The 142,815-nt window shown below is 37.4% G+C and overlaps 10 protein-coding genes and 5 pseudogenes across 26 annotated transcripts; 11 read left to right on the forward strand and 4 right to left on the reverse strand.

The window, feature by feature from the left end:
• The first annotated feature begins 9,027 nt into the window (after positions 1–9,027).
• LOC126582869 (NADP-dependent D-sorbitol-6-phosphate dehydrogenase-like) lies at positions 9,028–15,370 on the forward strand (annotated as a pseudogene).
• An 8,314-nt stretch (positions 15,371–23,684) lies between these two features.
• On the forward strand, positions 23,685–28,371 carry LOC126582930 (disease resistance protein RUN1-like). The gene is made up of 5 exons (XM_050247173.1): positions 23,685–24,314; positions 24,739–25,837; positions 25,947–26,246; positions 26,390–27,142; positions 27,255–28,371. The coding sequence occupies exons 1-5, from the start codon at positions 23,803–23,805 to the stop codon at positions 28,131–28,133; spliced, it is 3,543 nt and encodes a 1,180-aa protein (XP_050103130.1). The 5' UTR covers positions 23,685–23,802; the 3' UTR covers positions 28,134–28,371.
• Positions 28,372–28,516: 145 nt separating this feature from the next.
• LOC126582897 (uncharacterized) lies at positions 28,517–59,284 on the forward strand. 3 transcript variants are annotated; one of them, XM_050247130.1, is made up of 3 exons: positions 28,517–29,089; positions 29,499–29,767; positions 59,065–59,284. In XM_050247130.1, the coding sequence occupies exons 1-3, from the start codon at positions 28,859–28,861 to the stop codon at positions 59,087–59,089; spliced, it is 525 nt and encodes a 174-aa protein (XP_050103087.1). In that variant the 5' UTR covers positions 28,517–28,858; the 3' UTR covers positions 59,090–59,284. The 3 variants fall into 3 exon arrangements, with proteins under 3 accessions (XP_050103087.1, XP_050103096.1, XP_050103089.1); XM_050247139.1 differs by lacking the exon at positions 59,065–59,284 and adding an exon at positions 30,110–30,308 and having other exon boundaries at positions 29,499–29,795; XM_050247132.1 differs by lacking the exon at positions 59,065–59,284 and adding an exon at positions 30,110–30,308 and having other exon boundaries at positions 28,841–29,089; positions 29,499–29,791.
• LOC126582851 (NADP-dependent D-sorbitol-6-phosphate dehydrogenase-like) lies at positions 45,411–50,714 on the forward strand (annotated as a pseudogene).
• Positions 52,386–57,014, forward strand: LOC126582927 (disease resistance protein RUN1-like; annotated as a pseudogene).
• On the forward strand, positions 57,906–59,671 carry LOC126582886 (uncharacterized). The gene is made up of 3 exons (XM_050247125.1): positions 57,906–58,401; positions 58,795–59,085; positions 59,411–59,671. Exons 1-2 carry the CDS (start codon positions 58,036–58,038, stop codon positions 59,062–59,064), a joined length of 636 nt encoding a protein of 211 aa, XP_050103082.1. The 5' UTR covers positions 57,906–58,035; the 3' UTR covers positions 59,065–59,085; positions 59,411–59,671.
• Positions 59,672–60,492: 821 nt separating this feature from the next.
• Positions 60,493–77,658, reverse strand: LOC126582807 (DNA gyrase subunit A, chloroplastic/mitochondrial-like). The gene is made up of 27 exons (XM_050247015.1): positions 77,069–77,658; positions 76,877–76,946; positions 76,718–76,783; positions 74,026–74,127; positions 73,363–73,407; positions 73,177–73,275; positions 72,949–73,035; positions 72,097–72,167; positions 71,538–71,646; positions 71,370–71,432; positions 71,154–71,219; positions 70,887–70,975; positions 69,814–69,862; positions 68,555–68,641; positions 68,193–68,286; positions 67,284–67,354; positions 67,100–67,189; positions 66,445–66,570; positions 66,159–66,316; positions 64,434–64,515; positions 64,167–64,331; positions 63,979–64,080; positions 62,375–62,511; positions 61,659–61,779; positions 61,505–61,559; positions 61,319–61,418; positions 60,493–61,141 (listed from the first exon to the last, which is right to left on the reverse strand). The coding sequence occupies exons 1-27, from the start codon at positions 77,488–77,490 to the stop codon at positions 61,027–61,029; spliced, it is 2,841 nt and encodes a 946-aa protein (XP_050102972.1). The 5' UTR covers positions 77,491–77,658; the 3' UTR covers positions 60,493–61,026.
• Positions 77,659–83,435: 5,777 nt separating this feature from the next.
• On the reverse strand, positions 83,436–84,251 carry LOC126603099 (uncharacterized). Its single transcript, XM_050269849.1, has one exon. The coding sequence runs from the start codon at positions 84,249–84,251 to the stop codon at positions 83,436–83,438; it is 816 nt and encodes a 271-aa protein (XP_050125806.1).
• A 1,693-nt stretch (positions 84,252–85,944) lies between these two features.
• LOC126599643 (uncharacterized) lies at positions 85,945–98,994 on the forward strand. Its single transcript, XM_050266042.1, has 8 exons — positions 85,945–86,657; positions 86,752–86,904; positions 87,015–87,146; positions 87,273–87,383; positions 88,401–88,532; positions 89,261–89,398; positions 90,819–91,052; positions 98,298–98,994. The coding sequence occupies exons 1-8, from the start codon at positions 86,160–86,162 to the stop codon at positions 98,703–98,705; spliced, it is 1,806 nt and encodes a 601-aa protein (XP_050121999.1). The 5' UTR covers positions 85,945–86,159; the 3' UTR covers positions 98,706–98,994.
• Positions 98,995–100,568: 1,574 nt separating this feature from the next.
• LOC126599651 (ethylene-responsive transcription factor WRI1-like) lies at positions 100,569–105,791 on the forward strand. The gene is made up of 8 exons (XM_050266055.1): positions 100,569–100,875; positions 100,953–101,191; positions 101,326–101,408; positions 101,567–101,575; positions 102,006–102,094; positions 102,293–102,417; positions 102,516–102,592; positions 104,942–105,791. Exons 1-8 carry the CDS (start codon positions 100,840–100,842, stop codon positions 105,589–105,591), a joined length of 1,308 nt encoding a protein of 435 aa, XP_050122012.1. The 5' UTR covers positions 100,569–100,839; the 3' UTR covers positions 105,592–105,791.
• Positions 105,792–108,270: 2,479 nt separating this feature from the next.
• Positions 108,271–114,947, forward strand: LOC126613934 (protein FAR1-RELATED SEQUENCE 3-like; annotated as a pseudogene).
• Positions 114,948–120,277: 5,330 nt separating this feature from the next.
• Positions 120,278–123,716, forward strand: LOC126613818 (uncharacterized). 5 transcript variants are annotated; one of them, XM_050281422.1, is made up of 4 exons: positions 120,319–120,442; positions 120,577–120,603; positions 121,923–122,302; positions 123,035–123,716. In XM_050281422.1, the coding sequence occupies exons 3-4, from the start codon at positions 121,982–121,984 to the stop codon at positions 123,506–123,508; spliced, it is 795 nt and encodes a 264-aa protein (XP_050137379.1). In that variant the 5' UTR covers positions 120,319–120,442; positions 120,577–120,603; positions 121,923–121,981; the 3' UTR covers positions 123,509–123,716. The 5 variants fall into 5 exon arrangements, with proteins under 5 accessions (XP_050137376.1, XP_050137375.1, XP_050137377.1 ...); XM_050281421.1 differs by having other exon boundaries at positions 120,320–120,442; positions 121,911–122,302; XM_050281419.1 differs by lacking the exon at positions 120,577–120,603 and having other exon boundaries at positions 120,278–120,442; positions 121,899–122,302.
• A 599-nt stretch (positions 123,717–124,315) lies between these two features.
• Positions 124,316–128,768, reverse strand: LOC126586018 (probable inactive histone-lysine N-methyltransferase SUVR2). 2 transcript variants are annotated; one of them, XM_050250698.1, is made up of 8 exons: positions 128,611–128,768; positions 127,974–128,245; positions 127,715–127,759; positions 126,119–127,561; positions 125,776–126,041; positions 124,918–124,984; positions 124,737–124,787; positions 124,316–124,637 (listed from the first exon to the last, which is right to left on the reverse strand). In XM_050250698.1, the coding sequence occupies exons 2-8, from the start codon at positions 128,217–128,219 to the stop codon at positions 124,491–124,493; spliced, it is 2,265 nt and encodes a 754-aa protein (XP_050106655.1). In that variant the 5' UTR covers positions 128,220–128,245; positions 128,611–128,768; the 3' UTR covers positions 124,316–124,490. The 2 variants fall into 2 exon arrangements, with proteins under 2 accessions (XP_050106655.1, XP_050106664.1); XM_050250707.1 differs by lacking the exon at positions 127,715–127,759.
• A 4,877-nt stretch (positions 128,769–133,645) lies between these two features.
• LOC126604012 (uncharacterized) lies at positions 133,646–142,495 on the forward strand. 10 transcript variants are annotated; one of them, XR_007616463.1, is made up of 9 exons: positions 133,646–133,975; positions 134,533–134,586; positions 135,560–135,636; positions 135,887–137,624; positions 137,706–137,910; positions 139,134–139,369; positions 140,077–140,872; positions 141,350–141,467; positions 142,319–142,495. XR_007616463.1 is itself a non-coding variant. In XM_050271101.1 (7 exons), the coding sequence occupies exons 3-7, from the start codon at positions 135,616–135,618 to the stop codon at positions 142,375–142,377; spliced, it is 2,259 nt and encodes a 752-aa protein (XP_050127058.1). In that variant the 5' UTR covers positions 133,646–133,975; positions 134,533–134,586; positions 135,560–135,615; the 3' UTR covers positions 142,378–142,495. The 10 variants fall into 10 exon arrangements, 5 of the variants coding, with proteins under 5 accessions (XP_050127058.1, XP_050127023.1, XP_050127052.1 ...); XR_007616459.1 differs by having other exon boundaries at positions 140,077–141,467; XR_007616462.1 differs by lacking the exon at positions 141,350–141,467.
• LOC126604051 (calcium/calmodulin-dependent serine/threonine-protein kinase-like) overlaps positions 142,116–142,815 on the reverse strand; it is a 1,191-nt pseudogene continuing 491 nt past the window's right edge.

A 142,815-nucleotide genomic window follows, 5' to 3' on the forward strand; every position in this document is an offset into this window, starting at 1 on the left:
ATTTGCATTTCGTACCTGGAAAATCAAGACGAAAAGCTTCAAAAATCACAAACTTCCATTACTATTGTGTGGACCTCTATTTTCAAGTCCTTGATATGCAACTAAAGGAATTGAATGAGCGCTTCAATGAGGTAAACACCGAGTTGCTTCTTTATATGGCATGTTTGAGTCTGATGAATAATTTTGCATCTTTTGACAAAGCAAAATTGTTCGTTTAACCCAACTTTATCCTCAAGATTTTGAGCGTATGGACCTCATGAATCTTCCAATTCAACTTGACAATTACATTCATGAAATAAGATGCATAGTAAGTTTTCATCATTGGGAGGAATTAGTGATCTTGCAAAAAACCGAGAGGTGTGAAGGCTATATGTTAATGTATAAGCTTTTTACATTAGCTTTGGTGTTACCAGTTGCAACCGCTTCGGTGGAGAGAGTTTTTTCTGCTACGAAGATTGTGAAAACACCATTGCATAACAAAATGGGAGATCAATGGTTGAGTGATAGCATGGTTTTTTACATTGAGAGATATGTATTTGCTTTTATTGATAATGAGCCTATTATGCGACGTTTTCATGACATGAAACCTCGCCAGCAACAATTGTAATTTGTTTATATTGATTAATTATGGAAGACATTACTATATAAAAACATTTAGTTGTTGCCATTTTTCTTTAACCTTGCACTCTTTTTAAGTTCGTCCCTTCCCCTGAGAAATCCTGGCTTCGCCACTGAATATATATATATTGATATGCACACAACTGTTAGGGGGAGAAACTAGCTAGTGTGCACAATACAAAGTCAAAATCTGGAAAACCCTGATAAAATGAGCATGCGTTTTATAGATTTCAAGACATCCATATACCTCGCTGCGTGTTAACTGAGAGTTAGATATGTCTTGCATTGTAATACTAATTTATTGTTGTGAGCCATGAGGTTTATAAAATATTTCACTTCTCGTGCTACTTGTTTCCATCAAGATAGAGAGATACATAGGCGCGTTGATCTCATCTTTACAGCACAGCAGAGCATGAGACAATTTGTCTGCTACTAAAGTGTCTCTTAGAATCCAATACCTTCCATATTCTTCATGGATGGCAATACGTACACAACAACAATTGATGGCTGACCACAAAATTATAAATAGTTAATCTTACTCTGATAAGCAGGTTGATATATCACCAAAACCTATAGTTATATATAGGGGAGTCTAAGTAACCCAAGGCTTTTTTACTTTTCAATGGCAAACAAAGCTCCACACGTCTAATATTGAATTAATAATCAATACATTAACCAGAATCAAAATCATGTACAAGTTTACATTTGTTTTTCTAGGGATACAATTTCTATGATACGAATATCATCGAAAGAAATCAGAGGACTCATATGTAGTACTTATTAAATGAGATTTGAAAACTGAATTATAGTAGTTGAATTGTGTAAGCTCAACTCAATAATGAGTGAGTGTTCATTCATTCCTTTATATAGAATTACAAATGATGAGGTTGTTACAATTGAAAGATAAAATACAAATATTTGAATTAGATATAGAAGTATTTGAAAGAATTGTGCAGATGATGGACTGTGTTATTTGAAAGAATTGTGTAGATGATGGACTGTGTTGTTACAATAGCAATGCGGAAGTTTGAGATGAGACCAAACTCTTATGTTGCAGACTGCAGTGGGAAGATTTCATTTGTACTGGTGGTGCTGACGTGGACTGATCTTTAAGGTTTGTAGAATTATCTAGAATAGGTTTATCACAGCCCCGCAAGCTGACAGGGCGTTAACGAACTGGAAGCTTAGAGATTAGATAATTGAAGCGCATAGAGGATAAACCCTTTGTTAAAAAGTCTGCAACTTGATCTGTTGTGGCAACATAACCAACGTCGATCTGTTGAGAATTATCTTCTCCCTGATATAACGATAATATACTTCAACGTGACACATGCGGCCTTAGTAAACTGGGTTAGAAGTAGCAGCAATGGTACTGATATTGTCACACTAGAGACAAGGCGGAGGTAATGGCAGATGTAAGTCACGAAAAATATTGCAAAACCATGATAGATGTGCAAAGGTGTAGGCAAGCTAACGATACTCAGCCTCTGTGCTGGACCTTGACCACCATGTTGTTTTTTCAAACTCCAGGAAATTACATTGTCCCCAAGAAATATGCAGTGACCTTCAATGGATTGAGGATCATCGGGATCGCCGGTGTAGTCGACGTCAGCAAAGGCAGTGATCATGGATGCCTTTTAACTACCTTAAGATGTGTTTCACTGCAGCCCAATATGCAGTAGTTGGAGAGTGCATGAACTGGCACACTTAGTTGACAACGTACACAATATCAGGGCGTGTAAATAAGAGGTATTGAAGGGCACTCACGGCACTACAAAAAAAAGTTCCATCCGAGAGAGCCTCACCTTCATATAAACTCAAATGTCGACCACTGGAAATTGACGTGGAGATTGTTTTGGCATCAATCATGTTAAGCTCCAAAATATATTTGGATTGAGTGAGATACATAGAAAAAGGTGTCCGTGAAACCTCCATGCCCAAGAAATAATGTAAAGGCTCTAGATCTTTCATTGCAAATTGAAGTCCAAGCTGTTTGATAAACTGAGACAACTGAGCATCGTTGTTCCCGGTGATTAAGATATCATCAATATAGATTAATAGATAAATGATTGTTGAGCCATCAAAATATGTGAAAAGGGACAAGTCAGCTTGGGAATATATGAATCCCAAGTCTTTAAGTTTCTGGGAAAAACATTGGAACCAAGCACGAGGTGCTTGTTTCAGACCATATAAAGATCTTCGAAGACGACACATATATGAAGAGATCTGAGGATCGATGAACCCTGCAGGCTGCCGCATGTAAACTTCCTCATTCAAGGTCCCATGAAGGAAGGCATTTTGAACATCAAGTTGTCTTATAGGCCACTAGAAGTGAAGAGAAATAGAAAGAATTAGATGAATGGTAGCATGAGTGACTACAGGACTGAAAGTCTCCCCAAAATCTATTCTTTCTTGTTGATGAAAACCATTGGCTACAAGTCTCATTTTAAAACGCTCAACTGAACTATCAGACTTCTATTTTATGCAATCCACCCATTTATTTGGCAACACATTCATGGAAGGCTGATAGGGAACTAAAGTCCAAGTGCCAGTGCGCTGTAAAACGTTGAATTCCTCTGACATTGCTTAGCGCCACTGGAGACTTATTTGCCTGTGAGAAACAGGTTGGCTCAACCAAAGAATTAGTAACATCACTGATATAAGCATACTTAGGATTAGGTTTTCGAATACTTTGTTGACCACGCATAATTAGGATTAGGTTTTCGAATACTCTGTTGACCACGCGTAATCATGCAATGAATGGACGAAGGATCGTGAGAAGAGACATTGGCTGTTCCAATATTCATGGGATTAGATGTAGTGGTTGGTAGGGAATAGGTGCCTGGAGCAAAGGGAGGTAGGGTAGAAGTAGGAGAGGGTGGAGGGTGCAGTGGAGTTGAAATGGTGGCGGAGAAATGTGGTAAAGGTTGTAGTGGAATAGGATTAGGAATGTTAAGGATAGGTTGAGGTTGACGATATTGAAAAGAGTCAATATCAAGGACTGTGTCTAGGGCGCTGGTGGATGACAATGGTGGAGTAACAAGTTCTTTATATGGAAAACGCTTTTCATTAAAAACAACACGACGAGACATGAAAGACTTCCATGTGGAAGGATCATAAGATTTGTATCCTTGATAAGTTAATGAATAACCTAAGAAAATGAATTGTTTTGAATGAAATTGAAGTTTAGTATCAGTGTATGGACGTAAATAGAGAACAAGCACAACCAAATACTTTGAGAAAATCATATTGTGGTGATTTGGAAGACAGTTTTTGAAACGGAGATATGTCATTCAAAATCTTGGTGGGAAGACTATTAATCAAATAGTTGGCAGCATGAAAAGCATCATCCTAGAAAGTTTGTGGAAGAGAAGCATGAGCAAGTAGGGTTAAACCAATTTCAACGAGATGGCGATGCTTTCGTTCCACGAGACCGTTTTGCTCAAAGGGCATGATGAACAAAGGTGTGAAAGACTTCATGTTTTAATTTTAAGGGATAAAGCCATGCATACCGGGAAAAATCATCCACCAAAACAACATAGTACTTGTAACCATTAATTGAATATGAAGGAGAAATCCATACATTCAAATGTATTAATTCTAAAGGAAAAGACGACGTTGACGAGGACAAATGAAAAGGCAACTTATGGCTTTTGCCCAAAGGGCATGATGAACAAAAGTCGTAGGTTGCAGTACCATGTAATGGTAATTTATTGTTGGAAATTAAACTACGTAAAACAGAAAATGCAGGGTGACCTAGCCTAGAATGCCAAATAGCATCCGACGCTCTAACACCAACAAATGCAGAGACTTCATTGTTGACCATAGAAGAACTTGAAAACGGATAAAAGCCATTTCTACTCCGGCCTTGTAAAAGCATCATCCCCGTTTGAAGGTCTTGGACATGGTAGGAACTGGGAATATAAGGTTAGTGAACAATTATTGTCCTTGGTGAATTGATTTATGGAGATAACATTAGTTGAGGCATTAGGGCAGTGAAGGGTGTTTGGGAGAGTAAAAGAGTGATTTGGTGTGTGAATAAAGGACATGCTAACATGAGAAATTTGCGAACCTGATTCGTCAACCACTCCATTGACATTATCTGTACTAGTGTATGGGTGTGGATTCAAAACCTGATTCAAGTTACTGGTGATGTGTGCATTTGCGCCAGAATTAAAGAGCCAGTTTTGAAGACCAGTGGAAGAGGTAGATGCTGAAGTAGGTGCAACAGCAGCATAGGCTTGGAGACGAGAAGCCGAGACACGACCTTCATTGGCCATGTTCAGCATATTGAAACAATCAATGGCAGAATAACGGTGACGATGACAGATTTGGCATTAGATGCGACCACCATTTTAAGTTGGAGATGGATGAGAGAACACCATCATGAGCAGGTATGGGTGGATGAGCAGGCTAGCCTTGAGCCAGAGGGCGAGGAACAAACTGACCACACCACCGTTAAAGTGACCACATCCACCCCTAGGAGCACCACGACCACGATAAAGGCCTGAAAGGCCCCGTCTAGTAGCAAGGGCAATGGGCCTTTTTTTTTAACATAGTGTGAAGTTTTTTACATCTTTATGCACCTAAAAGGAAAGCATCCAAGTTTTTTACATCTTTCTGCACCTAAAAGGAGAGCCTCCAAGGCACTGTAGGTAATGACCTCATCTCGTGCTTGAGCAGAAGCAATGGTACTCTCATAAGCAAGGCCAACATTGTTTAAAATAACAACAACGAGATCAGAATCAAAGATAGGAGAACCAAAGAGGGGGAGAGTATCAGCGAGAAAATGGATACGGTCAAGAAACTCAACAATAGCCGAGTCACCATAATGGGTATTCATAAGCTCACTTCACAATTAAAGGAGATGGCCAGTAGATTGGGAAGCATAGCATTCATGTAAACAAGTCCATGTAGAACAAGAACTTGTCTTACCAATGAGAGAGGCAAGGACAATGGGATGAACCGAATTGTTGATCCATGAGGGAACCATGGCATCTTGTTGAACCCATGCATCGAATTCAGGGTTGACTTCATCAGTGATTTTGCCTTCATCAACCTTCAAGAAAGCAGGAGAACATTTGTTGGTTCCAACGACAAAAGACACCATATTCCTGCTTCGAAGCAAGGGCAACATCTAGGCATGCCATAATGGATAGTTAGTACGATCCAACTTTATAGTTAGAAAGTTGGAAGCATTGGGAAGAGAGAGGAGGGCAATGGGATTGGAAGAACTGGAACTTGACGCCATTGGGAAAAAATTTTTTTTTTTTAAGTTTTCAGTTATTAGATTGTCAGCTCTAAGATACCATAATGGAGATTTGAAAACTGAGTTATAATAGTTGAATTGTGTAAGCTAACTTAAATTTCTGGCTTAAATTTCTAGGTATGCATGTCAATTAATCTTATCGGAGGAGGAATGAAGCAATATGTATGAAACTATTATCTGTGAAAGGGAGAGAACACCCTTGCTTTGTAGTTTATCTATTTCCCGAACCAAACCGATATCCCAAAATTCTGGAATACCGAAATTTTGGGTCGGTTTCGGATTTTGAAATCTCATCTCGAAAGGGATTGGTTCGGGGAATCAGGCTTGGGCAGCCCTTGGTATTCGTCTTCACTTGTAACTAAGAGGTCTTATCGATTATCGCTAAAGATGAATTTGAACCACATTATTGTTAACCTATTGTGAGGATAAGTTCAACCCTTCCTTTTAGTTAGATAATATCGTTTATTAAAAAAAAAAAAAAAAAAAAAAACTCTTGAGACTCTTCATAAACTACCTCATGTTTTTTATACAATATTTTTTATAGAGTTGGTGCGAAAATTGACATAAAATTGTGCTAAAGTGTATATGGAAGATCTCACTTTAAGAAATGCTCATTATCATTTCTTCTCCTAAATATTTTAAGAGGGTTCCATTCTCTTATTTCCTAACCACCTTATATTTTCACCCCCAATTAAAAATAAAAAGAGAACATTTTCACACCTATGATTACTCCAAAGTAACCTTAAAACTCCAATATTTTTTTTCCTTGAATCGACCCACTGTTCCCTTCGTTAAACTCAATATTGACGAATTTATTGGTAAGTTGATAGTTTCTCAATTTCCCAACCTTTTAGATCTGTAAATTAAGCCTTCAAGCATCTAATTGAAACAAACAAATAAAACCAGATACAGTTAATATTTTGCTCTATGAAGACCAACTTTAGTAAGTTTTATTGTGGTTTATTAAACTCTTATCTCTCTGTATTCTTCGTCAATTTTGTCGATCAAATCAGAAAGCCCATCTGAAGAGCACCCAAACTAGTATTCGTCCTACTGCAAACAAACCCAAAGTTTTAAGTTGTTCCACTTTTCCACTATTTACGTTTATACCATGAATCATTACTTAAATTCAAAGAATTGCATAATATCTTTGCAAAATCAAAGTTATCTTCAATATGAGCTGCAAACACCGAAAGGGAGCAACAACTTAAATCATGGATCTTTCACTTGGTTTTGGGTCGGGTTGTAAGGAGTGGTAGTGAGCTGGAGAGAGACAGGAAGAGGCGGGGCCACCTATGTCACTTTAGTTCCGAAACAAAAACACTTTCTGTATATTTTGTTTATGTCCTATGTAAGTTTGTAATTGGGTAAACTTGTCATTAAAACTTTCATTAAAAAGTCGATGAGATAATAAGACAATGAGGTGAAAGTGTCACTCTATATTTAAATTGTGTTTAGTTAGCACAAATAGGACTCTTTAGTATTGACAAAAATTTTTGTTAAGAGTTTTAATTTTCAAAGAAGATAATTGAAAACTAACAAATTATTTAAATCCTTCTGTTTTGCTTTGGCAAGCAGCAACGGGAGGTTAAGAGCATGTCCACCGATTGGTGGAAAGTAAGGGTAAGGGCTCAAATGATGTCCTCCAACCCAAAATGTCATCTCTATCAGCCCAAATTGACAAGGGCAAATTGATGGGTCAAGAACTGTCTGTTCAAAAGCCTAAGAAAAATAAGACCGACCTTGCAAAATGGGCAAGCTGACACCAGCCACTATTTTAATTTTTTTTTTCTCTTAGAAGCGTGTAACACACGCTCAAAAATAGATGTGTGGCTAACAATAGCTGTAGGGGTGGGTCTCGCTGCAGCAAAGCTCCAGCGGGGTGTGACTTGAGGTGAGTCGTTAGATTTCTAACATGAAAAATTAAAGGGAAATTTAACAAAAAGCACCTGGTATTGTTTACTTTAACGAAAAACCACATTTTTACACTAAAAAGTCAATCGTGGTACTATTCACTTTACCCTTTATTTTGTCCTTATCATTAAAACTCAAAATTTTCAAGCCCTTTTCATTAGTTTTCCTAAAATTAAAATGTCACCGTTGAGGTACATGGTGCGTTCTAGTGTATCCGTTTTCACATCATTTTGAAAATCAATGGCCAAGATTAATCCAACGAAAAAAAATTTAAAAACAGAAAAAATTAAAATAAAAAGATAGAAAACAAAAATTAGGCCATACGTTGGATGTCCTAACACCACGCATTGGATGCCCCAAGTTGTGGGCTAATGAGAATAATATTATTTTAATATTGTACTACCTTGTAGTACTGTGATTTTGCTTTGTATTTCAAATAAATAATTGAAAATAGACAATCATTTCATTTTCATGGAATAAATTTACAAGGCAAAAAAAAGCTCTTACCCTTTTCAAACGGGTTAAGTTGCATAAACACAAGTAAAATTCAAAGTGAATAGTAAGAGCAAGTTAATTGCCCTTGCCTTTTACCCTTGCCCTAAGCAGGTATTATTTACTGTAAATGGTAATTACCTTGTTGCAACTTCACCCCCTTAGTAATCCACTAACAAGTGGACTTGCTCTTATATGACATACATCTCAACAACGATGAGTTTCGTTTGTTTTATGTAAACAATTTTGACAGATTTGTTAACAGATTTTGACGGTACAAGGGCAAAGAGAGATCCAAGTTGAGGGTCAGGGGTTAAATGACAATTTTTCAAAGCACTTTTATTGTCTATGCATTCGTTCTTAATTTAATTTACTTTCTCGCAAGTAGATTAAGTTTCAATTCCTTTTACATTCTCTCTCGATTTTCGCCTTCACTGTTTCACAATATTTGGTTGTTCGTTCAAAGTTTTGTTTTTATGGTAGAGAAAGAACGTAGGTTGAAAAGAGGTTCTTTGCTCGACCGTTCAATCGTTTGATTAGAAATCAAATTCAAGGTGCAAACATAATAATTTCCTCATCTTTTTTACGCCGGTCAATCTTGACGACGTAATGCCACACTCGCTCATCTAAACCAGAGAAAGATCAAAATCCTTCAAGACCGCCCGAACTGGTCCGAATACACTAAAAAATCTCTCTCGTTTGCCTAAAGCTCAATACTTCGGTTGCAGCGTTACGAAAAAAAAGAGCGGCAAATGGACAAAGAGAAATCATCTCTCTCCTTTGGACTCATCAGAAAGAGGATATTATCTTAATTCCATCTTTGAATGCCCACTAATACGGAGAGTGGCAAAGGCAAATAGATCAGATTACAGCGGAGCAGCTGCCGTCGCGGACTCCAAACTCCACTATTACAGTGAGCGAGGCAGAGGCAGAGGCCAAAATCCAAACTTGAAAGAAAGGAAGGAAGGTAGGAAAAATGGCGATAACGCTCAACAATGGGTTCAAAATGCCAGTAGTGGGTCTGGTGTTTGGCGCATGGAAGGAAAAGAAATCAGAGACCTCGTTATCAATGTCCTCAACCTTGGCTTTCGCCATTTCGATTGCGCTGGTATCCAACTATCCATCGTCATTTCTTTCTCTCCTTCACTTTCTCACCTTAATTCTCACCCAACTTTACACTTTGTTGTTTGTTCATATGGGTTTGATTTCTTTCCTTTCCTTTCGTTAATTTGTCATCTGGTTTTCGTTGCATCAACTGCTTCTGGTATGCTAGAGCATTGTGTTGTGTGTGCGTGGTGTAGGACAGTAGAAATAGATAGTAATATACAAGATATCCGGACTCGCTCCGGCCTTTGGCATCATACCAGTCGAAATTCGGAATCTGATTCCGATTACAGATCATTCTTGTGCCTGCTAAAACATTTGAATCTACGTTCTCAGAATCATTTTTGCCCATATGGCGGTAATTCGTAGCTTGTAGCACAAATTACCTTCACTGTTGTAACATGCGTTGACGAGTTAATGCTGCTTTCAGCTGATTACAAGAATGAACAAGAAGTTGGGGAGGCACTTGCAGAAGCATTTTCGACTGGGCTTGTTAAGCGAGAGGATCTCTTCATCACCACCAAGGCAAGTGTGTTTTCAATCAAAATTGTATTTGCTGCTCCAGCTGACTAGTCCATATCCGTCGTTGTCCAGACTATGACATGTATTTTTCTTCCTGTTTCTTCATCCTTAATGCAGCTTTGGAATTCGGATCATGGAAACGTTGTAGAGGCCTGTAAAGACAATCTGAAGAAGCTTCGGTTGGATTATCTGGATATGTACCTTGTTCACTTTCCTGTTGCCACCAAGCATACCGGTATTAATTCTTGGTTTTTGACTACTTTATGCAAAGCTAAACTTCTCTGTATTATGTGACCTGTGCTCTACTAATTTTGAAATGTGGTTGACAATACTAGTGTGTGATTGAAAACTATAGATTACTCCAAAAGGAAAACAGTTTACTTGCTACCAACTGATGTCTCTACAGCTTGGATGGTCAAGGACGTGATTGATAAGTGGAAAGAAAATTCAGAAGGTGTATAACATTTTCTGAATAACCTATTCTAACCAAACTTATTACAGGCTGAATGAGCTCAGTAGGAAACAGAAAGCAATACTAATCCAACTCGCTAATCCATATCAAACTAGGGTTCCATGGATGATTCTAAAATTCTGAATATTAAAAAGATCAATGACTATGTGAGTAGTTAGGGTAGGAGATAGAAAGGACACATTGATTAGGTTGTGTGAGGAGAGAGTGAAGAGGAAATCAGACAGTGATGGGCAAGTGAAGCTAGAAAGATCGAGAAGAGGGGTTGATGAAGATAGTATTGGCTTGGGTTTTTCTTTGCTATTAGTAGGAATGGAACTGAAGCGGGGGGAGAAATTAAAGTGAGTGCTCATTCTATTACACTAAAACCTCACTAAAGTAGTACTCTAAAATGGAATAGCCTCCTTAAAGTAAATTAAAAAAAAATTCTGCTGCCAACTTGGGACCAATTATGTATTAGAATAAACTCCATATTGTAATAAGTTATCATTTTTCTTTGTCCCATCTTAAGGAAACACGTCTCCATATGATTATAATTGTCAATGAGTACAAAAATTTGCAAGAAATAAAATACTTTGGTGCCCAAGGAATCCTATTTAAGAAATACAGCATTCATAAGGATAAATAAGTCAAAAAATAATATTTTTTTGCCTACACCTCTATTAAGTAATAACCTCTAAAGTTATAAAATTGGTTTGGTCCCAACTGTATAACTTTAGAGAGGTTTTACTGTATATTGGGGAAATGGGCATTCCCACCCGCAACCAATTCCAGAGTCCCGGATCCAACCTTAGTTTCTTTTTCATGTATGCTGGTTAACAAATGATTGTGAAAATTTTTTGAGTTAAAATGGTGCCTTTAGATGATTAAAATATAAAAACGATAAAAAAAAATTCATTCTTATCTTGGATTCTCTTATGAACTGTTTTCTTTTAGTCATCAAATAGTTTCATTCTTATATTGATTATTGAATTCATCTGTCTATTTATTTATATACATGCAGGAGTTGGTACGACTGGCAGTGCTTTGGATGAGGATGGGGTGCTAGAAATAGACACAACCATATCTTTGGAAACTACCTTGCATGCTATGGAAGAGCTAGTCTCTATGGGTTTAGTTCGTAGCATTGGAATTAGGTGATCATACAAACTTTGCACATTTCAAGGATCATTACTTGAATCAATAATGATATTGCGAATTTAGGTTATGTTTTCCTTTTACTTCCTATGCAATATATTACAGTATTAGCTATGCAACCTAGTTCATTTGGGGTATATATGGGAAACCAACTCACAAAAATATAAGTGAATGTGCTGAAGAAAATTGAAACGTTGCAGTAATGTGTGTGCGCGTTAAAATGGTAATAAATTTTTACAAATACAGCTTCTGTTGGAGATATCATATAGTTTAGTTCAGGAAGAGGTTAACTATTGTGTCTTATTGCTTGTTGATGCATAATACAAACTTACACATGATACGTGCAGTCAGAGAAAGATTATAAATTATGACGCAATATCACTAGGTTTATTTCAGTAATCTCTGAGTTGTGCCACACAGTATCAACAAGTTTGGGTGCTTCTGAATATGCACAAAATGATATGGGAAGCTCCTTTAAATTTTCCTTATCTCTTTCATGCTTAGTGCAACATATGGCACCAGCCCTTGTGGAAGATTCATAGTCTATGTTCTGGCATTTTAATTGCATTCATTTGTCAATTATTTTGCATATGAATTGTGCTCTGATGGAACAATTATCTGCAGTAACTATGATATCTTTCTGACGAGAGATTGCTTAGCTTATTCCAAAGTGAAGCCCGCCGTGAATCAGATTGAGACTCACCCATACTTCCAACGTGAATCTCTTGTCAAATTCTGTCAGAAGCATGGCATCTGTGTCACTGCCCACACTCCTCTTGGAGGTGCTGTGGCCAACAGCGAATGGTTTGGTTCAGTTTCATGTCTAGACGATCCAGTTCTTAAGGTAAGCTCCTTTTTTTTATCGCTTGAAGTTGAATTACTGGATTTATTTACAAATTACCAGTCAAATATAGTAAAATTGTTTCTTCTCAATCACATTCCTCTTTTGTCAGAATCTGGCTGAGAAATACAAAAAGACTGCTGCCCAAGTTGTTCTAAGGCGGGGCATCGAACGGAACACAGTTGTCATCCCGAAGACGTCAAAACTTGAGAGATTGAAAGAGAATTTCCAAGTTTTGACTTTGAGCTCACCAAAGTGGACATGGACCTGATTGCAAAGGTAGACAGGAAACACCGGACAAATCAACCTGCCAAGTTCTGGGGCGTTGATCTGTTTGCATAGATTTGCCTGTAACTGTTCTCTCTACCCATGAGAACAAATGCCTTGTGGTGGCAAACAATAACAGAGTACCGGAGTCATGTTTCTTTCTCCGAGTTGTAAACTTCAAGCTGAATCATTCTTGAAGGTTGAATAGACATGTTAGATAAAACTCGGACACAAACTAAATTTGATCTTTCAATGAACCTACTCTTTTTACTGTGACTGTCTTCCCTTGTATGGCCTCTGTTAACTTATAAATTCCGTAACCATTTAATTCATAGGGTTGATAGTGACCGTGTTATGTACTTATTAGATTTTATGGTTTTCCTTTGTTTGCAAGAGGTTGCTGAGACCAACTGTGCCTAAAGAAATGTGATACACCATGCTGTTAGCGAGCACACTCAAATATTGCAGGATGTAGCTGCAGATCCTACTCTTCCTCGAACTAAAGCCGTGCGTTGTGCTGAGTGCAAGCATCGAGAAGCTGTCTTCCTTTAGGTTATATGCCCAATCCTCTATCTGTTGTGGTGAATTTTATTGGTAGTTATGCCTTTTTCAAACTTTTGGTGTTAAGAGCACAATGCTAAATATTTTAATGTCACATAAATATTCCAAGTCATCAATTTTTTGGATGAAATTCCAACTGCTAATCGCTTTATCATTAGATAATTGGACTCACGATGCGTTAGGGCCAGTTTTGCTATTAGTATAGTTAGCTAACTCTACAAATGCTTCAGGTTAAGATTTTTTCTAGTGTTTGTAAACTTCTAGAGCTTCGTGTGTCATTGTTTCTTCCCCTTCACTCTAGATTTCAGCTGACTATTAACCAAGTATCTATTAAAATTAGTGACCATGGGTTCTTCTATGAGACGCTTAACTTGTATTGAACCCGAGTTCTTGTGTTATTTATTCTAGAGAGATTGTTAGGCCACTTTGTATTGAAACATTCTTCCATTTTGAGAAAATTTCTACCATTGTATCATTGGGAAGTCGATTTCACCTTGTTTCTGGGGGGGTATATGTCCACTACCATGCATATGGTGATACCATTTTGAACAGTTAGATAGAAGTCTAAAGCGAAATGGAGGTCCTAAATGATTGTGATTGTGTGTTAGTGTGTGTAGGTTAGTAATATGTACGTTCAGTTCAGGGAGGAAGAACATGCTCAAGCTGCTCTTCATAATCTCACTGGGAGGTTCTATGCAGGTTAGTTCCCTTCTTTTTCTTATCTTGATATGTTACGAACAACATGATCGATAGTTGTGATGGTATGGTGGTTTTATCGTCGCTGTAATATGTTTCACCGATGTCACTTTCTTGTCTTCTGATTGATTCGTGATTGGTAGATGTATTGTGCTACATGACAGTTCAGTGTTGATGGTTGATAGTTGTATGGTTTTTCCATCTGTTAATTGGGGTTCAGATTTCACTAAGATCGCTTTGAATTTCATCCAATTTTCTCTTATCCTCCGTTTAGTTCCTGAGAAACTGTATTGTGCTGCTGGATTTACTTCATTTAACAGTTGACATGTTTTCTTATATTTATTTATTTCTTTTCTTTTGCTGCAGCCATGTCTGTCCAAGAAGATGGACTGTGGAACATTGTGAGGGCCAGTTCCTTGGATTTCAATGCCTGGACTACTTTAATTGAAGAGACAGAGAGGGTTGCAGAGGTGCGCTAGCTAGATTTTTGAGTCATTAGATGAATTTTTTGGGTGAGTGTGAATCATCTAAGGTTTGGTAGAGAAATTGTTGTTATTTAAATGTGAATAATATGAGGTTGCAAAACTGTGAACTTCACTATACTTTCTACATGTTCTTAAATATTTCTGTGATTGTCAGCTGCCTTAGCATACCATGGTCTGCCCATGGTTTCGCATTAGTGATTGCATGATACATTTTCTAAATAAGATCTCTGTTATCATTATCTGTTCGAGAGGCTGTTTTTTGGCAAGAGTTGTAACTATGATTTGTTGTATAGGATATTATAATCACATGGATGCTTGAAGGCACATAACAGTTGCCTTGGCGTTGCTTAATCAAATTTACTATATGCTTGATATTATTAATACATGAGTACATGCTTTATCATCGAAGAAGTGAAATTCAATTCTGATATAAGTACATGCTTTCTTGTTGACAAATTGGTTAAGATTCATGGCTACAATTTGATTATGGATTAAGGATGTTTTTGTTTGTGGAACTGATTTTTATTCTATTCGCAGAATTATGCGGGTAGTTGTCGTCACACAAAAGTTCGTTTTAGAGGTCGCAACTGATGCTCTTTAGTAAGCCACTAAGTTATTCTCCTCTTTTCCTCTTGCCTCATGACACACTCCTTTTCTTGTTTTTCTATCACTTGCTAAATATATTGTGGTCTTACAGGTTTGAGAATTAGCACAACACTAAACGAATTGCTCTGTATTTTGTTGGTATGGTGCCCTTTTGTGATCAAATTGGTTGCTCTATGGACATGGAGGATGTGCTTGGGAGATTACTTTGTGTTTTTTGGTATGATTTTATTTTGTAGTCATCATTAGGTACCTCTGTCAGCTTTAGGATGTGCATCAATTGTAAGAGCAACAAAACAATTCAGATTTTTTGTTTGTGCCAAAACTTCCAATTGTACTGTAATTGACAATATTTACTAATTAATCTAAGTATTTGGAGTTTAATGTCTTTATGATGATTATTGTTATCTTTCTATTGTATTCATTTCAATATTAATTTAGATGTTATGAAGTGAGGTATGTCTAAAATGAATTGTTAAAATAAAAATTAAAATAAATGTACAGTACGACATGCATAATCAACATTAATTGTTGATGGTAGTATTCTTTTACGATGTACGACGTATGCCGTAATTGCCTTTACAGTGTTACGGCATTCAATAAACGTCCTATCTAATATAAAGTATAGCATATATGTATGCTGTAATTGGTTTTGCAGTATTACGACACTCCATTAACACCGTATCTAATACCAATTAAGGCGCACAATGCACGCCTTAAAGATCATTTACGGCGTATTTTGCTTAAATTATTCACAACTACTGGAGTACGTCGTATTTGACAAAACATCTTTTACGATAGGAGCTTTTATTGCTTGGGGGCTCACGCCATGAATAACTGTTTAAGGCGCTCATTGTGCGCCACAAAAGACAAGTTCTGTTGTAGTGTTTTTTGCTCATTTAAGCTCGATTTTTAAGTGAAATGAGTTGAGGTCAAACAAAATAATAGATTCGTTAATAAAATAAGATGTACGTTATATCTATTACAAATCCAACAATACTCCTATACTACTCTTTGAAAAATATTCAAATAATTATTTATCCCTTTATCCCCATGATTGATATTATTTGTGTACATACCTTGAATGGTTGAAGCTTTTTCGTTTGGGCACATAACTTGAGTGGTTGAAGCTTTGTAGGTGAAGCTCGTTAGTTAAAACTTTGTAGGTGAATCCTTTTCCTTTGGGCACATAGCTTGAGTGGTTGAAGCTTTGTAGTAAAGCTTTTCGGTTGAAGCTTTGTAGTAAAGCTTTTTGGTTGAAACTTTGTAGATGAAACTTTTTCGTTGAAGCTTTGTAGGTGAAGCTTTTTGGTTGAAGCTTTGTAGGTGAAGCTTTTTGGTTGAAACTTTGTAGGTGAAGCTTTTTTATTGAGGCTTTGCAGATGAAGCTTTGTAGGTGAAGGTTTTTTGTTGAAGTTTTTTTGAACCACATAAATAGATTTTGCTTCCACACTCTTGAGTAAGAGTGTGAAAGACATTTTTTATTTCTTGTTGAAGCTTTCAGTTGAAGTTTTTTTTTTAACCACATAAATAGATTTTACTTCCACCCTCTTGAGCAAGAGTGTGGAAGACTTTTTGAATTTTTTGTTGAATCTTTTTATTGAAGCTTTTTTGAACCACATAAATAGATTTTTCTTCCACACTCTTAAGCAAGAGTGTGAAAGGCTTTTTGAATTTTTTGTATTTAGGTGTGAAGCTTCCTCCCTCAAAGTGTGAAAGCTTTTTCCCTTCAAGGGTGTGGGAAGCTCCCTCCCTTCAAGGATGTGGGAAGCTCTACCCTTCAAAGTATGGGAAGCATTTTATAGGACTCCATAAATTGATTTTGCTTCCACACTCTTGAGAAAGAGTGTGGAAGGCAATCTACATGTTGTAGTTATCTCCTATGTGTTGAAATTTTGTTGACCTTCTCCACATGTCATAATTAATAATTAACAATTAATTAAATAATTATTAATTATTGAAATAATTATTAATTAATTAATTTCGGATTTTTTGTGGCATAATTTTTTTTGCCACATTTTTTTTTTGTGAACTATGGACGAGAAAATGTGGGAGAGACCACATATATAGATTTTGCTTCTTCACTCTTGAGCAAGAGTGTGGAAGGCATTCTACATGTTGTAGTTGTTGGAGGTTTGTTAAACCATATAATACGATTTTACTTCCACACTCTTGAGCAAGAGTGTGGAAGGCTTTGTTGAGTTTGTATATGCCTTTTCTGAGTTGTAAGGCTTGAAAATAAAAAAAAATTACAATGATTTCTGACTGCACGATATACGATGAACGAATGTGATTTGAGGATTCCCGAGATCATCACAAAGAGGATCCACCAAGGATCCTGACTCCCCAAATCTATCAATTATTTCCTCCTTCGATCAAAAGACATTTTGGCCTGAAATGGGCTTCGTGGGCCAGTTAGGGCAATATTCGAGTGAGTCAGGTTCGTCACATTTGATTTACACATTGTTGCACACTGAATAAGGGCAACTTATATACTACCACAGTTTAGTAGTAAATCTTTTGATTCAGTAAGTGTTAGATTTTATATTCGACTCATGTAAATGGCTAATTCAAACCCAACACCTCTTAAAATATAATAGAGACTTACCTAAAATAGTGGTGATAGATTGGCAGATGTAACCCAAGCCAATTTTATAACAGTTTCCCTCTAATCTCTCCCATATCCTCCAATCCCTCAATTATGACCATATGTCTTTTGTTTGTGGATTTGGAATGAAATTGAGCTAGCACCCTTGTTTCTTGTTAATCGTTCTCACATTCAAAACAAAACACCATAATTTTCATAAAGTGAGCACCACATGTAGGGCTTTAATATGCTCGAAACAATTCGAATCGGCTTTTTTTGCTCATCTAAGCTTGATTTTCAATGAAATGAGTTCAAATCAAACAAAATAATAGACCCGTTAATGAAATAAGTCGATATAGAGCTTTGCTATGTTAGCTCATAAAGCTAGTGATCTGCTCGTATCTTTTTATCAAATAGCTTGAATTTGGTTCAAACTCGACTTGTTTGTTAAAGCTTGGCTCATAAGTGTACCTTATCTCTATTACAAAACGGTCCAGATCATTGACTATTGGAAATTGAACGACTCAAAAATTGCCATGTCATAGAGCCGTTGATGGTGGCTATTGGATTGTTGCAGCGAGCCCCACGATAATAGAAGTTGTTGACCCACTCCCCAACTTCACGCGTGCATTGCATGCTCCATGCACAAAAAAATAAAATCATGTGGTTGGCGTATGTTGACATTAGCTATGCTAGAAGTCGCAAGGTCGGACATAAGTTGCTCAGGCGTTTGGGCAAGCTTCACATGGCCTACCACTTACCATCTTCTTTTAAGCTCATTGGAGCATTTTTTTGGTTTGGAGGGAAACTTCAAGGCCCTTGCCTTGCCTCACATTAGAACTCAATAAACTTTAGAGCAAGTCCACCCATTGGTTGAAGGTAAGGGCAAAGGCCCTAAAGTTGCCTCACTAAACCCAAAAAATTATTACAGTTGGCCTAAAAGAAGAGGGTAAATGGTGGGACATGTGAAGCCTGCCGAAACTCCTATGCAACTTATGACTGTCCTTGCACCATTTGGCAAGGCTAATGTCAACATACGTTATCCATGTGTTTTAATTTTTTTTTTTTTTTTTTGTGTGTGTCTTGCGCGTGCAATGATGCGTGAACTTGGCGAGTGGACCGACAACTTCTGCTATCGTGTGGCTCGTTACAACAATTCAACACAACAATAAATGATGGGTCATGTGAAGCCCGCCCAATGGGCAAGGCTGACATCAGCATGATGTCAACCACGTGGTTTAATTTTTTTTTTTTTGTCTGGCATAAGCAATGTACACGTGAATTCTGCCAGTGGCCCGACAACTTCAGCTGTCTTGGGCCCGCACCCTTGCACCATTTGGCAAGGCTAATGTCAACATACATCAGCCACATGATTGAATTTTTTTTTTTTTTTGTCTGGCATGTGCAATGCATGCGTGAACTTGGCGAGTGAACTAACAAACTTTGCTATCGTGTGGCTCGTTGCAACAATCCAACATGTCAATAAGTGGTGGGCCATGTAAAGCCGGCCCAGTAAGCAAGGCAGACATTAGCATGATGTCAACCACATGGGTTTTTTGTTTTTTTTGTGTTTGGCGTATGCAATGTACACGTGAACTCTGCTAGTGGCCCGATAACTTTAGTTGTCTTCGGCCCGCCACAGTCTAACAATAACCACCAACAGCTTTATGATGTGGCAAGCTATGAGTCGTTGGATTCTAATAGCTGAATGTTCTGGATGTTGGATTTCCAATGGTAATTTTTTTTTTTAAAGTTACATTTGTGTCGCATGGAATTTTCAGGTGAGTCGGAATTCAGATGAGTATAAAATCAACGGCCAGGATTAATCCAACGACAAAACAATTAAAATTTGAAAAAATTAGGATTTTTTTTTGTTATTCTATAAAAACTCAACCATCTTCTTCATATCGACATCACAACTCAATAATTATTTTTACTATGACCATCTATATTTGTTTCCACTTTCCAAATCATTTTTTTTTTCAACAAAAACATGACTGAGAAGGCAATTTGGTCGATTGGCAAAGACGTTATTTTGCTTGAGGGTTGGTTGAGATGAGTAGGGAGAATGGATGAGGCTTGGCGTGAGTATATGTGGTGGTTTGAAGGGTTTTTACGGAGAAATATGAGGAAACCAAAAGATTGGATAAAGGACACGTTGCACTATAAAAATGGTCAAGAATCTAATAAAAAAATATGAGCGGATATTAGTATTGGATAATGACACGTAGCATGACGAGAGTGGTTGAAAATCTAATAAAAAATCTAAGGCGAACATGACACGTAACATCTGACTGCATTTTCCAGCTGAAATGGAATATTACTATTGAAATTGCATTATACATCCACAATAGCCCTAAGAAGACATGTTCCCAAGCGGATACTTGGCATGTCCCCCTCTTCCAGGCCCGTCACAAGGAAAACGAAAACCAAGATTTGCTTTGTGAATATCAATCACCTTGCCCTTGTCTTTGCCCTTATCTAACAGGTGGAAGTGCACAAAGGTAAGTACTATTCAGAGTGAATAATAAGGGAAGTTAAATGCCTTACCATTGCCCTCCCTAAACTGATGGAACTACTCTTAACGAGCCAACTAATAATGTGTGTGGTGAGTCACAACTTTACCTCTCTTTTTTTTTGTGAAACTTGTTCGTAAACTTTTTTTGGTGATGGTAGAGCGACCATCTTTTGAGATCATATTTGTAAACCACATGATATGACGGTTGATGGTTTGATTCTTTCTACTAATCATTAAAAATGGAATCTAACCATCATCTATCACATCATTTAATTTACAAAATATGGTCTAAAAAGATGGAACAAATGACCCAGTTAAAGATTTAATTTTTTCTCAGGTAGCAGTTTTTTATTAGTTCATCGATCGTAATCAATGGCTCTTGTGAGAGCAGCTCAAGGAACCTCCTCTGATTTCGACACTCGTTGGTGATTAGTTTACCCTCTCGCACTGGAGAGCATGGAAGTCGTTGTGAGTGCAGTTGAGCAAAACAAGACTGCAAAACAATTGAAATAGTCCTTAGCCTGTGAGGACTTGTTTGGCGATTTCTTGAGACTTCGAACTGCTCGGATAAGCCTGAATGAGGTTTAGGTGGTGATGATGGAATGCGAGATTCGTATTTAGCAAATGATGTTTTGTCCATCCGGGTAGTTGTCATCACGGATTTATCTTCATCACATTTGATGAAGTAGTCGGTCGCTATGATCATCATGCCTCTGTCCCAGTACCAAGCGACATTGGTCCCACCATGCCGATCTTGTCCTCAAGTTAGTTATTTCTGGAAAAAGAAAAAAAGAAAAAAAAAAGAGAGAGTTTACAGCTTTATTCCGCAGCAAAAGCTTATCAAAATTTGGTGTACAATAAGGTATTTATATGGAAAATGCGGTAGGACAAAATTATCCCAAAAATATTTTTATTAAATAATATCTTGGAATTGTCTTATAGAATACTTGATTGGATTTATTGTAATTTTGACTTGATTGAGCTGTCTTCAATAGAGAAAGCTTTAAAGATATGATTTTGTTATTAATCATATATTTAATATCTTTGACTTATTTTACCATCATGGGCATGAGAGCTTGAAGAAGTCGCAATAAGCAGCTTAGGTCTTCTTGATGGTTGAACTGCATGTATAACAAACGTGAACCTCACGCCATTTGATGAGGGCATTCTAGTCTCTTATGAGTAGTTAGCTCCAAAGTTTTCTTTATTATTTTTTGCATTTTTTTTCTTAATATATATAAATCAGTTCTAATTTACATTTTTTTTAGTAAGCATTGGATAAAAAACAACACAAATAATTAAGTTGTATTGGGTCTGTCTTTTGCTTTTTTTGGTCAAAGATAATTAAGTTGTATTGGGTCTCTGTCTTCAATTATACAAAAAGAAAAAATCATTTCAAAAGATGTCAAATCCTAAATATAATGTCATGTAGTCAAATTTAAAGGTAGGAGCAAACTCCAAACGATTGTAGATTGACATATGAGTTTTCATACGTCAAATTTGATATATGAGAAAAAATGATGTCAAATCATTTTTAATTATTTTATTGTGAGAATCCATTAATTGGACCAGGATCCTCTCCTGAGCTAAGGATGAGGATCCTCCTCATCAATTGATGTGGACCGTTGGATGAAAATTAAACGGTTACAAACAGAAGGGTCCCTTTAAAGTTATAATAATTGTAGCCGTTGGATTTTCATCCAACGGCCCACATCCCTTGATGAGGATGATCCTCATCCTTAGCTCAGGAGAGGATCCTAGTCCCCATTAATGCACCAATTATAGACCTTGAAATTTTATTTTAATTGGTTTCTTTTTAAAGTGAGTTATACAAATATCATTTATAACAAAAAATCATATCGGGTGGAAATAAGAAGAAGAAAATATGACATTGCCACACTCGCCATTAAATTAACATTTGACATTTATTTTTTTAACATTTCTATTAGAAATGCTTTAAGACGCGTTTTCATTTTCTTGACTAAAAAGCTCCAATTAATAACAATTGCTTTGACTAAAACAACCCAACTAATTTTGCTTTGTCTAAAACGAGTCAACTACAAAAAGATCAGACGAGTTTTCACTTGCAAATTTTCCAGGAAGTAGATAGGAATGAGCCACGTGATTTATTTATTTATTTTTATTTTTTGTCTGGCATGTGCAATGAACGCGGGAACTTGGTGAGTGAACTAACAACTTCTTATCGTGTGGCTCGTTGCAACAATCTAAGGTAAGTGGTGGGCCATGTAAAGCCCATTCAGGGGGCAAGGTTGACATTAGCATGACATCAACCACGTGGTTTTTTTTTTTTGGTGTCTGACATATGCAATGTACACGTGAACTCTGTCAGTGGCACGATAACTTTAGCTGTCTTCGGCCCGCCACAATTAGGGATGGACAAATACCCATTGATTATGGGTAACTGCGGTTACCCACCCATTTAAATTAAATGGTTACGGTTATGGGTAACCATTTAGATAAATAAACGGTTATGGGTATAAGTCATTGGATTCTAATAGCAGAATGTTCTGGACGTTGGATTTCCAATGATTTTTTTTTTTTTTAAAGTTACATTTGTGTCTCGTGGCATTTTCAGGTGAGTCAAATTTCAGATGAGTATAAAATCAAGAACCATGATTAATCCAATGACAAAACAATTAAAAATTGAAAAAATTAGGATTTTTTTTGTTATTCTATGAAAACCCAACCATCCTTTCCATATCGACATCACAACTCAATAATTATTTTTACTATGACCATCTATATTTGTTTCCACTTTCCAAATCTTTTTTTTTAACAAAAACATGACTGAGAATGCAATTTGGTCGATTGGCAAAGACGTTATTTTGCTTGAGGGTTGGTTGAGATGAGTAGGGAGAATGGAGGAGGCTTGATGTGAGTGTATGTGGTGGTTTAAAGGGTTTTTACGGAGAAATATGAGGAAACCATAAGATTGGATAAGTGACACGTTGCACTATAAAAATGGTCAAGAATCTAATAAAAAATATGAGTGGATATAAGTATTGGATAATGACACGTAGTAAGGCAAGTACTATTCAGAGTGACTCACAACTTTACCTCATATTTTTTGTGAAACTTGTTCGTATACTTTTTTTGGTGATGCTAGAGCGACCATCTTTTAAGATCATATTTGTAAACCACATGATGTGGCGGTTGATGGTTTGATTCTTTCTACTAATCATTAAAATTGGAATCTAACCATCATTTATCACATCATTTAGTTTACAAAATATGATCTAAAAAAATGGAACGAATGACCCAGTTAAAGATTTAAAATTTTCACCAATGAAGGTTGGTCAGAGTGGAAGGGGCTCTGGTCGCTTAAGCAAGTGGTCTCGGTTTCGAGCCCTTGTGGATGCAGAAAACTTTCTTGGGAGGGGTCCCGCATATGCGCCCGACAGTACCTCGAAGGATTGGTCCTAGGCTTTGCCTGGGGATACCTTGGGAAACCAAAAAAAAAAGATTTAAAATTTTCATTTGCTTGACTAAAACGCCCCAATTAACAATAATAATTGCTTTGACTAGAACGACCCAAGTGACTTTGCTTTGAATAAAACGAGTCAATTACAAAAAGATCAGAGGCGTTTTCACTTGCAATTTTCCAGGAAGTAGATAGGAATGAGCCAACTAATTAGATTCTTAAATATTTCCCTGGCAAAGACACAGCATTTATTTTGTTTCTTCATCGATCGTAAACTATGGCGCTTGTGAGAGCAGCTCGAGGAACATCCTCCGATTCCAACACTCATTGGGGTTACCGTTACGATGTTTTCTTGAGTTTCAGAGGCGAAGACACTCGCAGGACTTTTACCGACCACCTCTACACAGCCTTGAACAACAAAGGATTTCTCACCTTCCGAGATGACGACGAACTTGAGAGAGGAGAAGATATCAAGCCAGGACTACAGAAAGCAATCCGGCAATCACGAACGTCTGTTGTCGTGTTTTCGAAAGATTACGCGTCATCCAGATGGTGCCTTGATGAGCTTGTCATGATCCTTGAACGCAAGAGGACTACCTCGGATCATGTAGTATTACCAGTCTTCTACGATGTCGATCCATCCCATGCGAGGAAGCAGACGGGAAGGATTGGAAAAGCATTTGCAAGACACGAGAAAACTCAGTCGCCGAATAAGGTGCGGGGATGGAGGGAGGCACTTGCAGAGCTTGCTGATCTAGCAGGGATGGTCTTATCAAATCAAGCTGACGGGTAACTTTCATTTGCTCTCTTTTATCTTTCTGGTGTCAAATATTGGAAGGTTAATTTATTTATTTTTAACCAACAATTTGTTTTGCCTTCTTTTTTCACATGAACAATTTGTTCTTATCTCTCTAAACCCATGTGTTCTACAGGTCTCGAGTTCGAATCTCCTCTCAGTTTAAAATAGTTTGGTTATCTAGATTTGACCTCTGTGTATACAATAATTCTTTTACTAAAAGTGCATATAATAACTTTCATAATTTTGTTTTCCCTTGTTTCATGTTGTCAACAAAGTTTCATTTTTATTTTTAACTAATTAAGGTATGCTGTCAAAATAATGTGTAAGTTTAGCATCCTTCCAGTTGTTACCTTTGTAACTTTCTTGGATACACAACATGTTTGATTTATATTTCATTTTTTTGCAAATTCGTAGGTACGAGTCGAAGTTTATCACAAAAATTGTCAAGGTGATTGGTGACAAGCTAATTCGCACACCCTTGGGTGTTGAATCCAACTTGATTGGAATCCAATCTCGAGTCAAACACATCAATTTATGGTTACAAGATGGATCAACTGATGTTGGTATAGTTGCTGTGCATGGGATGTCTGGAATAGGGAAGACAACAATTGCTAAATATGTTTACAATTCAAATTTTACAAGTTTTGAAGGGAGCAGCTTTGTTGAAAATATCAGAGAAACGGCAAGTCAACCGAACGGGTTAGTTCAAATGCAAATGCAACTTCTTTATGATATTTTGAAGGGGAAGGAGGAGAAAGTGCACAGCGTCAGTGAAGGAATAAGTAAGATTGTAAGAGCCCTAAGCTCTAGAAGAGTTCTTCTTGTTCTTGATGATGTAGACCATATGGACCAATTAGATGCAGTACTACGGATGAAAGATCAGTTTTATCCCGGAAGTAAAATAATCATAACAACAAGGCGTGAAAGGTTGCTAAGGGCATTTCAAGTTACTAAGCTCCACGGAGTTGAAATTTTGGATTACGATGAATCGTTGGAGCTCTTAAGCTGGCATGCGTTTGGCCAGGACCATCCCGCTGAAGGTTACATGGAATATTCAAAAAAGCTAGTGCAACATACTGGAGGACTTCCATTAGCTCTTCAAGTTTTGGGTTCTTCTCTGTTAGGTGAAAGTATGGGTGTGTGGGAAAGTGCATTGGAGAAGCTAAAAGTTATTCCTAATGGCGAAATCATGAATAAACTAAGAATAAGCTATGATAGTTTACAAGATGACCATGACCGGAAATTATTCATCCACATTGCTTGTTTCCTAATAGGAAGGCACAAAAACTACATTGTTAGAATACTAGATGGATGTGATTTGTATACAACTGTTGGCATTCAAAATCTCATTGATAGATGCTTGGTGAAAATTGATAAAGACAACAAGGTGAACATGCACGATCTGATTCGTGATATGGGAAGAGAAATAGTTCGCCTAGAATCAGAAGAGCCTGAGAAACGTAGTAGACTATGGCGTCGTCAGGATTCCTTCCAAGTACTGAGGGAAAGGAGTGTACGTAGAAACATGCCTTTTAGATAATATATATATATATATATATATATATTTTTTTCTTTTCTTGTGAAAATTATCCATATTAATGTTGTTCCCTTTTTTTCTTTAGGGTACACAAACAATCCAAGGTCTTGTCCTGGACATGCATTGGCATCCTGCAAACAGTCCAATAAACACAAATGAGACAGTCTTTGAAACCAATGCATTTGAAAGGATGCACAAATTACAACTACTCCATCTTAGACGTGTACGGCTAGAGGGATGTTACGCAAATTTCCCTACAGGATTAAGATGGTTGTGTTGGCCTGAATTTCCTTTGGATTCTATACCCATTGATTTTCCTTTGGAGTGCCTAATTGTTCTTGAAATGCAATATAGTAGTTTGAGACAAGTCTACAAAGGAACAAAAGTATGTTACTCTACGCATCTCAATTCATTTTCCTTCTTTTGTTTTTTTAAGTTTTGATTCGTTGACTAATTGCATATGTTAGAATTAACTCCCACAAATATTATTTCTCTTTTTTTTCTTTATTTTAATTTTTTTTCCTGCAGTTTCTTCCTTCATTGAAGATCCTTGATGTGAGCCATTCTCATGGCCTTAGTCAAACCATGGACTTCTCATACTGCCCCAATCTAGAGGAATTGAATATGGAGGATTGCAAGAATCTTAGGATGCTTGCTAACATATGCATGCTAAAATCACTTGAAACACTCAATTTATCTGGTTGCTCAAGTCTTGATAAGATGATGAAGAAGATGGAATCTGTGAAAGTTCTCGAAACAGATGGTATTCCAAGTGAATTACTGCCTGGTACAAGTTCGAGTATCTTGACTTATTTGCCATGTTCTTTAGTAAAGTTAAACCTTAGTAGGTGCAATCTTTCTGATGATGCCTTTGCTGTGGATTTAAGTAATCTATCCTCGTTGCGACATCTATATTTAGATGATAATCCAATTTCTAGCCTACCTGTTTTCATCAAAGGTTTGAGGAGGCTCAGTTATCTCTCTTTATCGAGATGTGAGAGGCTTGAATCACTTGTGGGGTTGCCGAAAATTGGACGCGTTGATGTACTTGGTTGCATATCATTAAAAACTATAACATATCGAGCCAATGAGTTGAGAGCATTGACCTATGAGGGTGAGAACAACAATGTAATTGAGTCGGAGTACTATGATAACTTGGAACCTACTGGCAGAGTTGATGTGGAAATGATGAAACTTTTCAGCTTGCACAACTTGGAAATGAGGAAACTTTTCAGCTTGCAAAATTTTAAACATGTTGATTGGATTTGGAGTCCCGTTCAGGTGCCTCTCTTTCTCTCTCTCTCTCTCTATCTCTCTCTCTCTCTCTCTCTCTCTCTCTCTCTCTCATCGGAAAGAGTTGCCTAATATAGTCGTTTCCGTGCCATGTACACAGGGACTACATCAACATGGTATATACAGCACATTTTTTGCAGGGAAGAAGGTTCCTGGCCGGTTCAGCTATAAAAGTACCAAGTCCTCAATTTCTTTTATTGTGCCTTTTCTTGCAAGTCACAAAATGCGAGGCTTGAACATCTTTGCTACCTATGCAAACGAGGAGAGATGGGGTTATTTGTCTCATCAAGAAATGAGTATTGAAGTGAGTAACAAGAGCAAGGGTCTGAAGTGGATCTATGGACCAAGATTCTACGGTGTTCCAATAGAGAGAAGAGATGATGTGACATGGTTGAGCCATTGGAAAATGGACAATCAAACAATAATATTAGAATGTGGAGATGAAGTGGTTGTTTCCGTAATGACGAGGAAACATAATCAGTTTATTCGGGTAAAGGAGTTCGGGGTTGAGCTTGTGCAAGAGCACCAAGACAAGATGAGTACCCAACACAACACCACTCCAGATCCTAATGATCCATTTGTCATCGGTGGAGATTTCTCACCGCTGGAACACATATCAGGAATATACTTATTTCGCTGGTTCAGTGAAGCAGAGATGAAAAATACTGATTTTTGTAGGCCGAAATGGTTGAATACCCTCATCATGGACTCCGGTAAATTATGCTCCATTAAAGCACTTAGGGGTCTGCCCGTATTCATTTCGTTTAAGTTTTCTCTAAATTTTCTGTTATTTGTATGTTTTTCAAACAAGGAAGAAGAGCAACAGAACGATCTTGATCACAAAATTGCAGCAGCGAGTGCCAGAGGCAATAACTGCCATCTGGGAGGATGGAGGGGGCTAGTCACTGCTGCCGTCGTCTTTCTCACGCTAACTCTAATCGTTCGGCCCTCCATCTCTCAGAAAAAGAAGCGACAGTAGTCAAAAAGCCCTCCATGAGTTTTTAATTTTACTAGATACAGACATCTCGACATTATCACCTTGTCTTCAAGATGTTCTCTGCCTTCAAACACAAGACTTGGAGTTCATAACTAAGCCATGTTAACCGCTTGGGATATGAAAGACCATTGCTATTAGATATCAAGTTCAAATGTCTTCAGCATCATCAAATATTGTGTACATTATGGCATTAGTGTTATGAAATTTTTCTTCCCTGCCACTGATTGCTTACGACCTCATGCAACCCAAGACATACACATGGTTGTATGCGAGTTGTAAATAAGGAAAAAAAAAAAACTTTTACACACCTTTGACATAGGTATCTTTAGCAACACTGGCACGAATCTATTCTTTGAATTTGGGGGAAGAGATTTTGGCACGGGAGAAATCTTTAAGATGTTGCAAATGACAATTGCAGAAATACAATTCCAGAAACAATCAAAATTTCAGAAATCCCAAATTTTCACAAACCTAAAAATCAACCACAGATGAAAATAATTCGAGTCCTATAAATCAAACCCTAGAAATTGTCAGCGGCGGCGCCCTAACGACGCCTCTCCATGAACGTGGCGTCTCGTCGTAAGAATTCCAGGCGAGGATCTGCGACGGTGAAACCGAGACCGAGAGACTTGGTCCAATTTAGACTTGAGAGAGAGAGAGAGAGAAACAGAATGAAGACAAGTGACTCAAGAGAGTTTTAATTATAAATGAAACGAGGGTTTGGGGAGTATATGGAGTCGTCGCCGCCGTCGTCGGGAGTAGATGCGGAGTTGGCGTACCAGCAAGTTTGCAGTGAGGTGACGCTCGAATTCAACGAGTGCTCGAAGCAAGTTCTTCGGATCGAATCGCTGTTCCTCAACGATCCCGATTTCTCCCGGATTGATTTAGCCCATCTCCTCAGAGCTGTTCAGACCCACGAGAAGCAGAAACTGAATTTGGTAATTTAACTCATCATATCCTTCCAATTTTGTTTAATTTAATTTAATTTTCTGTTTAATTCATATTATCATGTGTAATTGCCGCTCAAATAATTTGGCAAGGCTTTGCTTTGTTGGTATCAAGTTAATTAGATGCTTATAGCCTTATAGTTATAGAACAACTAGATAAAGAACCCGATGATCCACGTAAAGGGCTCGTAGCTCAAGCGGTTAAGAACGATTACTCAAGGTCTTGTGTGCGAATTGCCCTCCTCTAATATTTCTTGTATAAATAGAAATGAAGAAAAAGGAAGAATCTTTGGTGCACTTCTGCTACTGTGAGCAATGTGTGTACTTATATTGTTTGTTGCGAGATTTGGCGCCATTGTTTTCTGACATGAAGCATACTGGTTGTTTGTGTGTTTTAAAGACGGTGACAATTCAGGTGTTGAAGAAGGCTGGTAGACCCTCAGAGCGTCTGGTGAGTCATGAAAATTGCAGATTTAACAGACCAATGGAGCATGAGTGCGTGCATCTCCACGAGATAACAGAAGCTGCAGGAACTGAAGAGGCAGAAGCGAATGCCCAGTATGATAATGATCTCAAGGAGGCCATTAGAGGGGTGCAGGATGCTGTGACCGCTATAAATGAGCATTTGGAAGAAGTCAGATATGAAATTGCTGCCCTTGAAACCGAGTAGTGGAAACTCACATGTTTCATCATGTAGGTATACTTTTCTCGGTACTGACAACTATAGTCTGAAACTCTGAAAATTAACCAGACATGCACTTGGTGCATATAAAATATGATCTAGGAATAGTGGAGGATATTTGAAAACTTTGTAAAGTAATGATGAATGAGGATAGATTGACGCTTTCTCGATTGTTTTAATAACAGTATTTATGTCTTTGCTCAGTGAAATGTATATACTTCCTCGTGTGCAGCACATACGAAGTTCAACCTACAAACTGTTTAATTTTCCGAGTGCCATACATGAATGTTCTGAATCTATGCTTTCTTCTGTTCTTCCAAATGTTGCAGGTGATGGGAAGAAACGTAGCAGTTACTTATGTTCCAAGAATAGAGCTATCATAGCACAAAAGACCAACGTTCTTTGCAATTGATTGTATGCAAAACACCACTTTTGTATCGGGAAGAAGTGGAAGAGTGGATGTTGGTCGTACCATTGATATTTTGTATTCAACTTATAAACAATCTAATTTCTCTTTTGCTTGGTTCATTGCTTAGTTAACCTCTTTCTTCACATTATTTATAGACCTATGTGTCGATTTGTTTGCTAAACTTATATAGAGCTGCCAATTTCCTTTATGAACTTTAATTTTAGCCTATGAATCCCCTGAACTTTTAAAAATAGCCAATGTCCTCCCTGACGCTAGATTGTGAAATTTTTTTATCCAATTTTCCATCCATCATGCGTACAACATAGGGGTGGGCAATGGGCGGGTTGGTCCGGGTTGGGCCCAAACCCGTTGGCCAACCCAATAGGCTCAAGTAGTGATTTTTAGAACCCATTTTCAACCTCTCAAACGTGTAATCCCAAATTTTGTCCCCAAAAAAATAAAATAAATAAACATGTAATCCAATCCACCCAACCCATTGTTATGTGGGTTGGGTTGGGCAGGTTTTTCGGTTTGGACATGAAAATAATTGGAACAAAATTTAAGTGAAAGACTAAAATCATCACCTAAAAGCAACAGCCAATTGATCAAGAATGATAATACTTGCAGCTGGGTGCAATGCCAATACTTACATCTGCTAATTGGAACCCCATGACTAATTCAAATAGAAAGTATACGGAGTCAACTAGTAGAAGTGAAAAAATAAGAAGAAAAAAAAATATGTTGACCGTATTAACGATAAATTATTTTATTACCCTCACATTTGCCATGTTACAAAAATAGATGAAAAATTAAATGAAATTTTTTAAAACCGATGTCAGAAGAAATTGGCTAATTATAAAAAAGTTTAGGAGAAAATTAGCAACTTCTTACAAGTTAATGTGACTAGAAAGATTCTTGATGTTTTGTATAAATAGCATGGCCTAAATTATCAGTTGATAACATCAGACAGTTGTTTGTTATACATTACTCTCTTCTTGTTTTAACAAATCGTTTTGTTAAAATAATCACATGCACATTTTTTTAGGCAAAATTTCCATCAAAATAGGGCAACTGTTGGGTCGTGTTAGATTCGCTCAAAATTCAATCTGATCATGGATCATGTTTCAGCAGGCTTGCTGGAGATTTTGGTTTCCTATCTCCAAATCTGACAAAGGTTGTATTTTGCGTATTCAATCTTGGTGTCGCAATATAAAAAGAGAAATGATTCTCTCTTTTTTGTTTCATCCTTCAATAAACATTACAATGTAGAGAAAAACTCACATATATTAAAGGGGTGTGCTATCCACATACCTCAAATTACTTCTCACACACCCCTTGTTCATTTCTGTCCGTTGATCTTCTTCAATTCATCTGATACGACGGTCGAAAATTAGAAGGTTGTGTGAGAAGTAAAATAGGGTGTGTAGATATCACACCCCATATTAAAACATTGTTCGACGGAAACTTCATAATGACAGTGAATCCGTTCCAAGCAAGTCACTCTCCAATTTTAGGGTCATATGATGTATTTCACAAGGTGGGTTTGGTTTCCTTAATCTCATGTATTTATTTACCATTTTACCCTCGGGTAATATTGTCATTTACCACTCGGGTAAAATTTGATATCTGAAAATAGTAAAAAGGGTTACCAAATGACCGATATACATTACCACCGTGGAGAAACTTTAGGGTTTAGCGCTACTAACGGTCACCCTTCTCAGTAGAATCCGGTCACCAAATTTGTGGTTTAGCTTACCTGTACATACATATTAGCGCCACAACACCGGCCAACACAAGACGATTGATTAGCGCCACAAAACCGGCCAGAACACAACGATTGATTAGCACCGCAACACCGGCCAAAACAAAAACAAGGGTTGGCGCTACAAGTTGATCCTCCTATTGCTAAGAGCTATTCACTTGTTAAGATTAACAGTTAGCCATGTACGGCAGCTTCAACTTCTACCTCCTCAGGCTCCTCGTCCGTTGCTGAGATTAACGAAGCGGACTGAATCTTTCCAGCATGATCTAGCCGCATCAAAATAACTCCCCTGAAAACATGTATATCGATATGAAATATGTAATACTGGCACGATTCAACCACGGCCACAATAAGAGAGAATAAGGATTTGACGTTTTTAACACCAAATATGCAAATCCTATTCTTCCATCGTATTTAAATTTAAATTTCCGAATATAAGGAAATAAAATACCAAAATTGAAGTTTACCTTGCATAGCGGGACTGTATTGAAATATCCCGCACCTTAATTCTGTTGACTGTGCCATTTTGGCTTACAAGAACCACTTGTTCATCGCTTTCTCCATCTTCTGTTAATTTACATTCAAGTTAAAACGGCTCCAGAGAACACTTGTAGCCATCAGAGTATAGACTAAAAATTAATTTACAAACATCACCTGCCACAGAGAACCCGACCACAAAAACTGCTGCCAAGCGATCTAAGGCAAACTATTAAAGAGCAGGGAAAAAGGAATGAGCCCAAAAGCTGAAGACGAAGAACAGATCACAAAGCTTTCAACAAATAATTTTATATGATCATAAGCATACCTTGTAACCTATCAGACCAACCCTATTCAACCGGGAGGAGTGAAATCTGCTTAAGGGAACACGCTTTCCATATCCACTCTCAGACACAAATAACAACCACGGGCCCTTCAGACTTCTAGTACTGTAGAAATATAAACACAAAACATAAGATTAAAAATAAACACAAACCATAAGATTAACATATCAGATAATTCTAGTTACACTGCTCTGGAGAATTATTGATTCCAATAACTAGGGTCAACTCACCATTAGGTCATGGTAATTATATCATTGGTTACAGCTTTAACCCATGCTATTTTTAACCTCCCTCCAGCCATTTGTTTGCTGAATTTAAACTATTGGTTCTCGGTAATTAGCCCACTAGTAGGTCTATAGTACAAATGACCTACTCGTGTCGAATGACTCTACCTCCGATTGTTTGTTTATCAACCCCTACCCTAAATTTGGTTTATTTTATTTCTTAATCTAACTTGCCTTCAATCCCACCATCACTTCCACTTTCTAACTACAGATTGCCCAAAACTGTCAACATTCTCTCCCTTTTCTTGATTAAATGAGAAGCCACTCAGATTGGTGGAACCCAAACATCCAGGAAAATTTTATTACTAGGTTTTGGTCGGTCAAGCTAACCCCCCCTAAAGTCAAGTATCACGCTGATCAACAATTAGTTAATAACAAGCTAGAAACAACTCAATTTTATTTCTAAAGAAAATTACGCGTCTTGGGGAGCTTCAGACACCCTCTCCAAGTCTTTCCACATAGCTGCTGGTATAATGTCCACGCTAGCCATCTTATCCCCCTCTCTAAGTCTCATGGCCACAGCACCCCTAGTGTTTCTCCCTTGTGCTCGAATCTGGTACAGAACATGAAAAGATGCAAAATGGTAAGTAAAAGTATCCTTCAGGGATTTTTACATCAATGTTAGATAAATTTTCTGTTGAATGACCACGGATTGGAGCACAGATAGTACTAGCCATGTACTAGTCACATTAGACAAGATGATAAATTCCCCAGATAAAAACTCTTACAACTTCCCTAACCTATATTTGAACTAAGCAACAGTAACGGCACAGCCCTTGGCATCACTTGTCATCCGGTATAACGAAAAAATGATAAAAAGCTATCCATGAAGGCTATCTAAAAAATTAAAACACTGATAAGACAACCGAACTCCAAATTCAACTGCTATAAACTATAAAGCTCCAAATTCAACTGTTATATACTATAAAGCGCCTTGACATAACAGAAGGATGACTTAGATCAAAGGTAATCATGATGCAGATGCATCTAGAATTAATCATAAGGACATTGGTTTACTTGCATCTTGTTGATCCATGTAGAATAAGAACTTGTCTTACCAATGAGAGAGGCAAGGAGGATGAACCGAACTGTTGATCCATGAGGGAACCATGGCATCTTGTTGAACCCATGCATCGAATTCAGGGTTGACTTCATCAGTGATTTTGCCTTCATCATCCTTCAAGAAGGCAGGAGGACATTTGTTGGTTCCAACGACAAAAGACACCATATTCCTACTTCGAAGCAAGGGCAACATCTAGGCATGCCATAATGGATAGTTGGTACGATCCAACTTTATAGTTAGAAAGTTGGAAGCATTGGGAAGAGAGAGGAGGGCAATGGGATTGGAAGAACTGGAACTTGACGCCATTGGGAAAAAAATTAAAATTTAAAGCGTTCGGTTATTAGACTGTCAGCTCTAAGATACCATAATGGAGATTTGAAAACTGAGTTATAATAGTCGAATTGTGTAAGCTAACTTAAATTTCTGGCTTAAATTTCTGGGTATGCATGTCAATTAATCTTATCGGAGGAGGAATGAAGCAATATGTATGAAACTATTCTCTATGAAAGGGAGAGAACACCCTTGCTTTGTAGTTGATCTATTTCCCGAACCGAACTGATATCCCAAAATTCTGGAATACCGAAATTTTGGGTCGGTTTCAGATTTTGAAATCTCATCTCGAAAGGGATTGGTTCGGGGAATCGGGCTTGGGCAGCCCTTGGTATTCCTCTTCACTTGTAACTAAGAGGTCTTATCGATTATCGCTAAAGGTAAATTTGAACCACATTATTGTTAACCTATTGTGAGGATAAGTTCAACCCCTCCTTTTAGTTAGATAATATCGTTTATTTAAAAATTAAAAAAAAATAAAAAAACTCTTGAGACTCTTCATAAACTACCTCATGTTTTTTGTACAATATTTTTTATAGAGTTGGCGCGAAAATTGACATAAAATTGTGCTAAAGTGTATATGGAAGATCTCACTTTAAGAAATGCTCATTATCATTTCTTCTCCTAAATATATTAAGAGGGTTCCATTCTCTTATTTCCTAACCACCTTATATTTTCACCCCCAATTAAAAATAAAAAGAGGACATTTTCACACCTATGATTACTCCAAAGTAACCTTAAAACTCCAATTTTTTTTTTCCTTGAATCGACCCACTGTTCCCTTCGTTAAACTCAATATTGACGAATTTATTGGTAAGTTGATAGTTTCTCAATTTCCCAACCTTTTAGATCTGTAAATTAAGCCTTCAATCATCTAATTGAAACAAACAAATAAAACCAGATACAGTTAATATTTTGCTCTATGAAGACCAACTTTAGTAAGTTTTATTGTGATTTATTAAACTCTTATCTCTCTGTATTCGTCGTCAATTTTGTCGATCAAATCAGAAAGCCCATCTGAAGAGCGCCCAAACTAGTATTCGTCCTACTGCAAACAAACCCAAAGTTTTAAGTTGTTCCACTTTTCCACTATTTACTTTTATACCATGAATCATTACTTAAATTCAAAGAATTGCTTAATATCTTTGCAAAATCAAAGTTATCTTCAATATGAGCTGCAAACACCGAAAGGGAGCAACAACTTAAATCATGGATCTTTCACTTGGTTTTGGGTCGGGTTGTAAGGAGTGGTAGTGAGCTGGAGAGAGACAGGAAGAGGCGGGGCCGCCTATGTCACTTTAGTTCTGAAACAAAAACACTTTCTGTATATTTTGTTTATGTCCTATGTAAGTTTGTAATTGGGTAAACTTGTCATTAAAACTTTCATTAAAAAGTCGATGAGATAATAAGACAATAGGGTGAAGGTGTCACTCTATATTTAAATTGTGTTTAGTTAGCACAAATAGGACTCTTTAGTATTGACAAAAAATTTTGTTAAGAGTTTTAATTTTCAAAGAAGATAATTGAAAACTAACAAATTATTTAAATCCTTCTGTTTTGCTTTGGCAAGCAGCAATGGGAGGTTAGACCATGTCCACCGATTGGTGGAAAGTACGGGTAAGGGCTCAAAAGATGTCCTCCAACCCAAAATGTCATCTCTATCAGCCCAAATTGACAAGGGCAAATTGATGGGTCAAGAACTGTCTGTTCAAAAGCCTAAGAAAAATAAGACCGACCTTGCAAAACGGGCAAGCTGACACCAGCCACTATTTTAATATTTTTTTTTCTCTCAGAAGCGTGTAACACACGCTCGAAAATAGATGTGTGGCTAACAATAGCTTTAGGGGTGGGCCTCGCTGCAGCAAAGCCCCAGCGGCTTCTTGGTGTCGCTTGATGTGAGCAGTTAGATTTCTAACAGAAAAAATTAAAATGTCACTGTTGAGACACGTGGTGCGTTCTGGTGTATCCGTTTTCATATCATTTTGAAAATCAATGGCCAAGATTAATCCAACGGAAAAAAATATTTAAAAACAGAAAAAAAATTAAAAAAAAATTAGGCCATACGTTGGATGTCCTAGCACCACGCATTGGATGTCCTAAGTTGTGGGCTACTCAGAATAATATTGTTTTGATATTGTACTACCTTGTAATGCTGGGATTTTGCTTTGTATTTGAAATAAATAATTGAAAATAAACAATCATTTCATTTTCAAGGAACAAATTTACAAGGCATAAAAAAGCTCTTACCCTTTTCAAACGGGTTAAGTTGCACAAACACAAGTACTATTCAGAGTGAATAGTAAGGGCAAGTTAATTGCCCTTGCCCTTACCATTGCCCTAAGTAGGTATTATTTACTGTAAATGGTAATTACCTTGTTGCAACTTCACCCCTTAGTAATCCACTAACAAGTGGACTTGCTCTTATATGACATACATCTCAACAACGATGAGTTTCATTTGTTTTATGTAAACAATTTTGACAGATTTGTTAACAGATTTTGAAGGTACAAGGGCAAAGAGAGACCCAAGTTGAGGGTTAGGGGTTAAATGATAAATTTTCAAAGCACTTTTATTGTCTATGCATTCGTCCTTAATTTAATTTACTTTCTCGCAAGTAAATTAAGTTTCAATTCTTTTTACATTCTCTCTCGATCTTCACCTTCACCGTTTCACAATATTTGGTTGTTCATTCAAAGTCTTGTTTTTATGGTAGAGAATGAACGTAGGTCGAAAAGAGGTTCCTTGCTCGGCCGTTCAATCGTTTGATTAGAAATCAAATTCAAGGCGCAAACACAATAATTTCCACATATTTTTTATGCCGGTCAATCTTGGACGACGTAATGACACACCCACTCATCTAAACCAGAGAAGGATCAAAATCCTTCTAGACCGCCCGAATTGGTCCGAATACACTAAAAAATCTCTCTCGTTTGCCTAAAGCTCAATACTTCGGTTGTAGCGTTACGAATAAAAAGAGCGGCAAATGGACAAAGGGAAATCATCTCCCTCCTTTGGACTCATCAGAAAAAGGATATTATCTTAATTCCATCTTTGAATGCCCCACCGATACGGAGAGTGACAAAGGCAAATGGATCAGATTATAGCGGAGCAGCTGCCGTCGCGGACTCCAAACTCCACTATTACAGTGAGCGAGGCAGAGGCAGAGGCAGAGGCCAAAATCCAAACTCGAAAGAAAGGAAGGAAGGAAGGAAGGTAGAATCCAATATCTTCCATATTCTTCATGGATGGCAATACGTACACAACAACAATTGATGGCTGACCGCAAAATTATAAATAGTTAATCTTACTCTGATAAGCAGGTTGATATATCACCAAAACATATAGTTATATATAAGGGAGTCTAAGTAACCCAAGGCTTTTTTACTTTTCAATGGCAAACAAAGCTCCACACGTCTAATATTGAATTAACAATCAATACATTAACCAGAATCAAAATCATGTACAATTTTGCATTTGTTTTTCTAGGGATACAATTTCTATGATACGAATATCATCGAAAGAAATCAGAGGACTCATATGTAGTACTTATTAAAGGAGATTTGAAAACTGAATTATAGTAGTTGAATTGTGTAAGCTCAACTCGATAATGAGTGAGTGTTCATTCATTCCTTTATATAGAATTACAAATGATGAGGTTGTTACAATTGAAAGATAAAATACAAATATTTGAATTAGATATAGAAGTATTTGAAAGAATTGTGCAGATGATGGACTATGTTATTTGAAAGAATTGTGTAGATGATGGACTGTGTTGTTACAATAGCAATGCGGAAGTTTGAGATGAGACCAAACTCTTATGTTGCAGACTGCAGTGGGAAGATTTCATTTGTATTGGTGGTGCTGACGTGGACTGATCTTTAAGGTTTGTAGAATTATCTAGAATATGTTTATCACGGCCCCGCAAGCTGACAGGACGTTGACGAACTGGAAGCTTGGAGATAAGATAATTGAAGCGCATAGAGGATAAACCCTTTGTTAAAAAGTCTGCTTGTGGAACATAACCAACGTCGATCTGTTGAGAATTATCTTCTCCCTGATACAACAATAATATACTTCAACGTGACACATGCGGCCTTAGTAAACTGGGTTAGAAGTAGCAGCAATGGTACTGATATTGTCACACTAGAGACAAGGTGAAGGTAATGGCAGATGTAAGTCACGAAAAATATTGCAAAACCATGATAGATGTGCAAAGGTGTAGGCAAGCTGACGATACTCCGCCTCTGAGCTGGACCTTGACCACCATGTTGCTTTTTCAAACTCCAGGAAATTACACTGTCCCCAAGAAATATGCAGTGACCTTCAATGGATTGAGGATCATCGGGATCGCCGGTGTAGTCAACGTCAGCAAAGGCAGTGATCATGGATGCCTTTTAACTACCTTAAGATGTGTTTCACTGCAGCCCAATATGGAGTAGTTGGAGAGTGCATGAACTGGCACACTTAGTTGACAGTGTACACAATATCAGGGCGTGTAAATAAGAGGTATTGGAAGGCACCCACGGCACTACAAAAAAAAGTTCCATCTGAGAGAGCCTCACCTTCATATAAACTCAAATGTCGACCACTAGAAATTGACGTGGAGATTGTTTTGGCATCAATCATGTTGGTTTTCTTTATAAGCTCCAAAATATATTTGGATTGGGTGAGATACATAGCAAAAGGTGTCCGTGAAACCTCCATGCCCAAGAAATAATGTAAGGGCCCTAGATCTTTCATTGCAAATTGATGTCCAAGCTGTTTGATAAATTGAGACAACTGAGCACCGTTGTTCCCGGTGATTAAGATATCATCAATATAGATTAATAGATAAATGATTGTTGAGCCATCAAAATATGTGAAAGGGGACAAGTCAGCTTGGGAATATATGAATCCTAAGTCTTCAAGTTTCTGAGAAAAACATTGGAACCAAGCACGGGGTGCTTGTTTCAGACAATATAAAGATCTTCGAAGACGACACATATATGAAGAGAACTGAGGATCGATGAACCCTGCAGGCTACCGCATGTAAACTTCCTGATTCAAGGTCCCATGAAGGAAGGCATTTTGAACATCAAGTTGTCTTATAGGCCACTAGAAGTGAAGAGAAATAGAAAGAATTAGATGAATGGTAGCATGAGTGACTACAGGACTGAAAGTCTCCCCAAAATCTATTCTTTCTTGTTGACGAAAACCATTGGCTACAAGTCTCGCTTTAAAACGCTTAACTAAACCATCAGACTTCTATTTTATGCAATACACCCATTTATTTGGCAACACATTCATGGAAGGCTGATAGGGAACTAAAGTCCAAGTGCCAGTGCACTGTAAAACGTTGAATTCCTCTGACATTGCTTAGCGCCACTGGAGACTTATTTGCCTGTGAGAAAGAGGTTGGCTCAACCAAAGAATTAGTAACATCACTCAAACATACTTAGGATTAGGTTTTCGAATACTGTGTTGACCACGCGTAATCATGCGATGAGTGGACGAAGTATCGTGAGAAGGGACATTGGCTGTTCCAATATTCATGGGATTAGATGTAGTGGTTGGTAGGGAATAGGTTCATGGAGTAAAGGGAGGTAGGGTAGGAGTAGGAGAGGGTGGAGGGTGCAGTGGAGTTGAAATGGTGGCGGAGAAATGTGGTAAAGGTTGTAGTGGAATAGGATTATGAGTGTTAGGGATAGGTTGAGGTTGACGATATTGAAAAGAGTCAATATCAAGGACTGTGTCTAGGGCGCTGGTGGATGACAATGGTGGAGTAACAAGTTCTTTATATGGAAAACGCTTTTCATTAAAAACAACACGACGAGACATGAAAGACTTCCATATGGAAGGATCATAAGATTTGTATCCTTGATAAGTTAATGAATAACCTAAGAAAATGAATTGTTTTGAATGAAATTGAAGTTTGATATCAGTGTATGGACGTAAATAGGGAACAAGCACAACCAAATACTTTGAGAAAATCATATTGTGGTGATTTGGAAGATAGTTTTTGAAAGGGAGATATGTCATTCAAAATCTTGGTGGGAAGACTATTAATCAAATAGTTGGCAGCATGAAAAGCATCATCCTAGAAAGTTTGTGGAAGAGAAGCATGAGCAAGTAGGGTTAAACCAATTTCAACGAGATGACGATGCTTTCATTCCACGAGACCGTTTTGCTCAAATGGCATGATGAACAAAGGTGTGAAAAACTTCAGATTTTAATTTTAAGGGATAAAGCCATGCATACCGGGAAAAATCATCCACCAAAACAACATAGTACTTGTAACCATTAATTGAATATGAAGGAGAAATCCATACATTCAAATGTATTAATTCTAAAGGAAAAGACGACGTTGACGAGGACAAATGAAAAGGCAACTTATGGCTTTTGCCCAAAGGGCATGATGAACAAAAGTCGTAGGTTGCAATACCATGTAATGGTAATTTATTGTTGGAAATTAAACTACGTAAAACAGAAAATGCAGGGTGACCTAGCCTAGAATGCCAAATAGCATCCGACGCTCTAACACCAACAAATGCAGAGACTTCATTGTTGACCATAGAAGAACTTGAAAACGGATAAAAGCCATTTCTACTCCGGCCTTGTAAAAGCATCATCCCCGTTTGAAGGTCTTAGACATGGTAGGAACTGGGAATATAAGGTTAGTGAACAATTATTGTCCTTGGTGAATTGATTTATGGAGATAACATTAGTTGAGGCATTAGGGAAGTGAAGGGTGTTTGGGAGAGTAAAAGAGTGATTTGGTGTGTGAATAAAGGACATGCCAACATGAGAAATTTGCGAACCTGATTCGTCAACCACTCCATTGACATTATCTGTACTAGTGTATGGGCGTGGATTCGAAACATGATTCAAGTCACTGGTGATGTGTGCATTTGCGCCAGAATCAAAGAGCCAGTTTTGTAGACCAGTGGAAAAGGTAGATGCTGAAGTAGGTGCAACAGCAGCATAGGCTTGGAGACGAGAAGCCGAGACACGACCTTCATTGGCCATGTTCAACATATTGAAACAATCAATGGCAGAATAACGGTGACGATGACAGATTTGGCACTAGATGCGACCACCATTTTAAGTTGGAGATGGATGAGAGAACACCATCATGAGCAGGTATGGGTGGATGAGCAGGCTAGCCTTGACCCAGAGGGCGAGGAACAAACTGACCACGCCACCGTTAAAGTGACCACATCCACCCCTAGGAGCACCACGACCACGATAAGGGCCTGAAAGGCCCCGTCCAGCAGCAAGGGCAATGGGCCCGTTTTTTAACATAGTGTGAAGTTTTTTACGTCTTTATGCACCTAAAAGGAAAGCATCCAAGTTTTTTACATCTTTCTGCACCTAAAAGGAGAGCCTCCAAGGCACTGTAAGTAATGACCTCATCTCGTGCTTGAGCAGAAGCAAGGGTACTCTCATAAGCAAGGCCAACATTGTTTAAAATAACAGCAACGAGATCAGAATCAAAGATAGGAGAACCAGAGAGGGGGAGAGTATCAGCAAGAAAATGGATACGGTCAAGAAACTCAACAATAGCCGAGTCACCATAATGGGTATTCATAAGCTCACTTCACAATTAAAGAAGATGGCCAGTAGATTGGGAAGCATAGCATTCATGTAAACAAGTCCATGTAGAATAAGAACTTGTCTTACCAATGAGAGAGGCAAGGACAATGGGATGAACCGAACTGTTGATCCATGAGGGAACCATGGCATCTTGTTGAACCCATGCATCGAATTCAGGGTTGACTTCATCAGTGATTTTGCCTTCATCATCCTTCAAGAAGGCAGGAGGACATTTGTTGGTTCCAACGACAAAAGACATCATATTCCTGCTTCGAAGCAAGGGCAACATCTAGGCATGCCATAATGGATAGTTGGTACGATCCAACTTTATAGTTAGAAAGTTGGAAGCATTGGGAAGAGAGAGGAGGGCAATGGGATTGGGATTGGAAGAACTGGAACTTTACGCCATTGGGAAAAAAAAAAATTTAAGTTTTCGGTTATTAGACTGTCAGCTCTAAGATACCATAATGGAGATTTGAAAACTGAGTTATAATAGTCGAATTGTGTAAGCTAACTTAAATTCCTAGGTATCCATGTCAATTAATCTTATCGGAGGAGGAATGAAGCAATATGTATGAAACTATTCTCTGTGAAAGGGAGACAACACCCTTGCTTTGTAGTTTATCTATTTCCCGAACCGAACCGATATCCCAAAATTCTGGAATACCGAAATTTTGGGTCGGTTTCAGATTTTGAAATCTCATCTCAAAAGGGATTGGTTTGGGGAATCGGGCTTGGGCAACCCTTGGTATTCGTCTTCACTTGTAACTAAGAGGTCTTATCGATTATCGCTAAAGGTAAATTTGAACCACATTATTGTTAACCTATTGTGAGGATAAGTTCAACCCCTCCTTTTAGTTAGATAATATCGTTTATTAAAATATAAATAAATAAATAAACTCTTGAGACTCTTCATAAACTACCTCATGTTTTTTGTACAATATTTTTTATAGAGTTGGCGCGAAAATTGACATAACATTGTGCTAAAGTGTATATGGAAGATCTCACTTTAAGAAATGCTCATTATCATTTCTTCTCCTAAATATATTAAGAGGGTTCCATTCTCTTATTTCCTAACCACCTTATATTTTCACCCCCAATTAAAAATAAAAAGAGAACATTTTCACACCTATGATTACTCCAAAGTAACCTTAAAACTCCAATTTTTTTTTTCCTTGAATCGACCGACTGTTCCCTTCGTTAAACTCAATATTGACGAATTTATTGGTAAGTTGATAGTTTCTCAATTTCCCAACCTTTTAGATCTGTAAATTAAGCCTTCAATCATCTAATTGAAACAAACAAATAAAACCAGAGACAGTTAATATTTTGCTCTATGAAGACCAACTTTAGTAAGTTTTATTGTGGTTTATTAAACTCTTCTCTCTGTATTCTTCGTCAATTTTGTCGATCAAATCAGAAAGCCCATCTGAAGAGCACCCAAACTAGTATTCGTCCTACTGCAAACAAACCCAAAATTTTAAGTTGTTCCACTTTTCCACTATTTACTTTTATACCATGAATCATTACTTAAATTCAAAGAATTGCTTAATATCTTTGCAAAATCAAAGTTATCTTCAATATGAGCTGCAAACACCGAAAGGGAGCAACAACTTAAATCATGGATCTTTCACTTGGTTTTGGGTCGGGTTGTAAGGAGTGGTAGTGAGCTGTGGAGAGAGACAGGAAGAGGCGGGGCCGCCTATGTCACTTTAGTTCTGAAACAAAAACACTTTCTGTATATTTTGTTTATGTCCTATGTAAGTTTGTAATTGGGTAAACTTGTCATTAAAACTTTCATTAAAAAGTCGATGAGATAATAAGACAATGGGGTGAAGGTGTCACTCTATATTTAAATTGTGTTTAGTTAGCACAAATAGGACTCTTTAGTATTGACAAAAAATTTTGTTAAGAGTTTTAATTTTCAAAGAAGATAATTGAAAACTAACAAATTATTTAAATCCTTCTGTTTTGCTTTGGCAAGCAGCAACGGGAGGTTAAGAGCATGTCCACCGATTGGTGGAAAGAAAGGGTAAGGGCTCAAAACATGTCCTCCAACCCAAAATGTCATCTCTATCAGCCAAATTGACAAGGGCAATTGATGGGTCAAGAACTGTCTGTTCAAAAGTCTAAGAAAAATAAGACCGACCTTGCAAAACGGGCAAGCTGACACCAGCTACTATTTTAATATTTTTTTTTTCTCTTAGAAGCGTGTAACAGACGCTCGAAAATAGATGTGTGGCTAACAATAGCTGTAGGGGTGGGCCTCGCTGCAGCAAAGCCCCAGCGGCTTCTTGGTGTGGCTTGACGTGAGCCGTTAGATTTCTAACAGGAAAAATTAAAATGTCATTGTTGAGACACGTGGTGCGTTCTGGTGTATCCGTTTTCACATCATTTTGAAAATCAATGGTCAAGATTAATCCAACCGAAAAAAAAATTTAAAAACAGAAAAAAAAAAATTAGGCCATACGTTGGATGTCCTAGCGCCACGCATTGGATGCCCCAAGTTGTGGGCTACTGAGAATAATATTGTTTTGATATTGTACTATCTTGTAGTGCTGTGATTTTGCTTTGTATTTGAAATAAATAATTGAAAATAGACAATCATTTTATTTTCATGGAACAAATTTATATAGCATAAAAATGCTGTTACCTTTTTCAAACGTGTTAAGTTGCACAAACACAAGTACTATTCAAAGTGAATAGTAAGGGCAAGTTAATTGCTCTTGCCTTTACCCTTGCCCTAAGCAGGTATTATCTACTGTAAATGGTAATTACCTTGTTGCAACTTCACCCCTTAGTAATCCACTAACAAGTGGACTTGCTCTTATATGACATACATCTCAACAACGATGAGTTTCGTTTGTTTTATGTAAACAATTTTGACAGATTTGTTAACAGATTTTGACAGTACAAGGGCAAAGAGAGACCCAAGTTGAGGGTTAGGGGTTAAATGACAATTTTTCAAAGCACTTTTATTGTCTATGCATTCCTTCTTAATTTAATTTACTTTCTCGCAAGTAAATTAAGTTTCAATTCTTTTTACATTCTCTCTCGATCTTCGCCTTCACCGTTTCACAATATTTGGTTGTTCGTTCAAAGTCTTGTTTTTTGTTCGTTCAAAGTCTTGTTTTTATGGTAGAGAAAGAATGCAAGTCGAAAAGAGGTTCCTTGCTCGGCCGTTCAATCGTTTAATTAGAAATCAAATTCAGACGCAAACACAATAATTTCCCCATATTTTTTACGCCGGTCAATCTTGGACGACGTAATGACACACCCACTCATCTAAACCAGAGAAGGATCAAAATCCTTCATGACCGCCCGAACTGGTCGAATACACTAAAAAATCTCTAGTTTGCCTAAAGCTCAATACTTCGGTTGTAGCGTTACGAATAAAAAGAGCGGCAAATGGACAAAGAGAAATCATCTCTCTCCTTTGGACTCATCAGAAAGAGCATATTATCTCAATTCCATCTTTGAATGCCCCAGCAATACGGAGAGTGACAAAGGCAAATGGATCAGATTATAGCGGAGCAGCTGCCGTCGCGGACTCCAAACTCCACTATTACAGTGAGCGAGGCAGAGGCAGAGGCAGAGGCCAAAATCCAAACTCGAAAGAAAGGAAGGAAGGTAGGAAAAATGGCGATAACGCTCAACAATGGGTTCAAAATGCCAGTAGTGGGTCTGGTGTTTGGCGCATGGAAGGAAAAGAAATCAGAGACCTCCTTATCAATGCCCTCAACCTTGGCTATCGCCATCTCGATTGCGCTGGTATCCAACCATCCATCGTCGTTTCTTTCTCTCCTTCATTTTCTCACCTTAATTCTCACCCAACTTTACACTTTGTTGTTTGTTCATATGGGCGTGATTTCTTTCCTTTCCTTTCGTTTATTTGTCATATGGGTTTCGTTGCATCAACTGCTTCTGGTATGCTAGAGCATTGCGTTGTGTGTGCGTGATGTAGGACAGTAGAAATAGATAGTAATATACAAGATATCCGGACTCGCTCCGGCCTTTGGCATCATACCAGTCCAAATTCGGAATCTTATTCCGATTACAGATCATTCTTGTGCCTACTAAAACATTTGAATCTACGTTCTCAGAATCATTTTTGCCCATATGGCGGTAATTCGTAGCTTGTAGCACAAATTACCTTCGCGGTTGTAACATGCGTTGACGAGTTAATGATGCTTTCAGCTGATTACAAGAATGAACCAGAAGTTGGGGAGGCACTTGCAGAAGCATTTTCGACTGTGCTTGTTAAGCGAGAGGATCTCTTCATCACCACCAAGGCAAGTGTATTTTCAATCAAATTTTTATTTGCTGCTCCAGTTGACTAGTCCATATCCGTCGTTGTCCAGACTATGACATCTATTTCTCTTCCTGTTTCTTCATCCTTAATGCAGCTTTGGAATTCGGATCATGGACACGTTGTATTAAGACAGTCTGAAGAAGCTTCGGTTGGATTATCTGGATCTGTGGTTCACTTTCCTGTTGCCACCAAGCATACCAGTATTAATTCTTGATTTTTGAAATGTGGTTGACAATACTAGTGTGTGATTGAAAACTATAGATTACTCCAAAAGGAAAACAGTTTACTTGCTACCAACTGATGTCTCTACAGCTTGGATGGTCAAGGACGTGAATATTAAAAAAATTCAATGACTATGTGAGTAGTTTGGGTTAGGAGATAGAAAGGGCACATTGATTAGGTTGTGTGAGGAGAGAGTGAAGAGGAAATCAGACGGTGAGGGGCAAGTGAAGCTAGAAAGATCTAGAAGAGGGGTTGATGAAGATAGTATTGGCTTGGGTTTTTCTTTTCTATTAGTAGGAGTGGAACTGAAGCGGCTATTACACTAATACCTCTCTATAGTAATACTATATAATGGAATAGCCTCCTTAAAGTAAATTAAAAAAAAATTCTGCTGCCAACTTGGGACCAATTATGTATTAGAATAAACTTCATATTATAATGAGTTATAATTTTTCTTGGTCCCATCTTAAGGAAACACGTCTCCATATGGTTATAATTGTCAATGAGTACAAAAATATGCAAGAAATAAAATACTTTGGCGCCCTATTTAAGAAATACAGCATTCATAAGGATAAATAAGTCAAAAAATAATATTTTTTTCCTACACCTCTATTAAGTAATAACCTCTAAAGTTATAAAATTGGTTTGGTCCCAACTGTATAACCTTAGAGAGGTTTTACTGTATATTGGGGAAATGGGCATTCCCACCCGCAACCAATTCCAGAGTCCCGGATCCAACCTTAGTTTCTTTTTCATGTATACTGGTTAACAAATGATTGTGAAAATTTATTGAGTTAAAATGCTGCCTTTAGATGATTAAAATATAAAAACGATAAAAAAAATTCATTCTTATCTTGGATTCTCTTATGAACTGTTTTCTTTTAGTCATCAAATAGTTTCATTCTTATATTGATTATTGAATTCATCTGTCTATTTATTTATATACATGCAGGAGTTGGTACGACTGGCAGTGCTTTGGATGAGGATGGGGTGCTAGAAATAGACACAACCATATCTTTGGAAACTACCTGGCATGCTATGGAAGAGCTGGTCTCTATGGGTTTAGTTCGTAGCATTGGAATTAGGTGATCATACAAACTTTGCACATTTCAAGGATCATTACTTGAATAAATAATGATATTGCGAATTTAGGTCATGTTTTCCTTTTACTTCCTATGCAATATATTACAGTATTAGCTATGCAACCTAGTTCATTTGGGGTATATATGGGAAACCAACTCACAAAAATATAAGTGAATGTGTTGAAGAAAATCAAAACGTTGCAGTAATGTGTGTGCGCGTTAAAATGGTAATAAATTTTTACAAATACAGCTTCGGTTGGAGATATCATATAGTTTAGTTCAGGAAGAGGTTAACTATTGTGTCTTATTGCTTGTTGATGCATAATACAAACTTACACACGATATGTGCGGTTAGAGAAAGATTATAAATTATGGCGCAATATCACTAGGTTTATTTCAGTAATCTCTGAGTTGTGCCACACAGTATCTACAAGTTTGGGTGCTTCTGAATATGCACAAAATGATATGGGAAGCTCCTTTAAATTTTCCTTATCTCTTTCATGCTTAGTGCACCAGCCCTAGTGGAAGATTCATAGTCTATGTTCTGGCATTTTAACTTCATTCATTTGTCAATTGTTTTGCATATGAATTGTGCTTTGATGGAACAATTATCTGCAGTAACTATGATATCTTTCTGGCGAGAGATTTCTTAGCTTATTCCAAAGTGAAGCCGGCTGTGAATCAGATTGAGACTCACCCATACTTCCAACGTGAATCTCTTGTCAAATTCTGTCAGAAGCATGGCATCTGTGTCACTGCCCACACTCCTCTTGGAGGTGCTGTGGCCAACAGCGAGTGGTTTGGTTCAGTTTCATGTCTAGACGATCCAGTTCTTAAGGTAAGCTCCTTTTTTTATCGCTTGAAGTTGAATTACTGGATTTATTTACAAATTACCAGTCAAATATAGTAAGATTGTTTCTTCTCAATCACATTCCTCTTTTGTCAGAATCTGGCTGAGAAATACAAAAAGACTGCTGCCCAAGTTGTTCTAAGGTGGGGCATCGAACGGAACACGGTTGTCATCCCGAAGACGTCAAAACTTGAGAGATTGAAAGGGAATTTCCAAGTTTTGACTTTGAGCTCACCAAAGAGGACATGGACCTGATTGCAAAGGTAGACAGGAAACACCGGACAAACCAACCTGCCAAGTTCTGGGGCGTTGATCTGTTTGCATAGATTTGCCTGTAACTGTTCTCTCTACCCATGAGAACAAATGCCTTGTGGTGGCAAACAATAACAGAGTACCGGAGTCATGTTTCTTTCTCCGAGTTGTAAACTTCAAGCTGAATCATTCTTGAAGGTTGAATAGACATGTTAGATAAAACTCGGACACAAACTAAATTTGATCTTTCAATGAACCTACTCTTTTTACTGTGACTGTCTTCCCTTGTATGGCCTCTGTTAACTTATAAATTCCGTAACCAGTTAATTCATAGGGTTGATAGTGACTGTGTTATGTACTTATTAGATTTTATGTTTTTCCTTTGTTTGCAAGAGGTTGCTGAGACCAACTGTGCCTAAAGAAATGTGATACACCAAGCTGTTAGCGAGCACACTCAAATATTGCAGGATGTAGCTGCAGATCCTACTCTTCCTCAAACTAAAGCCGTGCGTTGTGCTGAGTGCAAGCATGGAGAAGCTGTCTTCTTTTAGGTTATATGCCCAATCCTTTATCTGTTGTGGTGAATTTTATTGGTAGTTATGCCTTTTCAAACTTTTGGTGTTAAGAGCACAATGCTAAATATTTTAATGTCACATAAATATTCCAAGTCATCAATTTTTTGGATGAAATTCCAACTGCTAATCTCTTTATCATTAGATAATTGGACTCACGATGCGTTAGGGCCAGTTTTGCTATTAGTATAGTTAGCTAACTCTAGAAATGCATCAGGGTTAAGATTTTTTCTAGTGTTTGTAAACTTCTAGCGCTTTGTGTATCATTGCTTCTTCCCCTTCACTTTAGATTTCAGCTGACCCAAGCATCTATTAAAATTAGTGACCATGGGTTCTTCTATGAAACACTTACCTTGTATTGAACCCGAGTTCTTGTGCTATTTATTCTAGAGAGATTGTTAGGCCACTTTGTATTGAAACATTCTTCTGTTTTGAGAAAATTTCTACCATTGTATCATTGGGAAGTCCATTTCACCTTGTCTCTGGGGCGTATATGTCCACTACCATGCATATGGTGATACCATTTTGAACAGTTAGATAGAAGTCTAAAGCGAAAGGGAGGTTCTAATTGATTGTGATTGTGTGTTAGTGTGTGTTGGTTAGTAATATGTTCGTTCAGTTCAGGGAGGAAGAACATGCTCAAGCTGCTCTTCAGAATCTCACTGGGAGGTTCTATGCAGGTTAGTTCCCTTCTTTTTCTTATCTTGATATGTTACAAACAACATGATCGATAGTTGTGATGGTATGGTGGTTTTATCGTCGTTGTAATATGTTTCGCCGAAGTCACTTTCCTGTCTTTTGATTGATTTGTGATTTGGTAGATGTATTGTGCTACATGACAGTTCAGTGTTAATAGTTGATAGTTGTATGGTTTTTCCATCTGTTAATTGGGGTTCAGATTTCACTAAGATCGCTTTGAATTTCATCCAATTTTCTCTTATCCTCCGTTTAGTTCCTGAGAAACTGTATTGTGCTGCTGGATTTACTTCATTTAACAGTTTACATGTTTTCTTATATTTATTTATTTCTTTTCTTTTGCTGCAGCCATGTCTGTCGGAGAAGATGGACTGTGGAACATTGTGAGGGCCAGTTCCTTGGATTTCGATGCCTGGACTACTTTAATTGAAGAGACAGAGAAGGTTGCAGAGGTGCGTTAGCTGGATTTTTGAGTCATTGGATGAATTGTTTGGGTGAGTGTGAATCGTCTAAGGTTTTGGCAGAGAAATTGTTGTTATTTAAATGTGAATAATATGAGGTTGCAAAACTGTGAACTTCACTGTACTTTCTACATGTTCTTAGATATTTCTGTGATTGTCAGCTGCCTTAGCATACCATGGTCTGCCCATGGTTTCACATTAATGATTGCATGCTACATTTTCTAAATAAGATCTCTGTTATCATTATCTGTTCGAGAGGCTGTTTTTTGGCAAGAGTTGTGACTATGATTTGTTGTATACGATATTATCATCACATGGATGCTTGAAGGCACATAACAGTTGCCTTGACCTCTAAGAATATAATGTGTGGCGAGTCACAACTTTACCTCTTTTTTTTTTTTTTTTTTTTTTTTTTTTTTTGGTGAAACTTGTTCGTAAACTTTTTTTGGTGATGCTAGAGCGACCATCTTTTGAGACCATATTTGTAAATCACAGGATGTGGTGGTTGATGGTTTGATTCTTTCTACTAATCATTAAAAATGGAATCTAACCATCATCTATCACATCATTTAGTTTACAAAATATGGTCTAAAAAAATGGAACAAATGACCTAGTTAAAGATTTAATTTTTTCTTAGTTAGCAGTTTTTTGTTAGTTCATCGATCATAATCGATGGCTCTTGTGAGAGCAGCTCAAGGAACGTCCTCTGATTTCGACACTCGTTAGTGATTAGTTTACCCCCTTGCATCAGAGAGCATGGAAGTCGTTGTGAGTGCAGTTGAGCAAAACAAGACTGCAAAACAATTGAAATAGTCCTTAGCCTGTGAGGACTTGTTCGGCGATTTCTTGAGACTTCGAACTGCTCGGATAAGCCTGAATGAGGTTTAGGTGGTGATGATGGAATGCGAGATTCGTATTTAGCAGATGATGTTCTGTTCGTCTAGGTAGTTGTCACCACGGACTTAGCTTCATCACATTTGGTGAAGTAGTCGATCGCTATGATCACCATGCCTCTGTCCCAGTAGCAAGCGACATTGGTCCCACTAGGTTGATCTTGTCCTCAAGTTAGTTATTTGTGGGAAAAAAAAAAAAAAAAAAAGAGAGAGAGTTTATAGCTTCATTCCGCAACAAAAGCTTATCGGAATTTGGTGTACAATAGGGTATTTATAGGGAAAATGCGGTAGGAAAAAATTATCCCAAAAATATTTTTATTAAATAATATCTTGGAATTGTCTTATAGAATACTTGATTGGATTTATTGTAATTTTGACTTGATTGAGCTGCATTCGATAGAGAAAGCTTTAAAGATATGATTTTGTTATTAATCATATCTTTAATATCTTTGACTTATTTTACTATCATGGGCATGAGAGCTTGAAGAAGTCGCAATAACCAGCTTAGGTCTTCTTGATGGTTGAACTGCATGTATAACAGAGTTGAACCTCGTGCCATTTGATGAGGGCATTCTAGTCTCTTATGAGTAAAAGTTTACTTGTTAGCTCCAAAGTTTTCTTTGTTATTTTTTGCTCCACAACTGTATTTGATCTGTTTTTCTTAATATAAATAAATCAGTTCTAATTTACATTTTTTTTAGTAAGCAGTGGATGAAAAACAACCCAAATAATTAAGTTGTATTGGGTCTGTCTTTTGCTTTTTTGGTCAAAGATAATTAAGTTGTATTGGGTCTGTCTTAAATTATACAAAAAGATAAAATCATTTCCAAAGAAAATGTCAAATCTTAAGTAGAATGCTATGTAATCAAATTTAAAGGTAGAAAAGCTTTAAGACGCGTTTTCATTTGCTTGACTAAAAGGAGCCAATTAATAATAATTGCTTTGACTAAAACGACCCAACTAATTTTGCTTTGACTAAAACGAGTCAATTACAAAAAGATGAGATGCGTTTTCATTTGCAATTTTTCCAGGAAGTAGTTAGGAATGAGCCAACCAATTAGAGCCTTAAATATTTCCCTGGCAAAGACACAGCATTTATTTTGTTTGTTCATCGATCGTAAACTATGGCGCTTGTGAGAGCAGCTCAAGCAACATCCTCTGATTCCAACACTCATTGGGGTTACCGTTACGATTTTTTCTTGAGTTTCAGAGGCGAAGACACTCGCAGGACTTTTACCGACCACCTCTACACAGCGTTGAACAACGCAGGATTTCTCACCTTCCGAGATGACGACGAACTTGAGAGAGGAGAAGATATCAAGCCAGGACTACAGAAAGCAATCCGGCAATCACGAATGTCTGTTGTCGTGTTTTCGAAAGATTACGCATCATCCAGATGGTGCCTTGATGAGCTTGTCATGATCCTTGAACGCAAGAGGACTACCTCGGACCATGTAGTATTACCAGTCTTCTACGATGTCGATCCATCCCATGCGAGGAAGCAGACGGGAAGCATCGGAAAAGCATTTGCAAGACACGAGAAAACTCAGTCGCCGAATAAGGTGCGGGGATGGAGGGAGGCACTTGCACAGCTTGCTGATCTAGCAGGGATGGTCTTATCAAATCAAGCTGATGGGTAACTTTCATTTGCTCTCTTTTATCTTTCTAGTGTCAATATTGGAAGGTTAATTTATTTTGCCTTCTTTTTTCACATGAACAATTTGTTCTTATCTCTGTAAACCCATGTGTTCTACAGGCCTCGAGTTCGAATCCCCTCTCAGTTTAAAATAGTTTGGTTATCTAGACTTGACCTCTGTGTATACAATAATTCTTTTACCAAAAGTGCATATAATAACTTTCATAATTTCGTTTTCCCTTGTTTCATGTTGTCAACAAAGTTTCATTTTTATTTTTAACTAATTAAGATATGCTGTCAAAATAATGTGTAAGTTTAGCATCCTTCCAGTTGTTACCTTTGTAACTTTCTTGGGTACACAACATGTTTGATTTATATTTCATTTTTTTTGCAAATTCGTAGGTACGAGTCAAAGTTTATCACAAAAATTATTAAGGTGATTGGTGACAAGCTAATTCACACACCCTTGGGTGTTGAATCCAACTTGATTGGAATCCAATCTCGAGTCAAACACATCAATTTATGGTTACAAGATGGATCAACTGATGTTGGTATAGTTGCTGTGCATGGGATGTCTGGAATAGGGAAGACAACAATTGCTAAATATGTTTACAATTCAAATTTTACAAGTTTTGAAGGGAGCAGCTTTGTTGAAAATATCAGAGAAACGGCAAGTCAACCGAACGGGTTAGTTCAAATGCAAATGCAACTTCTTTATGATATTTTGAAGGGGAAGGAGGAGAAAGTGCATAACGTCAGTGAAGGAATAAGTAAGATTGTAAGAGCCATAAGCTCTAGAAGAGTTCTTCTTGTTCTTGATGATGTAGACCATATGGACCAATTAGATGCAGTACTACGGATGAAAGATCGGTTTTATCCCGGAAGTAAAATAATCATAACAACAAGGCGTGAAAGGTTGCTAAGGGCATTTCAAGTTACTAAGCTCCACGGAGTTGAAATTTTGGATTACGATGAATCGTTGGAGCTCTTAAGCTGGCATGCGTTTGGCCAGGACCATCCCCCTGAAGGTTACATGGAATATTCAAAAAAGCTAGTGCAACATACTGGAGGACTTCCATTAGCTCTTCAAGTTTTGGGGTCTTCTCTGTTAGGTGAAAGTAAGTGTGTGTGGGAAAGTGCATTGGTGAAGCTAAAAGTTATTCCTAATGGCGAAATCATGAATAAACTAAGAATAAGCTATGACAGTTTACAAGATGACCATGATCGGAAATTATTCCTCCACATTGCTTGTTTCCTAATAGGAAGGGACAAAAACTACATTGTTAGAATACTAGATGGATGTGATTTCTATACAACTGTTGGCATTCAAAATCTCATTGATAGATGCTTGGTGAAAATTGATAAAGACAAGAAGGTGATCTGATTCGTGATATGGGAAGAGAAATAGTTCGCCTAGAATCAGAAGAGCCTGAGAAACGTAGTAGACTATGGCGTCGTAAGGATTCCTTCCAAGTACTGAGGAAAAAAACTGTAAGTTTACATGCCTTTTAGATATATATATATATATATATATATATATATATATATATATATATATATATATGTTTTTCTCTTCTTGTGAAAATTATCCATATTAATGTTGTTCCCTTTTTTTCTTTAGGGTACACAAACAATCGAAGGTCTTGTCCTGGACATGCATTCGCATCCTGCAAACAGTCCAATAAACACAAATGAGACAGTCTTTGAAACCAATGCATTTGAAAGGATGCACAAATTACAACTACTCTATCTTAGATGTGTACGGCTAGAGGGATGTTACGCAAATTTCCCTACAGGATTAAGATGGTTGTGTTGGCCTGAATTTCCTTTGGATTCTATACCCATTGATTTTTCCTTGGAGTCCCTAATTGTTCTTGAAATGCAATATAGTAGCTTGACACAAGTCTACAAAGGAACAAAAGTATGTTGCTCTACGCATCTCAATTCATTTTCCTTCTTTTGCTTTTTTAAGTTTTGATTCGTTGACTAATTGCATATGTTAGAATTAACTCCCACAAATATTATTTCTCTTTTTTTTCTTTATTTTAATTTTTTTTCCTGCAGTTTCTTCCTTCATTGAAGATCCTTGATGTGAGCCATTCTCATGGCCTTAGACAAACCATGGACTTCTCATACTGCCCCAATCTAGAGGAATTGATTCTTGTAGATTGCGAAAGCCTGCTTGATGTTCATGAATCCATTGGAAACCTAGAGAGACTTGTGTACTTGAATATGGAGAATTGCAAGAATCTTAGGATGCTTCCGAACATGTGCATGCTAAAATCACTTGAAACACTCAATTTATCTGGTTGCTCAAATCTTGATGAGATGATGAAGAAGATGGAATCTGTGAAAGTTCTTGAAACAGATGGTATTCTAAGTGAATTACGGCCTAGTACAACTTATTTGCCATGTTCTTTAGTAGAGTTAAACCTTAGTAGGTGCAACCTTTCTGATGATGCCTTTGCTATGGATTTAAGTAATCTATCCTCGTTGCGATTTCTATATTTAGGTGGTAATCCAATTTCTAGCCTACCTGTTTTCATCAAAGGTTTGAGGAGGCTCCATGGGCTCTCTTTATCGAGATGTAAGAGGCTCGAATCACTTGTGGGGTTGCCGAAAATTGGATACGTTAATGTACGTGGTTGCATATTATTAAAAACTATAACATATCAAGCCAATGAGTTGAGAGCATTGACCTATGTGGGTGAGAACAACAATGTAATTGAGTGGGAGTACTATCACAAGTTAGAACCTATTGGCAGAGTTGATGTGGAAATGATGAAACTTTTCAGCTTGCACAACTTGGAAATGAGGAAAAGTTTCGGCTTGCAAAATTTTGAAGATGTTGATTGGATTTGGAGTCCCGTTCAGGTGCTTCTCTCTCTCTCTCTCTCTCTCTCTCTCTCTCATCGGAAAGAGTTGCCTAATATAGTCGTTTCCGTGCCATGTACACAGGGACTGCATCAACATGGTATATACAGCACATTTTTTGCTGGGAATGAGGTTCCTGGCCGGTTCAGCTATAAAAGTACCAAGTCCTCAATTTCTTTTATTGTGCCTTTTCTTGCAAGTCACAAAATTCAAGGCTTGAACATCTTTGCTACCTATGCTGCAATCGAGAGGGATTGGGCTTACGTTTATTCGTTTCGTTCACCATTGATGAGTATTGAAGTGAGTAACAAGAGTAAGGGTCTGAAGTGGATCTATGGCCCAACAATCAACCGTGGTCGAGGAAATAGAGGAGAAGATGTGACATGGTTGAGCCATTGGAAAATGGACAATCAAACAATAATATTAGAATGTGGAGATGAAGTGGTTGTTTGTGTAATGACGACGAGACCTGATAAGTTAATTCGGGTAAAGGAGTTCGGGGTTGAGGTTGTGCAAGAGCACCAAGACAAGATGAGTACCCAACACAACACCACTCCAGATCCTAACGATCCATATGTCATCGGTGGAGATTTGTCACCGCTGGAGCATATATCAGGACAATATATCTTTTGCTGGTTCAGTGAAGCAGAAATGAAAAATACTGATTTTTGTAGGCCGAAATGGTTGAATACCCTCATCATGGACTCAGGTAAATTACGCTCCATTAAAGCACTTAGGGGTCGGCCCGTATTCATTTCATTTAAGTTTTCTCAAAATTTTCTGTTATTTGTATGTTTTTCAGACAAAGAAGAAGAGCAACAGAAGGATCTTGATCACAAAATTGCAGTAGCGAGGGCTAGAGGCAACAACTGCCATCTGGGAGGATGGAGGGGGCTAGTCACCGCTGCCGTCTTCTTTCTCACGATAACTCTGATCGTTCGGCCCCCCATCTCTCAGAAAAAGAAGCGACAGTAGTAAAAAAGCCCTCCATGAGTTTTTAATTTTTACTAGACCTTGTCTTCAAGATGTTTTCTGCTTTCAAACACAAGACTTTGAGTTCATAACTAAGCCGTGTTAACCGCTTGGGATATGAAAGACCATTGCTATTAGATATCAAGTTCAAATGTCTGCAGCATCATCAAATATTGTGTACATTATGGCAACACTGGCACCTTTGACATAGGTATCTTTAGCAACACTGGCACGAATCTATTCTTTGAATTTGGGGGAAAAGGTTTTGGCACGGGGGAAATCTTTAAGATGTTGCAAATGACAATTGCAGAAATACAATTCCAGAAACAATCAAAATTTCAGAAATCCCAAATTTTCACAAACCTAAAAATCAACCACAGAAGAAGATAATTCGAGTCCTAGAAATCAAACCCTAGAAATTGTCAGCGGCGGCGCCCTAACGACGCCTCTCAATGAGCGTGGCGTCTCGTCGTAAGAATTCCAGGCGAGGATCTGCGACGGTGAAACCGAGACCGAGAGACTTGGTCCAATTTAGACTTGAGAGGGAGAGAGAGAGAGAGAGAGAATCAAAGTGTATGACTGGTGTGGGTGGTAGATTTGCGAGTCAGGCAAGGATTTGGATGGAGTGGTACTCCTGGGAGGACTGAGGAGGAGGCTAGTCGAGAGAGAGAGATTTGGGTTTGGGCGGAGAAGAGCGAAGAAAAGTGGAGAGAGAAACAGAATGAAGACAAGTGACACAAGAGAGTTTTAATTATAAATGAATGATTGGGATTAAATCTCAACCAAATCTAACGGCCTATAATAATTAGAATTGTATATTTAATAATATAATTTGATTATAAATTATTATAATCTAATTTTCGGTTCGGGACGGGATTACCGAAAGAAAACATAAAGTTTTTGGAATCGGGTACCGAACCTTTCGAATCGTTTTCGGTATGGTTTTGAGATTTGTTCGGTTCGGTTTGGAAATTTGGGGATTTTATTCCACCCAATACCACCGGACTGTATAAAGTGGCGTGGCATCTCAAGGGTCTTTCTTATTAGCATTTCTCATTTGAGTGCATTCCGCGTTGCAAAATGGGGTTCAGATGTCTTGAGTTTTAGGGGTTCGTGAATAAAAGTGAGTATTCCATCGGGCCTGGTGGCAGCGGAAGAGAAAAACGAGAAGGAAGAAGTATCCGATCCGAGCATGGAAGAATTTGACAAGAAGGTATCAATCACAGACCCAATGGAAGAAGAAAGCGTGGCATCTAAAACAAAAACCGTCGGTTTGCTCCGCGAGTTCCTCGGAATTCAGCAGCGGAGGGCGGAGGCCTACGCCAAGCTGAAGCGAGGGTTTGGGGAGTATATGGAGTCGTCGCCGCCGTCGTCGGGAGTAGATGCGGAGTTGGCGTACCAGCAAGTTTGCAGTGAGGTGACGCTCGAATTCAACGAGTGCTCGAAGCAAGTTCTTCGGATCGAATCGCTGTTCCTCAACGATCCCGATTTCTCCCGGATTGATTTAGCCCATCTCCTCAGAGCTGTTCAGACCCACGAGAAGCAGAAACTGAATTTGGTAAATTAACTCATCAAATCCTTCCAATTTTGTTTAATTTAATTTAATTTTCTGTTTAATTCATATTATCATGTGTAATTGCCACTCAAATAATTTGGCAAGGCTTTGCTTTGTTGGTAGCAAGTTAATTAGATGCTTATAGCCTTATAGAACAACTAGATAAAGAACCCCATGATCCACGTAAAGGGCGCGCAGAACGATTACTCAAGGTCTTGTGTGCGAATTCCCCTCCTCTAATATTTCTTGTATGGATATAAATGAAGAAAAAGGAACAATCTTGGGTGCACTTCTGCTACTGTGAGCAATGTGTGTCCTTATATTGTTTGTTGCAAGATTTGGCTCCATTGTTTTCTGACATGAAGTATACTGGTTGTTTGTTTGTTTGTTTTAAAGACGGTGACAATTCAGGTGTTGAAGAGGGCTGGTAGACCCTCAGAGCGTCTGGTGAGTCATGAAAATTGCAGATTTAACAGACCAATGGAGCATGAGTGCGTCCATCTCCACGAGATAACAGAAGCTGCCGGAACTGAAGAGGCAGAAGCGAATGCCCAGTATGATAATGATCTCAAGGAGGCCATTAGAGGGGTGCAGGATGCTGTAACCGCTATAAATGAGCATTTGGAAGAAGTCAGATACGAAATTGCTGCCCTTGAAACCGAGTAGTAAACTCACATGTTTCATCACGTAGGTATACTTTTCTCGGTACTGACAACTATAGTCTGAAACTCTGAAATTAACTAGACATACACTTGGTGCATATAAAATATGATCTAGGAATTGTGGAGGTTAATCTATTATTTGAAAACTTTGTAAAGTAATGATGAATGAGGATAGATTGACGCTTTCTCGATTGTTTTAATAACAGTATGGATGTCTGTGCTCAGTGAAATGTATATAGTTCCTTGTGTGCAGCACATACGAAGATGAAGCTACAGACTGTTTAATTTTCCGAGTGCCAAACATGAATGTTCTGAATCTATTATTTCATCTGTTCTTCCAAATGTTGCAGGTAATGGGAAGAAACGTAGCAAGTACTTATGTTCCAAGAATAGAGCTATCATAGCACGAAAGACCAACGTACTTTGCAATTGCATATTTGCAAAACACCACTTTTCTATCGGGAAACAGTGGAAGAGTGGATGTTGGTGATACCATTGATATTTTGTGTTCAACTTATAAACAATCTAATTTCTCCTTTACTTGGTTCATTGCTTAGCTAGCCTCTTTCTTCACATTATTTATAGACCTATTTGTCGATTTGTCTGCTAAACTTGTATAGAGCTGCCAATTTCCTCTATGAACTTTAATTTTAGCCGATTAATCTCCTGAACTTTTATAAATAGCCAATTTCCTCTTAGACGTTAGATTGTGAAATTGTTTTATCCAAATTTCCATCCATCCTGCGTACAACAAATGATAATTGTATGAGGGTAAAAAGGTAATTTTGTTTTGGCAAATTGGGCGCAATGCCAAAACTTGCAGCTGCTAATTGGAACTCCATGACTAATTCAAACAGAAAGTATACAGTCAACTAGCAAAAAGGAAAAAGAACAAAAAAAAAAATATACTGACCGCATTAAGGATAAATTATTTTATTACCCTTACATATTTGCCATGTGACAAAAAAAATGGAAAATTAGATGAAAAATTTTAAAACCGATGTCAGGAGAAATTGATTAATTATAAAAAGTTTAGGGAAAAATTAGCATCTCCTTACAAGTTAATGTGACTAGGACTCTGGATGTTTTGTATAAATAGCATGGCCTAAATTATCAGTTGATAACATCAGATAGTTGTATGTTATACATTACTCTCTTCTTGTTTTAACAAATTGTTTTGTTCAAATAATGACGTGCACATTTTTTTAGGCAAAATTTCCATCAAAATAGGGCAACTGTTGGGTCGTGTTAGATTCGCTCAAAATTCAATCTGATCATGGATCATGTTTCAGCAGGTTGGCTGAAGATTTTGGTTTCCGATCTCCAAATCTGACAAAGGTTGTATTTTGTGTATTCAATCTTTGTGTGGCAATATAAAAAGAGAAATGATTCTCACTCTTTTTAGTCTCAACCTTCAATAAACATTACCATGTAGAGAAAAATTCACATATATTAAAACACTATTCGACGGAAACATCATAATGACAGTGAATCCGTTCCAAGTAAGTCACTCTCCAATTTTAGAGTCATATGATGTATTTCTCAAGGTGGGTTTGGTTTCCTTAACCTCATGTATTTGTTAACCATTTTACCCTCGGGTAATATTGTCATTTACCACTCGGGGAAATTTTGATATCTGAAAATAGTAAAAAGGGTAGGTTAAGCAAGGACACCCTTACCAAATGACCGATATACATTACCACCGTGGAGAAACTTTAGGGTTTAGCGCTACTAACGGTCACCCTTCTCAGTAGAATCCGGTCACCAAATTTGTGGCTTAGCTTACCTGTACATACATATTAGCGCCACAACACCGGCCAACACAAGACGATTGATTAGCGCCACAAAACCGGCCAGAACAGAACGATTGATTAGCGCCCCAACACCGGCCAAAACAAAAACAAGGGTTGGCGCTACAAGTTGATCCTCCTATTGCTAAGAGCTATTCACTTGTTAAGATTAACAGTTAGCCATGTACGGCAGCTTCAACTTCTACCTCCTCAGGCTCCTCGTCCGTAGCTGAGATTAACGAAGCGGACTGAATCTTTCCAGCATGATCTAGCCGCATCAAAATAACTCCCCTGAAAACATGTATATCGATATGAAATATGTAATACTGGCACGACTCAACCACGGCCACAATAAGAGAGAATAAGGATTTGACTTTTTAACACCAAATATGCAAATCCTATTCTTCCATCGTATTTAAATTTAAATTTCCGAATATAAGGAAATAAAATACCAAAATTGAAGTTTACCTTGCATAGCGGGACTGTATTGAAATATCCCGCACCTTAATTCTGTTGACTGTGCCACTTTGGCTTACAAGAACCACTTGTTCATCGCTTTCTCCATCTTCTGTTAATTTACATCAAGTTAAAACGGCTCCAGAGAACACTCGTAGCCATCAGAGTATAGACTAAAATGTAATTTACAAACATCACCTGCCACAGAGAACCCGACCACAAAAACTGCTGCCAAGCGATCCTCTAAGGCAAACTATTAAAGAGCAGGGAAAAAGGTATGAGCCCAAAAGCTGAAGACGAAGAACAGATCACAAAGCTTTCAACAAAGAATTTTATATGATCATATGCATACCTTGTACCCTATCAGACCAACCCTATTCAACCGGGAGGAGTGAAATCTGCTTAAGGGAACACGCTTTCCATATCCACTCTCAGACACAAATAACAACCACGGGCCCTTCAGACTTCTAGTACTGTAGAAAAATAAACACAAAACATAAGATCAAAAATAAACACAAAACATAAGATTAACATATCAGATAATTCTGGTTACACTGCTCTGGAGAATTATTGATTCCAATAACTAGGGTCAACTCACCATTAGGTCATGGTAATTATATCATTGGTTACAGCTTTAACCCATGCTATTTTTAACCTCCCTCCAGCCATTTGTTTGCTGAATTTAAACTATTGGTTCTCGGTAATTAGCCCACTAGTAGGTCTATAGTACAAATGACCTACTCGTGTCGAATGACTCTACCTCCGATTGTTTGTTAATCAACCCCTACCCTAAATTTGGTTTATTTTATTTCTTAATCTAACTTGCCTTCAATCCCACCATCACTTCCACTTTCTAACTACAGATTGCCCAAAACTGTCAACATTCTCTCCCTTTTCTTGATTAAATGAGAAGCCACTCAGATTGGGTGGAACCCAAACATCCAGGAAAATTTTATTACTAGGTTTTGGTCGGTCAAGCTAACCCCCCTAAAGTCAAGTATCACGCTGATCAACAATTAGTTAATAACAAGCTAGAAACAACTCAATTGTATTTCTAAAGAAAATTACGCGTCTTGGGGAGCTTCAGACACCCTCTCCAAGTCTTTCCACATAGCTGCTGGTATAATGTCCACGCTAGCCATCTTATCCCCCTCTCTAAGTCTCATGGCCACAGCACCCCTAGTGTTTCTCCCTTGTGCTCGAATCTGGTACAGAACATGAAAAGATGCAAAATGGTAAGTAAAAGTATCCTTCAGGGATTTTTACATCAATAAAAGGTCGTACCCAGTGCACAGGGCTCCCGCTTTACGCAGGGTCTGGGAGAGGTGAATGTCGGCTAGCCTTACCCCCATTTTATGGAGAGGCTGCTCCCAAGTCTCAATGTTAGATAAATTTTGAGATAATTTTTCTGTTGAATGACCACGGATTGGAGCACAGATAGTACTAGCCATGTACTAGTCACATTAGACAAGATGATAAATTCCCCAGATAAAAACTCTTACAACTTCCCTAACCTATATTTGAACTAAGCAACAGTAACGGCACAGCCCTTGGCATCACTTGTCATCCGGTATAACGAAAAAATGATAAAAAGCTATCCATGAAGGCTATCTAAAAAATTAAAACACTGATAAGACAACCGAACTCCAAATTCAACTGCTATAAACTATAAAGCTCCAAATTCAACTGTTATATACTATAAAGCGCCTTGACATAACAGAAGCATGACTTAGATCAAAGGTAATCATGATCCAGATGCATCTAGAATTAATCATAGGGACATTGGTTTACTTGCATCTCTTGAAAGTAGCATAAGCATGACTCACATGAAAACAGCTTTTAAACAGAGATTTTTACTAGGATCTCAGAAGTAGCATCAGTATGACCCGCATAAGTCTTCTAGAAACTATTTACAACATGCTATCATTGAAATCATTTAGGTACTTCTTTTTTGGTCAAGAATTTTATTTTATTACTTTCAAAATATATACAATTTTGTTAAGCACATAAACTTTCCAAATTGCACTCCACTTCTGCGGTCTTTTGTATCAATGCTTTCTGTACATACAAACAAACTACAGGAATTGATTTAACGATATTAATATGTGAACAAGAAAACAAAATCAATCATAGGTAACTTTTTTTCAGAACTCTATTGGAATTGCATGTATATCCTCATATTTCCTTCCTGTAACTTTCTTTCTATATGATTATATGATATGATGAATCTTACTTAACATTACCCTATCATATCCTTACTTAACATTACCCTATCATATCATATCCAAACTTATTTTAAAGTAGTGTAAATTAACCATATTGTTTGTACGCTTACACCACCTTATACAAAGCAGTTTTGCATAAAAAAATAAAATAAAAATTAGCAGTTTTGCAAGCTCCGATTCTTGCTGTTGCAATGTGGCAAATCATGTTTCAGGCAAACACTGATCAGAAATAAGTTCTGGACTTAAATAATAAAATGATCTTCTTTCAATGGTCATGAATAACTACAGTGCCTCCTCAGAGAGGAGAAAGAAAATAGTTGTAGTAGTGCTAGTAATAACAAAAATAGTATTAATAGTGTTAGTAGTAGTTGTAAAAGTTAAAAAATGTCATAGAGGTTTGAACTGCAAATGAATGTATGAACGAGAAGGAAATTGCTGTATACTTACAATACCAGAGGAACTTAAGATGACCATTCCATTCTGAGACGCCATTGCTACAAGGTCATCATTTGTACAGCAACGAACCCATTTTAGTTCATCACCAGGAACCTGTCACATAAATGATGAGCTGTGAGCCAAAAGAAAATTTTATGGATGACCAGTAATCAAGACTAAATCGGAGAAAGAGGACGAACCAATTGGATTGCTATGATTCCTGTTGACCTGATTGACGAAAAAGAGCTCAAAGAGACCTTCTTTATGTAACCATTTACTGTAAGCATAAGTAGAAATTGATCTTCAGCAAATTCACTCACAGGAATAACAGAAGTAATCCTTTCGCCATCCGACAGTGCTAAGATCTGGCTCCAGTGTAAAAACAATGACAATCATAAGTAACTTTCAATAGAATGTCAAGAAAAGGGTGACTGATTAGTAAAAGCCAAGGAGAAAGGGTAAATTACCTGAACCAATGGCGTCCCTGCAGCTGTGCGGGTGCATTCAGGAATTTTATACGCACGACCAGAGTAAACTGTTCCTCTATCACTGCAAAACAACTTTTGTAAGTCATCCATCACCAAAATCAACTACATGGGATGCAAGGAAGTTAGAAGTAAAATCTAGATAAAATCAAACAAACAAATTTGAAATGTATCACAATTCTAATTCTGGAACCAGATGGAAATGTCCACTCATAGTAAAGGTAAAACAGAAGATTCCTTGTTAACTTTCAATGGGCAGGCCATAGAGCATGACTCCAAGAACTAGGTTTGCAGTCTTTTAGGATTAGGAGCTCCCAAATCAAATGCAACAATCTATAAAGAAAAGATTTCAGCCAAGTGACACCCTTACATGCACCAGTATAAGCAATTAACATTACAGAATATCAAATCTACATTTATTGATTGTCCATTGATGATTTATCAATATGTTTTCAACAACTTGATATTTTCTGGGGTTCCGCATAAAGTAGGCTATAATTATTAAATGCATACATAACAAGTTGGAAGCCTGTGAAAATCATTACTGTTTTTATCATCCAACATCCTATGCGACGACAGTGAACAAGTAGATGCACAGGGGCACATCATGATGCCCCTGATATAACCATACAAGGAACTAATCCATACACCAAACCAGATGGGGAACTAACACAAATATAGAGTATTGCGATATGAAGTGCAAGACAATAAAAACTTGGTTAGAGGGAAATAATAAGGAGACCAGACATGCCAAAAATAGGTTATTAAACGGGACAGAACCCAAGCTAAAGACAAATGCATGTCTCAAAATCTGGATTCAATCAGCTTTCTCAGTTCTCGCCTTCTAGGTTAACTGAAATGATGTAGGTTGTGATTAATAACCTGTTACATGATTCACATGTTTTATGCAACGTATTGTGTGGGCTGTGAGCCAGTGGTTAACTGATACTTCGTACCACATGTTGATGAATAATTCATGGGATGAGATCAGTATGCAGTTTAAGCATGTTTCACATGCATAGTACCTAAGTTCCTATGCGGTGGCAGTGAAGAAAATTCATGCGCATGAAGAAAATTCCACTTGGTGGCAGTGAAGAAAATTCCAGTTGGAACAACAAAGATTATAGGGTCTTATAGTGTCTCATCATGTTGAATGATGTGAACTTACCATTGTGATAAGTAACATTGGTAATGATACAAGTATTGGATCTAGTCAATGTTTTAAAAAACTAGTATTGAGAGTAGCCAAGGCCCTTTTTGGGCAGGGCTATCAAGAAAACACCTCTGCCAAGCAGGAGTGGGCTATATGCTCGTCTAGGCGTTGTCGAGGTGCCACCTGAGCGTTTGATTCTTTTTAAAAACAAACACTGCCCAAACCCAAAACAACGTCGTTTTGGGCAGGGTTCTTATAAAGCTCAAACTCATCTCTCTCAGTCTCTCTCTCACGCCTCGAGGATATTGCCTAGGTGAGGCTATCCATCAAACGCCTTGGCTTTGCCTTCGCCTTTTAAAACATTGGATCTAGTTCTCCTTCTCCAAATACCACTTTATAGCAAAGGAAGTATTATTTTTTCAACATCAGCACAAAAAGCGCAAGAGTGCACCACATTACGATACTAAGTACCACTTTATAAGTCCTCGAGTACATACACAGAGTTCCAAATGTTAATTCTTCAAATCATTAGACCAAGTTAGGGAGAGAAGTACCTGAAGTATAGAACATGATCATGTGCGCGACAAACAATAAAGTCTGACATTGCATCGTTTACCCTCAATTTCCCAACAGATTTACCAATGGTTCCTCTATTTTGAAGATTGAAAGTGTTAGGTTTCATCCGCTTAACATAGCCCTTTTCACTGAAGGCCTGAAAATTATATGCAAAGAAAATTTGAAGAAAGAAACAAGAAGTACAAATGGTTTATTTAATTTTATATTTTCTTTGGAAAAACGGCCAAAATGTAATTCCATGAAAAAGATGATATTAGCATTTACCAAAAGCATTTCTTCATTAGGAATAACATCTATGTCATCAACGTGGCCACCATCACTGTCCTCCAGCACTGAACGCCTCGGACTGGAAAACTTGCTTTTTAACTCGTTTGCTTCTTGTTCAATCAACTAATTAAAAGAAAAAAAGAAAAATGCATTGTAATTCAATCTGAACCCTAAATATCTCATAAATGTTTCCCTTAGTACAGAATGTTTCATAATAATGGGACAAATAAAATATCTTCCCTATAAACTAGGATAGCTTAAGATCACTTAAAACCATTTCTAAACAAGGGTAGAGAAAATAATAATATCTAGAAGTGAAAAAGATACAAAGAGAGCCTATGCACCAATGATTATACAGAAGAAAACAGTTCATCGTACATATTATATGATTGTCTATAATACATGAATTTATTTCGTAGAGCTAAAAAACGTGCAAAAGGTGTGAACACTTCAATAAAAAAGTATACATGTAATACTTATTAACCATAACACCAAATCCAAGATGAGTCCAACTGGGCTATAACCTTACCCTAATTAGGCAGAGGTAGAGCTAGCAAATAAGAGGAAAATCAATACAATCCCCGTACTATATAACTGGAAAATGCACTAGCACCTTTGCAATACACGCAACCAATTGGAATTAGATTTTTACCTGTAACATGGATTTCTTGCTTGACAATAGTTCTTCTAATTTTGAAATTTGCTCCTTTAACGATTCACTTTCATTTACAAATTTTTTCCTCTGCACAATATGAAGAACAGGATACGAAATTAAGGAGCAATGCCTCTCATTAAGCAACGAAACAATGCAATTGAATGGCAAGACTATTATGCACCTCAAGCTGGGTAATTCTTCTTAGACTAATATCTAATATGGCCTCAGCTTGTTTCTCAGAAAGACTGAACTCTGTAAAAGAGAATACGAGAGAATATTAGTGCTTTGGCCCACACCTACTGCTGAATAACAGCCATCACAATTAAGTAAATGATATGAAAACAAACTGAAAAAAATTTCACCGTTGGTGACAATAAGGAAACTCAGGAACCAGCTAAGGTGTAAGGTGAGATATATTGCAGCTAGACATATATATGGCTTCACAAATTATTATGCACTTTTAAAATTAGCACATCCAACCCAAAATCAATTGGCAATGGATTGTGACCCAGGATTTTGTGGCTTCAGCTTGGGAAGCAGATTTTACACAGTTGATCAAGCTAAGATATCCATTTGATAAAAAAATAAAATAACATATCAGGTTATGGACTGAATATAAAGTTCGCATTCCAGAGATGATAGAACTCCAAATGTCAAAGAAACTAAATTCCAAATCCAGGACATCAAGGAAATGTGAAATAATTGAAAAACATGATTAGATTAACTGTTACTGAATTGGAATTCTAGCCTATTTCATAAAAAGTCTCGCTAAGTGAGGCACTAATGAAACCTTACCCCTAAAAACCAAATTTGACAAAAATAAAAGCTCACTGAATGGTTCTGACTGATTAAACCATCAGTGTCCGTAACTTTTGTTGCACTAAACCCCAAATAAGTGCCAAAAAATTATGTTAGCAAAGGGAAGTCTCAAAACCGAATCAAGAGAACATAAACAGCACAAAAAATTATATATCCAGAAAAACGGAAGTTTAATGACAATGATGGAATACCATGTCTCAGTTCTTTTCAAGCATAACTTATCTACTTAAGTTGAAGATAAGAAAAAACCCAAAAACATAGAGGAGCTTACCGGTCCTTAAACCAGCTGATGCAACTGCATTGCTTGAAGCTTCCCTTAGTATACGAATTACTGAATCCAAATTATCAAGGCCCACAACAATGCCCTATTTCAACAAAAACATACATATGAACGATGAGTATGCAGTGTAGTATGGATATATCAAATTGGAGACACGATAACACAGCAGTGCATAAACACAAGCTAGAATAATATGAAATGCAGTGGGAAAAAGAATGAAGTCTTCTCCAAGTTCTCACCTGTGGTTTAGAGAACAGATCCAACCACATACATGGATGTCCACAAATCTCTATATTATAATTATGACAACTTAAGAATATAATTCATTAGAATTAGGAAAATGACTAGCATACCTCAACAATATGTCTTCTGTCCTGTGCTTGTGAAAGTTTGAACTTAGCACGTCTCTCGACAACAGAGCATCTGAAGTCTAAGAATGCCTGTCAACATTTAATAAACAAAGTAATATTGATCACAGCCTCAACATTCAAGAAATTGAGAACCTTGTATCAAGGCAACTACCAATAATTTAATGCTAGAATATGATAATCTCTGTAAGACAATGATTGAAAATAAATTAATCATCAATACTTAGGAGTGATGAGCCAAATTAGGAGTGATGAACCAAATATCAACCATTAGTTGCATGCTTTAGAACCAAAAAGAATAAAATTAAAACAGTAACAAGATAGGTTTGAGTTAAGAAAAATTTATCCAAGAAGTTAAATAAAATCCCTGCAAAATTATCTATCAAATCAGAAATCTAAATTTCTCAATGACTGCTGTGGTGACTAGACTTATAATAGGGGCAGGGGAACTAAATGGCAAATAACACTTAAACCAGGAGCCTCAAGAATCTGAACTACCTAACCGTCCAAGTGAAATATTTCTGAATTTTGAAGAAGTTTGCCCTTAATGTAAGTATAGTTTGTCGAAACCAGCCCACCCTACTATGTATTGAAGTCAACTACACTTTAGAAAGAGTTTACTTCCCTACTATGTATGAAGTCCACTACACTTTAGAAAGAATTTACTTATGAGGAATAGGAATTTGAATCACTTTGATTCTTGAGTTACCTGCGTTTACCTAAATATGGATAAGGGAATCATTTCACTCCTTAATTTTCCCGTGTTTATTTACATGTAAGGAATCAGAAAAGTGCAAGTTTTTCCTTAAAATTCATAATCAAATACCTAAAAATAAGGAATTAAATCAACTAGGAAGGGCTAGTTGATTTGATTCTCTTTCCTTACTTCTTCTATTTTTATGCTCTCCTATTCATTCATTTTTCAATTTCCGTTAAGTAAACATGCCCTCAGTGTAAACCCATAAAACCGAAATAAATTCAACTATAAAGCATCAACTAATGAACCAACACCAGCCCAATTAGCACTAAGACATGAATTCTTAAGGGGGAAAAGGAATCCAGCAAAAAAAAAAATTAAAAAGAATTTACCCACAATAAACCAAAACAACAGTCAAGTTTTTGAAGAGAAATTTTGAAGAAAACTTTTGCTTAAGCATTCTATTTCCTATGATAATAATATATGCATGAGTGAAAAGATAGAACAGGTGTTGGGCATCCATACTATAGAGATCAAACATAGGTACCTGCAGCAATTCCTTTAGACCCATCTGCTTAGGTTGCCCATTATGAATACTGTGAATAGTAAAAAATACTAAATGAAAATCCAAGTATTGTGATGAATCACGTGAGCAGGAAAAATTCAATGCAATTTTCAGAAAGAGGAAACCAAAGTTCAGGAACACCAGAATCATTTCGAAGGAACAAATTCAGCCCATGGGATTCTTTATTAAATATATTGTGTGACATTGCAATAAAGGTTACATTCGACATTTCACCACTTTGGTTCTAAACAACTTCCCAATGATACATGTATATATGATGTCAATTCCAAAGATAGACCACGACATAAAAATCGAAAATATTGACAGTATTTCACTGATATTTCTGGTTTACAATGAAGAACTAATGGCAGTTTTCAGCCATCTGATGCAAGCATGGTCAACAAGTATTCCACAACTTCACAGAATTAATTACCTTGTATTTGTCCGATTGTATCTACCATTACTTTATACAGCGTTTCATACGGAAACCAAACTTAATAACCTAAACTCATTACTTCTCATTGAACCTTTCTCACTTTGCAATAAGACATATGTATGTTTAGTTGGTTGTTGCATTTATCACCCCATCCTTGTGGACATTACAATGGCTTTCATCAAATTTGCCTTCAAGATATCCCAAGTCCCAACAACGTTGAAATAAATACAATGAGAACCCATAAGGCTCTGAGCCTTGAAAATCATGGCTCTGTGTTTAATTTGATCAGACAGCCTTGTAAACCACTACCAACAATTGAGATATTTGTTTTACTAGCTTTAACTGAAATAACATAATCCAACAACTATAGACCAACTTCATTTTCGTTACGAAATTAGTATACAAGTAGGAGTTCCAACCATATATCTTGGTTCCTTGAAGTCATAACATTTGAGAAATAATATTCACTTTCAAGGCAAAATATCAAGTTTCAATTTTAGCTCAAAAAGCCGGCTAGAGCTGTATAGGGAAAAAAAATGTATACACCAGTCAAGAACCAAGAACCAGAAATCTCAACTCTCAACCTATATTCATGGTTATTGAGAAAGATATCACTCACCCCACCATGTTACAACTAAAACTGCATTGAAGAGATGTGAGGCGATAGAGATTATTTAGAACAATTGATGGGTCAGATCCTCGCTTAAGCTGAAAAGAGGATGGAAACAGATCACAATCAATTGCAGAATAATTTTTTAGTATTTGACAAGAACTGCAGACCATTTTACAAACTAAATTTCCCATAGTATGTGAGTTCTTCAGCATGTTTGTATTTAAAAGCTACAAGCTACACAGAGCAGCATACGGCATAAAACAAATTTCATACCTCAATGACCACACGCATTCCAGAACGATCACTTTCATCCCTAATATCACTTATGCCTTCCAAAATCTGAAGGGAGAAAAAATAAAAAATAATTAAAGAAAAGGGAAACATGAAAGGAACAAAAAAGCGATGACAATTAACAACAGTGTATGATCTTATTACTTTAAGTGAAGAATGCACTTTTTAATGATCGTTTGCTTCTTGCAAGAATGTCACCTTATTTTCCACAAGTTCAGCTATCTTCTCCACAAGAGCTGCTTTGTTGGTTTGGTAAGGGATCTAATTTATTCGCAGAGCAGAAAATCCATAAAATAAGTAACTCTTTGATAAAACTAAGGATATGCATATTTAATGCAAACTATACAATACGACCAAGATAGTTACCTCTTTTATGATAATTGCATTTCTCTTTGTTTTAGAATCAAGCAATTCAACATCAGTTTTCCCTCTTACAACAATACGTCCTTTTCCAGTTCGATATGCATCCAAGATTCTTGAAGAAATGAGCATATATTAAAAAATTAATGAATGCATAAGGAAGCAGTCGGCTAAGAAAAAGGGATAATTATATCACCATGGCATTCCTATATTTCTCTCATAAACTTATTTGATATCTTCAATCATAGTAGGTACACTATTCTTCTCTATGTTGTTCAGACAAATGTAATAAAACTGTCAACTACAAACATAGTAATATAGCCCCATGAAAATAGCAGCAAGTGTGTAATATAAGGCATATCTGTTATCACCACTTCCCATCACCACATTGAATTTTACCGCATCCCTGTAGAAACAAACTATTCAAGCGAAAACGTTGAAAATGATAAAACCTAGTAAAAACCAAGGAAAGAGCTATTAAAAGGAGGATGCTATCCATATCTCATCTGTGCATATTAGAATAGACCATGTTTCTAATTGCAAACTATAACTAGCTCCCACTTACCCAAGGTTGCCCATAATCAGTCCTCCAGTTGGAAAATCTGGTCCTGGCATGTATTCTAGTAATTCTTGCAACTACCACAGGGAAAACAAAACGTCAAAAATTCAAAAGGCAAAATGAAAGGGAAAATAAAGAAACCACAAAAAGAAAAGAGAAATAGAATAAAAGTTCTTTTTAGTTCAATCGAGGGTTCAGAATATGCCCAATGAAGCCTCTTACTTCTATGAAGAAAAGTGATAGGAAAGGTAGTCATACTTAAACGTTAAATCGTATGGCACAATAAGTGAGATGCTTTAATATCAAAGTTTCAAATCATCCTAAAGGATGGCTCAACTTCAAGAGCAATCCGAAAGATATCAAAACCCATTGTAGCCCATAGTTATATTTGTAATTGCTGCATTTCTACAAATCAATAGATGTAGTTTTGAATGGAAAATGTGTTAAAAGTTTGTTTGACAGAACAAGGGTTCTAGCACAGATATAGGATGAAAGTATATCCTCAACGGTGTCAGTGGAATAAGAGCTGCCACTGTGTGAGAAAAAGATAGAAACAACAATGCGGCTGGAGATAAAAGAAGAGGAGGTCGAGCTCTGTTACATTCAGTTGGGTTTCGTTAACTGACTAAATTTAATTGTTTACAATGAAAGTTTTTTCCCCAACAATACGTTGTGATAGTCATTTGAAGGATACAACACATATTTACAAGTATTATCAACATGCACTATTAACCAATTGAAAATTTAAAGTACAACAGAACTTCTACTTTTCAAAAGAATAACTGTAATATACCTAAACATATATGAAAAAATAAAATAAAAAATAAAAAATAAAAAAATAACCCTTTAACCACGTACCGTAGCTTCTGGATTGTGAATTAACACGCTAAGAACATCTACCAATTCCCCAAGATTATGCGGAGGAATGTTGGTTGCCATGCCAACCTGAAAATATATATACCCATATGTGTGAATAATATATATATATATAATATATACACACACACAATCACTGAAGAAGAACAAGAACAAAACAGAGGCAGCAGCTTTTGATTATGAAGGACAATGAAATCTTAAAAAAATTACCGCAATCCCAGAAGCACCATTCAGTAATAAAGTTGGAAGTCGAGCAGGTAAAACTGATGGCTCTTTTTGTGAATTATCAAAATTTGGAGTAAAATCAACCTGTACCACATTAATCACATTGTGCACACAAACATATTAATGATGCAAGTATATTAGCTGTATGACTAGATAATGAATGGATCTTACCGTATTTTGATCTAAATCTGCCAACAGCATTGCTTCTGTCAGTGCCTGCAAAAATAAAGCATATGAAAGAAAAAGGGGACTTAGTGAACAAGTAATGCACCGTAAATATCAGCATGCCTACTACAATATCATGTCATAACTTTACTTTAATAGTTATCAAAAACAGATTTTTTTAGGGCCTTAATAACAACTTTTAATAAAGATTATTACTGATGGCGGAAACTATTCATGATGACACATTTACTTGGGCAACCAGCTATGTGGCACAGAGAGGTGGTCATGGAAAAAGCAAAAACGAAAAAAAAAAAATGCTTTTGAATAATGGTTCACAAACTGCTTGAATACGTATCCGGACTCCAGCACAATGCAACATGTTCACACTCTGCCACTATCCAATGGACAAAGTTAACACTCTGGATCAAGATCTTTTAACTTTTAAAACACTAAAAAATTATCACAGAATCATTATAATTGACATGCATATCAGAGGGGGAGGGGGAGGGGAAGGACACAGAGAGAGAGAGAGAGAGAGAGAGAGGTTGACTGATTGCTGGAGTAAACATGTATGATAAGGATCTTAATATTTATTCCGATATCCTAAATATAAGAATAGCATGTCAGGACCAATATGGTGTTCAAGGTAACTACAACATATGAACATACTTCCAATCTGCATTCTGTGTAACGCATAGCGGCTGCAGGATCAGCATCAATAGAACCAAAATTCCCATGCCCTTGGATTAGTGGGAATCGTAAGGAGAAATCCTGGAAATATTATTAAAGAAATCAGAACACTTGAATTAACTAATTAAAATTCGATAACATCAGAATTCAGCAAAGAAAAAGAAAACCAAAGAGCAAATTCAGCAGAATCCAGAAGCTGGAATTACGGGAAACGAGGTTTCCTTAAGTAATGGCATTTTGCTGTAATGACATTAAGGGGACATTCCCAAGTGTACTAGGATACAGAAATTAATATACATAAAGAGAGAAAATCAAAAGAAGCAGCAAAGGATGGTGTAGCCTTTCTTGTACATTCAAAGAGTTACCAATGATGTTGAGCTTCTGTTCTCCAGATTGATTACTCTACCGTCAAAAGCTCTTTTTCTTTCCAGCCATAAATACCAAAGACACGCAAGTTTGTTGGTAAGGAAAAACTTTTTCATAAAAAATCCACCAAGGGCAGAAAGAAAAATAACCCACAGAGCTACATCTATATGAAGAAACTAAGATTGAACAAGGCACTGCACCCTTCCAATTTAGTGTAAATGGTCAAGAGGGAAGAAAACTCTTTTAAAATTTTAAAAAACAAAATAATGTCTACTGGACAGATAATCCACCAAAACAACACGTCAACAGAACCTGAACGTCAAAGGAAACAGTACACTTTCTCTCATAATTTTTTTTGAGAAGAAACAATTTTATTAAAGAATAGTGAAAAACATAGAAGTGGATAAGAAGTCCACCAACAAATTAGAAAGGAAAATCCCAATAGGATTTGGCTACAGTAGCCAATTCTAGACTTAGCTCACTTAACTGCTGCTAACAAATCCCACAGTATTTGAGATAGAGAGCAATTATTAAACTCTTTAGTAACCGAAGCCCAAAAAGATGCCCAATATTTTACTCTCCCCCAAAGTACTTCTGCCCCCACTCCAGTATAGTCTTCAAAAATCCTTCTGTTGCGTTCCAGCCATATATTCCAAAAAATTGCCGATACCAGGCAACCCCACAAAGCTTTGGATTTTTTCCCTTTTCCAAGTGCCTTAAAATTGGTGCTTAGTAGCTCAAAACACCCTTTAGGAATGACCCAACTTACTTTAACCTCCTGAAACAGTTTCCACCATAGTTGGATCGAGTAGGAGCAATGAAGAAAGATGTGATTTACACTCTCCTCCTTAGCTTTACATAAACTACACCAATGTGGGGATAAACACATCAGAGGGTTTCTCCTTTGAATTTTGTCGCAAGTGTTGAGACTCCCAGTGGCCACAAGCCATACAAGTATTTTAACCTTCGGAGGAGCTTTTGATTTCCAAATCTGAGATTAGGGTGGATAATAGTGCACAATCCCATTGTTGCTCAGTAATGAACGATAGGATTTGCATGTGAACAAACCTGAAGCTTCTAGGTTCCACCTTCTGTTATCCATTTTTGATGGAGACAAGCGAACCACTTCCACTTTCTGTAATAAGCTGGCCGCCTCTTCTATCTCCATCTCATTCAGATTTCTCCTAAAATCAAAGTTCCAACTCAAGGAACTTGACGAAGCTTCCACAAAGCTAGAAATGTTATGATTATGCTTCCTCGATAATAAGAATAATCTGGGGAATTGCTCCTTCAGCGGTCCTCCTGCTAACCACCCATCCTCCCAAAACCTCACCCTCTCTCCATTGCCCACCTCAAACTTGCAGCATCCAAGAAACTGATGAGCACCACTCGAAATGTCTTTCCATGGGCTACGACTTGAAACCCTCCTTGGAGGAAGTGCATTCCATCCATTCACTTGTAGCCCATACTTGCTTCTTATCACCTTGTGCCATAGGGAATGAGACTCCCTTGGGAATCTCCACAACCACTTAGCCAATAGTGCTTCGTTCTGATTCCTCAAATTCCCCACCCCTAGACCTCCTTCCTCCTTGTTTTTAGTAACTAACTCCCATTTGACCAAATGGGATTTCTTACCTTCCTCCACGCCTTCCCAGAGAAACCCTTTCATTAATTTTTCTAGACGTCTTCTTACCCCGCCAGGAATTTTGAACAATGACATATAGTAAATCGGCAAACTTCCCAAGACTGATTGACACTTTCTCTCATAATCAGATCCCCAAAACTACAAATTGCAAGCCTGCTTTCCATGCAATTACATAATAAAATGGCATAGAACAAAACTCAATGACACAGAAGCCAAAAGTGAGGACCAAAATCTGACTTTTTCCCCATAGCACCTCCATCCCCACTTCACTATAATTCTCCAAATCATCTTTTCCCCAAATGTTGAGCAAAGTGGTTTCTCAACAACTATTGTGATTACACTTTTAAATAAACTTACAATGTCATCCAGAAAGACATCTTAAAAAAAAAAACATGACAGGCACACGAAGACCCAAATGAAGAAAGAACCCATTCGAACGCTTCAGAATAGTTCTACAGAAACTAACTCCTAAAGTTGAGAAAATCAAAATTTGTAATAAATGAGAAAAATGAAACACTACAAGGCTCAAGGAGGCTACCAAAAAAGAAAAAAAGAGAGAGAGTACATAAGTTGCGGTATTTTGTACATCTACAACTAACATTTCCACTTTAACTTTAGAAATGTATTCACTTGTTGGTTAATAGGAAATGCTATAGTTACCTGAGCCATTCGCACCAAGGAATCATACACGGCAGTGTCTCCATGGGGATGGAATTTTCCTAGAACCTGCATTAAAGCGTGATGATACATGTTAAGTGTAAATGTAATGATACTGGGGCTTCAAATAAAAGAAACAAAAAGTGTCGTAGTATTATTAACCTCTCCAACAACTCTAGCACATTTCTTGAACGGTTTCCGCGATACAATCCCCAATTCGTGCATTGCATACCTGTGCTTAGAGAGAAATGTAGAATATGAGGCATCAATCTGAGTCTCTGACTAATAATTCGTGCATTGCATTCCTACAGCTTCTCTCAGCAACCAAACAATGTATAATCAAACATCACTTACAAAATCCGGCGGTGCACGGGCTTCAAACCGTCACGAACATCGGGCAGGGCGCGGCCGAGCAGGACAGACATAGCGTATGCCATGTAGGCTTCAGTGGCCTCCTTGTGGAGCTCAACGCGGACAATTCTTTCGCTATTCTCGCTTGTGTCCTTGACCAGCACACTCCCGTTCCCATCTTGCGCCTCACCGGGGTCCTCCTTTTGGGGTTCGTCAAGGAGCCTCGCTTTAATTGGGCGGACGCGGGTCCTGGTGCGGGAGGATGATGCTGAAAGGAAGCGGAGCTCCGAGAGGTTGTGGCGGAGACCGGAGAGTCGGGTCGGGTTGAGCGGGGCGGCGAGGCGGTAGCGGAGGATGGAGGAAGACAAGCGGAGACTGGAAGCTAGGGCCATGGTAGGAGGGTGGAGGGAGACTGAGGGTTTCATAGAGATAGGGCAGAAAGCGCCATTTGGGGTTTTGGAGTTTTAAGATTGGAAACTAAAACCCTGGCTTTGCGAATTGCTTTGGAATTTCGAGGGTGGTTGCGCGCCAAGATGGATGGGGTTTCGACTGGGAAGCACTCACGTGACATTCTGGCCGGAAAAGTTTTAGGTTAATACATAGCATTCCTTTACTCAATGTTTACTTGTTACTATAACCGTCGATTTGACGGTAAGCATCAGTTGGATTGGTCAAATTGAGACCTCAACTCATTGGTCAATTCAATAAATTCGGATATCATCGTTGAAACTCATTTTTACTCAAGAAAACGGATAATCAACCTCAACTCGTTGGCCAATTCAATAAATTCGGATTATCATCGTTGAAACTCATTTTTACTCAAGAAAACGGACAACCAACCTAACCACCCAAATCACTCAGGCGGATTGAGTTGGTGAGTTTCACGAGTTAGAATTAATTGTTTTGTTTCTAATTTTTAATGTGAGTATGAGTGACAAATATTCCAAAAATCATGTCATACTAGACTTAAATCATGTGAATTTGGTTTTGTAAAATCACTACTTGTTACATAATATCTTAATTTTATGGTTAAATAAAGTATACATAAACAACTGTGTTTAATAACTATTTCATTTTATGTACACATCTATCTAATATAATGTATGTTTAAAAAAGTGTTGACATTTGTCACTTAGTACTACGGTCTAGTCGTATCCTTCTTCACTTGTAAGTGAGAGGTCTTAGGTTCAATTATCGACAAAGACGAATTTGAGCCATATTATTACTAACTCGTTATGAGAATAAGTTCACCTCTCCCCTTAATATAGATAATATTTTTTGTTCACAAAAAAAAAAGTGTTGACATTTGAATAGGTGGGTTTCAATTAGGTTAATAATACTTTAACCAAACCCAATTCACCTATTGGATGGGTGATCGAGTTTCTATGCAATAGTAAAATTTTAAGGCTTTTTAGTCAAAATTGTTTATGAGATTGACATAACTTCTCACTCAAGTCCCTAAAACTGAAAATCGATAGAAGTGTTGCATGAATTTGTTCATCGTAAATCATTTTGATTTTTCGGCGAAAGATATGTAAATATCATGGTCAAGCAGAGGGGTTAGTTTGACAAAAATATTCATAAAAATATGGTGATTCACGATGATTAGGAATTACTATTTAAAACTCTTCGTGGTTGATTTACAAAACTTTGTATTTATGATCACAACTGGTCATATAATAAATAACTTTGTAAATATAATTTTTGTAAAAAATCAATAACATACGAGATCATTTAGTTATCATTTACATATAAATAGATATGTGTTATAAATAAGCAAAAGTTAGAAAGATAACATTTGCTAAGGATCGGAGCGAAACAGGTGCAAAATATCACACTATTACTATAACACAAAAGTATTGCAGAGGAGGTGAGAGATACTGATATTATTTCTCTTGCTTTCTTTCGCAATGTGTCTCAATAGCATACGGAGTGCTCTATTTATAGAGTCACTTCCGTGAAACCTTACAAATGAGGAATGATTACATTTTGAAAGTTTCAAACAAACACTATTCCCAAGTCTCATTTCTTTGATTGGGCATTCCTTCACCCATTATCTCTACAACACTCCCCTTTGGATGCCCACATATCAACATCAGTTGCCTCGTTAAAACCTTGCTCGGAAAAACCTAGTGGGAAAAAACCATAGCGAAGGAAAAAAGTACAACTTTACCTGGATTGTTGATATAGTGTTAAGTATACTTATGTTGCCTTGTTAAAACCTTGATAGGAAAAACCCTGTGGGAAAAATCTTAATCGAAGCAAAAAGAGTACAACAAGCATGTATCATGGATGCTCCCCCTGATTTCACATTCTCCAAATTTAGCTGATTGGTAAGTCGACGTAATTCGATACTCTGCACTAACTTCTGAAATGTGCACTTTGGTAAAGATTTGGTGAACAAGTCTACCAGATTTTCATTGGAACAGATTTGTCTGACTTCAATAACTTTAGCCTTTTGAAGCTCATGTGCACTGAAAAACTTTGGAAATATGTGTTTCGTCTTATCACCCTTGATGAATCCTTCTTTCATTTGGGCAACATATGCTACATTATCTTTATGGATGACAGTGGGATTGTCTATCTTCGAAATTAGACTACATGAATTCCGAATATGATGGATCATTGATCTTAACCGAGAACATTCACAACTTACTTCATGTAAAGCAATTATTTTCGAGTGATTGGAAGATGTAACAACTAATGTTTGCTTTGTTGAGCGCCATGAGATTGTTGTATCTCCATTAGTGAACACATATCCAGTTTATGAGTGGGCTTTATGCGGATCAGAGAGGAAACCAGCATTTGCATATACAACAAGGATCTGGTCATTTGTGGATTTCTCTAACTAAAAGAGACCCATGTCTGTGGTATCGCAAAACATCTTTGAGTCGTTTCCAATGACAAATTGTTGGAGCAGAGCTATACCTTGCTAACAAGTTAACTGAAAAAATTATATATGGTCTAGTACATTGTGCTAAATACAATAAAGCACATATTGCACTCAGATATGGTACTTCTGGACCAAGGACCATTTCATCATCTTCTTTTGGACGAAAGGGATATTTCTTAATGTCCAAAGAACAAACAACCATTGGCGCGCTGAGTGAATAAGCATTGTTCATGCCAAATTGCTTCAGGATTTTTTCAATGTAAGTTGATTGGTGGACAAAAAAATTCCACTAGCACAATGCTCAATCTGCAGGCCGAAACAATATTTTGTTTTCCCAAGGTCTTTCATTTCAAATTCGCTTTTCAGATATTCAGCAGTTTTATTGAGCTCTTCAGGAGTTCCAACTAAGTTCATATCATCGATATATACTGCCACTATAGCAAATCCATAATTGGATTTCTTAATAAACACACAAGGGCAAATGACATTGTTGATATATCCTTCTTTGATCAAATACTCATTGAGACAATTATACCACATTTGTCCATATTGTTTTAGCCCATACAATGATCGCCTTAATTTGATTGAGAGCATACCTCGTGGCTTGTTAGTTGCTTCAGGCAAATTAAGTCCTTTTGGGACCTTTATGTATATGTCAGTATCTAATTCTCCATATAGATACGCAGTGATGACATCCATAAGTTGCATGTCAAGTTTTTCTGAAACCACTAAACTTATTAAGTAACGAAACGTAATTGCGTCTATTACAGAAGAGTATGTCTCTTCATAATCAATTCCAGGTCTTTGTGAAAAATATTGTGCAACGAGTCGTGCTTTGTATATTGCAATCTTGTTTTTCTCATTGCGCTTTCTTGTGAATACCCATTTGTAACCCATGGGATTTACATCAGGCGGAGTTTGGACTACTGGTCCAAAAACACTTCGTCTTTCCAAGAAATTTAATTCAGTCTGGATTGCATATTTCCACTTAGGCCAATATTGTCTCTGTTTACATTCATTAACAAAGCAGGGGTCAATATCATCACTTAATATGATTTTAGTGCCTATTACGAATGTGAACAAATCGTCGATGATTATTTCATTCTAATCCCACAGTTTATTAGTACATGCATAATTTATGGAGATTTTTTTGATTTCATGTACTTCTATCTCTTCAGAGACATATGTCTCATCAAGGACATTTTCTTTTTCTGGAAGTCCAGAATCATGAATTGTGGATTTGTCATTCATTATTTCTTCCTGAATGATTTCATTTGGATTCAGTTGTGCATTCGTCTTTCTCTTTCGAGGGGCTGAATCTTTTGAACCTGGGGGTCTACCACGCTTCAGGCGTGTACTAGATGATTCATTTGCTGCCACTTTATTTTGTCCAAAAGGGACATCAATTATTGCAGGTGCATTTGCAGCTAGTATATGTGATTTTGTCACTTTCATAGCATCATTAAATGCATATGGCATTTGATTGGTAATACTTTGAAGATAAACGATCATTTTCACTTCATTTTCACAGTGCGTGCTACGTTGATCAAAATGAGATAAGGTGGGTACAACACATGTCAACTCTTGCCGTTCTTTTGGAACGGTATTTTCTCCCCCTAATGATGGGAAAAATGTCTCATCAAAGTGACAATCAACAAAACGAGCTGTAAACATCACTTGTCAAAGATTCCAAATATCTAATGATATATGGTGAATTAAAACCCACATAAATTCCCAGTCTACGCTGAGGTCCCATTTTAGTGTGTTGCGGCGGTGTAATAGGCACATAAACAGCACAACAAAAAACTCGTAAATGTGAAATGTTTGGCTGATGCCTAAACACGAATTGTACTGAGAAGTATTGGTGGTTGGCTATAGGTCTCAATCGAACCAATGATGCAGCATGTAAGATGGCATGTCCTCATGCAGAAACTTGCAATCTTGTTTTCATGAGCAGAGTACGAGCTATTAACTGAAGCCGCTTGATCAATGCTTTTGCTAAACCATTTTGAATATGGACATGAGAAACATGGTGTTCAACATCAATGCCCAATGTCATGCAGTAATCATTAAAGGTTTGGGATGTAAATTCATCAGCGTTATCAAGTCTAATTAACTTAATGGGGTAATCTGAAAAATATGCTCGCAATTTAATTATCTGAGCAAGAAGTCTCGCAAAAGCTACATTTTGAGTAGACAATAGACAAACATGTGACCATCGGGTAGATGCATAAACCAAAACCATACAATATCGAAATGGTCCACAAGATGATTGAATATGCCCACAAATATCCCCTTAAATTCTTTGCAAAAATGACAGGGATTCAGCATCAACCTTTAGTTATGATGGTCTGATTACCAACTTCCCTTGTGAACAAGCATTGCAAGGGTTATCATTTGAGATAGCAATGTGTCTGCTCAATAATGGATATCCATTAGAGTTGGTAATGATCCTACACATCATGGTGGATCCTGGATGACCCAGACGATCATGCCAAAACATGTAAACCTTTGCATCAATGAACTTCTAGTTCATGATAGTATGTGATTCAACTGTCTTTATGTATGTATAATATAATCCAATCGACAAACCACGCAACTTCTCCAATATACGTTTCTAGGTATCATTTGAGGTAATGCATAGATACTCCACATTTTCTACACTTTTCGTTTCAATGTGGTATCCATTTAAACGTATGTCTTTAAAACTCAACAAAGTTCGAGTAGATCGAGTAGCATACAACACATTTTGTATGGACAATATTGTTCCATTTGGTAACATAATCTGAGCTTTCTCTGAGCCTTCAATTACATCTGATTGGCCTAATATTGTTGTTACTCTTACTTTTGTAAGCATTAAGCTTGAGAAATACTTTAGATCACGAAGTATTGTATGTGTGGTTGCGCTGTCTGCAAGACAAATATCTCCGTTATTTCTCATGTTTTGAGAATAACCACATTTTTTATCCATGTTTTCTGAGTAAAGGGGAAGCTTGAGAAATACTTTCGATCGTGAAGTATTGTATGCGTGGTTGTACTGTCTGCAAGACAAATATCTCTGCCATTTCTCATGTTTTGAGAATAACCACAGTTTTTATCCATACTTTATGAGTAAAGGGGATCACGGTTAAAAACAATTTATAACAGGAAATTTAAATGCCACTTTTATTTAATTGAAATGCTAGTTTTAAACTACAAGTTCAGAATAATAAAAGTACATCAAACATAAATGATTCCGTCGGACCGATATACTTTATTCCTCATTTCCACAATGAAGTCTGAGGCATTTAGGTGGGTTGTGTTCAACTACCCTGATAAGTTGAGCACTAGATTAGGTATATCCATTGGTCTGACCTGGTTGAGGAAATTGGTCTCGATACCCTTCTCCTTGAGGGAGGCTTGATATAGATCCACCAGATGTTTTGGGGTACGACAGGTACGCACCCAATGCCTATTGCCACCACACATCTGACAGGCTCATTCTGAGTTTCTAAGAGCAATGTTCACATGAGCTTTGCCTTTGTGGCGATTTACATTTGTAAAGTTTAGGCCTGAATTTTGCCTTGGAACCTGGTTGCGAAATTGGACACTATGATTTTTGCCTTTCCCGTTCCATCGACCTCGCTTGTGGCCACATCCTCGTTTACAATTATTGTCACCAAAGGATGTGGCGTTCACTTCGAGGGAAACATCATTCACTTCTGGAAATGGTGTAGATCTAGTAGATCGGGACTGATGATTTTTCATTAGGAGCTCATTATTTTGTTCAGCTACCAGGAGCACAGATATCAGCTGATTATATTTAGTGAAGCCCCGTTCTCTATATTGTTGCTGCAAGAGCAAGTTTGAGGCATGAAAGGTGTTGAAAGTTTTTTCCAGCATATTGTCCTTAGTGATGGTTTCCCCACAGAGCTTCATCTGGAAGTTAATTTTTAACATCTCAGAATTGTACTCAACCACTGACTTGAAATTCTGGATCCTTAGGTAAGTCCACTTATAACGAGCCATTGGAAGAATCATTGGTTTATGGTGATTGTATCTATTTCTTAATGCCTTCCAGAGAGCTAATGGATCTTCAACCATTAGGTCCTCGCTCTTTAGTCCTTCATCAAGATGACGACGAATAAAGATCATGGTCTTCGCCCGATCTTGAGATGATGCACTGTTTTCCTCCCAAATGGTTTCTCCAAGATTCCCTGCCTCCAGATGGATCTTGATATCCACTACCCAGGTAAGGTAGTTCTTCCCAGTAATGTCCAGGACAACAAAATCAAGCTTTGCCAAGTTTGCCATTTTCTTTTCTAAAAGAAAGATGAGATGTATAAGAACTTGCAATAATATGTATTCATGGAGGAATATAGTGTTAGAACTTTTGATTATTACAATTTTTTTATTTTGGTCTTCAAGCCAAAATGATAAGTACTTGAAACTTCAGACTCAAGATTTACATGATTAATGAGAAAGACGATTGTACCGCACCATTCTCATTGAAGTAAGCATAGGATGAGCGATTATTCTACACTACTTTAAACAGCAGGAAAATTTAAATATGCAATGCAGGGTAGGCGATTATACCGCACCATTTAAAATTACAATAAAATTTAAATATTCAAAACAGGGTAGGCGATTATACCGCACCACCTAAAATTGCAATAAAATTTAAATATGCAGCTCAAGATGAGCGATTGCACCGCACCATCTTTGATCGCAGTAAAATTAAATTTGCAGTTCAAGATGAGCGATTATATAGCACCATCTTTGATTACAGTAAAATTAACATAAATAAATACTAAGTCAATAATCAGGAACTACACCAAACAAGAAATTAAAGATATAAGTAATTGTTAAATTGAGAACGAGAAGCAGGCATGGTGGTAGCAGTTCATCGCGAGGGTACACTATGCATGTGAGGCAAAGGAAAAAGAAGAAAAGGAAAATCCTTGGAGTGAGCATTTTTTTTTTTGTGTGTGAAGGGAGATGAGAATTGGTTAGGGTTAGAGAGTAGTGTTGATAACGTGTTATAAATAGATAAAAGTTATAGAGATAACATTTGCTAAGGACATGAGCGAAGCAGGTGCAAAATATCACACTATTACTAAACAAAAATATTGCAGGGGAGGTGAGAGATACTGATATTATTTCTCTTGCTTTCTTTCGCAGTGTGTCTCAATAGCATGCAGATTGCTCTATTTATATAGTCATTCCCGTGAAACCTTACGAATGAGGAATGATTACATTTTGAAAGTTTCAAACAAACACTATTCCCAAGTTTCATTTCTTTTGAGTGGGCATTCATTCACCCATTATCTCTACAACAATATGCGAATTTTATAAAAATATTACTAACCGTCTATTTATTTAATTTTAATTAGTTTTTTTTTTATGAATATGATCGTGGTGTCCTGTCGATTTTAACAACCTCCACACTCCTGAAGATCCATTCATCCATCAACCTTCAAGGTCAAGCCCCGAAGACCCTTGAAGAAACTTCCCTCAACCTTCAAGATTAAGCCCCTTGAAGAAACTTCCAACCGTTCATCCAAGATCAAGCTTCGACGACCCTTGGATCAACAAAATATCCACAAGTCTATATCTTACGGAGATCGAATCAGAGGATCAAACTATAAAGAGATTGTAACCCCAAAATCATTAATACAAAAATTATTTTGTACACGTGTTCTTGTCTCGTTTCATCGCAGGAAAATTCGTGTTTTACAATAACCTTTGCTAAGGACAGGAGCAAATCAGGTGCAAAATATCACATTATTACTATAACACAAAAGTATTGTAGGGGATGTGAGGAATACTGATATTATTTCTCTTGCTTTCTTTCGCAGCGTATCTCAATAGCATATAGAATGCTCTATTTATAGAGTCATTTCCATGAAACCTTACAAATAAGGAATGATTACGTTTTGAAAGATTCAAACAAACACTATTCCCAAGTCTCATTTCTTTGAGTGGGCATTCATTCACCCATTATCTTTACAACAATATGCGGATTTTATAAAAATATTATTTAATTTTAATTAATTTTTTTTATAAATATGATCGTGGTGTCCTGTCGATGTTAACAGCCTCCACACTCCTGAAGTATCAAATCCTTCTGAATTGGACTCCTCCTTTCAAGATTCTGTAAATCGGATAACATTCCTCCCTTGATAAGGACAAGAACAGAACGCAGAAGCAGCAGATAGAATTATGGCAGTCTCAGCCTTCAAATCCTCAACCAAAAGAAGCACCACCACCACCACCACCACCTCCAACTTCTCAGCACCGTCGTCATCGTCGTCATCTGCCGGGAGACAAATCACCGACAAAGATAATCCACCGCCAAAGAAAGCCCCAATCAGACGGTCAAGAAGCGTCAGCGCTTTCTCAAGGACCAGCCTTGACGCCTCCGCTGAAAGTTTCTTGAACAAAAGAGACAACCCTCTTTTCTGGTCTACTGACTCCCAAGCCGTTGACTCTCAGAACCTAGTCAAACCCGCCAAATTCGACTCTGTAACTTCGAAAGATTCGAGACCCGCCACTTCCATTGGCGCTGATATTAGAAGGGGCCGATCCGCTGCGCGGAATGCCGACGCTTTGGGGACCCGGAAGGAGGTGGGTCGGAGCTTGTCGAGGGTTGACCCGGGACGCCGGAACCGCTCGGTTTCGCGTGGTCCGGATTCCAGAGGGCGTTTCGTCAATCCCAAGGTTTTGTATTATCTTGATTTCTATTCAATTTAGAGTAATTCGGATTTGGGAAACCGAAAAAGATAATGGATTTGCGTTTTTTGTGTATGTATAGAGTGAGGATGAACAAGAATGCGGTTCATTGAGTAAATTGGGCAATGATAGGAAAAAGGGTGGTTTAGTTAGAAGTAGTTCTGCTGTGTTGGATCAGGTGAAAGGCCTGCGGAGGTGGTCGAGTTTGCATTTGCAGGAATCGGATGCAAATTTGGTAAAACTTAAGCTGACCCTTTTTCTGAATTTGTATGATATGACTTGTAGTGTTATTATTAGCATCTTGATTGATGACTTTGGCTCTTGTTGTTTGTGATTGTCTTTCAGTCCTCGTCTCAGTCTCTAAATTGGGAAGATGGAGTTTCGGTTGCAAGTTCTTTGTCTGGAGCTGAAGAGAAGACTGTTAAAGCAGTTTGTGAACAGTTGAATGTGAACTGCGGGCGTCCTTTCAATGATTTGGTTTGTATATTTCTTTTGTTTTTGTGAAATGCTTGTCTGTAAGCTAGTTAAGATATAAGTTCGAATGCTGCCTTTGAATATAGGTAGTTGGTTATGATAATAAGATAAGTTGCCTTCTAATTTCAGTCAGTTCAAGAGAATCATTTGGAAGGGGATACCACAGCCAGTAGTATATATGAAACAGTTCGTTCTGAAGTGCGAAGAGCTATATCTGAGATTCAAAACGACCTTGCAAGTGTAAGTTCTTGTGGATTTTATTCAAGGATTCTTATAGGTGTCTAATGTATTATTACCTTGTATTCAACTTAAACATGATCGTTTTGGTTGAATAGCTTTACCTTTTCGTTTTGGTATCTACTCTTAATTTCTTAAACCATACTAATAGGAATTCTTGCTAGCTAAAGTGAGGGGGCCTTTTCAAATTGAGTAGGATGAATTAAAATTTCACATGAATTCCTTAAGAATTAGTTTGTCTCAATTTGCCAAAGATTCAATTTTATTTCTCAAAGTAACAATTAATTTCCCTTATTTGACGAGAAAAATGTTATAGTTGGTTATGCGTTTTCAATGGAAAAATATGCCCAGCATCTTAAACTTACAATTGGACGTACTAAATTATATAGACAGTCATAAGCAGTGCATATTTAAATAACCTATATCTATAAACACTATGATATTGGCACCTCTTCAAATGTGAAACTGCAATTTGCAATTTTATGGACTTGGATACAGCAATAGAGATCTCAAGCCATCACAATTTTGGATTAAATTAATTTGATGTGTACGTTTACAATTTGGTGAATGTTTTGGAGGTGTTAAGGTGCTCAATCAAGAGATCTGAATGAATCTATTACGTCTTGAACAGACAGATAACCTCAAGATTTTAGATTGGTAGATTGAGAATTCATCTTTTGGGTTTTGGCATTTGTGGAATATGGATTGTGGCATTATCAACACTACAAGTGACAACTATGTGACAGCCACTTTCTTCAGTTGACTTGTAATTTAAAGTTTTTTTTGGTTGAGTATACGTAATTTAAAGTTTTTTCGGTCAAGTATACCGAAGAATGTATCCATACCATACGTACATAGGTTCCCTAGTTTCTGTAATACTTATTAAATTAGTTTTTGTGCTCTAATGATGGCAAATAGGCAATGCTGAGATGCCGGCATGTGTTTATAATTCTTGCTTATTTGCTTGCAAAATGCTGTCACAGTTATTTGATATTTTCTCTTTCCTTCCTATAATCACAGGCTATGCAAAGGAGTAATACTCCAGCACTTGCAAATACTGACATTTCTGATATCCCTCCTGACCTGGTAAATCCAAGTGCAGTTGAATTAGTTTTGGACATCAGAAGAGAATATGCCAGAAAGCTGGAGCGGGTAATTTTCCATTTCTGTAAACTGACTAGAATTTTGTCACGCTGAGCAATCTATTGTGGCTTAATTGAAAATGCCATTGTTGTAGAACTTACTATATGTTAGCATTTGAGCAGACATCTTCATGCCTTGATTTAACTAATAGGAGTAAGTGCAAACAATTTCTTCAAGGTTTAGAGTTTACTTTAGCCATACAGTAGAGTATGTCTCATTGTGTTACCATTGGCATCTTCTTGTGGGTGTGGTTAATGCAGAATGTCCATTCATTGTTGGCTGGCGTACTGTGTGGAAGTACTTATGTAATCTATTTATTTTATGATGATGTTTATTGATGTGCTTTAACAGAAGTGTTTAAATTACTTTTACAGTCTTATAGTATCTCCATATTGCAAGTGCGTAGGTTGAAATCTTTGAAGTGGTTGCTTCATGAACCTATGCTAAGGTTTTCAACATATTTAGTTTCCCCGTTTGGACAGGTCTTTGGGTGATGGTCTTTTCAGTGAATTGCAGTGACTTCTGTTTATCAGCATGATTTGAAACTTTTTATGTTGACATGTTTTACAAGAGAGGTTATTCTACTAGGCATGCTACATCAGATGTGACATTAAGGAAACAATATTGTACTAGGCATGCTAAGATTCCATACTCTTTTTTCTTTTCTGTTGTTACCTCTTCTCCTATTTGTTTCTGGGGATTAAAACTCATAAAGGACCCATGCCTTAAGCTTGCAGTCACAGGAACGTGCTAGAAAACTTCAATCAGATCTGGCTGTTGAGGAGCACCGTGCACAAGAGCTCAGCAGAATTCTGAAGGAAGTTCTTCCAGATCCCAAGACCCCTAGTGTGCCAAAGTCTCGCCCAGGAAGAAAAGTATGATATTTTTTTTCTTCCCCTGTCTTCCCTCTAAATTTTTACGTGAAGTTCTATGCATATACTTTGATTTATTTTCTTGGGACCATGGTAAGCATGTTTGCTTTTCTTGTGTATGATCTTCATTGCATTTGTACCACTTACTAAATTTGCACATGGTGCTTCTTGAGTTTTAAGTCAAACATTTTCTAAAACCAAAATGTATTTGAATGTTCAAGCAATAATTCTCAATGAAAAATAACAGAGTTCACAAAATCTGAGATATAATAAGTGTATTTCTGAATTTATATTCCACGATCTTCATGAAGCTTAAATCTCAATAAGAAAAGATAAACCACACAACTCAACACAAGAATTGTTTGACGTGGAAATCCCAGAAAGGAAAAAACTGCGAGAACTTATGCCATTTAGAAATCCACTATGAACTCAGTCAATTACATGGTCAATCAGGGGTAATTAAGCTCAATCCTATCTAACCTAGGTAATAGGGCAATTAGCATTACCACTGTGTAGCACCAATTCATCATAGGACTCGTATGCTTCAGATCTCGATCTATGCAGCCTCTTGAGGTCACATGTATTAATATAAACTCTAGCAGTTTCTTAGTCCAAAGCTGTAAACTAATTAATGATACAGGGTTTTGAATGAGGTCAACTAATTGATGCTTATTATAAGAGAGCTTATTTAAAATTCAGGGAGAAAAATTAAGAGCAAGCTCAGCAAAACAAGGTATCTGGTTTTCTCATTAAAATGAATATCGATAATCTTAAATCTAGAGAGAAGAAAACCTTCAGTTAAGTATGAAGAAACACGTGTCCGCTGCAGGGTTATGATTCACTGGGTAACATGGAAGGTAAGAAAAGAATATTAAGAAAATGATGTAATACATACAGCCTTATTGAGCCAACGTTCATATATGAGTTCTTAATATCCCAAGCACTCATGAGTTAAGTTGTGGAATGAGTCAACATAGAGGCTTCAATCTTGATCATCCTAGAAATTTAGTGTTATCCTGAAATCCTAAAGCCTTAAGCAAGCTTTAAGTGTTTTGCAAGGTCTAGGTAAATGCCAATCACAAAGGTTCACATTTACAATTTCACTTAAAGGTGTGATTCTTTTGCATAATATCATCCGTTTGTACACAAATGCTTTATATAAGTGAAATGTTTTTCACCCCTTGACCTTCGTCTCTGTTATATTTGTTCATGGATAAATTGTGGAATGTTTTTTACCCCTTGTTCTGCATCTCTGTTATATTTTGGTTATGGATAAATTTGCATTCGTATAAATAAATTATTGGAGAGCAATTCCTTGCATCCATAAATAGTTGAAGTTCTTACAACTAGCATCTAAGTAAAGAGCTTAACACTGTTGTTTTTTTAACTTCCTTCATTTTATTTTATTAAATTGCGAGTACAGGCTAGCATTGAAAGAAGAAAGATGTCCAAACGTCTAACGGATGAAGCCATGGCTTATTTTGATGAGTGTGTATCCCTATCAACTTTTGACAGTTCCGACTTCTCATCCCCAGAGGACCCACCATTCAACTTAACTGGCTTTACTACCCCAGCCGGAAAAGGCTCATCTTTACTCCAAGCAAATTCAGTTGCTTCAGTCACCAATAGCTCAAACTTTTGCCTCAATGATATAAAGGTCCATCTCATACCTTGGTGCTTATTATTCCATTTCCAGACTGCTTTTTTGTATGCCTTTTTCCCCCTAAATAGCACAGTTATCAACGAAAAAATTGACTACTTAATATTGGTTACTAACTTGCACGTGTGTCATTATATGGGTACAACTTTTTGCATAATTCTAAAACCATACTGGATATCGATTCAGACAGCTGCTCATTTACATTTTTATGGTCCAACTACTGAAACAAACACCAGTCAAATTGTTTGTTTGTAAATGTAATACAACAACAACAAAGCCTTATCCCACTATGTGGTTAAATTTTGAAAAGTAAATTGTTTGTTTGTAAATGTAATAATTTATAAATATTTTAGATTTGAATCATAAGACTATTGAAAAGTAAATGTCAAATATGTTTTTGTTGCTAGATGTCATATAGTGATAAAAGTATATGGTCTTAATGCATGAATTATGTAGGAAATATGTAGGGCTGCAGATAGGATTTTCTAGGCTTATGGCATTGTTTGGAAATCTAAAGTTCTTACTAAAGTGAAGGTTTTTACTTGGTAAATGGCTCATGGGAAAGTTAACACTTGTGACCTGCTCCATTCATGCCTACAACCTGATTGGTGCATTTTATGCAACAAAAGTTCAGTCTGTTGATCATTTGTTTCTTCACTGTCCGGTGCTTTAAATCTATGGTTGATTGTTTAGGGTGTTTGGCATGAGTTGGGTTTTACCTAGGGATTGTTATTATGGTGGAGAAACATAAATTACCAGGAAAGGGGAAGAAAGCCAAGGTCTTATGAGGTTGTTTAGTTTCAGCTATCTTTTGGGCCATTTGGATGGAAAGAAACAGGCTGATTTTTTAGAATTACACGGTCAATAGAAGGGAGGATCTGTGGGATAAAGTTCAGTTATGGTCATCTCTGCGGGCATATGTTACTACAGAATTTAGAGATTTTTCTTTTTCAGAAATTTTGTGTAATTGGAATGCTGCTATTTGTTAGTTTGTGATGTTTTCATAGTTTCTAGTGATGTTACTATTTATCCTTTTTTGTTTGTGCTTCTGTGCACTTCTTGCCCTCTCTTGTATTTTTATTGTTTCTTGCAATAAAAGTTGTTTTCTTCTTCAAAAAATTATGGTGGCTGAGAATAAGTGGCAAGTTTGATTCTAATTACTGGCATATTAGGAGAAACAGAACTCATCAAAGTGAAATATTATATTGTCATAAAGTTTCTTTCTACATTGTTCTCTCTCCTCATTCTTACTAAATTATAATGTCACTCCAAAAACTGTCTGTTCCAAGGAAAAAAAGAAGCAAAAACTGGTCATTTCAACGGTTTTTTAAAACTATTTTGTGGTTGTTTGTCCCAGTCTTAATCATAGTGGTTCAAGTTAATTGTGCACTTCTAGAGTCATTTAGTTATATATGTTTGGCCAAATTGCATTTGTGCTCGATAGTTTGGGTCATTTTATACTTTGGTTTTCCTAGTGCAAAGGGTTTAGGTTTAGTTCATGGAGCGCCCAATGGCATGGATGTCGAGGGTGGTATCTCTGTGATCTTGTGCTGCCCCAAAGCAACACCCATACAAGTGCATAACCAAATAACCTTGAAGTACTTTTGATAAAAATCTAATGTGACCACACTTGCAATCCGTATACCACAGGGATATGATTGAAGAAATTGAAACCTACATCAAACAGAGTGGATAAGGACCCAAGCATAAGGACCAATAACCTTTATTTTTTGTTATTAAAGGATTTCTTTACTTTTAGTTTCTCTTGTTCCATAGTAGTTGAATAAGTACCCATGTGGTTTACATATTTGGTTCGAAGCAGAGACTGCGTCTTTTCCTTCAGAATTTCTTCTCCAATTATGAAACTGCACTAACGTGAGGTAAATAACCAACAACAACAACAACAACAACAACAAAGCCTTTTCCCACTAAGTGGGGTCGGCTATATGAATCCTAGAACGCCATTGCGCTCGGTTTTGTATCATGTCCTCCGTTAGATCCAAGTACTCTAAGTCTTTTCTAAGAGTCTCTTCCAAAGTTTTCCTAGATCTTCCTCTACCCCTTCGGCCCTGAACCTCTGTCCCGTAGTCACATCTTCGAACCGGAGCGTCATTCGGCCTTCTTTGCACATGTCCAAATCACCGGAGCCGATTTTCTCTCATCTTTCCTACAATTTCGGCTACTCCTACTTTACCTCGGATATCCTCATTCCCAATCTTATCCTTTCTCGTGTGCCCACACATCCCACGAAGCATCCTCATCTCCGCTACACCCATTTTGTGTACGTGTTGATGCTTCACCGCCCAACATTCTGTGCCATACAACATCGCTGGCCTTATTGCCGTCCTATAAAATTTTCCCTTGAGCTTCAGTGGCCTACGACGGTCACACAACACGCCGGATGCATTCTTACACTTCATCCATCCAGCTCGTATTCTATGGTTGAGATCTCCATCTAATTCTCCGTTCTCTTGCAAGATAGATCCTAGGTAGCGAAAACGGTCGCTTTTTGTGATCTTCGCTAGATTGCTCCGGTCATTAGTGTGGATAAGTATATAAATGGATAGAGATAGGAAAGCAAACACAAGATGTACGTGGTTCACCCAGATTGGCTACGTCCACGGAATAGAAGAGTTCTCATTAATTGTGAAGGGTTTACACAAGTACATAGGTTCAAGCTCTCCTTTAGTGAGTACAAGTGAATGATTTAGTACAAATGACATTAGGAAATATTGTGGGAGAATGATCTCGTAATCACGAAACTTCTAAGTATCGGAGTGTGGTGTCGTCTTGACTTGCCTTATCTGTCTCATAGGTAGATGTGGCATCTTCTCTGGAAGTACTCTTCCTCCATCCAGGGGTGGTATCTTTAACTGGTGGAGATGCACAAGGTAATGTATCAATTTCACTTGAAGCTTACTTGTAGTTTCAGGCTTGGTCAAGCGCGATACAAACCATGTAGTAGGAGTCCCCCAAGTCGCCGGGCTAGGGGGTCTGCTGAAAGAGGTGACAGACAAGGTAAGCAATCAGAGCTCCGACTGATTGTTCACCTTCTCCCCATCTTGCAGCAGCATGAAGGATAAAGAGAAGAAAAATGAGAAGAGATGATATGAGATACTTTTGCTTTTGAAGAAGTAACTTTCCACAGGCTTATTCTTGAACTGAGCTGGAGGGTTTTCTGGTTTCCTCCAGAGTATAAGGCCGACTGAAGAATTTGAGGGTCAAAACAAGTCCATCAAATCTAGAGTACGTTCCACCCTGCTGATATGGGATACTTTTGCTTTTGACAGAGTAATGGATGTATCGGCACGTGTGCTGTTACGCTTGTCTCCACATGCTTCCTTGTATCCTTCGCACTTGCCCTATCTGTTCCTCAAGCAGATGCGGAATCTTCCCTGGAAACATAAGATGTTGAAGATGAGTACTCGAGAGCAATGCCAGGTAAGTAATCAGGTAAGGGGTTCCAGGCAGTCAGTTCCTGGCTGGAAGCTTGATTCCAAGTGTTGACTGATTGCTCTCTTTCTCCTTGTCTTGCAGGTAAAAACAAGGCCAAAGGAAAAGACAGGGAAAAAGCATGATATGGGATACTCTTGCTTTTAACCCTGATGATATGAGATATTCTTGCTCTAGTATAGCTTGTTTGCAGAGGTATTATCGGGGGGAAAGAAAGCTGAATATTTCGAAAGGCTTCGTTGGGAGTGCCCTCTCAGATATGATGAAGGGTTGAGCATTTTTGCAGGTTTGCCTGTCTGTTGGGGATGGAGGTCAACATATATAGGAGTCTCCCTAACAAGTAGTAATGCTATTCCTTTACCTTGCTTGGTCATAGCACGGTAGTGGGAGCTGCCAGTTTCACATGTTTTAACTCTGTCAGAGCACTTTGAAAAAGTGGTATGTGGTATCTGGCTCTTGAGATTCGGAGAACGATGCCTCTTCGATTTTTGAGAAAGCAATCATGCTGGGGGTCTGGCTCTCGAGATTCGGAGAGCAGTGTCTCTTCGATTTTTGAGAAAGTAATCATGTTGGGAGTGGCTCTCGAGATTCGGAGGGCGGTGCCTCTTCGATTTTGGAGCAAGCAATCTTGTTGGGAGTGTTGTCTCGAATGTGAGTAAAGGTTGGGCATGTTTGCTAGTCTACCTTGCCACGAAGCACAAAGGTTGACACACAGGGACTTTCCAATTATCCAACAATGGTACTGTTCCTTTACCCTCTCTTCGATTTTGAGAAAGTAGTCATGTTAGGAGTCTGGCTCTCGAGATTCGGAGGACGGTGTCTCTTCGATTTTGGAGCAAGCAATCTTGTTGGGAGTGTTTTCTCGAATGTGAGTAAAGGTTGGGCATGTTTGCTAGTCTACCTTGCCACGAAGCACAGAGGTTGACAAACAGGGACTTTCCAATTATCCAGCAGTGGTACTGTTCCTTTACCCTTGTGGGTAATAATATGGTAGCTAGACCTTCAAAATTTATGTGTCTAAACTTTGTTAGTGCTGTTTCTTTGCTATTCTTTTACCTTTCTTGGTTAGAGCGATGTAGTGGGAGCTGCAAGCTTCACGTGCTCAACTTTGGCAGAGAACTTTGGCAAAGTTATCTGTGGTACCCATGAGCTATTGTTGCGTGTGGGAAGTGGGTGATTGAACAGTAAGATTCATGTGCTTTCTACTTCACCAGAAGTCTTCGACAGAATGCCCATAATTTCTGCGAAGCTGAGTGTGCGTGTGACAGGTGCTGACAAGGCTAGAAAAGTAGGTGCCTCTTCGATTTCTGAGATCGGCCCTAGTGGTCTCTGAGCAGCCCAGCTTTTGAGAAAGCGAGCGCCTCTTTGATTGATTCGGAGAACGATGCCTCATCGATTTTTGAGAAAGCAATCATGCTGGGGGTCTGGCTCTCGAAGATTCGGGGAGCAGTGTCTCTTCGATTTTTGAGAAAGTAATCATGTTTGGAGTCTGGCTCTCGAGATTCGGAGGGCGGTGCCTCTTCGATTTTGGAGCAAGCAATCTTGTTGGGAGTGTTTTCTCGAATGTGAGTAAAGGTTGGGCATGTTTGCTAGTCTACCTTGCCACGAAGCACAGAGGTTGACACACAGGGACTTTCCAATTATCCAGCAATGGTACTGTTCCTTTACCCTCTCTTCGATTTTTAAGAAAGTAGTCATGTTGGGAGTCTGGCTCTCGAGATTCGGAGGACGGTGCCTCTTCGATTTTGGAGCAAGCAATCTTATTGGGAGTGTTTTCTCGAATGTGAGTAAAGGTTGGGCATGTTTGCTAGTCTACCTTGCCACGAAGCACAGAGGTTGACAAACAGGGACTTTCCAATTATCCAGCAGTGGTACTGTTCCTTTACCCTTGTGGGTAATAATATGGTAGCTAGACCTTCAAAATTTATGGGTCTAAACTTTGTTAGTGCTGTTTCTTTGCTATTCTTTTACCCTTCTTGGTCAGAGCGATGTAGTGGGAGCTGCAAGCTTCACGTGCTCAACTTTGGCAGAGAACTTTGGCAAAGTTATCTGTGGTACCCATGAGCTATTGTTGCGTGTGGGAAGTGGGTGATTGAACAGTAAGATTCATGTGTTTTCTACTTCCCCAGAAGTCTTCGACAGAATGCCCATAATTTCCGCAAAGCTGAGTGTGCGTGTGACAGGTGCTGACAAGGCTGGAAAAGTAGGTGCCTCTTCGATTTCTGAGATCGGCCCTCGTGGTCTCTGGGGAGCCCAGCTTTTGAGAAAGCGAGCGCCTCTTCGATTTCTGAGATCAGCCTTCGAGGTCTTTGAGCAGCCCAACTTTTGAGAAAGCAAACGCCTCTTCGATTTCTGAGATCAACCCTCGTGATCTCTAAGCAGCCCAGCTTTTGAGAAAGCAAACGCCTCTTCGATTTCTGAGCAGGCGCCTCTTCGATTTCTGAAGCTCCGTCGAGTGCAGATTTTTATAGGGGCTGGCATTAAGTTCCAAAGCACACTTGAATCTCCACCAGTAGAAGCTTCATTCTTGCACTTCTAAGATCTTGATTTGTCCGACCTCTTCTCTCTTCAACACCTTTGAAAATGTCTGGCTCCTCCGACCGTCGTTTTGACTTGAACCTTGTTGAAGAGGCAGCCCCGCCTTCTCCAGATAACATATGGCGCCCATCCTTCGTCTCCCCTACTGGTCCTCTTACCGTTGGGGATTCCGTGATGAAGAATGATATGACCGCTGCGGTGGTGGCCAGGAACCTTCTCACTCCCAAAGATAACAGACTACTTTCCAAACGGTCTGATGAGTTAGCTGTTAAGGATTCGCTGGCTCTCAGTGTTCAGTGTGCAGGTTCTGTGTCTAATATGGCCCAACGCCTATTTGCTCGAACCCGCCAAGTTGAATCATTGGCGGCTGAAGTGATGAGTCTCAAACAGGAGATTAGAGGGCTCAAGCATGAGAATAAACAGTTGCACCGGCTCGCACATGACTATGCTACAAACATGAAGAGGAAGCTTGACCAGATGAAGGAAACTGATGGTCAGGTTTTACTTGATCATCAGAGATTTGTGGGTTTGTTCCAAAGGCATTTATTGCCTTCGTCTTCTGGGGCTGTACCGCGTAATGAAGCTCCAAATGATCAACCTCTGATGCCTCCTCCTTCTAGGGTTCTGTCCAGTACTGAGGCTCCAAATGATCCCCCTCCGATGCCTTCTCTTTCTGGGGCTCTACCGACTGCTGAGCCTTCTCCTAAGCAACCTTTGTGAAGGCTTCCTCTTGTGTGTTTATGTTGACTCATGTATATGTACATATTTGTAGCTTATCGGGGATATCAATAAATAAGTTTTCCTTCATTTCAACGTATTGTGTTAGATACACCAAAGGGCATTATTTCAACGTAACGTGAGGTAAATAACCAAAGGGCATTATTTCTACCCTGGAAAATCTGATGTTGCCAACTTGTAGACAGTTCCATGAAAGGAATATTAACTTTTACATAGAGAGAATGGAGATAAAAAGGTAGAAGAATTCAAGACTTGTTTTACTAAAAAGTTGTTTATCCCTTGTTTGATGAGGAATTGTAGAAATAAACCATAGTCTTGTTTTACTAAAAAGTTGTTTATCCCTTGTTTGATTAGTCATCTTGTTCCCTTGTTTGAAAGACAGAATGCATCTCAACCATAGTCGAATGCATCTCAACCATAGTCTTGCTTGTTTGACATTGAAAACCATGGGCTTGCAAAAGCAATTTACTGAAAATAATCTAGTTTCTGAAAACATAATGTCCATTTTTGCAGGAGTTGAACATCGAAAGTCAGTTTTCCAATGAACGGCATGCTTCAGGACTGATGGCCAGCGGTGGTCCTAGGGAGCCAGCTCTGAATCAAATTAGTCCCAACAGTGCCAAGAGAGGCCAGGATTGGAAGTTCTCGTTTGCTCATAAGCCAACAGCAGAAACCCTTGATCTTCAACAGGACATTAGGAAGTACGTCAGACATTTTGAGAAAGGAAATGAGAAAGATGACACGGAATTGCAGATTGTACGATCAAACTATTGTGATTTGGGTGAGTATAAATTGCAGGCTGCAGCACAAAGCTATCTGTTCGACAGGGTCTTGTTTAGAAACAGAATACAGACGGGTGGTATTTTACTCTGCGGTACTGGTATTTCGAACCCCTTTTCCCCTTTTGCTTCATTTGTTTGAGATTGTGGTCTGAGGCAGAGCCATAAATTGAACAATAGGCAGAAATAGAACAATGTCTTCAGAGGTGAAGTTGGGTGTAATTAGTTTTTTTTATCTTCTTTGTTAAAATTTTGTAAAAGGGTGTAATTTGTATTGGAGGCCCGGGAAGGACAAGGGCGATGGTCGGGATCTAGCGCGTGTGTGAAGGTAAAAGAAGGGGTGTAATTTCCGTCCCTGGTCGCTTTGTGGTGTTGATTGTAAACTTGTACCAAAAATGGTTTAGTGAAATGAAGTGTGTGGTTGCATCCTACCGTGGCTTAGAATTTTTATTTGTAATAAACCGTTTTGCTTGCCGGCCCTACTTAGTGGGATAAAATTTGATTGTTGTTATAAAAACCGTCGTGCTAGGGCTAGGATGAAGCCTGCCTTGTCCATCATGTGTTCTCTTTTGTTTCGATGCTTGGCTAGCTGTTAGGGATTTTCACCACTCATCTCTTTTGATTAGTTGAATGTCTGCAAATGCATCTTGTGTTTAGGTTTTGCAATTATATCGCGCCAATGTAAGATTCTTGATTCATACTTTCATCACCAAAAAGTAAAGAGTAGTAGTAGTAGTTGATCTTATTTGCATCAACTACTAGATTTAACAAGAAAACCAACAAGAGAGTTACTCTAATGTTCTTCAAGCGGATTGAGCACGTAACCAATGAACAAAACCGTCCCAGTGCACCACATGAAAGTCAATTTTGTGTGGATTATACAGTTTTTGAGTGAAATTTGATTTAAATATATTTTTTATTATTTCAGCTGTTGGATTTAATTTTGGCCCGTTATATATATATATATTTTTTTTATATACTGTTAGATTTGTTTGTATTTGATCTCTGTTGTTCAATTTAATGTAGCCGCTAAATCAACCAATGGTCCAATCATGCAGCAATCAGATTAAAGAAAAGAGTCGTTGGGCCCAGAAAGGGTGATTGACAAAGTTATTAGGGGCTAACGGGGTGTTGCATGCTTCAATGCATTGGTGAGAAGTGAAGTGCATCTACGGATAGTGGTTGGACCATTGTATATTCTAGGCTTAAATTTGTGGCGGAATTGCGCAGAAGACTTTTTTTTTTCTTCCCATAGCTTATTTTAGCCCAATGCTTGGAAATGCTTTTTGTTTTTTGGGTTTGGGGGGGGGGGGGGGGGGGGTTGTTGTGTGTTTTAAACCTTAAATTTTGAGCTTTAACACAACCATTGCATTTGGCATGATAAATGGTACACCCTATTTGTTCTTTGATCTTCTTCAATTTATTTGATTTAACGGTCGAAAATTGAAATGAATGTTTATAAGGTAAAAAGAGGTGTGTGGATAGTACCATCCTTCAATTAATCACCAAGTAAAGATGTCCAAGAAAGGATCCCAATTTGAAGCACCATCCTTCAATATCAGCCCAACAATCTGGTTGTTGATGTAATTTTTGCACCCCAATGAGGGCAGACTTAATCATCACCAAACAAGGTCTTAAAAAGCACTACGTCCTAGTCGGGCAACTGGGGGCATGGGCCTATTACCTAGGGGTTTAGGCAAAGAGTTAGGTAGAGAGTTGATTGAAGAATGAGTTAGAAATTAGAATAATAAAAAGTGCTACGTCCTAGTCAGGCAACAACGGGCATGAGCCTATTACCTAAGGGCCTAGGCAGAGAGTTAGACGGATGGTTGATTGAAGAGTGAGTTATACTAAAATTTTAAAGTAACATAAGAGTCTCAAATGAGTTAGCAAATGACACTTAAAGAAGCTCTTAACGGGAGGGCCTACCCAAACCCATGAAAGCAACAGACATACACACGGCAGATCCTTCAAGTTTTCAAAAGTTTTAAGGATGCACGCATACATACATAAATACACAACCGATGGTGAGAGGGAGAGAGATTGATATTTCAAAGCTTGGAGAGCAAAGTTCGGATTGGTAGCATGGCTGAGTGCAGATGCCAAGTGTAGGGTGTTTAATTAACTCTGAGTTAATTTAACCCACCCCTAACTTTGACCCCCGGTTAACCTCATCGGTCCTGCTTCTTTGCTTCTTTGCTTCTACAGTGGACTGTCTCCTCCCTTCCCCACACCCACCCTTTCTTGGTAAACCACTTTTGGGCTTTGGCTACCAAATGCCACTCCTCCTTCTTCGTCTTATGCTTCTCCAAGTACTCCTCCTCCTCCATTCAACTATCTCGCCATAAAAGCCTCACATGCATTTATTTATTTTTTTTGGAGTCCACAGAATATCCAGATGAAGAGGTCCTCTAGTTTCTCTTGCTCTTCTCTTACTTCTTCTTCTTCTTCGTCTTCGTGCGCTGGGCCGGAGATTCCGAAACACAACGTCCAGGCAGAGATTCAGAAACCGAAACCAAAACGCGTTCGAAAGAACCGAAAAACCGCAGAAGCAGCAGCAGCAGAAGACAACACCCCAAAGTCAGGATCAGGAGGCAGAAGAAGCTCCATTTACAGAGGGGTCACCAGGTCACCCATCTTTTTTAATTCATTAATTTTACAATTTCTGCACTGAAATTGCATGCCAAATTTGGGGGGAAATTGTAATTTCATTTGCATGTATGAATTATATATCTTACTTTTTTAATTTTGGTTCAGTGCAGGCACAGATGGACCGGCCGGTTTGAAGCTCATCTGTGGGACAAGAGTTCATGGAACAACATCCAGAACAAGAAGGGACGACAAGGTAGTATTTTAATTTCTTTTTTTTTAATCTAATATTAATATAAATATATTTTTTAATTTTTAATTTTTAATTTTTCCTGTTTCTGACTATGTTTTTGTTCCTGTAAATCCCTGTCAATGCAACGTTCATCTGCACCGCTTTTGCCGCTGCTTAATTAGTTTATTTGGGTAAGTCAGACTCTTTCTTAATTTTATGTTCAATTAGCTTATCTTTCTATTTTTTATTTTAATTTTTCTTATTTAAGAAGGAAAAATCAAAGGCTCTTCTCTTAAGTAACCCTTAATTATGTGGTCATGGTTGCTGCCGTTGGTTATTGTTTTTGACTAAAGTAATAAACTTCCTCTTCCTCTGATTTTTCAATGGGCTGGTCACGACTAACCACGGTCAGGTACATTGTGTGTAAAAGTACATTAGCTGAAAACTTAAAAAAATCTCGATCATTATATTATGACACTTAGTATACCGGATCATGCTTCTGGCACACTAAAAGATTTCTTCTCTGCGTGCCTTTGATGTATCCATTATTTTATATAATATATATTTAAAGTTAAATAGGCATTTTTGGAAATTTATTAACGTAATTGGTGTTTCATGCAGGGGCCTATGATAGCGAAGAGAGTGCTGCTCATACGTACGATCTAGCTGCCCTTAAATATTGGGGGCCTGCTACAATACTCAATTTCCCGGTACATTTATTGTTCCGCCGTCTTTTTTGTTTCCATGTAATTTAACTCTTTTTTTACATTAACTTACATTAAACTGTTGCTCACGTGATTCATCTGTATGTTTTTGTGACAGTTTAGTATTAAAGATTGTACTCACTACTACATGTTAACGTAACGTTACTGCGCTAATTTATGATTGAATGTAAATTTATGTTGCAGCTAGAAACATACACAAAGGAAATTGAAGAAATGCAAAAGGCTACCAGGGAAGAATACCTAGCATCATTGCGCCGGCTGAGCAATGGATTTTCGAGAGGAGTTTCAAAGTACCGTGGGGTGGCGAGGTAAGTAAATTCGCACTTGCATGCCGAAAATTGGACAAAATGTGGCTACCATTGTTCAAGATCACGCTCTTACTTGCTGAAATCAATGTTTCCCACAGGCATCATCACAATGGGAGATGGGAAGCGAGAATCGGAAGAGTTTTCGGAAACAAGTATTTATACCTCGGAACATATAGTACGTACTTTAACCCCATCTCTCAACTTTTATCATGTTTTCTCTAATTTTAGATGCATATCATGCATTTTCCAAAAGGAATACTGACGAAAAGTCCTCAAAAATTTTAGTTTTAATGAAAAATGACAAATAAAGGTATAAGTGAATAGCACTAAGAAGGGTAAAAATGTCAATTTTCGTTAAAAGTGAACAATACCGGAAGTGTTTTGTTAAAATTCCATTTTCTAAAAGCTTCAAATTTCTTTCACTTTCCATGCCTTAGACATTTTGTTTGTCACACACACACACATATATATATATATATGAATATGCCAATTTCATAAGCTTGTGGCTCAGTCAATTTTCACGGACGTGATACGTGGCTTCTAGGTTTTCATTCCGGTCCAAAACTTAACCAAAATTATGGCATTCATGTCAAAAATTAAATTATGATATACATGTCAAATTCATGAGGTTTTCTTTTCTGTACGAATAATAAAATAATTATTAATTAAATTATCTCCTCCTAGCAAAGCCCCACAAGTAAATTCCAGGCAAGACCATAAAAAATGTAACAACTATATTTTGTACGAGTAAATGAAAATCATTTTCTCTCTATCAAAATCCCAACAACTATATCTGTGTTTATATTTTCGAAATTAGTAGGGGCATGAAGACGCTTTCCTTTGTTCGTGCGGTTTTCTAGTTTAATGTGTATTATGGTGAGGAAAATTTGAATTTAAAGTATAGAAATACATGTTAGTAAGTAACAGATTTTAAATTTGATTTTCGCTAAATACGTATTCGAACCAAATTATTATATTTGTGGCTTAGCCCAATCACTTATTTGTGTAAAGGAAAATGTTAGGGAGATCATGTTTTTAGGCCATATATTGGAGACCACACGAAGCCGCAATTGGTGATTAGATTTTTCTTTTTTTACCATTGCATCATATGTGGTTTACAAAATATAATTTTAGGTAGATAACCTCGCTAGCATTACTAAATAAATATCATTGTATTCAGGAAAATAAAATTACAAAAATGCATGTTGTTTTAGCCAAATTGCGATCTGCCCCTAAATAGTAGTATTTGGTGGGGTTTTGGGTTTAGCACTGGAAAAATCTGGTACATGCGGAAGTGGCGACACGTAAGCATTTGACTTTATCTGGGTTTAAAGCAGCAAAGAGAGTGTGAGTTTTAATTGCCAGCAGTGGGGGCACGTGACTTCCTTTTATGGGAGAGAAAAATAAATAAATAAAAGTCGGCTGTCATTCTTCTTTTCTTCAAAAGACAGGATCAGATTTTAGACTTTTATTTATTTATTTATTAGTATTTCTTTTCATATTTTATTTTTGGTTTGATCCAAAAAATGGAAAGGGATCATCATCGGATTTATTTAATCAAATTCATTAAATTAGGAGATTCGGGTTCATAAATTTTAATCTAACAACTAAAGTTATTATTATTTTTAAAATGACTTGTGTTTTTCATCGTTGAATCAAATTTCAAAGGTTCAGATCCCTTAATTGGATGAATTTAATGGAAGAAATCAGGAGAGGAGAGGATCCCTTACCCCAAAAAACCTTTTAAAAAGCGACGGGTACGGGTGCTCGCGTGTCTTATTGCCCGGCTTGTGGCTCTCTCTTGGTGTGCCAAGTCATCCTGGCCCTGGGTTGCTTTCCTGCCAGATCCTGACCGGCCAAATCTTGGCCGTGTTGTGTGCGTCTGCTTCCGATTTCCCATCTTTATTTCTTAGAGAGAAAGAAAACTAGAAACAAGTAGAAACCTAGTGTCCTTTTCATCTGCATGTGGGCGCTTTTCAACCGTTGATGGATGCTTCTATCGTTTTGTGGTTATGTCCACCGACGGTTGGCAGTTGTTCACGCGCATGTGAATGATTAATACTTGGTTTATCAAAATTTAACTAGGATGGAGATTGAAATGTGGAATTGTATTTTCGTATTAATAAAATAAATAAAAAAAGGAGAGGGAATTTGAGAAACGAACATGTGAAAAGGGTCCTAGTTGCTTTCACCTAATTCCTACCTTCTTTTTTGCTTTTTAATGCCTCAAAAAGTAGGTGTTGTGGGTCATTAAAATTCTGATCGATTAACCGCATGTTGCAATTGTACGGATGAATTTTCACTTTTATGTAATTTTACTTAAAATACTGTCGATAAAAAATTATAACGCTACTTGCGTATTGCATTGTATACCACATCACTAATAGAGATGGGTATGTTCCACAAATATATGGAATTCTGAGTCTCGCCTCTATTCGAATTGCAGTCGACAATGTAGTTCACGGGAATAATCCAAATATTTTTATTAGTCGTTTATTGATCGTTAGCTGTTTGTTTTTTGAAGATACACAAGAGGAGGCAGCAGCTGCATATGATGTGGCGGCAATAGAGTACAGAGGAACAAATGCAGTGACCAATTTTGATATCAGCAACTACATTGACAGAGTCAAGAAGAAAATCCACCCTCTGGATCATCAGGAATCAGAGGGTCAACCGCCGTCCAAGCGCTCGAACATTGGACCACCCAAACAAGAAGAAGTCGGCGAACGCAAAGTGAACCAATTGCAACCGCAGCAGCAGCAGCAGCAACAAGAACAACAAGAACGAACGATCTCGCCGCAACTTCAATGCCCTCATCTGCTGCATTGCATCGAAAGCAGTACAATGGAGCAAGTAATGGATCCTGGTCATGCGAAGGAGCACCATTTTAGTTGGAGCTTTTTGGACACCGGAATGATGACTCAGCAGCTTGCGGTTCCTGATGACATCCCTCTTGACAACAAGTGGTTGGAGTTGCCGGACTCGTTCGAGGACTTGGGGTTCGAAGAGAATTTTGACCTGATATTTGGTGCAGCTGGTGATGGCAGTTTAGGTGGCTTGATGGAATCTGCGGGGTGTGGGGTGGATCAGGTGGGTGTAGACGTCCCAAGAAACTTGGAGGACAATGGGTCTACTTTTTCTTCATCATCAACAACTACCTCTCTTTCTTTTTAACTCCTTGTGTTTGAACGTTGAAGGGTGTTAGTCAATGTGGGAGGGTTGGGGGATTGTTGGGGTTGGTCTCAGTTTGTTGTGATTCCATGTTGGTGGGTGGACAGCGAAGATTATAGACCAACAAAAATTATAAAACAAGAGAATGGTTTTGGCTTTTTTGTATCTTTGGTTTTGGGTGAAAGAAAGAAATTTTACTTGCAGCCGTTTGGAAAGTCAACTAGACATTGATTACCCAGAAAAACCGTTGTATGTCGCATTAAGGTTAGCATGGTCTTGTGTTACGCACGTCGGTCACGTGGTAAACATACATGTGCTTGTCTATTGAACAAGTGTACTTAACACTGACTACCCAAGAAGCTTAAACTTATAAATTCTCACATGTCAAAAGTTACAAAGCCTCAAGTGGTAGAATGCAAATAGTTCTCATACTTGAGGCATCATAGATGTCTTATGCTTAGTCTTATAGATATGGAATTAATGTGATACTTCATATGTATGAGTATGAAGATACATGAATGTGCAATAAGAGTATCTTGATTAGTTCCAGATGGTCTAAAATATCCATAATATCCCGATATTTCCATCAAAATTTCCGTGTTTTTGGACTACCGATATTTTCGATATCATCGATATTTTAGACCTTGCTAAATCACTCATATATCTTACCATGCAATGTATAAAGTGTAAAATATTGTATTAATTCATTATATATAAATTATTATGGTGTGTTTAAACTTCTTTCATTAATTACTACATATCTTCTACACTCACAATGTTTGCCAGCTCGCTATATAATCAACTTAAATCAGTTATATCTATCATGCAATGCATCTCCTTCCATTTTTTATGATAAACTAATAGATAATTGACTAAATAAACATCCTGCAAAGTTTCAATAAAAATTTCCAAGTTTTTCTTACAATTTCCGTGGTTTTTATTCAATTTTATCGATATCGATAATATCCCGAAATTTCCATCTAAATTTCCGTACTTTTAGACTACCGATATTTCCGATATCATCGATATTTAATACCTTCCAGTATTACTTCTACTAATTTTAGTAGCTAGGACATGATGTTAGGTGTCATTAATGGTTTGTGAAGTTAAATTAATTCATTATTAATTTAGCTACCGATTTAACTTAGAACCTAAGATGTCACACATCTATGATAAGTTATAGTAACATTATATAGACGAAGATATAATTAATTATTTGAACATGATTTTGATTAAATAGGCCTTTGACTTTATTTAATTAAAAGCGCCAAGTCACAAGCTAAAAATGGACAAGTGATTGAGCTTAGCGCCTAGACAAAGCCCATGACGTCAAGCCTAACAAGGTGATGCAAGGGATCTAAGCCAAATGCAAAAATTATTTAGATTTTTCTTTCCTAACCCTAATGTAAAAATTATTCAGTTTTTTCATTAAGAGAAAAGTGATAAAAACACTTCATGCGCCACCCAAACACTGTTGATCTTAGTGATAGATATTGCTCACACATTTAAATCAATCACACCGTTATCTGTTGCTAGATGATACTTTTAGAGACTCAACACTTGAAGAGCTTCACGTGATCAATGATAAAGAGGTAGATTGCGAGCACAAGGAAGATGAATGAGAGGAGTTGTTAACTTATAGAAGGAACTCTCTCTTCTCTTATCTATGCACCCATCATCCTACGTACATTCTTACAAATATGCTATACAAGTTTTGAGGCTTATAAATTGAGATTTTAAGGTTATCTACGAATCTAAAATGTTAACATGAGCAAACAATAACATAGCCAATTTACTTAAAATGTCAAAAGTGTCCAATCCATGCACATATTGCCACTTCATATTTCTCTCCAATTTTAATAGGGGAAAGAGATCCTCTTCGGATCTCTTCCACCAAAGCTCACGGATCAAGTGATCCGAGCCCTTGAAATTTGATCAAATGGTTAAAAAGAGATGCCCTTTTTAAAAGTTATAATAATTTTAACCGTTGGATTAAATTTCAAGGGCCCAAATCACTTGATCCGTAGGCTTTGGTGGAAGAGATCTAGAGAGGATCTCTTTCCTTTAATGAGCTTAGAGCATCTCTAATGGTATAGGCAATTAAAGTAGTCACAATTTTTACTATAAAAGCTAACGTGGTATGTTAACTACTCAATTGTTTGACAAAAAAAGTTTGTCCTCCACATAAAATATTTTACTATAAAAATGATGTGGGGCATAATTTGCCTGCTCATCGTATTGTAGGCAACATTGCCTACCTTAAGAGAGTAGAAAAAAATTTACAAACTCAATTGTCTCTACCATTGAAGCAAGTTTTTACTTACATGACTCATCAAAATAGATTTCAATACTCAATTGCCTACACCATTGGAAATGCTCTTAGAATGGTATTAAAATTGCAAAGATAAACTAGTTGTGAACAGTTCTCTCTCTTTTTTTTTTGTCAAGAAAGTTCTTAGTTTGAAGAGTAATTTACATAGAATAGATTCACTGTCGCGTGATATTTCGAGTTAATAATACTTTGTCATGTGAATAAATTGTTGGTAATAATGGACGTGCACTACGAGAAAAATTTCAGTTTTTCTGTAATTGTATAATGGCATGTGTTCGGCTCTGTTCCGAGCAGCGTACTAATAATAATTACCAAACAGTAAAAAAAAAAAACATTTGGTGAGCGAAAATGTCAAAACCGAAAAACCCAAAAAAAAAAAAAAAAAAAAAAAAAAAAACCCAAAAGACTGCAGAGACAGAGAGTGCAGTCACGAGGACGACGACACTCGGCTCACTCCTTTAAACACAAACAGTTGGAGCTCTACGCTCTTATACTCTTACATTTATTTAGCCCCAAATTGACGAACCCTAATTTCCAACACTCTGTGGAATTTGAAGCAAGAATGGCACTTCAATTTCCAATCCCAAAATTGAGCCTCGAAGAAACCAGGTGAGACCTTGCTTTTATTTATTTAATTGTTTTTCAATTCTTTCTTTGCTTTTGATCCCATTTTCCGTTCACAGAAATGTCCAATTGAAAACGTTTCTTGTTCTTTGTTTTTGAAATGATATATAAACTGAATGTTATTTTACTTACTGTTTTGTTTGAACTAGAAAGGTAATGAATTACTATGAATGATTTGTGTTTTTTTTTATTGTTAAATTAATCTTTTTTCTGTAAACACAAGAAATCACTAATCACTGTAACACCGTTGCCCGAGTATTTTCGGTTTTGTTTCAGTTTTAATTGATTAACAAAGATTTTTGCACTTGTAAGCTCATAGAAAGATATGCAATGCTGCACCACAAATTGTTCTCGAAATTGTGTTGTGATCATATCATGGTATAAGTTTGCAAGAATTCTCATTAAACACAAAGAAACCTAGGACTGGAGTGGGCAACATGAAGTAATTTATCAGGATATGTCCTAAAGTTTGGTTACTTGCAGCTAGTTTCTGCTCTTCTCGTTCCAAAGAGTGTTCCCGAGCAGGATATTGGTGAACAACCACTTACTCCTTGGCTTTTGGATCTCCGTAATCTTTTGCCTTTTCATTTGTTTTGATTTTTTCATATAATATTTAGCTTTAGTTCATATATATACATAATTGTTATTAATCAGCTTGTTTTGTTGTTGCTTCAGCTGGCATAACTGTGAGGAACTCTTCATAGTCAGAGTTAAGGGATGATAATTTGTTCATATATTTCAGAAAACTCTTATGGACGCTGAAGTACTGATAGATGGTGAGGGAGAAAACATGTAACATGACATGGCGGAAAACAATGAACCTGATAAAGGTGGAAAGCAGAATGTGAATGAAAAATTTTCAGGGAGAGAAATAAATATTCAGGATGATGATGGGAGTTCTAAGCCACATGTCGGAATGGAATTTGAATCAGAGGATGCTGTGAAGACTCTCTATGATGCATATGCCAGGAATGTAGGCTTTAGTACCCATGTTGGCCTGTTTAGTCATACTAAGCCTGATGGACCAATAGTGACATGGGACTTTACATGTTCAAGAGAGGTATTCAAACGAAAGAATGTAGAAGGCTGCAATGCCATGTTACGTATAGAGAGAAAGGATGCAAACAGTTGGGTTGCAACAAAGTTTGTTGAGGACCACAACCATTCTATGGTAAGTCCTTGTAAGGTCCATTACCTTCGACCCCGTAGACACATTAATGGTGCTACGAAGAATACAACCGAGACTTTGGATGCCACTACTGGTGCATACTTTTCCATGGATGGTAATCATGTCTCTTATGAACCAAATCGTGGAGGTGGGAGCGTCTCCCCTGTAGAACCAAATCACTCAGCAAGGAATCTTGGGCCTGTTAACTGTACAAGGCCCTGTAGCCGAAGGAGAACACTTGGGAGGGATGCTCAAAATCTTCTAAACTATTTCAAGAAGATGCAGGCTGAAACCCTGGCTTCTTTAATGCTATACAGCTTGATGATGAAAACCGCATGAACAATGTCTTTTGGGTCGGTGCAAGATCGAGGACAGCTTATAACCACTTTGGTGATGCTGTAATTTTTGATACTATGGATCGACCCAATAATTACCAAGTCCCCTTTGCTCTTTTCACTGGTGTAAATCATCATGGTCAGAAGGTCTTGTTTGGTTGTGCATTACTTCTAGATGAGTCTGAGTCTTCCTTTACATGGTTGTTTAGGACATGACTTTCTGCCATGAATGATCGGGCTCCTGTCTCTATAACTACAGACCAAGACAGAGCCATACAAGTAGCAGCTGCTCAGGTATTTCCAGAAACGTGGCACTGTATATGCAAGTGGCATATTTTAAGAGAAGGTATGGCTCATATACATCTTGCTCATCCTTCCTTCTACGGAGAGATATATAGTTGCATCAACTTTTTATAGACAATGGAGGATTTCGAATCTTCATGGGCATCCCTTCTTGATATGTACGATCTACTGAGAAATGACTGGCTACAGGCAGTGTATAATGCTCGAAAGTAATGGGCCCCAGTCTATTTTCATGGAACTTTCTTTGCTGCAATTTCCTCAAACCAAGGTGTTAGTTTTTTTATTTTTTTATGGCTATGTGAATCAACAGACAAGTATACCTCTGTTTTTTAAGCAGTATGAAAGGGCTCTTGAGCATTCATTAGAAAAAGAAATAGAAGCAGATTATGATACAATGTGCACTGCTCCTGTACTGAAGACACCTTCACCAATGGAACAGCAGGCAGCTAACTTGTATACCAAAAAAGTTTTTGCAAAGTTTCAAGAGGAATTGGTTGAAACTTTTGTTTATACTGCAAATAAGATTGAGGGTGATGGGATAATCAGTAAATACAGGGTTGCAAAATATGAACATGATGACAAGGCGTATATAGTCATATTAAATGTCTCCGAAATAAAAGCAAGCTGCAGCTGTCAAATGTTTGAATATTAAGGCATTCTGTGTAGACATATTTTAACTGTCTTCACAGTAACAAATGCTCTTACCCTTCCATCACATTACATATTGAAGCGATGGACAAGAAATGCTAAATCCTGTGTTTGACTGGATGAACAGAGTTCAGATCTGCAAGGTATTGAGACATTGACCATGCGCTTTATGTTGGGAAGCCATTAAGTATGCAGAGGAAGGGGCAGTTGCTGTAGAGACTTACAATGCAGCAATGAGTGCTCTACGAGAGGGTGGGAAAAAGATTGCTGTCGTAAAGAAAAATGTTGCTAAAGTCACGCCTCCTAGCTCTCAGGGTAGTGGAAATATACAGGAAGACAGTATGAAGACAGCCCAATTGCCAACTGGTGAAATGGCCCCCTCGTCATGGCCTTGGCAAGAACCATATCGCTTTAATCTTAATGATGGAGGAGTTCCTGTTGCTGATTTGAATCAGCCCAGCATGATTCCCATCTCCATTCACCCTGATGGTGGCAATCCTGATAGCACGGTATTAATCTAGGAGGTTTTATTGTTATTTAGATGGTTTTCATTCATACCTTTTTCTCTGGCTATGTGTTTCCTTTATACCTGAGGTCTGGAGTCTTATTTTGGAATATGTTGTCTAAAGATATAGGATTTTGACCCATTCGAATTTCTAAAATTGATGTAGGTGGTCGTTACTTGTTTCAAGTCCATGACATGGGTCATAGAAAATAAGAATTCAACATCGACTGGGAAAGTGGCTGTTATCAACTTGAAGGTATGCATATCCCTTATGTATATGTGAATATGTTTCTTCCATTTCACTCAAGAAGAGTAACAATTTTCATTCTCATGATACCTTAATCGTTAGAAGTGCTCACCTAAGGGATTTCAAGTTGAGGGACAATGCACTAAAGGGCTAGATTCAGTCAATTATTTATTTCAACAGTTGTGTCAAATCTAACCATTAAATACGTTGCCCCTCATCATAAGTCATTTTAGGTGATAGCTTTTTCCTTAACCAAATGCTACTTTAGTGCGGAAGTGATTTATCATCTTGTGAAAACCATTTAAATATTCGTGCTATTTGCGTTGAACCCATTTAATTATTCCTTTCACTGTATTTTCAAATAACTTATGCTTGCTGAATTTGGTCACTGACGTAGCCTATTTGTGTTGCTAGTTCCTTGTCATGTACCCTACTTGGCTTCTTGTTCTAATTTCTTTTACTTCAACTGTAGCTACAAGATTATGGGAAGAATCCTGCAGGGGAGAAAGAGGTACAATTTAGGCTAACAAGGGTTACACTAGAGCCTATGTCGATGACCTATCAATCAGCAGCTCTCTGCACCAGCCAACAGAGTTGCTGTCATCAATTTGAAGGTATGAAAACTCAAAGTTTCAGCCCCTCTCCCATCAAATTTTCTGAGGAAGTTCAGTTTGCTGAGATCTTTTAACAGTTTTTTCTTTGTGTTAAGGTAATGACAATTAAATTTCTAGGCTTTCACCCTAGTTTTACAGTTGGATTGGCATCACAGTTTGACTTGTGACACAGAGATGGCTCTGATTTTTGGAGAATTGAGCAATCTGCTGTCAGTATAGGTTGTTGAATGGTATAGAACTAAAGATTTCTGGATTAAGCGGCCAATATAAGGTTTATGGTGGGAAAGTATAATAGTGACGGTATCCTGCAAAATATTTTGTGGGTTTAGTTCAACAAAGTTAAGTTGTAGGAATTGTGCTGTAGCTTGTAGGTAAGATTTTGGGCTTCCAGAATAAGGGTTTCCTGTCAGTAAAAGGTTCGGGAAAGACGGACTTTTGGGTGTAAAAATATATGCCAATAGGGTGTCAAGGTAGGAAATGCTTAAGCTATTTTCTGGCTGGAAGCAGCAGGAGACGACAACAATCATCAGGGATTTGATGGCTGAGCTTTGCTAAAGCTGAAAGAGTCATTTTTTTTGGGGTCAAAAGCTGATATGTACTGGCTGTTATCTCAGATTTTTTATGAGATTCATAATTCTGTTATATTTAGGGTGGGTCTAGCTGGATTAAGCATAATCCAGTCCACCAAACGTGCCGTATGTGGTCAACATTTATGATATTGTTAAGTAATCCAATTTTATATGAAATTATTCTGTTTTCCTTAAATTTGTCAGCCCAAGTGTTCAACGGACATTATTGTGGTTTCTCAGCTTCAAGATACAAAGACAACTTCTGGAGAAACGGAGGTCAAGTTTCAAGTTTCCAAAGATACACTAGGCTCCATGTTGAGATCAATGGCTTACATCCGTAAGCAGCTATGACAAATGTAAGCATACTATTTGCTGTACCACTTTGGTCTTAGAATATGAAATTATTGAATGAATTATTTCGATGCATTGTAGTTTCCATTTCTCTTGAGGTGTTGTTCTGCCCCTTTCCCTTTCTGCTATATTGTTACATGTTGATTGGAGAGTACTTTTTATATCTATTTCTTACATCCGTACTACCAAAATATCTAGAAAAATTGACATTTAATCCTTTTTTGTATCTATATACCTAAACCTTTCAAATAGGAGAAGCACACAAAATAAGTTAACCTTACAACCGAAACCTAAACATTACAATGTTTCCTTCCAACCTTGCCTGGCCTGTGCAAATCCACAATGTCAAATAGGTTCTTTTGTTCACCCAAAACCTTACAACAAACAACTTGTGATAATCGCATTAGATAAATCTCCATTGGTCATGCATGAACTGCAGAAGTAAATAGACGACACAAAACTCTACAAAACTTTAAAAAAGTTCCCCAGTATTTTATACATAGGTTCTTTTGTGAATGCCCAAAGATCAAGGAATTCAAAATCAAACTGTCTATAGCTCCCTAGTAACACAGGGATTCCAATCCCGTCTCTCGTATTTGCACTCTCTGGGAACTAAGAAGGTGGAGTATTCTGCTATGACATCTAACAGCTGTATAAACTATTATCTGCTCTCAAGCTTCCATCTTTCTCTTTGATGCTGAAATTTTCTGAAGTTTGAAGGGTAAAGATTTCAGTTGAAGCTTGAAGTTCAAAAAATAAAAAATAAAAGTAAAATAAAGGATGTGGTCAACTCTGAGTGTCGAGACCTTGATTGTTGTGGTTCACTTGCCCTTTTGGGCGGTTAACTGGGAAGGCTAAACCAGTAAGAACTTTATCTGAGAATCCAACTTCCCCACAACTTAATTCTGATTCACAACCCAATAATGTGAGAATCAAGGATGGTGGTTTGGTCTTACAACCTACCTAGGCTTAGTCTGGAGTATCATCGCTAGCTAGGTTGGTTGCCGTCATTATTAGTACCTAGGAGCCTCTATGAGCGCTCACCCCTCAACGAGTCTAACCTGAGTGTCTTCATGCTACTGCAGCTCCTCAGCGTTTTTGTACCTTTCAGACCATCTTGATATCTTCAAAACCACACTAGGATACTTTAGCAACTTAGCATTTACATAATGTTTTGTACTTATTGTACTGATTCTGTATGAAGTAATTTTTGGGAGAAATGGATTTGTTCCTTTTTGGTTCAAGTGTTATAATTGGTGACCATATCATGATTCTGTGTTGAAAACAGAGAGGTTCATTCAGATGCAAAGTATATAATCGAGAGTTATTTCATCTGCTTTGAAGTCGCCTTCGCCAAAGCTTCGAAACCAATAACCGTATCAAAGTTTTCATTGTATGAAAGGTGGCACCAGAGATTGAGGAGCGATGACGTTCGATGAAGAAATTTGGTTTAGTTGTAGTTAGATATTTTATTCATAGGCCTACATCTTGTTTAGTTTTAGGTAGGGGGTATATAGATTGTTTCCATGTAACCATGTTTTGGGTGTATTTATATGTACATTGTTAGTTGTGACTGTCCAGATGCAATTGAGCCACGGCGTATATTTTGTATCTCAAGCTTCAGACTGGTGGTTCAGTTTTATAATAGCAAATTATAGAATTAGTCTCTAGAGTTTAAACTAGTTTAGATTTTGTCCCTAAACTGAAAATTCGTTAATTTAGAGTTCGTTTGGATGTGTTTTTAAAATGATTGAAAGTGCTTTTGGTGAAAATGTTTTTGGAACCAATTTTTAGTAAAAATGCAAGTAAATTTTGAAGAAGCACTTAAAGTGCTTCCTGGAAGAAGCACATAACTGGTGTTTCTTGCAGAAAACACTTCAAGAAGTGCTTTTGGAACTCAAAAACATTTTCTTTAAAAGCGCTTTCAATTATTTTAAAAGCACATTCAAACGAGCCTTTAGATTCCTGATTTTTATCTAGAGTACAACATGAGTCTGTCTGTTAGATTTTCTGTTGAAATCTTTTATTATTATTATTATTATAATAAGAATTCTCCACATTTGGTGAAATTTAAGAACTTTAATTAACGAATTTTTAATTTAGGGAGAAAAATCTAAACTAATGTTAAAAGTGAGGCACTAATTCTATAATTTAGTCTCTAATTCATTGATTGGGCAACTCATTTTATTGTTGTATAAAATTCAATATCTAAGCTACTTGGTATTCCTCTTCACTTGTAAGTGAGAGGTTTTAGGTTCGATTATCGTCAAATTTGAGTTTGAATCACATTATAACTAGCTCATTGTGAGGTTAAGCCGATCTTCTCCTTGCTAGTGTAGAATATTAAAAATAAAAAAAATATGTGAGAGATTGTTAGTGATATGTGAGTCAATGAGACTCATGTAGCATTACAAGAAATATTAGATTAAGCCTCATCACTTGCTTTATGGCAAAAAGATTTTTGTCTCTTTTTGTTGCCGATCAACCAATCCAATCAAATCAAATCGAATATGTCAAAATCTAGTTTAAATCATCAAATCAAACAGTTTCAAACTCAGCATCCATTTATTTGAACATGTGAACGTGCGCCATCGATCGTTTTGGTCGACGCCGAAAGCCTTTCCGTCCAAAAACATGACACGAATTTCGGCATCTTTTTGGAGGTTTATAGGTCAAACAACGACTAAAGACTGAAAATTGAGGTCAGCGATTTCACACACCGTATCAACTACAAGTAGATATCGAACTCCACATAAACATTGAATTCTGCTCGTATTTTATATAAGTCAAACTTCACCCTTTCCACTTACGAGTGAAATGTGACAGATGGGAGTTCAATCCCAAATCGAAACCAAAAACCATGAAAATTTGATCGTTGAAAGGGTCGGGCCACCCGAAACCAAAGCAACATCACAATCATTCATTACCAAATAATGATGCCGGAGCTATTTTAGTTTACTACCAAATAATGATGTCGAAGCTATTTTAGTTTACTTAGACTTTGACAGTGAAGAAACTTGAGGTTCCATCTTCCCATTAAATGTGGAATTGTTCCATCTTTCCATTAATGTGGAATTCATTTTCAATATGCACCCTCACGTAAGGGTAATTCACTTTCAACACGCAACTTCATTTTCAACATGCACCCTCACGTAAGCCTAACACGTGGACAACTTGCTTTGATACCACGTGGAGCGCGTGTGGCTGTTTAGCTTTACACGTAGGACAACTTGCTTTGATACCACGAAGAAAGTTGAGGTTCCACCATAAAACCAATTATCAATTATAGGGAGTAGTCCAACTTACTTATAAGCCCGTGCACGGTCTATCCTCCCATCAATGTGAGATTTATTTTCAAGAGACAAAAAAAAAAAACAATTACATAAACTTCAAAATTCAAATCCCCTGCTGTCTCTAATGTTCTGACTTCTCATTCTGAGTACTGAGAGAGCTTAGCTAGCAACCATAATAACTACAAAGCCAAGTTCCTAGCCCACTATAGCATAGTAAAAGACCATTACTAAATGACAACACAATTCCTAATTAAAACACCACGTGGAGGAAATCAAGTTACTAGGAAGTATTATATCGAATTTGAACTAGCCACCAGACTACATTAATGGCATTGCATCAATTTTCCATTTTTTTTATGCTTTTTAGCCAAAATGGTCCATGAGGTTTGCAGAACTCATCAATTTGATATTTGAGATTTGAACTCAATAAAAGTGGTCCCTAAGTTTGTCCACAATTAATCATTTGGTCCCTGAGATATTCCGTTGTACATACATAGCACAATGCTAGTGAAGTTGTACATTATTATTAATCAAAAGCTTAGGCTCATCCCATTATAACAATTGCCTAAGACCTCCTCGTATATATGTTCGTGTCATACGACGCTCGATTTGTATAGTTTGTACACATGTAAGAATATAGATAGGGTCAGTCAAAATTATCGACGGACGTGCCTCCCTTTGTGGATATTTACTGTGGAATTGCGTGTTATAGGATTATGTAAATTTTGGCATACATTTGGACAGAATATGGTTTCGATGATACTGTTTCGTGCCTTCTTCTGCATGCAAAGTTTGAAATTTGAGATTCGTATGGTAAGAATGTCCTACTACCAGTCTTGTTCTCTTAGATTTCATGGTCTAAAGAAATTGTGATCATCCGCTGTTCGATCTTAATGCAACGATAAATGATCATCTAACTTTGTTACTGTACTTTTTTCTTCACCGTTTAATTAAGATCGAACGGTAAGTGATCACAGTTTCTGGGGCCATGTGGTCTAGGAGAACGGGCCTCGTCCTTTTGCTGAGGCATTTTTTTCTTGGTTCGGTAATGCAGCAGCCATCCTAATCTAAATTTTCACAGCGGAAACACATGCAGCCTCGTGATATGTATACTTTTCAAAGCTCCGTAGGAAGGAAAATTACTAAACCAGATTGAAAATATTTGACTTATCACTGTGGAAGCCAATTCATCTTCCGCAATTATATTACCTTCTCGATAAATATGCCGGACTTTCGTAAGGATTCTTAATGAAATTCTTAGCATCCTTACGGACGTTCGGCATATTTATCATTATGGATGCCAAGAATTTTATTAAGAATTCTTAATGAAATTCTTAGCAACCTTACGGACGTTCGTCATATTTATCATTATGGATGCCAAGAATTTTATTAAGAATTCTGAATGAAATTCTTAGCATCCTTGATGAAATTCTTAATAAAATATTTTACTTATGGTGTCCTGTGGAAGCCAATCCTCCAGGGCAACTTAAATGGCTTGTAAAAGTTGCTTTTACATTTCATTTTAGGGAAAATTTTATTTGAACCTATATAACTTCTTTCTACACCCAACTTAAATTTTAAATGTGAATTGTCTTTTTTATCTTATTATATAATTACCATCAAGTACAAGGCGAAACTAATAATGAAACTAAATTTTATTAATAAACTCATTGTTGATTCTAAGGACAACTGAGGGCTCGAGGCTCATTCGAATTGAGGAATCTGAAATAAAGAATTTGGATTTGAGAATTTGGACAAGCGTAAAACCATCTTCTCCTACTCCCCACAACCTTAAAATCATCAAGCTCTCTCTTCTACCCAAACAATGTCAATAAGGTTAAAACCGAGGACAGATCTCAACGGTTAGAGAAAACGCTCTTGCAGGCCTTAACCCGCTTCCACCCACTTTCCAGAAGAATAAAAAATAACAATTAACATCTTCACTGAATGTAAAGACGAGGGGGCTATCTTTCTTGACGCTCAAGTTTACTCCCTACTTTCAACCTTCCTTCCCCAGCCTAATTTCGAAATACTAAAATTGTTGCTTCCCGTTAAGGTTTAATCTTTTGAAGCAGCCACATGGTGTCTACTGCGAATACCTACATCAACCGCTGTTTGCTGACCTCAGATTCTTCCTCTGTTGCCTAAGCAATCCCCATGGTCAACAAATAAGGATGACTGGAACAAGAGCACCTCTATAAGCAGAAGTGACGAAGGTCAATTAAATATGTCATTTCATTCGCCCAGTTTTTGCTTCTTGTTCGTGACTTTTTCTTTGTTGAAAGGGTCTTTTTCTTCTAGAACCTCTATTCGATTAACTTGATGGTGAGCTAATCATCTTATTAGATTAATGTATAGATTCACCAGCTAGTTCAAGAGCTTGGTAAGAGGGAACAGGAATTCTGCGAGCAATCATAATGGATATATTCAAGGAAATGCCACTCAACAACAATTATTGTCCAGAAGAACCCATGACACTATAGCCCTAATACTGTGGCAATGGGAGTGCGGGAAGTTTGAATAGGTCTTGTATATGAAGCAGCAATGGGATAAGAACAATGGAAATCCAATTCAGATAAAAGCACAGTTTGAATGAATTGCAGAACAATGATTTATAGTTTTTGTTTTCTTTAGACAAATTTCCTTATTAAATTGGGTTTATGAGGGTAGTTTAAGTATTAAATTTGAGTTTAAAGAGATATTGATAATTTAATTAACAATTTGTAAACTCAATTGGGTAGGATGTAATTGGAAAAGGATGCGAAACTAAACCCGATCATTTATTGAGTTTGGTTTGGATAGCCACACCTCTAACCCAATCCAATATGAGTTCTAATCTCTGATACCAAATCAACACATCCTGACTCGAAATGTCCACATGAACAACCGAATTGAGAGCATTTTTGTTATTTTAGACTTATTTAATGGAGACTTTTCATGGAATGATGATTGATAATGAATAAACTTATATGCTACTTCTATTGATTTTAAATCTTAAAAATAGAAATTATGCGAATATAAAAAACTATTAGCCAAAAAGGCTTTCTTTTATTAGCCGCTCAAACTTTCTGTCGTGGGTCATGGGTCACGTGTCATTGTTCCTTTGTGTTCCTGGTCTCGCTATTGGCGTTGTAACAATAGAAGTGGAATCAAATCCTGTCTCCATGTGTCATTGTTCTAAAGAGACTACACGCAGATCTCGAAAGCCACAGTTGCCTGCCGTCGGGCAGACCCGCAATGTTTTAAATATTACACGTCTCAGTATTTTAGCCACGAGAGATTTTTCAGTGTGATCATTACATGAAGTGGTACATCATGTGTTTCTATATAAATAGTAGGTTATGTGTGTTAAAAGGTTAATAATTTAAAAATTAAAATTTTTCATCACTTGCATAAAAACACGTGGTGTACCATCCGTGTTTTCGTCACAACTAAAAATTTCTCTAGCGACGCCCACCATGTTGATGGAGAAAGATACGAGCTGACGATCCAGTGGTAAATAACAGATTACGAGATTTTTTTTAAATTAAAAATTGGAGGTCTTGGTTCGAAACTTACTATTGATGTGGAAACCAGACTTGTAACCAGAAAAAGACTGAAATGTTTCTGTGAATTTTTCCGATCATCAAAAAAAGATAAATAAACATAACTTATAACCGATTGTATCTCTTTAAAAAAAAAAAAAAAAAAAAAAAAACAGACACGAGAGAACACACCACGAATCCACGATGCGTACAAAAATTAGCAAAAGTCGTCCGTTTTATTTCCAACACGTCTTTGCCTCCCAATATAGAAACTGTTGTATTGGCGCGCTCTACCACCACCCCACCACCACCACAACTCAGACATTCCTCTGTAGCCATCGGTGCGAACTTCTTCTCTCTCTCTCTCTCTCTCTCTCTCTCTCTCTCTCTCTCTTACTTAGTGTTTCTCAGTTTCTGAATTTCATTGTATTTATATGTTGATTTTACTGATTCCAGTTCATTGGTTAATTGGTAGGCTTTCACTCCTTTGTGCCTGAATCATGTAATTTCCATCTTCTAATATTCATTTCAAATCATCTTAATTTTCATATTTTGCTCACATCTTCTCTCCCTCTCAGAAAAACCCCGCAGCCGCTGTATTGTATTTAGTTTGCAAATATTATTTTTTAGGGTTCCAGAAATTCGAAAAAATTGGTGTTGGTTTATTCTATGGCTAATGATATGCAAATTTTTGGTTTCTGTGAACTTCGGTTTTCTGCACGACTCTAGTGTAAGAGTTCAAAACTTAATTTAGATGTGAACATTACAACATGGCATACTGCGCACGGTCTTTTCGAGTTCAGTTGAGGCATTTCATCAAACACTTGGTGGGCCTGTCAGACATTTTCTTAGCCATGCCCTCGATGGCTTGTTGGCACCTCCAGGTCTTTTTTTTTTTTTTTTTTTTTCTTAAAGACACCAGCTGTCATCTGTACATAGCTCCGTTGAGTCTCGGTAGGATCTCATAGGATTCTTGTAGGACCATAAGAACCTTTTTTTCCAACTTCCGTAGGGTTCCCGGACCCAATATGTGCATTAATGGATCCTCCGTTACATATATAGATGATTTTTTGTATGCAATGATGAACCTTGAATGAGGACCTAAAGCGTAGACGGTTTTAATTGTTGAAATTCGTTATTCAGATGGTCTTAGAATTAAAGGCATCCTTAAAGTAGAAAGACCATATATTTGCATAGATGAATTTTTTGCGAAAGGTTCAACTTTTTTAACTTTAGAGCGTCTAATTTTCATATTCAAAACATCTCTAATTAGAAAAATGAGGGACAAGCTAAAGAGGGATGTGTGAGAGGTTAAAAATGGTGTGTGAAAATCAACTCTTTCTTCTAATACACAAAATGCTTATGGTCATTGAATTGTCCAAAAGTAGTAAATCAGGGATGACACAATTCGCATCAAGTGTGGCAGTGTGCTTGTATCTTGTTCTTATAAGGAGAAGTTTCGGTTCCTTCATCTCTTGTTCTCTGGTTATACAGTTTGATATGTTGCATTTACATGCATCCTATAGTTAGTCTATTGGGAGCATTTAGAGGAAATGTTGAATACTCGATACGAAAAGTTTATCGAGGCATAAAATCGGTGCAAAGGAGTTACATGGTAACATAAAGCGTAACTATTATTATTATTTTGCAGTAATCAATCAAGTTCTGCTATGCTTCTATGGTTACCTTTCATTTTTTTGGCTATTGAAATGATGCAGAATAATATCTAGGATATTATTTATGTTCTTATTTATTATGGAATTAAGATTATCTACTGGTGTTGATATTTCCTTACAGCCTATATATCAGTGGTTATTGCAGAAGTCTGAGGCAGAGAGGGAAATAAAGGGAGAAACGAAAGACTAACCACGGTGGCCACTATGTCAACGACATACATTTTCCCACAACTTTCTTCTCTTTTCGTCACATCAATGTCAGTGATTAGCTTCACAATATTAGCCGTGTATGGGTTCTTGGAGCTAAGAGAAAAGCACTTACACTATTCCAAGTTCTGGAATTCCGGTTCTAAAACCTTCGCTGTAAAGGAAATCAAACTATCTAGTAGAACAGGCATGCTGATAACTTATACTCCGGCATTTCTTGCAGCTGTGGCATCCTTTGTGATTTATCCTCAAGAGGATATCAGAATGCTGTTGTTGTCTTCGGCTCTGACAATTCACTTTTTGAAAAGGATTTTAGAGGTACTAGTACTACTTCCCCCCCCCCCCCCCCTTCCCCTTTATTTTTCTCTTTCCATGTATGGCCAAGAAATGCACAAGCTCACTTGATGATTTTTTTAGTATATAGTCTCCTCTAGCTAGAGGTCGCACTTGGTGCGATGGCAAGTGCCTTCGCCCATGAGCGGTAGGTCTCGGGTTCGAGACTTGGGAGTAGCCTCTCCATAAATGGGGGTAAGGCTAGCCGACATTCACCTTTCCCAGACCCTGCGTAAAGCGGGAGCCTTGTGCACTGGTTACGACCTTTATAGTCTCCTCTAGCTATATTAGTAAAGTAAAAAAAAAAACCCCGAGAACTAGAAGGTTTGTAGAAAAACACTTCAACAGCTCAATTGGAGAAACGAAAACCTTCATAAAAAATCACTTTGTCATGCTCTAATTGATTCTTGGTTATGAAATTCCTTTTGCGTTCCAATGTAAGCTGTATGTAAGTTGGGGTTTTCTCTAAAGTATTGAGTTTGAAGTGTTTTTTTCTTTCTAAAGTGTGATGTTATAAAGGACTTATACGTGAAAACCCTACCTAAAATGAGTCTGATATTTTATTGTTGCATGTAAACTGGTAAAACCCGGTAGCTAGGACTATTCAGCTCTATCCTCCAGGGAAGAAGTTTTAGCTTTTAAATATAGTTGGTATCATTAACAATAATTTCAACTATTATTCAAGTCACGGAAAATATGGCCTTTCGTGTTTTCTAGGTTCTTTTTGTTCACAAGTACAGCGGAGGAATGATCCTTGATAGTGCTGTTATCATCTCTCTTAGTTATGGTGTGTGTAATGCAAGCGTGACTTATGCTCAATCCTTAACGAAAGGGCTTCCAGAGCCATCAATCGATTTGAAGTACCTTGGCTGTCTGCTGTTTATACTGGGGATTTCTGGCAATTTCTACCATCACTGCCTTCTTTCGAGAATGAGGAGGTTACAGGGTGACAAGGAATATAAGATTCCCAAGGGTGGTTTGTTTGGAATCATTATATGCCCTCACTATCTCTTTGAAATCATAGGATTTGTAGGGGTTGCTCTTATTTCTCAAACTCTCTATGGATTCTCCTTCACCATAGGTTCAGCGTTATACTTGATCGCAAGAAGCTACGTGACGAGAAGATGGTATGTGTCCAAGTTTGAAGATTTTCCCAAAAATGTTAAGGCTCTCATTCCTTATGTTCTATAGATCAAATGTTTTGAATTTGATTGTAATCGTTTATGTATAAATGATCCGTTTGGCTACTTAAGGCCTAGTTCGGTATTGCTGTGCTTTTAGAAAAACTGCTTTATGCTCTGTTGTGAGAATAAACAATTGTAAAATGAAACAGTAAAGTGCTCGGTAAACTCTAGTTGTAAACCAATGTGTTAAGTATTTGGTAAATTTTTATATAAAACTGTTGTGAATGTATAAAATGACCAAAATGAGTATGGTGGTGGATGTGATCTTATCATGTTTATCTTTAGTTCTTATTTTTTTTCTTAATCTTTTTCTTCGTTGCCTCATTTTCTTCTTTCTTCATTGCCTCCACCTTGCATCTCTCCCATTTTTCTTCGTTGCCTCCGCCCTGCTTCTCTCCCACCAATCCATGGCTTCGCCCTCACTCAATGTAACACTATTGCTAATAGGCAAATCCAGTATCTGTTTTATGTTAGCAAACTGAAGTAACTACCAATATAGCAGTAAAATTAAGGATTTGGATCCTCTCCTGAGCTAATGGAGAGGTCCTTCTGCCCAACCATTGTGGGCCGTTGGATTATTATAACTTTAAAAAGATCTCCTTGTTTGTAGCCGTTTGGATAAAAATTCAATTGTCCAAAATGGTTGGTCAAGAGGAGAGGATCCAAATCCGTAAAAGACGTAAGGCGGATTGGTGAGCGACACGTAAGAACCTGCCCTTGGGTGGAGAGCCCACGGATGGTCTCTCCCATCCTTCTCTACCAACCCCCACCCTCACAAATTCCTCTTTTCCAGATCAAACCAAATACACTTGGCTTTGAGAAAGTCAATTGAAGCACCAAAAAACAAGAATTCAATCTGTTGTCATGTCCACAAAAGTTAAGACATTCTGCTTGAGGGATTTTTCCATTACAACAGCAGAATTCATTACCAAATTAGTAATATAATCAAAAAGCATGGTAACTATTTTGTAGTATGAGATGACTTGAAGCTACACTCTGCATCGTCTTCGTCGAGCGTAAGTGCGTATCTGCACGTCACCCTTGGACTCCTTACGATCACGGCAGAGTGGGCTCCCACAGAGACATTGAAACGCAGTCATAGGATGATCACGCTCACGAAAGTCAATGCCATAGTCCTGCAACAACAGAGACATATGAAAGCTGGACCTTGATGCCAAACAAACACTAATAACATATATGTGTATATATATCATATATTGGTGAACCCCTCCTACCCAAGTGAGCTCCTCCATAGCAGCAATGTTTCTTGTTGTGAAAAGGGCAAGCTGCAAGAAGGAAAAAAAAAAAACAAGCAAGCTCGTGTTTACTGTATCCGTATGAAGAAATGCATTGACTAGTTCTAGTCGTAAAAACAAGATTGAAAGGACGAGGTCATTAATTGTTTAGAAATCATACATGATAATAGTGACGATCCGGGGTCTCCACTTCAACAGGAATCTCAACCAAGGTAGCATCAGAACACCTGAACAATAAATGTACTATTAATATACAATCAAGATACTGAAGAATAAAAACCGTTCAGGTATATATATACTCGACTGACACTGAGACAGCTTGAATGAGAAACATGGTGTTTCAATAAAGAAATTATAATACACTCTGAGATTGAATGATTCTTGTCCATGATCGTATTAATTACCATTCATTTAGTTTATTGAATGCTACACATTCGTCCAATATTTCAGATATTTATATTGCAGGATAAAGTTTGAATTTGTATTTGTACAACAGATTAGTCACTGGACGATAGCGGAACTTTTAAGTTTGCATGCAATCTACGACAGAATAAAGAAACTGGGCAGTCCACAGAGAAGATTTCATGTTCATGCCCAAGATATTTGTAGGGGAGTCCTGTTATGGAACCGGTTATCTTTGGCAGCGGATAAAGAAACTGAAAACCAGGTAAAGGAACAGCAGCGAGTAAAGAAACTGGAAACAACGTAAAGGAACAGCAACTATTATCATCGTTGTTGATCAAGTGCATCAGATTTTCTTCCTATAAATGTATATAAATGTGTCTATATTAAGCTAACATTACTTCGCCCGTAATAGTGCAAGTAGATATATCCAGTAAGAGGCAGAAATATTTTTACCATCAGCAGAAATAGAATATTGTTTCATCCCCTGCGGCGAAAAGCAAACTTGAAAAGCAAGAAAAGAAACACCAAACAATAATTATTATAACAAAAAAGTTCAACGTTGGCGGAAGGGGGAGGAGGAAGTGTTCTGTGTATATAGAGTATGAATGTTCACCTGTGATTGATAAATCTTGCAACATTTCCATAAACAGTAGCGTCCAAGCAAAGTGCCTCTTCATCTTTCAAGACACCCTTCATACCCCAGCCCGCATCTAGTGGCACTGCGTAGTATGCATGCTTCTTACCAGTACTTGGCACATTTCGCTCATGTAGTTCTGTGTTGGTTAATATCTCTCCAACATACTCACAAACAAAAGCTCCTCTTGGCAAGTCCTCCAGTGTTCGAAGACCCCATCCTTTCCCTTCGGGTGTCAAAAATACCTGGAACATATAAACAACCACTCAAATGACTCTAGCATTTACAACTTACAACTGAAACTTACAGAGAATAACCTAACCTGCAACTTCCCGCTGATGCCTTGCTGAACAATCCGGTTTCCACAGTTCTTATTGCATCCACATGTATGCCAACACTCCTTAATAAATTTATGTAACAAATGGCCTTTGCATGCCACAGAACTCTTCTCGTACTTAGACTTTTCGAGAGGGCACTCTCTACAATAGAAGCAGTGGTGTTGTATAGGTTCCCGCTTCAAGGCTATACATTTTTCCAGAAACATCTCTTTGACCAATCCTCCTGGTGTGTAAGCAAACTGACCCCCAGTTTCAGAAGCACAGACACAAGGCATGGGTGATGTCAGACAATCCCCATAACAACGTGAATAGCAACCGTCATGAGACATACGACCAAGTGAAAATTTCACAGAGGCATTCTTATAAACTAAACTCTGACGGATGTAAAGAAAGTTTGGCAGATCTTCAACATTTTTTCCATCCTCCAAGGAAATTTTCACTCTCTCCTCACCTCTAGTTATGTCTTCAATATAAACACCGGATTTTATTACTCCAATGGAAGAATGGCAGTCATGAGCAGCCTCCTCCAACTTGCGTAATTTTGGAGATTTCTGGCCTTGGAAGATCACTAATCTCTTTGCCGAATCACCACAGATGCTCTCAATATCCGTACTAGAAAAACCAATTAAGCGGTGAAGATCATTAAAACAACCAAAAGCTATATGCTTGGGTATATGGGGAACGACCTTGATAAGATTCTGAAATACAAATAATTCGCTCGGGGAACTTAGAGTATTGCAATCATTGCCTTGATAATGAGATTCAAGAACATCTTGTGCATCAGAATTCTTTAACTCTGCTACATCTCTGGAAATTGTACTTTCATCAAAAGTGGAATCAAATCCTGTCTCCACCAAGCATTCTCTGACCCCGTACGATTTCATGCATGTTTCTTCCAATAATTCTAGAGCTTCATCAGAATGTGGAAGATCGAAATCAGAATGTAGAGAAGGGTGACAAATCAAAGACATTTCGAGCTCTCCCTTTGGAGGAGATGATTCAACATCAAACAGCGACAAATCTAAAACAGTTCCTCTACTGTCCACAGTGGATGATTTCACTTCCAAGAACTTCAAGCCATCGTCATCAAAGTCTGAACAACTATCTTCACACATCATATTGAGACTTTCTTCCTGCTGTGTGTTGCGATTACATACAGGACTGAAGTTATTCCCACTGTCTAAAACCTCTCCCTCTTGGAGTCTCCGGCGACTTCTTCTCACAAGTGGTTGAGAGTCTTCAGATTCCTCAGAATCCTCATTCTGATGTGCCATTTTTGATGGAGTTTCTGCAAGGCAAGGTGTGGCGCATTTCAAAGGGGACAATGCTTGTTTTGTCTGTTGCCTTGTGCAATATCTCTTGATTGGAATTTGAACATCTTCAGTTTTACCATGAGATGGCGCTGCTTTGTTCTTACGTTTCACAGCCTGGCACAAAATTATATGAAACACGAAAACACTAGAATATAAGAATGCAAATGGGAAAAGAAAAAGAACTATAATTTCTATAAATGCCGTCTGCGTTGTCAACGAGAGCTCCATGACATGAAACTTCACAACCACGAATCAAAAAGTACTCACCTTTGATTCACATATCGAAACTCCTTTGCCCTTTTGTTCGGCTATCTAAGTAATGAAGCATGAGGACCAAGCATAAGCATAACGTACACGTAGAAATGAAGCGCGAAAAAAGAAACGATTTAGTTGAAACATTTTCATAGTTCCCTCCTATGACATATATACAAGATGAGAGTAATTAAAGACGAAATCTAATAATAATAACAACCATTCAACAAGCCAAACATCCCATGACAAAATTCGATAAGGAAAACAATGCTACCTCTTCGTCTGCCTCTGCCTCTTCCTCTTCCTCTTCCTCTTCCTTGTTGTTGTCAGTGTCACCTTCCAATAAAAACTCAAGCAGCACTCTGTGATTGTCCTCCACAATAAGCTCCCAGTTGTTCTCATACAATTTCAGAAGTTCCTTAACCCCCGCCCTCGTTCGAACTCCCGAAATGCCAAACTCCTTCATTGCACGGCAGGCATCAGCCGCCATCTTTCGATTTTTCTTCGGCATTGGCGGCATGGGTACTTAACTTCTTTAAGCTGTAACTGTCACATCCAAAAGAACCCAAATTAAAATTACTAACCCTCAATGAATTATACTGGAGCGAGTGACTGGAAAATTCAACTAAATCACCATAATTTGATCCAAAAAATGGCAAATAAATTTGTGAAAAATGACCTGAATCACTCTGTAACGCCAACAAATAGAGAGAAAGCAAAAAGATTCAAACTTTGAACCCCCAAAAGAGAAACAAATTAAACGATGAAGCAGCAACTGGGAATGAAGAAAGAAGCCATTTTACAAATTAATAACCACACAAATGAATAGTACATACATACATATATATATATGTATGTATGTATGTATGTATATATATAATGATGCGGGAAAGGAGAGTTTGTATGTATACCTCTGTTATATATGAAATGAAGAACTCAGTGACTCTCACTGTCAGCAGTGCTTGTAAGCTTGTCTTTCTCTCTCCTCTCTGCTCTCTCGACTATGTCTGAGGAAAGAAGGAAGAAGTTCAAGTCTCCAGACTCAGAGAGAGAGAGAGAGAGGTGTTGATGAAATGTGAAATTAGAAAAAAAATTGAAAGTGAACCGATCATACTTTGTAATATATAATTTAATTATTAATAATTAATTATTACTTTAAACATTAATTAATGTATTTATTTTCTATTTACAAATTACTTACGGGTTGATTAAGATATTTACAAAAAGAACTTTAACGAAAAGTTTCCGGTACTGTTTATTTTAACAAAAAATCACATTTTTACACTAAAAAGTCAATCTTAGTACTATTTATTTTACCCTTTATTTTGTTCTTATCATTAAAACTCAAAGTTTTCAAATCATTTTCATTAGTTTTCTTATTTACAAATGGCTTAAATCTATTTTATTAAAAGAAGAGGGCTTGTCAACTTTTTGCTCCCTTTTCTTCTTATTTTGCCCTCACTTTTGACGTGAGGAGGGCAAAATAGTAATTTTGTATTTTTTGAACTTTTTTTTTCTTCCTATTTTACCCTTACTTTTGATACACAATATTTACATAAGGAGGGCAAAATAGTTTGTATCAAAATATTTACATAAGATAAAAAATATGTACTTATTAAGAGAAATTGTCCTACCATCATTTTTTCATACACGTAAGTGAAATCATTATGTTTTTTTGGTAGTTTGAATGAACTGAAGCGGTTGCGCTTGAGGAGAACATATGAGGAGGTGGACGGTTAAAGAGGCTTTAATTTTGTACATTTTGATAAAATGATAATTATATTCTTATTTTTTCTATTTTACTCATATTTTAAAAAAAAAATGACAATCATATATTTATTTTATTCACACATATAAAATGTATGCTCACTGCTAATGTGAAGTAATGGACTGATGGTTGTTGTACTTTGTCCTGCGCTGCCAGAGCCAGTTTATATTTTCTATTTGAAATTTCATCATTAAGGTGACAGTGATTTTTTTCTATATTAACCGTTAGATGTATTTTAATCTGACGATTAAGAAAGAATTTCTGGGGATTTTAACAACAATCCCGGTGGCTTGTGGTTGTGGCCCGTGTGGGGTTTCATGCAAACAAACATTCTCACAATTTTAAATGAAGCTAAAGAACAATCTCTATCCTTCATTCTCTTGTCATGAAATTTAAGGTGAATTTTCCACACAATTTTTGTGTTCTTATGTTCATTTTTGTTTATTTTTATTTCTTTTTTTTATACAAAGAAGCAGAGAAATAAATTGGTATCGAACTTATTAATTATGAGATTCGAAATTCCAATATAAGATTAAAAAAAAGTTGTGGTCTTATCGTAAAATTATTTGACAATATTGAAATATTTCAATTATTTATCAGAACATGCAAGGTCATTTTTTTCCTTGACATGACATCAAGAAACTCTAAGAATATAGGAAACCTATCTAATCCCCATATGGATCAGATTATGCGTCTCGTGGAGTAAGTATGGTCGATTTCAACAAGGTCTATAAACGTTGCCTATCATTCTAGAGCTTAATAGGATGTGGTAACATTGTTGATCCGTTTGGATGACTTAGTTCGATCGGAGCCGTTGACTCCATAACAGGACTTCTGAGATATTTATTTATCAATCTGCCTTACTCCGACCCAATAAAATTCATCATTCACGCGCCTATTAGTTGTCAACGTTTTACACACTCCTAAGACAAACCCTAAATACACAATAGATAACAAAGAATACTCAAGCTTGAACCAAAAACAAAATATGCAAAATTGTTCTTAGTATTTGGTTTTTCAATGAAAAGGGTGGAGATAGTATACTTTGTGGTAATCTTCATCTTCGTTTTCTTTGAGAATTCGTCCTCAATTTATAGATGTTTAAGTGTCTCACAAAAGACATGTCTAATCATTAGAATTTAATTTCAAACTTCTTAAACATTGTTCTAAAATTCATGACTAGAGCCATTTAGGCCTCGTCTAGGTGCTAGGTGGCTAGCTACCACTCCGATTAATCTTTAGGTGTCTAAAAATTAAGAATTCATGCATAGAGCTACCTACGCGCTCACTTAGGTTGTGACTCTCACTTAGGCAGAAAATGGATAATTTTCATCATGCATTTTACATTTTAAAAAAAAATCATAAGATACTTGTTGAATATTTGAGTGAACACTCATTATATGATTGTTTCTCATGTTTTCATTATATTTTAATACTTTGTAATTTATATATCATTCTATTTTGCAATTTATGTATCCTAATACAATTTTGTATTTTTTAAGTCTAAGTAACCTTTATTTATATGTTACTAATAAATTTAATTTTTTTTTAACAAACGATATTATATACATTAGGGGGAGGGGATCACTTAGCCTCACAATATGAGCTAGCAATAATGTAGAATTGAACATACGACCTCTCACTTACAAGTGAAGAGGAATACCATTAGACTGTAATACTAAATGGTGTTACTAATAAATTTAATTAAAATAAAATAAACCGCCTAAGCCCCCATTTAGGCCTGCCTAGACGCCTAGGCTAGCCCCTGCCTACTGCTCATGTAACATCCCACATCGACCAACGGAGATGGGGTGATGTATGTACATGTCCACCTTCTATAGCACGAGACATTTTGGGGACTTACGCCACGCCCTCACGATTTTGTTTTTGAAAACTCATACGAGAACTTTTTAGTGGGTCACCCATCCTGGGAATGCTCTCGCCTGAACTCGCTTAACTTCAGAGTTCCAATAGAATCCGAAGCCAGTGAGTCCCCAAAAGGCCTCATGCTATAGAAGGTGGGCATGTACATATAAGGCACATCACCCTCTCTCTGTTAGTCGATGTGGGATGTTACAGCTCGACTAACACTAAGCGCCTTTAGAACCTTGCTTAAACATGTATTTATAATGATTTTAATATTACATAGAAGTATCAAAGCTTTAGCCACTCAGAGTCTGGTGGTGTTCCTCTTCATTTGAAAGTAAAAGGTCTTATGTTCGAATCTCATGGATAACAAATTCGATACCAAATTAAGTTGCCCATTGTGTGGCTTAGTCGAACTCCCCCTCTTTCTAGTGTAAAAATATTGATGTACTTAAAAAAAAAAAAAATGTATCAAAGCTTTAAACCAAATAGACACGACTCGTCCTCCGAAGGGATGCGACCAGTAGCCCAATTTCTCCTACCGGTAAAATCATTCTAAAAACTTTTATCAATACTCCACCATTTTCAAAATTAATCAAAATGCTCTAAGAACCTTGAGATTTTCTTGTAAGCATTGCCAAAGTGTCTTATTGGCTTCAAATCTCCGACCGCATATGCCAAAGTGTTGTATGATTTTGAACTTGGGACCACATATGATTGAACCGGACATATATAGTCACCAACAACCTCAAAAGCCTTTTAATATATTTTCAAGGTAAACTGCCGATTTAGTCTCTAAATTATTAACTTAGTAAAAATAAGTCTTTAAATTCATCAAAATTGTCAATTGCATCCCTAATATTATATTGAAAGCTATTTTATCCAATTTATCGTCAACTTAAGTCACATTACACATTTAGAGGGTAATGTTATCATTTTCTTGCTTATGAGACCTTAATATTGCATATATGTTGCGAATTTAGTATTTATCCTCCTCAAATTAAGTCCATATGATATTTCTCATGAAAAATAGGTCCTTAAACTATGTAAAACTACCAATTTACCTTTCAAAGTGTAGCACATGCAAGACATGTAACTTAAATTGATGAAAAATTAAATAGAATAGCTTTGAAACTGTAATCAATTTGGATTTCAAAAGATTTTAAAAAACTTTTTTAAGTGACAGATTTCAAAGGATTATAGAATATTTACAACTTTGAAATGGATTTTTAAGGATTCTTATGGACTTTGATTAAAGATTTGAAAGGATTCTTATGGACTTTGATTTATGATTTGAATGGATTTTGAGAGACTCTCTTGTCATTTTAAAATTAATTTTAAATAAAAATAAGATTAAAATTTGAATAAATAATGAAGAGCTGTGTTCAATTCTCCCAAGTAACCCCAATCCTCCATGATCCTCCACTAGCAGGAAAGTTCAGAAGGATTCCAAGGGTAGATAAAATGGTTGGGTTGAGGGATTCCCGTGTATATTCAAGTCAACATAATGAACTCGATATACTTGGAATTAAGACCATGATATATCATATAATAATAGTAGAAAAGAAGACAAGAGGACAATTAAATAGTTAAGAAATTGTATAATTGAATCAAATTCTATAAACCAAAATAATAATTTGATTAAAAAACAAAATAGACAGCAAACCCAGGTGAGAGATCACATTCAGGACCTTGTTGGGTGGGTGGCCAAGACGCCGGAAGGAAGTATGGAAGGATGGTTTCCTAGAGAAAATGGAGAGTGTGAAAGAAAGCTCGAGTTGCAGAATTGAGAGAGAGAGAAAGAAAGCGTGGGGATTGAAAAGAAATCTTAGGGATGGTAGTAGGATTTTGTTATGCTTATCATCCCTTCTCAAATCATACAAATATCTCTTATTGAATGAAATCCTTCCAAATCTATAAATATTTGAATAGTTATAGATTTGCATGGACTCTATAAAAACCTTTTAAAATCTTAGTTTACTACACTAAGATTCTAAAGTCTTTTACCGTCATTTAATTGACTACCCCTGTATTTGAATGGACTCTTTTACAATCCTAATTTTCATTCAGGTAATAATTTAGAGATTATATCAACAGTTTATATTATTTTAATAAATTAAATATTTTGTTGAGAAAAATAAAATTTAATATTTTAAACAATACTGAATTATTATGTGTGCAAGTCTATATTTGTATTTGGGTAAACAAAAACAGACATTGTTATTAGCACTCAAAAATTTTTATTTGAAACTTTAAACTTTATATAATATATAATTAGAAAGAAAAATACGTCAAACGAAAAAGTTATGTGTGAAAGGTCGCACGTGGGATGCAAACCGAAACGGCAAAACGATTGGATTGTGCCATTCTGGTGCGAAGTATCGACGCCCACACACGAATTTCCATTGTCGCAACCCGAAACACGATTGCCGTCCCGCTTTTCTTTTGGCTCCTTTCTCAACAAACCCACCCGGGTTTCAACTTCCGATCCCGAATTGTACTTTCCGAGTCCGACCCACTTCTATACGTTTCGCTCGTCCTCTTCCCTGCAGTTGTCGTTTTCGGGTCTCGGATCTACTTTCTCGGAAGACCAGTCCGATATTTCGGAGTCGGAAAATCTCGGCGTGTTGGGAAAGCTTCAAGTAAGTGCTTTGTGTTAATTTTCAAGTGAATATGAGATGAATTGATTCGAATGCCAATAGGGAGTTGGGAATTCTCTGAGTTATAGAAAAGTGAAAACCAAATGTTGCTGTTAATTCATATTACTTGTTTGGTTGCTGAGAAAATGTAGGAAAATTAAAGGAACTTTCTGAGTTAAACAGCGCATTACATTGTATTGTTTACTTTCGGAATCCGGAGATTAGTGTTGTCTGTCACTGAAATGACCTGAATTTTCTTGTGAAGCTATTCATTTTACTACGTTTTTGTTATGATTTAAAAGCAATGGAAAGGAAAAAATTATGGAATTTTGCAACTTGTATTGCCTGCAACCCTGAGAAAATGACATATGCATTTAGTTATAGTGTTATATCTCGAAAACTTGAAATTTTGGATTCAGCTGTAAAAGTTGCTTGTGTAATTTGTTCTCATGGATGCCGACGATGAATTCGAGGAATTTCTTTTTGCATTGCCTTCTTTTTATTTGATAATTTCTGGCTGCTATCCTAACTGCGTTTTCATTTGTTATCAATTGTTCCAGTGGCTATAAACTCATGCCGTTTTCTTGCTCAAAACAGAGGTGTGCTATGCAGCGGTAAGTTCTGGGGCTTGGGGTCGTGGTGCTTGGTTTGTCTGTGTTGGAACATTTTCTTCTTCTGTTTTCTCTACCTTTGCAAACAAAGAAATAATTTTGTTTCTTCTCCCACATTACACGTAGTTGGTACGTATCTTAAGTCAAGATTGCATTACTAGTATGATTTCATTTGTTGATTGGAAAGTCTATATAATTAAAAATGATATATTATTTGAAAATAGGCAATAATATAACTTCGGGGAAACTAGTGCGATGGAATAGACTTAATGTTTGTTTCCTTCCAACATGTGACGTGATTTGTGATGTCAGGATTGTAAAGTGATCTGTCCTGTTCAAATAATTTGAAGTCACATGTTGTAACTTTGGCTGGGAGATATTGATAATTTTACCAATATTATGTGAATATTGCTGATAACTTCACATTTGCAAATTGGTTTGATTTCGATAAGTGTGAAACTATTTTTCTTTATTTTCATGAAAGAGACAAAAGAGACTTGGAGTTTAATTTTGAGGTCATATTTCAGATTAATAATGATTAATGACTGAATCTTTTTCTTGTTTATTTTGATTTGCACATCATTTATGAATGAGGCAGTTCATTAGCTTTTTGTTTTTGTAGGTAATTATATCTAAATAAGTTAATGTCGTAGAGGGTTATCACTAAATGCTAGAGTCATAAGTTAACACTGGTAGTAAAACACAACAGAGGTGAAACATCAATCTTCGTCGTGTAGATTGACATGAAAATGGTTATGCCAAGCCATATCGCTTTGGTCAAAGCATGATTCTGAAACAGTAGTGTGGTTTCTGATAATTCTTTTTTAATTTGTCATTCATAAGTTCCATTTTTCAGAGAGAATTTTAGAGTTTATATGCTTTAATATCAGACGAAGTTTTTAAACCTAGTTTTGGTGTTATTTAATTTATTTTAATTTCTCTAATCATGGTTTTGTGTATTGCGACTTCAATTCAGAGTATTAACAGCTTATTGTGGATTATTCTCAGAAGCTTTTTGACATTTCCCAAGATATGCAGCACAAGGATAATCAAGTGAGCTTTATTTTTCGTGTGTTTTTATCTTTTCTGGGTATCATATTTCAATATAATATTTGAGGTTGGATAACTTGCCTTTCAACGTAATCTTTGAGCTTGGATACTGTATTAGCCGAGCTTAAATACCTTGAAGTTTAACTTATCATCTCAAACTATGGCCAAGACAACAATCTATTTTTCGTTTATCCTATACAAGTGCCTTTGTGTTCTTTCTTTTGACATTTGTCTACGATGCATTAATCATCAGGGTTCAGTTCCACCTCGTGCTTCTGATCCTGGCTGGGCCCATGGCATTATGGTGAATGGAGGTCGTCAGAAGATTAAGTGCAAATACTGCCACAAAGTAATGCTTGGGGGTGGAATTTCCAGACTAAAACAGCATCTGGCTGGGGAAAGGGGGAATGTAGCTCCATGCGAGGAAGTACCTGAAGAAGTTAAAATGAAGATTCAACAACACCTAGGTTTTAAAGTACTTGAGAAGCTTAAAAAGCAGAAAGGATTAAACACTAGCAGGGATTCCGCATCCTACCAGTATAGGGAAGAAGAAGACAATGAAGATGGAATGAGAACTCAAAAGAAAGTTTCCACACGAGGCACGCGAAGGAGAAGGGGAAAAGAGGCTACAGAAGGAATTTCCAATAAGAAACACAAAAAGCATTCTTTTCCTGCTGCAACAGCTAATGTTGCTCAGCCTTTGCATCAGAGTTTTGCTTCTCAAGATATGATAGATCAAGCTGATTTGGCTGTTGCAAGATTTATGTATGAATCTGGTATACCATTCACTGCTGCAAATTCGCATTTTTATCAACAGATGGCTGATGCCATTGCTACTGTTGGTCCTGGCTATAAGATGCCTTCTTATAATGCTTTGAGGGGAAAATTGTTGAACCACAGCGTTCAGGATGCAGAAGAATATGGAGAGGAACTGAGAAGATCTTGGGATGTGACTGGGTGTTCAGTCATGGTTGATAGGTGGGTGGATAAAGGTGGTCATACAGTTATCAACTTCTTTGTATACTGCCCCAAGGGCACTGTGTTCCTCAAATCTGCAGATGCGTCAGACATCTCAGAATGTCCAGAAGCACTTCTTAATTTATTTGACGGTGTTGTTCAAGAAGTTGGGCCTCAGAGGATTGTCAATTTTGTGACAGATGCTTCTCCCAGTTGTAAAGCTGCTAGAAAGCTTTTAATGGAGAAATATAAGACCTTTTTCTGCAGTACCTGCGGAGCACATGGTGTTGACTTAATGCTTGAGGAAATTGGGAAAATGAATGAAGTTAAAGAGGTCTTGGCAAAGGCAAAAAAAGTAACTCGATTTGTATACAACAGTGCTTGGATGCTTAATCTGGTAAGGAAGAAAACAGGTGGAAGAGAGATTGTCCAGCTTGCAACCACAAGGTTTGCTTCCGTCTTCCTTACGCTGCAGAATATTGTAGCACTGAAGCACCAGCTCCAACAAATATTTACCACTGCTGCTTGGATGCAGTCAAATTTCTCTAAGCAAAGGGCTGGACTAGAGGTAGCAGAGATTGTTGCAGACCAACTTTTCTGGTCACTGTGTGATCAAACTCTGAAGGTGACAAAGCACCTACTCTCGGTTTTTCATCTTATGGATTGTGAGGAGAAACCATCTATTGGTTACTTATACGATGCAATTGAAAAGGCAAAGAAAAGTGTAATTGTGGCATTTGACAATAATGAACCTGATTACTTGCCATATTTGAAGGTTATTGATCACGTTTGGCAAGAGGAGCTCCATAGCCCACTTCATGCAGCTGCATGCTATCTCAACCCGTCTATATTTTATAGCCCTAGCTTTTCTACTAAAAAAGTCATCCAGAAGGGATTGCTTGACTGTATTGAAACCATAGAGCCTAACTTAACAGCTCAAGTTGTGATTACAAGCAACATAAATTTCTATGAGGAAGCTGTAGGGGATTTTGGTCGACCCGTGGCTTTACGATGTCGAGAATCATTGGCCCCAGGTTGAAATAATCTTCACTTGTTCCAGGTTTCTAGCTTGTTTTATGCATTGCAGTATTAAACTACGTTGTCTTGTTTTGCAGCTACTTGGTGGTCCCTGTATGGAGCTGATTACCCTGATCTCCAACGGTTAGCTGTCAGGATACTAAGCCAAACTTGCAGCATTATCCGGTCTAAGAGGAGTGGGAGCATATTTGAACGTATGTATTCAAAGAAAAGGAACCGATTGGAGCAACAGAGGTTGAACGACCTTGTATTTGTTCATCATAACTTGCACCTTCAACATATGTAAGTTTCTCCACCCTCTGTATCTTTTCTCATAGTGTATCCATAAGATTGCTCATAGCAAGGAAATAAATATAATCTGTACTACCATTTCATTTGCTTTGATTTGTCTATGTATTTTATACTCCAAGGTTGTACGAGACAGTGAGTCTTTGTGGGACTTAGGTATTTACTTTTTAATCTTGTAATTCACTGATTAATTCTCCACATAAAAATGGACTCATGTCAATTTTATTTTAAAACAACCACCAGAGTTAATCTTTTTCTGTTGTCCACTTTTCTTCCCTCTCGATTAAAGGTCCTTGTGATACCCTCAAAGGCTTTTGATGTGCATTAATACTCTTTCGATAAAGGACTAAATGCAGTCAAAGTGTCTTCCAGGACAAGCTAGTCATTTACTTCTATGTCTTCATATTTAAGAAAGAACATGACTGGAGAACACATTCTATTTTGTGTGTACAAGAATTACTATATTAAATTGAATGGACCTGTATATGTATCTTTGCTTCTTTTTTTTTTTTTTTTTTCTGACAGAGGAGATGATTTGGTTTACCTTGATCTTGCCTAAGTAGCAATCTTCTTCTTATTAGTAATTAAAACTGTGCGTCTTTGATTGCTTGTTTAGTATGCGTTTGAAGTCTTCCCTGGTGCCTGTATAAATTTATCCAAATTAATAGAAAATTGGAGTATTGGTCCGTAAACTTTGGCAAAATTGGAGCTTTGGTCCCTGAATTAAAAATTGATCCGAACTCATCATAATGTGAAAATTGGGTAACATGTTAGAACTTCCGTCCAATTTAAAGGGTTTTAAGGGAAAATAAGAGGTCTAACAGAGTTGCCCAAAAGTACCATTGCTCCACACGACAAGTTCATGGACTACTACTGACGGATTTTTAGTTCGGGTACTAATGCTCCAATTGGATTAAAGTTCAGGGACCAATGCTTCAATTGGATCAAAGTTCAGGGACCAATGCTCCAATTTTCTCCCAAATTAACTCAATTAGGCTGAAACACAATTCAGGAATGGGTTATTTGTGAAATATTTCTTTTAATCTAGTATCACAAATTTAAAACTACCTTGTCTCTTTGGATTATTAAGGAAGAAAATTGAATAGGGCAATGCTTGTTGGTAAAGTTTGTGAGCATTGTACTGTTCCAATTCTTTCTTCAGACACAACTCATTTATCTTTTTCCTTTTTCTTCCTTTTTTGGTTTAACGGAAGCAGGCGTTCTGAAGCAAGTAAAGGCGTATATACAAGAGGTACCCTGGATCCAATATGTTTAGAAGCTATGGATTCCAACATTGAAGATTGGGTGGAAGACCTGGGAGATACTGGCAGCGATGAGTTAAGGTGGATGGATGTGATGGTCCCTGGTGAGTGGAAAGTTTTGAATCATAGAGTACAGAGTACCAACGATTGTAATGACAGTACAGATGACAGAGGTAGTGATGATGGGAGAGGTATGGACATAAATGATGATTAATAGTATAGAATATCTCGATGGTTGTAATGACAATGCGTATTAGTCTGGTAGCTGGTGGTTTTAGTTTATTTTCTTATACTCTAGTATGAATTGCTGGATATAAGCGATGTTAATATGAATTAGCTCAATCGTTGAGTTTGATTCAATCATTTGAATGATAAAGCAGTAATACTGTGTTTTGGAATGGAGAACACTGCATTGAAAGGTGTATCCCAAACACTTAAGAACACTTAAAATTTACAGGTTTATGGGGGTCGGTTGTGAGTTGACTATCAGTATAGTCTGTTGGATTAACCATACTCAAAAAGTCCGTATAGTTTTGAGTACAGCTTAGCGAGGTCACGAGCTTGAATGATGTTAAATCTCTTTACTGTTAATATTCTTTAACTCTTAATGCTTATATTGGAACGAAATACTTGAATATTTAGGATCACAATTAACTGCATATTGTCTTCATTACATTCTTGTATATTTGACTGCATATTTAACAGGAACTGTTAATACTCTTTAACTCTAAAACTTGTATCGGAACAAAATTCTTGAATATTTAGGATCCGTTTAAGGACATAATGTCTTCATTACATTCGTAAAATTACAGGATATATACTCAGTCAGAAAATTAAATCTTGTGTACTCATTACGAATCTGTATTTGGTGACCTTTATCTCGTGGTGACTGCAACAGAATATAATTCTGGGGTGAAAAAAGGAGGGAAGGGGGAGTTCTCACTTGGTACAAGAACTTGATGGATCAACCTGGCTTACGAATGTAATGAAGTTCTCCAGCCTCTAGGCAGGAAGAGAGCAAAATCTTCATTTTAAAAAGCTTCCCTTTTCCGTCCTGCCAAACAACTCTTCGGTGGTAAGAGATTAGATTTTAAAGGGAAATTTCAATCTTCCTTGTTTGGTGTGTAGATGCACTTTTTCTTCTTTGGAAGGAAAACACAGCGTAGATTTTTACAGGTTAGATTTGTTCTTCCAGTTTCACTCAATTCTGGTACATGCTTTGATAACATAAAACACCTAAATGCTAAACAAAAAGTCAGCCCTAAACAGAAAGTCTTCTGGGGCTGAAGGTTATCGTTTTCGGTTTTAAAGTAAAAAGTAACTTCTCAGGCAAAAATATCGATTCAAAGATAAAACGTTGGGGCAGGGTTTTCTCATTGCTGCTACTGAAATTTTCCTCAGTTTAGCCAGGCTAAGTAGATTACCTTGGATTTTCTATTTTTTCCTTGCTCTGTAAATTAAAGCAGCGAGGCGCTCCTACTTTCCATGGCAGAAGTTGGCATACAGTTAGTTTCAATTTTCATGTTTATGGTCATTGGTCTTCCAAGGACACAGAAATTAACTTCCGCAGTTTACTGAAAAAATTGATGGCCATTGACTGGATAAACGGAAAACTATAATGGTCGAGGATGGGAGAGGACTACATCTTGGAGGGACCTATCTCTCTACACATGGCAGCTTTGAACTCATCAAAGGTAACTTTTCCATCACTGTTTGCATCCATCGGATCAAATATTTCATTCAATTTACCAGGTTCGGTGATATCAGCTGGAAGGCAGTCATCTGGCAAAAGCCTCTTCAATGTAGTTTTATTTGGTCATAATCTTATTTGAAAACAACCAAACAATTAGGATAAACCATGTAAGGTGATAGGGGATGAGACATTACCCTGAGCATCGATGCTAATTCTTCTTTGCTGATGCATCCAGACGGATCCATATCAAACATATGGGTGTGAAACAAAATAGTGGGACAAATAGAATAGGGATAATGACAGTGAATTAGGAGAAGACATTATGGATGGTAAAAGCTATATGACGTTTGATTAGTAGTAGTTTCTTTAATTTAGTGAGCAAGGTTTGATTTTCTCAGGAAACTTTATAGTCCAAATTAGTTTGGTTAGACTCTTGGAGTGAGTTTTTGTTATGTAGTGGAACTAACTGAAAATACAGGAGAGTGCACCTGGAAGCACAGGCGGAGAGCATCGTCTCCTTGTCAGTTCTTGAGACTAGAGAATCCAGACAGTATCTCTCACATGTCAACGGTGCCATCGCGATTTTTGTCGAATAGGTCAAAGATTCTGGGTATTTTGAGGGATTAGAGACGACATTTTCATTGTTTTCAGCAACTCCTCAAATTCTGAAAAAGTAGCATTGTCACCTTTTACACATCTGCACATTGCCAAATTGGAATTTATAAAACATTGGATTACCAGATAACTTAGCAAAGGGCTCTTGCCAGTGTAATTTTATGATTGCTTAAACAGAATAAGCTTGTCATTAAACTGAATTATGTAGCTATGTGATACATATAACTGCTATATATGCAAGTTTTAACCAGAAACTGGATGCTGAGTACTGATGATTCTCTCTGTCTGACCTACAATTTTACACCACATTCGCAGATAATTAGTTGTGCAAAATGTGCTTAACTAGTCTCATTTTCTTAAAATGTAAACTCAGATTCTTGATTTCGTCTGGTTTAAGGTCATGGGATCCTAGCAATGATTTTTGCTTTGTTCTTAAGAACATCGAGCTTGTCTGCACGTTTTCTATTGCTGCTGCACGGAGTTTGCACCAAGCATTAAACCTCTGCAGTCGTGATACAATCTCAGCATCCATTTGATCCTATCTGGTTGAAAGACTGACAACCCATGGATGGTTCTAAATTAGTTAGGCTAACAAATCTAGGAGACTGCATTTTGGTGCTACCAAGAACTACTCTATAAGAGTTCATTTAGTTGCTATATAGCTCAGACTGATATCAACGTTTTGTCGATATTTTCATTGTGTTTGTTGATGCTTGATCTCTTCTCTTGCTTACAATTACAAGCCTACCTCTTGAGCACTAGGTCTCTTGTCATGGTCGACTTTGAGGAGGTCTGAAATCAATTGTTTGCTGACAAAGAAATAACCTTCCAGGTTTTCTCATGGAAACTGAATGCTCCCTGCAGGACAAGAAGCATTTTCTCGTTATTTGAACAGAACTTTTGACAAAAGCAAATCATTTTAATTTCTGTGTTCTAGTAGAATGTCAATGCTAATTACTTACAGGCATAATCATCTGTTGCTTTTGCTGATTCTACTGGGAAATAAAAGGTGGGTACCTACAAAGCAAATCATATCATTTCTGTGTTCTAATATGCTTATACACAATTAATGTTACAGTCTTCTGTTTGGTTTGCCCAGAAAATGAAGAAAAACAATATGAACATACCTGGAGAAAGAGCCCACATGTCGCTCTTAGAAGTGACCAGTCCCTGAGAAAGAGCCTCTGGTGACAGTCTATGGAACCAAACAGTCCCACAGCAGGGTCGGTGAACTCCTCCACAGAACTCAGCCTAAAATCCATAATCTTCAGCGGAGAATTGTTGGTGTTGTTCAAGAAGAGGCACATTTCTGGCTTCAAGTCCCGGTGA

Source organism: Malus sylvestris, chromosome 2, assembly GCF_916048215.2.
Source record: "Malus sylvestris chromosome 2, drMalSylv7.2, whole genome shotgun sequence".
In the NCBI taxonomy this organism is placed as follows: domain Eukaryota; kingdom Viridiplantae; phylum Streptophyta; class Magnoliopsida; order Rosales; family Rosaceae; genus Malus; species Malus sylvestris.

Excerpts from the sequence above, each read along its gene's own strand:
- LOC126582930 (XM_050247173.1), top strand. The coding sequence starts at position 23,803 with ATGGCGCTTGTGAGAGCAGCTCGAGGAACATCCTCCGATTCCAACACT. Across the intron at positions 25,838-25,946 it reads AAGTACTGAGGGAAAGGAGT|GGTACACAAACAATCCAAGG; the intron begins GTACGTAGAAAC and ends TTTTTTCTTTAG. Across the intron at positions 26,247-26,389 it reads AAGTCTACAAAGGAACAAAA|TTTCTTCCTTCATTGAAGAT; the intron begins GTATGTTACTCT and ends TTTTTCCTGCAG.
- LOC126582897 (XM_050247130.1), top strand. The coding sequence starts at position 28,859 with ATGAAACGAGGGTTTGGGGAGTATATGGAGTCGTCGCCGCCGTCGTCG. Across the intron at positions 29,090-29,498 it reads AGAAGCAGAAACTGAATTTG|ACGGTGACAATTCAGGTGTT; the intron begins GTAATTTAACTC and ends TGTGTTTTAAAG. Across the intron at positions 29,768-59,064 it reads GCTGCCCTTGAAACCGAGTA|TAAACTCACATGTTTCATCA; the intron begins GTGGAAACTCAC and ends GAAACCGAGTAG.
- LOC126582886 (XM_050247125.1), top strand. The coding sequence starts at position 58,036 with ATGGAAGAATTTGACAAGAAGGTATCAATCACAGACCCAATGGAAGAA. Across the intron at positions 58,402-58,794 it reads AGAAGCAGAAACTGAATTTG|ACGGTGACAATTCAGGTGTT; the intron begins GTAAATTAACTC and ends TTTGTTTTAAAG.
- LOC126582807 (XM_050247015.1), bottom strand. The coding sequence starts at position 77,490 with ATGAAACCCTCAGTCTCCCTCCACCCTCCTACCATGGCCCTAGCTTCC. Across the intron at positions 64,516-66,158 it reads GATCATGTTCTATACTTCAG|TGATAGAGGAACAGTTTACT; the intron begins GTACTTCTCTCC and ends GTTGTTTTGCAG. Across the intron at positions 61,780-62,374 it reads TCTGAAGCTCCCCAAGACGC|TACTAGAAGTCTGAAGGGCC; the intron begins GTAATTTTCTTT and ends ATTTTTCTACAG.
- LOC126603099 (XM_050269849.1), bottom strand. The coding sequence starts at position 84,251 with ATGGCAAACTTGGCAAAGCTTGATTTTGTTGTCCTGGACATTACTGGG.
- LOC126599643 (XM_050266042.1), top strand. The coding sequence starts at position 86,160 with ATGGCAGTCTCAGCCTTCAAATCCTCAACCAAAAGAAGCACCACCACC. Across the intron at positions 87,147-87,272 it reads GGCGTCCTTTCAATGATTTG|TCAGTTCAAGAGAATCATTT; the intron begins GTTTGTATATTT and ends TTCTAATTTCAG. Across the intron at positions 87,384-88,400 it reads TTCAAAACGACCTTGCAAGT|GCTATGCAAAGGAGTAATAC; the intron begins GTAAGTTCTTGT and ends CTATAATCACAG.
- LOC126599651 (XM_050266055.1), top strand. The coding sequence starts at position 100,840 with ATGCCACTCCTCCTTCTTCGTCTTATGCTTCTCCAA. Across the intron at positions 100,876-100,952 it reads TTCGTCTTATGCTTCTCCAA|AATATCCAGATGAAGAGGTC; the intron begins GTACTCCTCCTC and ends TGGAGTCCACAG. Across the intron at positions 102,418-102,515 it reads AAGTACCGTGGGGTGGCGAG|GCATCATCACAATGGGAGAT; the intron begins GTAAGTAAATTC and ends TGTTTCCCACAG.
- LOC126613818 (XM_050281419.1), top strand. The coding sequence starts at position 121,982 with ATGTCAACGACATACATTTTCCCACAACTTTCTTCTCTTTTCGTCACA. Across the intron at positions 122,303-123,034 it reads TTTTGAAAAGGATTTTAGAG|GTTCTTTTTGTTCACAAGTA; the intron begins GTACTAGTACTA and ends CGTGTTTTCTAG.
- LOC126586018 (XM_050250698.1), bottom strand. The coding sequence starts at position 128,219 with ATGCCGCCAATGCCGAAGAAAAATCGAAAGATGGCGGCTGATGCCTGC. Across the intron at positions 127,562-127,714 it reads TTTCGATATGTGAATCAAAG|GCTGTGAAACGTAAGAACAA; the intron begins GTGAGTACTTTT and ends ATTTTGTGCCAG. Across the intron at positions 126,042-126,118 it reads GCATCAGCGGGAAGTTGCAG|GTATTTTTGACACCCGAAGG; the intron begins GTTAGGTTATTC and ends TATATGTTCCAG.
- LOC126604012 (XM_050271066.1), top strand. The coding sequence starts at position 135,616 with ATGCAGCACAAGGATAATCAA. Across the intron at positions 135,637-135,886 it reads TGCAGCACAAGGATAATCAA|GGTTCAGTTCCACCTCGTGC; the intron begins GTGAGCTTTATT and ends ATTAATCATCAG. Across the intron at positions 139,370-140,076 it reads AGGTAGTGATGATGGGAGAG|AATATAATTCTGGGGTGAAA; the intron begins GTATGGACATAA and ends TGACTGCAACAG.